Source organism: Haemaphysalis longicornis, unplaced genomic scaffold (genome assembly GCF_048455015.1).
Source record: "Haemaphysalis longicornis isolate Haplotype H1 unplaced genomic scaffold, Haemaphysalis longicornis Haplotype H1 scaffold_5, whole genome shotgun sequence".
Taxonomy (NCBI): Eukaryota; Metazoa; Arthropoda; class Arachnida; order Ixodida; family Ixodidae; genus Haemaphysalis; species Haemaphysalis longicornis.
In genome coordinates this window covers 176,050,375-176,183,397 of record NW_027526385.1, presented here as the reverse complement: position 1 = coordinate 176,183,397, position 133,023 = coordinate 176,050,375, and the positions used below count along the sequence as shown (strand labels likewise).

The 133,023-nt window shown below is 46.6% G+C and overlaps 1 protein-coding gene across 3 annotated transcripts; it reads left to right on the top strand.

The window, feature by feature from the left end:
* Positions 1 to 25,780: 25,780 nt before the first annotated feature.
* LOC144138829 (glucoside xylosyltransferase 1-like) lies at positions 25,781 to 100,301 on the top strand. 3 transcript variants are annotated; one of them, XM_077671311.1, is made up of 8 exons: positions 25,782 to 26,015; positions 72,970 to 73,037; positions 80,463 to 80,675; positions 81,450 to 81,594; positions 89,467 to 89,589; positions 92,130 to 92,322; positions 94,741 to 95,054; positions 99,005 to 100,299. In XM_077671311.1, exons 2-8 carry the CDS (start codon positions 73,015 to 73,017, stop codon positions 99,215 to 99,217), a joined length of 1,224 nt encoding a protein of 407 aa, XP_077527437.1. In that variant the 5' UTR covers positions 25,782 to 26,015; positions 72,970 to 73,014; the 3' UTR covers positions 99,218 to 100,299. The 3 variants fall into 3 exon arrangements, with proteins under 3 accessions (XP_077527439.1, XP_077527437.1, XP_077527438.1); XM_077671313.1 differs by lacking the exon at positions 89,467 to 89,589 and having other exon boundaries at positions 25,781 to 26,015; positions 99,005 to 100,301; XM_077671312.1 differs by lacking the exon at positions 72,970 to 73,037.
* Positions 100,302 to 133,023: the final 32,722 nt, after the last annotated feature.

Sequence of the window (133,023 nt, the reverse complement as noted above, 5' to 3'; positions counted from 1 at the left end):
GCGGTGGTGACTGTGATGCAAGTGCACTGTGTGCTTCATAAGCCGTTCTATTGTGAGGTGCTGAGAAACCATGGGAGATTTCCAGCTCAACTTTCCGAACCCGCGATCTTCCATTTCATCGTCAGAGGATTTACTGCGTGAGTCGATGGGTTCATTTCTCTTTTGCTTTTGGTTTACGCCTTACGGTGTGCTCGACGCTTGAGCGAACATGCGTCGTATGCCCAAACGCATCGCCGCTTACCGTTTGGTTTTTGTACCGACCAAGGCGAAGTGGCACTGTGTTCCTGTATCCACTCTGCAAGCATCAAACAAGGCTTATCATCTCAGGCTAATCAAGCGTACAAATTTCCCACTGGTTGAATACGGTCAATAATGCCTTTAACAATGCCTTTAAGGTGAAAAATATCGTGTAGTACTACCTAAATTAAAAAAAAATGCCGGCGCCAGCGCCGCGCTTTTTCGTATTCTAGCAAGCACACTTGCTTTTAGTTTTGAATATGCCTTTGTTTCCATTTTAAATTGCGTAAAGTTTTGAATCACAATATATTAGTAGCTTTTTGCGATACTGCGACTTGCGTTAACATGTGTGCTACGAAGTTTTCGGCTGCCGTGACATGCCTGCGCTGGGAGCCGTTGCGTCGTTCCGGCTTGTGTTCCTTTAGGCGTGTAATTTGACTGCTTGGTAAGCTGTCTGCTTTCTGACCGTGAATTGGAATGTAGTGTGCCAGTTCTGCCAAGCAACTGTTGGTGGGTGAGCATCTATTATCTTACCGGCAGTTGAGGAAAGCCAAATATCGTGCTGTGCTTCGTGACTCCTGAAAAAGTGGTGCGCAGAATTGCTATTTTGTATAGACGCTTTTTTTTGTGATAAAGAGGTATTCAGTGGGCAGGTGCCGTGCGTGACGTTGAGTGTTCTAGGCGACGAGCAGCTGTATTGCTTTCATTGCCGATGTGCTTCAAGGTGTATCCAAAAGGTCGGCCTGTCAACAGTGGACCTGTATTCTCTAATATTATTTGGCGCTTCCTGTATCTAGGTCAACCCCATTAAGTTTCTCTGTATTTTTCTCATGGGTTAGCAAACACATCCCAGTGGAGCGATTTAAATCCAGCCCTGTAAAACCGGCTTCACCAAGCACAAGCGCATTGCTAGAAAGACATCTAATAAGGGGAAATATAAGCAGTGTGACAACAAAATGTAGGGTTCCAAAGCCTTTTTTAAATACCCAATTAGTCCATTACGTCAACTTTTTTATTCTTATCGAGTATGGAGGTACAAGTGTATCATAATTATGAATGTTATTTGTCTAATTATGTGCTTACTTAGCATGTATTAGGTATGGCACTTATTTTTGTTAAGGGCAGACTTTGCGGGCAGACTTGCCAAAGAATGCTGACACATTAATATGGTTACACTTCCCGTCATTAAATTTTTGTGAATATAACTACTGAAATGGCCCCTTAAATGCTGCTTGTCCGTTGCCATTTTCACAATTTTCACAACAGCTCTTACAGTGTTAACCATGTGCCCTTAGCAGACAGCCGAAGACTTGTGGAGGCATGCACAAAAAATTTTGACGCATATCAAATAATTAGGTACCACTGCGTAGTTAATGTTTTCTCAGCATGACTAGACTGGAGCTATCTATTACAAATTACTGCTTTGGTGCATAAGGGTGTGTATTTTGTGAGGCAACCAGTTTCGCAAAAATAACTTTGTTCCCTGTTAGCTGAAAGTGATTAGCTTTGTTCCTGATATCACTTAGACTGCAGTTCTCTGAATACTTAAAATCTATCCAATTGTACAGAGGGCAACACGCTTGTCTATAACACAGGTTTCGTACTTATAACCTTATCTTGCCTCGGCTGAAAAGCATTTGAAGAACACTATTGTGTCATTGTGAGGTATTAACCATGTATTTTGGCCTCAACGTTTTTTGTGAAATGTTGAGTCCACAGTTTTGAGAGGTAACTAGTAGAAGTTCAACACAGTGTTACAGACAAGGGTGTTGCGCACTGTACATTTTTGGCAGCTGTTTGTCTTGTGTTACTCTCCAATGGTACATTTCAGGCACGTGTTTGTTTTGTGTCACTCATTGATTTTGTTTGTTTAGCTGGGCTTGTCCTGCCACCAACGATTTCTAATATTTTAAGACATTCAATCTTCATTTTTAATGTTTCTTTGCACTGCCTCTGATGTGTAAGGTGGCAAATGTGGCGCTATTAAACACAGATTTTCTGCTCACATTATTCGCAGCATATTCTATATAGCTTGTTCTTAGCTTATAGACCTATGGTTCCAAGCTAGTACCTTTAAACCTACCTTAAAAACATCAGATTTTAAAACTAATGTTATTCCGGGATGTCAGCTCAGACCAAGTTGTGAATGTATGTGGTACTGAGGGTTCTTTTAGGCATGCTTGTTGTTGCATTTTAAAGGAGTCATGAATACAGAATACAAGTTTGTTTTATTCGAAAGATTTCGCATTTTATAGTGCCCACAGCGCATGTTCGGCAGCAAATGCTGCCGTGTTTACTGAGAAATTGATCAATTTTGGTTAAAATTTTTATTCTCGCGCCAAATCATGGGTTTTCGTAATCTCAGCAATGACGTCAGAAGCGCGTGTATTCAAGCGAACTTCCACTGCGTCATTCGGGTTTGCGGCCTTGCTGTCCGTCAGCCCTCCCAGATGGCGCTGTTGTAGTCATCCACAAACCATTGTCTGTCGTTGCTTTGTTTTTGAGCGTATTTGCACCTGGCTTGTTTTCGTTACTTTAAAAAGTGATCCTCTCGGGGAGCCTGGGGTATCCTTGACAAACAGGGTCACGTAAGACAACGCCGCTTACGCCAATCGGCCAGTGTCCTGTAAAACAACTTCGAAGCGGCGGAGTGCTGTGCAGCAAAAGCAAGCATAGTGCGCCCAGTACCAACAGCAGTGCGCATCGGTACTTCTATGTTTACGCTCGTTTTCGTAACTTTCATTGTTTACCGCACCGTTCTTACTGCTGAAAAAGAAATATGCATTACACTTAAGCGCGAATAGGTCGTTCGGAAAACCTATAAGCCATGCCTAATTTGCGTTGGCTTTTCCCGTCCTCAGCCAATCGCACATCTGGGCTCATATGACATCATAGGTTCTGTTGCGGGAAATGAGGTAGTGGGTCGCACTGCCATTCCGTTTTTTCCTAGTTATGTAGCTTATTTAAGCGAAGTGCGCGTTAACAGTGGTGTCAGTATGATTCTATCGGGGCAATCTCTCGAATGAACCAAACTTGTGTTTTGCCCTCATGGCTCCTTTAAGTTGTCGGGTACATAGAGATAACCCAGATGAGGAGAAGGGCGGACCAAGGGGCAGCATTGGTCTGCACAAGGAATACGAGAAGCCATGGACATTCTTAGCTATCTATTGTAAATACTGCTATCCTTTCTTATTAGTAGACTTGGCCATTTTTCAACATCTTATGGTGCCTGGAAAGCCGAGAAAGAAAAAGTCGCTACTAAGCTGGTGTATCGTGTCCAATCGGTAAGAGTGACGTTGGTGACCAGAGTCATTGTTAAATCCGGAAAGAATGCACTAGTTGAAAGTAAAGAACAGCTCTTCAGCAACAAAACACAAGGCTTGTAACAGAAGCGAAGATGGTGTTGGATACTTCTGATGTGGAAACTTAAGGCTCACTCATAGAGCAGCTGCAGTCCAACAATGATGAGTTGAGCAAGCTGAATGCCGAGGTTAAAAATGTTTACCCGACGACGAGTTCGACACAATTATGAGGTACGATTGCACCGCAAATGGCATGCTGGGCAAGCTAAAGGCTAAAGAAAGAGATCGCTACGGAAGGGTCAACGCCTGCCGGGATCGACAGCCCCAGCACCTTGTGTAGTGGATTCTCGGAGTGACGAGTGTCATCTCCATGAAAGCTTCATCGAGCTCCCAAAGCTGCAGCACCAAACATTCAATGGCGAGTTGTGCCAGTGGCTCAGCTTTTGGACGCAGTTTAAAGGAGCCATGAAGACAAAATACAAGTTTATTTTAGTTTATTTTATTCGAAAGATTTTGTGTTTATAGTGCCCTAGCACTTGTCGGATGCAAACGGTGCTTTATTCACTGAGAAATTAATTTGAGTTTGAATTTTCATTTTCCTTCTAAATCGTGCGTTTTCGTGGTCTGCAATGACATCACAGGCGGCGACCTCTCTCCAGCCGATTGGGAAGCCTTGTTTACCGTTAGTGAACCTAGATGGAGCCACCATACCGTGACAAGCCGTTTTGTGCCTTTAGTTTGTTTTTGACCGCATTTAAACCTGGCTTGTTTTTGTTCAGGGAGAAAAGAATCGTTTCGTGAAACGTAGTGCTCGCTCGACAGATATGATCACGTAAGACACCGTTGCGTCAATCGGCCAGTGTCTACAAGCCCAAAGCCTCGCAGTCCTGTGCAGATAAACCAAGCATACTGCACACAGTACCAACAGCAGTACGCATCGGAAGTTCTATGGGTTACGTGTGCTTTCGTAACTTCCACTGTTTGTTGGCCCTTTCTTACTGCTTTAAAAAGAATGTTACCTAAATTTCAGAGGAAATATCTCGTTCAGCAAGCTTATAAGCTCTGCTTAATTTGCGTTTGCTTTTGCCGGCCTCTTCCAATTGCAGAGCTGACTGGTATGACATCATTGGTTCTGTAGTGAAAAGTGAGCTACTGGGTCGCATGGCCATTCCATTTTTTCCTAATTATACAGCTTATTTGAGCAAAGTTTACGTTAAAAGTGGTGTCAGTATAATTCTAACGAGCCAATCTTTTAACTGAACCAAACTTTTGTTTTCTCTTCATGGCTCGTTTACGCCGTCCATAAAAATCCCAGCCTGAACAATGGACAGAAGTTTCATTGCCTTTGGTCACTGCTGGATGGGTCGATCAGCTGCTGCATCCATTGCCAGGCTGCAACCGACGTTACCCAGACGCCGTGGAAATTCTACGGCGATGCTTTGGTGACACGCCGGATTGTGCAGGAACATCTGGTGCAGCTTTGATTGCTCCCGTCAGGGGTGTAATCGAATAATGTTGGTAGGCTCCAGCGACTGCTGGACCACGTGCAGTGTCACATGCGCGGTCTGGCAGCCCTCAAGGTTTCTTCACACACGTACTTCACGATGATGTCAAGTGTGCTTCTAACATTTTAAGCAAACAGTAGGTCGCAGTGTGTGGCTGAGGCGTTGTGCAGCTTAGCCCAAAGACGTGGGTTCGATTCCTGGCTGCGGCGGCCACTTTTCTGATGGAGGCAAGAAGCAAAAATGCTCGTGTGTTCGAGATTTCAGCGTATGTTATAGATCAGCAGATGGTCAAAATTAATCCCGAGCCTTCCACTGCGGTGCGCCTCATCGCCTGTGTAGCGTTGGCTCATTAAACCCCATAATCAGGTCACAGTGGATCTGTTATATGCAGCAACAGTGTTGTTTTCGAAAAAAGTTGCATAGATTACATAAAGCGTCACAGTAATTTGGTTCCGTCAGAGGAACATTTTTTACTTGACCTTTCATTGAACATAACTCCCATTTACATTTACTTATTCATATATTTGTTTACAACACTGCTAGCGCTTGCACTTTGCAGCAGCAGTAAAAGGTGAACAATACACAATGTCCACATAAACAACTAATCTAGCTGTTCTTCAAAGTTTTCGGAGGATTTGCATCTTGTGACCACCTCGAAAGAGATAATTTCAATCCACCATTGTACAAGAAACAAAATTTGATAATACGCGGTGCATATTATTGAAGAACAAATGGTCTCAATTTCGGGTTCTGTCAGATGAGAATAATTCTTTTCTGTGAATTACACCGCACATCACTTTAACGTAAATGTCAGGTTACATCAGACGTAATTTGAAGCATATGGTTAAGGGTACATCGAACATAATTTTAACTTTTCACGTTGGGTTACGTCAAATACATCCGGCTAAATTTTTTTACAGAGCATGTGTTTTAAAGTCAGCTTCTTCTGCAACAAACCAGCCATACAAAAAAACCCGATATACTAAAGGGCATGTATATTTATGAGTAACTTTAGCAATAAAATAATGTTTATCAATATGGCACCGGTCTACATATTTAATCTGGTTGGTAAGTGCATAGAAAATATATAGCTGTCATTCAGCAATATTCTGGTTTACCTTGACAGGATGCACTGCCGATGATCAAAAACCAAGGCTACATTCTAGTGATGTGACACTCAGTTCTTAGCTAGGATGGACAGCATTTCTAGTTTACTTAACGACGGGTTACTTTAAGAACCAGAAAGAAAACTAACGTTGGCTCAATATGCCATGAAATGAAGGATGTTGGGAGTAACGCTTAGGGTAAGGAAAAGAGCTGCTTTGGATTGGGAAACAAGCTCGTGTGTAGGATAGTATAGTTAAAGTTACCTAAAAAAAAGTAGACTTGGGTTGGCCATGTAATAAGATGAAATGACAACCAGTATTGCCAAGGTAACTCGATGGAGAGACGAAGGAAAAAATCTGGGGGCAAGGAATGGACTCGCGTTGCTCAGGACAGGATCTGTTGGAGGTTAATGGGAGAGGCCTTCCCCCAGCAGTGGACTTAAATAGGCTTTTGCTGATTGACGCTGAGTATGTATGCAATTGTGTGTTTTCCCAGATGGGATGTACTAGAAAAGCAGCGTCAAGAACTGGCCACAGTCACAAATACAGAGCCAAACATGACATAAAAATATCGAGACATGTGCAACCTTCCCGTCGCAAGGCAAAAAGTAGTTTTTATGCTGCAAAAAAAATGCAACCAATGCATTTAAACAGTGAAAATGAACCTGAACTACACTCTTTCAATGGCATTACTTTTACACAGATGCTGCTAATTTGACATGACTAAATGTAAAATTAGCTTGGTTGGGCCTATTAAAGGCTCGCTTTCTATTTTTAGTGCCCATTGTTACACTTAAATTATCTTTTGAGTTCTGAAAAATTTTCTTGGCAAGTGTCAAATGTTTGATCTCGCCCAGAGCTTTTCATTTGAATTTTTGCAAACAAAGCAACATTTGAGTTCTGAAAAGTTTGCTTGGCAAGTGTCAAATGTTTGATTTTGCCCAGACCTTTTCATTTTCATGTTTGCAAACAAAGCAACATCACTGATAAAAAAATTTACCGCAAGGCTAAATTTTGCCCGTCAACTTTCTTTAGAGGGTCATTAAAGGCTAAATATTTTACTTGAACCGTTTAAACTAAAGTTTTAATTCTGCTTTGTGACCGATGACACTTTGTTTGCAGGGAATAAAAAATAATGTAGCACTTTCTTCATTTCCCTCCCATCTTGCATGATGTAGCAGAATGTGTACAAACTGTCACGTAGTTCTTGGTAAAACGTAAGCAGGTTTGCTCCCTTTTACAGAAACCGTGTGAACGACCACAGTTAAGGGCGACGCTGATATATGACTAACTTAGTTGCCTATTTGCTAGTTGTAGTACACTACAGTAATGACTAAAAGATGTTTCATGTACTATACTTGGTCGTTATAATATAAGGCACCCATAAAGCCACGGTGCTTGTATACAGCCGTTGTAAGTGCATCTCCACTTACACAAAAATGGTACGTTCCAATCAGTTATTCCACCGATGCATGGCAATAAGCATTACTAGTCTTTTATTGTGGTGATATATAGCACGGGAAATACAGTAAGTATTTCACACCCTGCAATTTCTTCTACCAAGAAAATAGAGCGAAGGCAAACATCTGTATCCAGCAGGTAAGAAATGCTGGACATAATGCATGGCTTTGATGATTCTCATCATTAAGAGAGGGAGAGAGAGAGAGAAACAACTTTTACTGAGCCCATTTCAGGTGACGCTCGCAGGCGTCAGACGGGGTGGAACCCTATTCACGAGTCCCATATGAGTCCAATAGCTCCTGGCCCCTGGACGCGAGCTCTTGCTGCGTCGACAGGTCGGGGCTGGACATCAAGATCTCCCATCGCTCGGGTAGGGGGGGGGAGGGGAAGGGGGAGGGAAGGTAGGGGATTCTTGAGCTCAGTACACTCCGCCAGTACGTGCGGCAGGGTGCCTTCTGTCTTTTTGCAGAACGGGCAGATGGGGTCGTGTTCTGCCGGGAACATCTTGTTCAATAAAGCTGGGTGCGCCAGTGACCCCGCTTGTGCGCGGCGCACTATTGTTTGTTGCTTGCGGTGGAGTTGCTGGTGCGGCACGGGAAGCCTGCACCTGGCGCTCCTGTACAGCGTGGTAATCTCGCGGTAGCTCGTAACTCGGTGCGGTAGCTCCGACTCGTCCTCGGCCCGATCTGCTAGTTCGCGGGCGTAGTGGTCGGCGAGGGCGTTGCCTTCCACTGTTCAGTGTGCCGGAACCCACACGAGCTCTACGTCTCGTCCCGGTGGGCAGCGCTTTGCGAGAATTGCTAGGGCCGCGTGGGAGACGATCCCCTTGCGGTAGTTGCCGTAAGCCGTCTTGGAATCTCTGACGATCGTATCCGTGCGTGAGGGCGAGAGCGATGGCCACCTCTTCTGCTTGGCTGGCATCTGTCGTCCGTAGCGACGCGCTGGTCACCAGCTTGTCGATGGTCGTGACGGCGGCCACTGCTTTGCTGCTGTGCTGGGGAAGTGAGGCGTCCACGTAGAGGACCCGGGGGTCTGCTTCCAGCTTTCGGGCGAGTGCCTGTGCCCGCGCGGCACGCCTCTCGTCGTTCCTGCCGGCCTGCATATTGCGCGGCAGGGGCTTGGTCTTGAGCGCTTCCCTCCACGGCGGAGGTAGAGGGTGGTTGGGTATCTGTGGTTCGATGGGCCAACCAATCTTCCGAACGACTGCTCGGCCGTGCTCAGTCTGGCTCAGTCGCACTCTCTGGTTGGAATGATGAGCCTCTATGAGCTCGTCTACCGTACTATGTGCCCCCATGTCCAGCAGCTTCTGCGTAGACGAGTACTGGGGAATGCCCATAGCCGTCTTGGTGGCTTTCCTTATGATCGTGTCTAGCGTGTTCCTGTTCGCCTTCGTTAGCTGGAGGTACGGGGCCGAGTAGGTGATGCGAGACACGATGAACGCTCTGACCAGGCGGAAGGCGTCGTCTTCTTTAAGTCCTCTGTTCCGGTTCGCAACGCGTCGGATCATTCCGGTGACCTGTTCGGAGGCCATCTTGATCTTAGCAATGGCCGCTGTCACCTTTCCGTCTCGAAGAGACCGAGGATGCGCAGCTGCTGCGTGGGCTTGACGTGTACGCCGTCGATGGTAACGACCAAATTCGGCTCGGCATCGTTCTTGCGTCTTCTGGGCTGCACGATGAGGAGCTCCGACTTCTGGGGTGCGCAGCACAACCCGCAGGTCTTGGCGTATTCGTGGACCTTCGTTGCCGCCCTCTGCAGGACCTCCTCCGCCCAGGCTTCGGATCCCGCGCGACTCGTCCACACCGTTATGTCGTAATGAAGAGAGGGAATGGGAGATAAAATTTAGACCAATAAGTTACATTTTGTTGCAACTGCAGTTTGGAATATCGCTGCTTCATATTTATGGGACGTGAAAAAATTCTTGTAAACTGTGTGCTTAAAAAGCACCTTAATTGTATTTGCAGAAAGGGGGACGTTAACAGCATGTCCCGTTTGTAAACTCCATTGGAATTACATTTCACCCAGCACAAAAGAAGAAAAGCACTGCACTTTCGTTGCATAAACATACAGATACACTAAAAACAATGTTGCAAACAATATTTGGTCACCCAAGCAAAAACCCCACTGCACTAGCTTTGTGATCATTAAGCGTTGCACAACTACAAGCTACGAGAGAGAACCGTATGAAACCCATCGAAGAGGATTGGAGCACACAAGTTTTCGTGCTAGCAGGAGCCAGTGCGGCCATGAATTTTGTGGAGAGCTCTAGAGCTGGAGCATTGTATTGCTGCCTGAAACGCAGTGCCAGACAATTATTGTGTCCTAGTAACTCTTGTCCACGCTCATAAGGCCTAGAAATCGAAAATAAATGAAGAGGACCCCACGCAAAAAAATTGCGCGCATTCAAGCGCATTCTTTGGATATTACAGAACAATGTAACAGTGCTGGTTACTAAAACCAGTGGGGTTAAAAATTTACATGCAACGTAAAAACAGGAGAAAATTTGGCTACAAACTAAGCAATAGTACAAATTTGCCCAAAGGTGCACTCGCCTTTCTTGTATTACTTGAAAGATTTCATAGGGCAGCACTTGAATGCATTTTTTTTACTACTCGCGCTAACGAACTGCGGTTACACATTCAACCCGTGGGGCCCGTGCAATTGTAATCGCTAGTAGTGCGGAAGAAGAGTGAGTACAGAAGGCATAAACAAATTCACAATAACATAACGGGGAAACTGCAGACTTTGTTAATCTCGACATGACATTGTTCAACCAGTGGAAATCTAGTACGCTTGATTAGCCTGAGATGAAAATCCTGGTTTCATTCTTTCAGCGCGCATACAAGAACATAAAGTGCCGCTCCATCTCGATCCCTACAAAATCCAAGATAAACAGCGATGCGTTTCGACATACCAAACATGTTCATTCATCTTAATGCGTACATAAAAAGAAAAAAACAAACGGACACATCACGTCACGTAGAAAATTTCCTGGCGACAATACGGGCAATCGCGGGCTTCAAAAAGTTTGGTTGGGGATCTCGCACCGTCCTTCAGCATCAAAAAATGGCAAGTCTTCTGAAGCACAACGCGCAATTTTTTGAAGTCACCACCACCCACTCAACCCAGCGGGCGGTTCTGGCGTTGCACACACAGAAGCGGAAGGATTTGTTGCACAGCTGGCACACACCACGGCAGCAACGTTGACGGCAGCTGTCCCCAGCTGGCACAGAGCTAACACAGAATTTCGGATCGGCTAGAGCGTGACTGCGCAATGGATGCCGGCGTGGATACAAAAAATTTTTCGGCGCCTAACAAAATCATCGGAACAGCGCATCTATTCCCGGTGAGCAGTTTAGAAGCTCCACAGGCGAATTATAAAATGTATTTGTGACAGCTCCGTTGCTGCTACTGCCTCTAAAAAGCGTGTAGCGGATGTGACGGCTGAGCGGTCTCGACGTCAGAAACTTCAGAGGCCCCGAAGGCCACGCCCCCGTTGGAAAGTAGACGAAACGGAATAGCGCACAGGGGCGCCGTGTAGCAGCACCAGGGCTAAACAAAAGGTGCATAAAACGCATGTGCGCCTGTCGACAGTGATAGCTTATCTTTACCTCTCAAAGCACTTCCTTTAACTTGACAGCTCATACTGGTCTCAGCGATGGTGCTGATAGAAGAATCACAAGAAAAATATTTGGTTAAAATGCACTTCATATACCTGCGACAGTGCTGCTTCTCCAGCACCTCGTATGCGCTGGAAGGGTGCGAGAGACGTCAGATGTGTCTCCCCCATCTGCGGAATTGACGAAACCTGAATGCTGAGAATTCTCTGGGCCACGTTAGGAATATAGATGGGTTATCACTGTTGGCAGGTGCGCATGCGTGTTCTGCTCCTTTCGTTTACCGCCGGTGGAGCTACGCAGCGCTCCTACGCGGTTCGGCGACGGCTCTCGTGTTCCAATTCCTTCTGACGGCACATGTACATTTCACGGAAAAGGCTGCTTTGGTGCTGCGACTATTGCGTCTTCTCTGCCTCTTTCTCCGACAAACGCATAGTACTGTTTTGCCGTGAAAATGAAAAAAATGAGAAATTTACATCTTCAGAAATTTACAATATTCTCTTTTATATCTTATGGAACAATTCGGAAATATCAATTGTAGAAAATATTGCTACCAGTACCAGCGGTAACTACGGGGTGCAGTGGGAGCACCTCAAACAAGAAACAAATATGCAAGCATTATGATGATTGATGATGATAATTGCTACCGATTTCCCTTTTGTAGTGGGGTAAAGACGTGTCATCTTACGAAAAAGGACTAATATACTCATGTTTTATACTCTTGTTTAATACTAGCGCTGCTTAGGGCGGGCACAAAAAACCTATAAGCACAAAATACTTTTTTTTCCTTTTACACGTGGTAACTGTCCTAGGCAATATTCGTCTTTCTGCTTTTCGTCCACCAGCATTCTAATCTTCTTTTCGTCGCCTCGACAGCCTTGAAGTTACCTTACTCTGTGCTACCCTTAAATCTTAGGACTTCTGGAACCGAATATTTCCCTCATGTAGACTTGGATGGATACCCTCGCATTCTAACAGTAGGTGCCGCATTGTTTTTTTTTACCGCAGAACACTCATGCCCCGTCATTTTCTGAATACTTTCCCACAAAGCTGTTAGGTCACAGGCAACCTGCTCTATCATCAAAAAGCAAATCACTGACATGGGAATTATCGCAGAAATTTTCCTTCCTGACGTCAAATTTCTCAGCCCTGTACATCTCTAACGACGTTTTAACTTCCATTTTTTCTTCTCAATTTATTAGTCTCTCTCCGCCTTACCTCTTTTTTGGTTACCTTGGCTGTTTTGGATTCTCTATTGTTCTTTCCGTATTTCATCGTTAGCCTTCTAGTCTTCCTTAACCACTGCGTGTCCACGCTTATCAAGTATAGGTACCTAAAAACCGTAGCTGCCCACCTAGCAAATGAAAGAGGAAGCGCCAATAAAAAGAATGGATACAAGCAAGAAAGCTTTGTGCGCACTTTCTTGCAGGCAATGGTCGCTGAAGAAAACCGAGCGTCGGGGATGTTTGAAGATGGGATACGGGCCACAAAGGTACAACTTGGGCAGCTAGACGCGGAACATCAGCACGCAGCGCTTGTCAGAGCGGTAAAAATGAAAGCGGGTGTTACGAAGCAGTGCGGCGCTGTGCTTCAAGCTTCGTGCAGCGCTCTGATGCTCTTTGGGGGAGCCTGCACTACGTGCGCTTTTCGAGTGGGCTTATCTCGGTCGGTAACTCAGGCTTCCAGCGACAGCCAACGGATCCCAACAAGCCGCTACATGCCTCGGAAAGGCCGGATCGCTGGGGCCTCGCTGTCGGCGTGATTCAAACTTCGGCGGCGGTGAACGCGACGTGTAGAAACACGTCCGAAGGACGCGGAAGCCGCAGCGGAGAAACCATCTCTCCCACTCTCTGGGACTCAGCATGCGCCACTACTACCGACCCCTCACTAATTCTGGAAGCAACGTTGTGTGTGTCTGTACCATGCCGCACCGTGTGCAAAAACCAGGGCGAACGCTTGTTTGACAGTTGGCGTTTTGGGTATAAATAAGAGCCCCCAAGAGCTGAAGTTCACTCTTGTTGGAGCAGTGAATCAATGCTGTCACTCTGCTCGAGTCCTGCACTGTAATCTCGCCCTGAAGGGCATTGTTTTCGTTCTTGCTTCGGCTCATCTCTCGCCATGGAGTAAACAAGTTAAGTTTGCCTTCGGTTTCTTGTTGTCATCTTCATGGCAGGAACATTTGCTGGCTGCTCGCTTCACCACGCTACCACACGCATGACGGAGGTGACGGAGCTTGGCTCGGGTACGCCTGCCGGAATGCAACACAAGCGATACGCCCTCCAAGAGAGCACTGGGTATAAAAAAAATACGCTCGGCGCAATATAATTACACAAATTAACTAAAAAAGGGTTGAAAGTTGGGCGAGTTGGTAATGATGCATCTCAAAAAACAAACTTCGGGCAAATTAATGGGGACAGGAACACATGAAGACAGCACGAGCGCAGGCTCTCCACTATCTCGGTGGGAGAAGTGAAAGAGGAGACTGAAAACAAACCTGGGAGAATCACCAGGTCCTGATACAAGTACCTTAAACTTGAGAAGTCACATGAGTTGACTGCCGTATACAAAGAAAGGGTTATGTTGGGGGTGGTCCGCCGTGTTTTTTGGCTGTGCACTCTATAATAATTCCTAAAACAGAAGACCTTGTCAAACTCCGGCAGGTCACGTCATACCACCCAGTAAGCTTAGCCAAAGTCGACTACACAATATTAGCGAAAATGCTGGCTTAAAGGTTGCATACTGTTATTGGCATCATATTTTGGCCGCATCAAACATGCCGTATAAATGGAAGATGATTTCTCACGAACATACACGAGGCTCAGAGTGTACTCGAGAACTGCGATGTGATGAAAAGTGGCACAGAACGATGCTACAAGTGCACCTCCATAAAAGCATTCCATCGCGTGCTGCACGATGAGCCTATGGCAGCCTTACAGCATATTGTCACGGAGCCAAGGACGACGCAGTTGTCTTGCAGGAGAAACAAGTTTATTGGAGCGAACTTGTGCTTCCCCAACAACTCAAAAGAATACAGAGGCGGCGAAGCAGCGGTCACCAAAGTGACTTGCGTCAGCGAGCGTCGCAGAATCGAATGCCCCGGCGTCTGCTCTGCAGGTTTTTTATCTTTCGGCACGCGTGATTCTGGAACCGTCGATTCGCATCGAGAACATTGTAGATGCAAGAAGATTATTCCGGGATGTTCACGTTAGATCGAAATGCTCTCCCTATCAGAACAGATAACACATGCGGCCCAGAAAGAAAGAATGGAACACGCGCTTCCCTTGGCACGGAGATAACACAGATCGGCGCAGCCGGGCGGTAAAAGCAAAACACAAATAAACAAACCCAATGCATGGTTCGCGGCATTACCCCCCCCCCCCTCTAAGAGTGCATCGACCCGATGCTAACATAAGCGACAGTCCGAAAATGAAAATAAAAGTTCGTCATCGTTCGTAGAAAGGTTTTAAGCGAACCACGTGGACGACTTCGGGCCGCGTACGTCGTCGTGATGTGCCGGAGTCACCATCGGGGATCACTTCGTAGGTAAGTTGTCCAACACGTCGCAAAATCTGGTAGGGTCCGAAATACCGTCGCAAAAGTTTCTCGCTCAGTCCGTGTCGTCGGATGGGAGTCCAAACCCACACACGATCCCCTGGTTGGTACTCGGCGTCTCGGCGTCGGAGGTTGTAGCGGCCGGCATCCACCAGCTGCTGGTCCCTTATACGAACTCGAGCGAGCTGGCGGGCCTCCTCGGCACGTTGAAGGTATCCTTGGACGTCGGCGTTGAGGTCGTCGTCTTCTACATGCGGAAGCATGGCGTCGAGCATCGTAGTCGGTCGTCTTCCGTAGACAAGCTCGAACGGTGTCATCTGCGTAGTTTCCTGCGTCGCTGTATTGTACGCAAACGTGACATACGGGAGGACTTCGTCCCAAGTCTTATGTTCAACGTCGACGTACATGGACAGCATATCCGCAATTGTCTTGTTCAGACGTTCTGTTAGTCCGTTCGTTTGGGGGTGGTACGCCGTCGTTCTTCGGTGATCCGTGTTGCTGTAGCGTAAGATTCCTTGCATCAGCTCCGCGGTAAAGGCCGTTCCGCGGTCCGTGATTAGGACTTCAGGGGCTCCATGTCGCAGCACCACTTGGTTTATAAAGAACTTGGCGACTTCTTGTGCAGTCCCCCGCGGAAGAGCGGTGGTCTCTGCGTAGCCCGTCATGTAGTCTGTCGCTACGACAATCCACTTGTTCTCCGATCGTGACGTCGGGAACGGGCCTAGAAGGTCCATTCCAGTCTGTTGAAAGGGCCTCGACGGGACGGTGATCGGTTGTAGAAGTCCGGCGGGTCTTGTCGGCGGCGTTTTCCGTCGCTGGCAGTCCCGGCAACTCCGAACGTAGTGGGTGACGTCGGATGTAAGGCGGGGCCAGAAGTACTTCGCCTTAATTTTTGCAATAGTGCGAGCTGTGCCGAGATGTCCGGAAGACGGGTCGTCGTGGGACGCTTCCAAAATTTCGTCACGAAGGTCTGCGGGGACGACAAGTAGATAATTCCTTCTTGTTCCGGGGCTGAAATTCTTCTTCACGAGGACGGAGTTTTTGAGGCTGAATGCTGGTAAGTTACGCTTGAACGCTCTAGGCACGGCGCCGTTTCGTCCTTCGAGGTAGTCGATCATTACTCGCAAGTCGGGGTCGGCACGCTGCTGGGCGGCTAGGTCGCTCTCCGTAACAACCCCGAAGAACGCACTGTCTTCATCGTAGTCTTGTGGTGGTGGGTCGATAGGGGCGCGGGACAGGCAGTCGGTGTCGGAGTGTTTCCTGCCGGATTTGTAGACGATTGTAACGTCGAACTCTTGCAGGCGCAAACTCCACCGCCCAAGACGGCCAGAGGGGTCCTTCAAATTGGCGAGCCAACACAGCGCATGGTGGTCTGTTACAACCTTGAACGGTCTGCCATACACGTATGGGCGAAATTTTGAAATGGCCCGTATAATAGCCAGGCACTCTTTTTCGGAGGCAAAGTAGTTTTTCTCCTCCTTCGACAGACCACGGCTGGCATAGGCGATTACGTTTTCGCACCCGCTTTGTTTTTGGACAAGGACGGCACCCAAGCCTATATCACTGGCGTCCGTGTGTATTTCCGTTTCGGCGTTTTCGTCGAAATGAGCGAGCACGGGCGGGCTTTGCAGGTGTTTTTGCAGCTCGCAGAACGCCTTTTCTTGGTCTTCTTCCCAGCTGAAAGCGGTGCTATCTTTCGTCAAGCGCGTGAGTGGCTCTGCAATGCGTGCGAAGTTTGCGACGAAGCGCCGGTAGTATGCGCACAGCCCGAGAAATCTTCGCACGCCCTTCTTGTCTTTCGGCCTTGGGAAGTTCGCAATGGCAGAAGTTTTTGCCGGGTCAGGCAGGACTCCCGCGGCGTTGACGACATGGCACAAAAACTTCAGTTCCTCGTACGCGAAGCGGCACTTTTCAGGCTTCAACCTTAACCCCGACGTACGGATGGCCTCGAGTACAGACTGCAACCTTGCGAGGTGTTCGTCGAAAGTCCGGGAGAATACCACAACGTCGTCGAGGTATACGAGACAGGTGTGCCACTTCAGGCCAGCTAGCACAGTGTCCATGACTCTTTGGAACGTTGCTGGTGCCGTGCATAGCCCAACGGCATTACCTTGAACTCGTATAGGCCGTCCGGGGTTATGAATGCAGTCTTCTCTCGATCTCTCTCGTCCACTTCAATTTGCCAGTAGCCGGTCTTCAGGTCCATCGACGAGAAGTACCTCGCATGGCAGAGGTGGTCGAGGGCGTCGTCGATTCGTGGCAGGGGGTACACGTCCTTTTTGGTGATCTTGTTCAATCGCCGGTAGTCAACGCAGAACCTAAGTGTGCTGTCTTTTTTCTTCACGAGTACGACCGGCGCAGCCCACGGACTTTTCGATGGCTGTATAATGTCGTCGTTGAGCATGTCGTCGACTTGAGTCCGGATGGCTTCGCGCACGTGGGAAGAGACGCGGTACGGTGACTGTCGGGTAGGTCGGGCTCCATCCTCGGTTATTATCCGGTGCTTCGCCAGAGGTGTTTGACGTAACTTTGAGTTCGACGAAAAACACTCGCTGTAGCGACGCAGCAAAGCCAATAACTTGTTCCTTTCTTCTTGCGGTAGCACCGGATTCACGTCGAAGGGGTGCGGAAGCTTGAAGGTATCGTCGGGTGCGCGTTCAAAGTCGGCGACTGCTATCACGTCACTTGCATGTTGCATTTATTCGACGAACGCAATTGCAGCGCCCTTGTTTAAATGCTGGTACTCCTCGGTGAAATTGGTGACCAAAACGTGGGATTTGCGCTGCTTAAACCGCGCAATGCCTCTTGCGACAGACACACCGCGGTCAAGAAGCAACCTTTGGTCACTCTCCACGATAGCGTCGACGTCGGGAGCAGCACCTTCACAGTAGACGGCGATCATCAAGCTTGCGTGGGGTGGCGGGGTGACGTGATCATGGGCGATCCTTACAGCTGCACGGATTTCGGGGTTCGATTCCGGCGTCATGGAGTGGTCGGAGAAAAAAGTTATCGACTTCGTCTGCAGATCGATTATTGCGCCGTTGTCCGTCAAAAAGTCCATTCCGAGAATTACGTCGCGGGAGCAGTTGGGCAAAACGACGAACACCGCAGGGTACGTCGTGCCGTCTATGGTGACGCGCGATGTGCACGTTCCACTTGGCGTCACGAGGCGGCCTCCTGCTGTGCGTATGAGCGGACCGTCCCATCTGGTCATAACTTTCTTCAGCTTAGACGCAAATGGTCTGCTCAACACGGAGTAGTCGGCTCCCGTGTCTACGAGGGCGACTACATCAAAGCCGTCGATGGACACCTTGACGTCGGATGCCGCCTTCCTCGAGTTCCGGGTGCGTCGGGGCGTCGCATCTCGGCTTGTGCGTGTTGACGGTCGGGCACTGTGCGTCGTCGTTGTCATCGTCTTCTCAGCGGACGTCTCGATCCGGTCGGGTGCGCGTCGCGGCGTATAGCTGTCGTCGTGTACGGGAGTCTCGTCAGGTCTGGGTCGGATCGTCGGGATGAGGGCATGTTGTGAGTCACTGTCTTCCGCGAGTCGTTGCGTCGTTGGAGGGTTTTCATTTTTCCGCGATTGTGCAACTTTACCTCCAGAAGTTGCTGCTTTTAGTTTCCCCCGCGTGGGCTGGGGGACCTTCCACGTGAGAACTCAGCATTGCTACGGCGGTTCGGCGACTGGTATGGGTAGGGTGACGGCGAACGGTTGAAACGGGCTGGGCGACGGCTGGTGTTGGACAGGTACTCTTCGATCTCCGATGGGCGCTGGCCAGTTCGGGGGCGGGGTGCGTCGACCGAGAACCCTCGCAAACCAAGCCTCCTGTAGGGGCAGCGACGGTAGACGTGGTCGGCCTCTCCGCAGTGGTAGCACAGAGGACGATTGTCGGACGTTCGCCACACGTCGGTCTTCCTTGGGGCAGGGGGTTGCGCCGCAGGTGGTCGGGCCGGCGAGAGAGGACGACGGTACGGAGCCTCGTGACGATAGGGTGCAGGTGGGCGAGGGCGATGTACAGCAGCCGCGTAGGTCATGGCTTGCGGCTCGCGAGGTGCTACTGGCGTCGTTGAAGTTCCCAGCGCTTGCTGCACTTCTTCTCTAATGATGTCGGTAAGAGAAGCGACTTGTGGTTGCGGCGGCGTCGGGAGCAGTTTCCGCAGCTCCTCCCTCACTATTTCGCGGATATTGTCGCGTAGTGAGTCGGAGTTGATAGCGCTGGCACCAAGGGTCCACGAAACCAGCGCATTGATTGGGCGGTGGTACTGCCTCATTCGGATTTCGAGCGTCTTCTCCATCGCGGCGGCCTCAGACGCGAATTCGGACACGGTCTTGGGGGGGGGGGTTGCGAACAAGGCACGCGAAGAGCTCTTGCTTCACACCTCGCATCAGAAACCGTATTTTCTTTTCTTCCGTCATTCCTGGGCCCGCACGGTGGAAAAGTCGCTTCATTTCCTCGACGAAGATTACGATTCCTTCGTTCGGGTGTTGCGTTCGAGTTTCCAGTAAAATCGCAGCTCGTTCTTTTCTCACAACGGTCGTGAAGGTCTTAAGGAACTCGCTTTTGAATTGCGTCCAGTCGGTCAAGGCGCTCTCGTGGTTTTCAAACCAAGTTCGGGCTGCATCCTCCAAGTAAAATTAAACATCCCGGAAGGTTTCTTCATCGTCCCACCTGTTGAAGATCCGCACGCGCTCCAGCTCCTCCAACCATTCCTCTGGATCTTCAGCGGGGGCTCCCCGGAACGATGGCGGTTCCCGGGACTGCTGCAGCATGATTGGCGACGTTGTTTCTTGTACCATGGTGTTGGTTGCAGCGTTCCTTCTCTTGGGCCCTTCTGGCATCAAACCGAACTCGGGTGGTAAATCTTGCATGCGGAGGCTGGCTCTTGTTGGACTGGCTTGGCGGCTTCCCGAGGTTGCAGTGGGCGTGAAGGGTGCGTACCCAGCACCTCCACCAGATGTCACGAAGCCAAGGACGACGCAGTTGTTTTGCAGGAGAAACAAGTTTATTGGAGCGAACTTGAGCTTCCCTAACAACTCAAAAGAATACAGAGGCGGCGAAGCAGCGGTTAACAAAGTGACTTGCGTCAGCGAGCGTCGCAGAATCGAATGCCCCGGCGTCTGCTCTGCAGGCTTTTTATCTTTCGGCGCGCGTGATTCTGGAACCGTCGATTCGCATCGAGAACATTGTAGATGCAAGAAGATTATTCCGGGATGTTCACGTTAGATCGGAATGCTCTCCCTATCAGAACAGATAACACATGCGGCACAGAAAGAAAGAATGGAACACGCGCTTCCCTTGGCACGGAGATAACACAGACCGGCGCAGCCGGGCGGTAAAAGCAAAACACAAATAAACAAACCCAATGCATGGTTCGCGGCAATATAAACATCAAGTCTGTTATTCTAAAAGGTGTTCGCATGACTTACAAGGAATGCACAACTAGAACGATTGTAAACAATCGAGGTGTTGGGGAGGCGTATGGAAGTGCAGTAGTCGGTGAGGCAGGGGCGTCCTCTGTCACCTCTCCTGTTTTGTATTTACATTGAATCTTTGAGCTTTAACTACAATAAGAAATGAAACTGTCAAAGGATTTTTACTGCATTCAGCTGAGGTTCACGTTTTGGCATACGCTAATGGTATTGCCGCCTTCTGCGTATGTCAACAAAGCGTGGCTAAAGTCGTTAACACAGTGAAATGGTTCTGTTATGTCAGTGGGTTTGCGATGCACTGTGACAAATTCCTAGGACTGTGGAATGAAGAGTGGAGTATAGCAACAGTGTTACTTCAAAATATCAAGTGGGTACCGGTGCCGGCAAAGTACTTCGGCGTTCCCCTAGAGTACTATTCGGACAGTGATCCTTGCTGAGGCAGAAAACCCGTGCATCTACCACAGAAGACAGAGAAACGGCAGCTGTTGTGCCAGAGCGCCCGGCTCAAATTTATTGCACGGGGTGACCTGCCAACAGGGGGGCGATTCACGCCTCGTCCAAACCAGACCAAACCGCCCGTAGCCGTCAGGCCCAAACTTGCACCGTTGCAGAGTCGCCTCTCCATTTTGCTTAGCCGTGGCTCGACCGTATCATGCATCGCGTGAACGACCGACAACCGACAGGCGGCTACTTGTTTGGAGGTGGCTTCGCTGAGACGGCGTCGCCCTCCCTTTCCGCGTCGGGGCGGCTCGGCTGACGCAACCGCTTCGCCTCCAGTCGTCGGATATCAAACTGCGGCCAATGAGAGTCCTGATTGGAGCCAATCATACCGTTTGCGGCTACAACGGTCTTCTGGGAGTATAACGCCCCCCCCCCCTTCCCGGAGCCAGTTATCGTCGGCATTTTTCGGCGGCACTTTTTGGAGGCACCGAGTGGAGAGGTGCTGTCGCCTTTGTGCGAGCCATGTAACGCTGTTGTTACCCTTGTACATACTATATATAAATGTTGCTTCAACTTTTCGTCGGCTGGAAAACTTCATCGCTCAGCTCTGCGCCACGTCGATAGCGGACGGATAGCGCTCGGATGGCCAGTCGCAACAGTTGTGATGGTGTCAGAATAGCTGATTCCCAACATCGGTGACAAGCTGGAATGCGAGTCACAACATAGGTGACTGCGGTGGGATGCTGAGTCCTAAGAAAGGGAACAAATTTTTCCATCTTTGCTTGTGAAACGGCTTGCAACCTATTCATGGTGAGCAAAATTTGGTACGTTTTACAAGTTCTACAGTGTTCCCGGGCTAGTGTCAAAAAGCTACACCACGTTTTTGCAGTATTTCTTTGGGGTTCGCCCTAGGAACGAACGAGTGGTAGAAACCTTTTTCGACGCGTTAGTGATGGGTTGTTAGTGCTAAGCCATTTCTCTTTACCACAGTTGGTTAACCTGTTTCTTTTTGCGCGATGTAAGCGACCTGTGTTTGCGCACCGCTTGTCAAATTATATTACGCATGGTTTTTCCTGGGTTTACTGTTTACGACATTCTGTTGTCCGGGATGTATCCGCAGAGATCGAAAAGAAGTTGTTGAGTCATTTCGTTTTCTAGCGGTACGGATTCGGATTATTAGAGCGCAGTTTCTAGAAGTCCACTGTATGGGGATCTTTGTGATACCGTTCCTGCAATTCAAATGTTCACAATACTGTTTTAAGCAGTCTCCGGTCGAGTGGTATTAAAACGGGTTAAGGAAATGCGAGTTGTACCGGGGATTAAAACGCTTTTCTATAAACTGGACTGGTACACTCGTTGTGAAGACATGGATGCAAGAAAAGGTCCTGTTTATGCGGGGGGATGGAGGGGTTATTGTGGAAGAAATCGGAAAACATAGAGCATGTCTTCATTGACTGTTGGGACGATGTTTTCTTCTGGGGTGTGCTGCAATGCGCGTTGGAAAAGATCTGCCAATCAGTGCCCATGATACACGGTATTTGTCGGTTGAACATGATGATGAGGGTGTTCTCTTGGACTAATAATGTTACTAGACCTGCTCAGCATACGGAGGTGTCGGATGGCAGTCCGTCACTCGGACATTGATGCGCGTTTAGTCAGGGAGTATTTCCAGGAGGCTCTTCGTCCTTCCTAGAAGTGGAAAACGCCCAACAATGTGTTCCAGACTGGCTGTCACAAGCGGAAAGGCTAACAAAAATGAACGTGTTTAGCAACCAGCACTGTATCCCAGAGTGGGTACAGTGATTAGATGTTTTGCTTACGTTTGGAAATAAAAAAAGCGATGATAGCGCAAACAATAAAAAAAACGTCGATAGAGCAATCTAATAGCACAATCGATAGATGCGAGGACGTCAGGTTTAATTCCGATCACGGGTAGTGTTTTTTTCTGTAATTTTTGTATTTTGTTTCATCGGTGGCGGTATTTTAACTGTTTTCTGTCGTGCCTGATTAAGGCTGCCAGGTTATTGTTTTTTTACATTTTTTTATTATCTATTTTGAACGCGTCACAAACACATGTGTGCGCCGGCCTTCCCGTCTCGTTATGAAGAGGTATGGGAAGGCAAGACGTACTGGATTTTGTTTTGCACTGTATGGTTGTGCAGTTTCTTTGTTACGTTTATTAATTTTTTCCTCTTCAAAATTAACCCGTTTGTAATAATTGATTGATTGTAGGGTTTAACGTGCCGACGCAACGCAGGCGATGAGGCGCGCGTTGTAGTGGAGCACTCTGGAATAATTTTGACCACCTGGGAATTTTTAACGTGCGCCGAAATCTCGTACACAAGGGTGTTTTTGCTTTTCGCCTCCACTAGAAAAGCGGCCGCCGCGGCCGGGAATCAAACCCGTGGCCTCGTGCTCAGCAGCGCAACGCTTTAGCCACTGAGCCACCACGGCAGGTCCCGTTTGCATGTAATCCTTGTTTAAATTCTTATATGGCCTTTCTACTTGCAGCTCTTACGACTGCGTGACAACACTACTGTTTTTCATTCCAATTGGCTGCACAAGCTATTCCTCCCCGACGCTGCTAACAACCACCCCTCTGTACCTTTTGGGTGGGCCAGTGGTTAAATTGCTGGTTTCATGGTGAACAGGTCCCGGGTTCGATTCCCGGGACCTCCCGAACCACATTTTTTGAGGAGCGCACTCCCAAACCTGCTCGTGCGCACCTTACCTCCTCGCCACTTTCTCTCGCAGTTCTTGTCCTAGCTTTTATCCTCCCCATTTCGCCGATGACGATTGTTTCTGGGAATGATCCGCATGAACAGAGCTCACGCTGAAGCAGCTCTGCTGCTCAAAGTGAAGAGGCCGTCATAACACCGCTTTATCACGATTCAATGGGCACAAAATTGGAATCCGCGGCGGCTTCCACGCTCCCTACTAACGTTTTTCCTACCTTGCGTTTCAAAAGGAAGGTCAAAGTCCCGCTACACAGAATATATAAGGATAGCCCGCTCTACACTGACATGAGGAATGGAGAGAGGAGGAAAGAATTACTTTGCTGGGAGCATTGGTGATGGCTCGGAAAGGTCAACTCATCACGTGTAATAATTTTGTTCACCGTGCAGATAAATGAGGTATAAACTGCGCGTGAGAAGCCAACAACCTTTTCTAGTTTTTGAGGGCGACTGTCATCGGCATATTCTAATATGGCTATTGGCGTGCGCGCATTGCGGAGGGTTATACTTATGGGGAACATTACCAACTTCATGATCTATATAATTTAGGCGACCGTGATCTAGCTCCACAATGAGTGCTCTGAGCAGAGACATCATTGAAGAACCAGTACAATCAGGTGGTACGCGTAAGGATATCTATACGGACCATACCTCCAGTCGTATAACACGATGTGCAGAAGCTATTGAAGATTTAGAGGTCTATTTGTAGAAGCGATTTCGTACAGAAAAACGGGTAAAATTTATGTTGCAAACAAGCAAAGTTGGAAATATATGAAATAATCAAATGACCGGCTGTGATTAAACGTTCCATGTAAAAATTCATCGCCTTCACTACAAAACTACTTCACTCGAAACGCTAAAAATGAACTGACATTAAACACGTGAAGTAAGACCTAATAACAAATGTCGCAACATTTTCTAACAGGTCATTTCCATGGAGTCAGTGTGTACATCATCACTGTTCTCAATTAAAGAAGGGGTCCGTAATACTAGGCACCAAAACCCATTAAAATGAAAACAAACAATGCGTTCTTGCGTTGGTAAAACTTGTTAGCGCAGGCGCATGTCTTTTGATAGGCAAGATCTAAGGCTAGGCTACAAGCACAATACTGGCCACTGTAGAAGTGTATATTAAAATACCGTACAAGCAAATCTGCTTCCACAGGCTAGAGGAGTCACATTTAGAAGGTGTGGTATTGTAGGACACTGAAATGTTTTATGTTTGCTTGAGGTATCTAGGGAAAGAGGTGAAAATTGTGAAACCGTAACCCTGTCCTAAGAAACGATGTAAAACGTTTCGATCGAAGGAAATTTATTTTGAGGAGGCTTGTTCAATACCAATTTTCAAGAGCTGCATCCATCACAAAAAGAAATGAGGTTGCGTTTGTTCGTGGCTCTGCCGTCCGTTACTTGGCATGCTGCATAACTTTGTCTTCTTAATGCGGAGTCTTCTGCCGTATCCTAATTTAAAACCATGAAATATTGTATTTATAGTTTCATTTTATTGCCTTACTGTTTTCCGCAAATAAATAAAGCCTAGCAACTGCGGGCTGCTCATGCTTCACATGTACAAAATCAAGCCATTTTGGGCGTCTAAGCAGCCGGTTTAGAGTCGTGGGCTCCCAGTAAGGCCTGCGCATAAAGAAAAAAAGAGTAAGAACAACCTACTAGAAAATTTAATTGTCAATTATGAACCACAATCCGCCACATTCTCACAAAACATCTTCTGAACTTTCTGTATTATTTTTAGACACGCATTGATGATCTCTAAGTGATTGTATACCACCATGGCATCTCTGCTCTGTATACTGCGGCCTATATTTTACGCGAATCGACAGAGACAGAGAACCCAGAAGCATAATTTCACAGCACTTGCTTTTTCGCAAAAAATATTAGTGTGTACCATTTAGTGCAGCGAACATAAACGTAGTGTGGCAAACGTAAAGTATGTGAACGTAAATATACACCTGCATGTTCACTACAGGAGAATACCAAATTAGTGCTTTCCGTAGTTTTCAACTACACTTCTAGTCAATAGTTTCAACGAAAACTTAGGTTTCTTGGTGTGAATTTGAAGGATTAAGTTTATGGGAGGTTAATGACATTGGGAGTCTCTGTATAGGGGCGCATTACAGCTTTCTGCTTGCCGGTTTCTGCTTGCTTTCAGATATTTCATTCACAGCTTCTGTGGACATTCGCAGTGAAATCTTCCTCTCTCGTCAATCCGGGTTCTGGGAAAGCGAGAATAAATGCGAAAACAAGCCGGCCGTGTTCAAGGGTAAGGAGGATGGCCCCGCTCTCGATTCTGAGTTGGCTGTTTCCATGAGTGTGCAGCTGTTCACGAAGTTGCTGTCAACCTCAGCACGTCCTCTACTGGCGGCCAGACGGATATTCTGCCCCGCTACTTTTGGAGATCGTGTCACAGGTGTTTCGTTCCCGCAGCGCGGGTAGTGTACTGATCTAGTGCGAGCAGCAGCCGGAAAATAGTAGCTATGAGAAGGAGAGCAATTGCGTATGCGTGTACGCACTAGCACAAGCGTCTCGCATTTGTGTCCCTGCTGTTGTGCGGGCCACACACCTAAAGAAAATACGCCGCTATCAGCTATCTTTACCCGAAGTCATCGTAACGTGAGTTTACAAATGCGCCAGTCGTCATAAATATTTGTCTATTTGTAGTAACATGCATGACAGTATTGCCCAGTTTGGTGTCGAATGGACTGGTGTGGCTGATAGATACCGGAATGCACACACACTGTATAGGCTTGTTGCCAAAAGAGAACTTGTTATCAATCCGGTACACATTCACGTTGTAGTGAAACCGATCGAGAAAAAGTATAAAAAATAAAAACAGGACAGTATGGAGTCTCATATATTGTGGCAGAGCTTCCGATATTGTCTGACGTTATCGAGGTATCGTTCTCGGGCCTTTACTTTTTCTCGTCTATGGACTTTTTTGATCTGTGACATCCTCCATTACGTTATTTGCACGGCTGTCATTGATAATGTAATACCATCAAAGTCTGAAACTATAACATTGCAGTTGGATCTTGATTCGACTTTTGTTCTTTATTCTCCTGCTTTTGATGAAGATTCCTGCATTTATATTTTATATTAATTACACTCCCTTCAGTAAATGTAATACCATCAAAGTCTGAAACTATAACATTGCAGTTGGATCTTGATTCGACTTTTGTTCTTTATTCTCCTGCTTTTGATGAAGTTTCCTGCAGTTATATTTTATATTAATTACACTCCCTTAAGTAATGCATTCGGCCCTTGACACCACAAATAATGAAATGAAAGAAGCACTCCATACGGACAACAGATAATTTCAATATGGCACCTCGTGCAAGTTTTACTGAGAAAAAGTGTACGATCTCGCGCAATCAGTTCTTCATCTCAAACCAATACCTTTTAGGGTGGTTGTACTATATTTAAGAGTAAAGCGGATAAGGCCGAGTTTTGTTCGTTCGTCGCACCAAAAACCCAAAAGCTTTAAGAGAGTATTGTGATTAGAGAAATTTTGGGAACCGAACAGGGGACTTTTACGCCGTGATACCGGCAGCCTGTCTAGTGGTACGCAAAGACCCATAGGTACGGCGTTAGCAGCGGTTGGGAACCTAAACATGTGCAGCCTACTGCAAATAAAAAACAACGCTTCCATGATCGCAATCGAACCCGGGTTCTGTGCGTTATGAAACTGGTGTCTATGAGATTCCCCTGTCATCGTATTCTGACCGCACAACATTTCCTGTTGGTTTGTAGCGCGGGCGTTGGGTGTGGACTTGGCGGCGTGTTTTAGAGGGGACTAACACGTTCGCTTTGGGAGAGATGTGAAAACTTGCGGACGAAACTATCTGGGCCTGCCAGTCACGGAGAACTTTCGGCGGCAAATTGGGAAATAAATGTCGGTGCAACAGCCGGGGCTACTACGAAGGGAGGGGGGCCGCCAGCTCTGCTGTTTCTCCAGCATTGCATTAGTACTTCAAGCTGCGCCATTTGTTTACTGTTACTGCCGCTGTCCATGCGTTGGTCTATGTACCTTTATAAATCTTAAACATGCTACTCGTGGGGCATCTCAAGTGTTTGCAGGAGCCAAATACTGAAAGTTCGTATATGATACGGTCCCTACAGGGCACCAGAATACTTTTGTTCGTTCTCACTGGAGAGCAATCACGAAATTTACAACTTCACAGCGTGATTGAAAAAGTCATTTTTCGCATTATTGGTCCTACCTATCGTAGTCGAAGCCGTCAGTCTAAGAAAATAAACCACTACTTGTCGTCAAGTCAGTGAAGAGTCTCTCCTGAGGGGAAGGGTGGTCATTTATGTCCTTAAGTTATTAGGACGACTGAACTCCAGGGGAGCCAGAAACAGCAGCGATTTTTACGCCTTTCAAGTGCAATACTCCCCTATCCACTACAATTCCTGACTGCTGTGGGTGGTACGACAATTGTTCTTTAAAGAGGAGAGTGGTGGCTTCCCATCCCAATAGGACGATCGGAATAATGCTAGGGAGGATTGGCATTGAGTACGCTAGGACTAGCCGATTGAAGTGTTGCCGTTCAACGATTAAAACCTGTTGGCATCGCCCTACCATCAGCTGCTGAAAAAGCAACGTTTTTCTGGTCGGTTTTTAGTAAGTCTGGTGCGATGGATGAAAAGCACAAAAAATTAGCACTGGCTTAGCTCGGCTATGCCGGGATATACGTAGCGTGAGCTAAGGTTCACCTGGTTATTCTTAGCTTTCCTGAATACCTAGGATTAGCTTGATTATCATGCTTACTGCTGCTTCAATGACATGCACACGGTATACGCATTATGTGGCACATTTATATTTATTTTTGCTCTACGACTGCTTGCTTCTCTAATGCCACAAAGACGGCTGGGTGGTTCGGAGGAGTGTCAGACTTGGCGTTTGCGCAACGGAGGCGCACGGCTGGGCACGCGCCGGCGCCAGTGCGTCTGCCGCGGCTATGACGTCAGTCCTCTGGAATGCGCAGATCGGCGAGGCACGCGGCGGCGGCGGTTCCGGCGCGCCGACTGTGGGCCGTGTGATGTAATTGTTACTTGCGCTTGTGCAGCACGGCTCTCCAGGAGCCACGCCAAACTGTTCAACCTCGGCCAGTGTAGCTCACGCTACGTAAAAATTCACTTGATTTCTACGAACAGCCGGCTGGATCCAAACGCGTGAGATTTAATGCGCTTTGACACAATAACTGGCTTTTCACAGGTACTTTAAGGAAGTACTGGGTTCCTACGTTCCCCTTTGACGAAATCAGAGCTACATTTCCCCCTATATTTTTGCCGAAACGGCGGGCTTTAGACTGAACGCTCTATATAAAAACACGAAATGAAAATAAAAAAAGCAGATTTTGACATGATTCACATCTAAAAAGAAGGTATTGTTTATCAAAATCGGGGCCCGGGTGCATACGAATTATTTCCCTCGGTTGGCTGCCGAGGATATTGTCAGCTCTTTTGGGGTAAATATAGAACGCCACTAAAATTCCTGCCCCAAATATACGTGCATATATTGGTACCACAAACAAATGTGTTCTTTGAGCTTCTTATAAAGATAAGGAATTCCTTGTAATTTTGTCGTGCAAGCCGATCCTTTATTAAAAAATTATATCACAAGTTTTGGTCCAGTTTTCATTCTAGTTATTATTGTTAAACCTGGATGAGACCAACTTAAAAAAAGTCAGAAATTTTTAGTTTCATGCAGGATTTTGTTCCATGGAAGTGTGGAGTGAAGGTTTGTGGGAATAAAGAAGAAACGAATCCAAAATCCTAGACATCAATAAAGGTGAACATAGCCTTCAAGGATATTTTTCGAAGTAAAAACTGCGTGAGGTGCTTGCTGCTTTTGCACAAGCTTGCACTACATAGCGTTTCAAAGAAGCAAAGTAGCATTCACAAACATATTAACAAACGTAATTTACGTATCACGTTTGCATTTTTACACTTTTCGGCGCATTACTGTGTTTCCAGAACCAAATGTGTGTTGATGGGGTGCCTTTTTGCAAACTTGGTGCTCTTTTTCGCATTCGAAATTGTTGGGAGGGTGCTAGCTGGGATGCTGTACAGGGCGACGACGTTCTTCATTCTCGCCGGTGGAGACGACATTTAAAATTGTGAGCTCGTCGTGAAAAGATAAACCTTTTCGTCTTCTGGTATCCGATCACGGACGAACCGATACTACAGAAATCAATGGCGTCACGTGACTACACGCCGACACGCACGCGTAGCACCGGGAAACTTCAATGGACAGACAACCGATTTGGTCGAGTATATACATGTTTTAAATGGAAGGGCTTCACTTAACAAATCTGTACCCGAAATCATTTGGCTGATAGCGCCCTAGAACTTTTGAAATCGCAATTTTTAGATCTACCAGCTATAAGTGTCCCACCAAATGAATTCTGGGGCCAAATTCTCTAAAACGACGGGGCGTCGCTTTGAAGCGGCGGGGTAGCACCATGCACATGCATGTGTTCTGGGTTCGGGGCCGTCGCTTTGAGCTGTTTCTGGACGGAGAAGCCCTGCAGAAAAGCACTGTGGCAAGGGCACGAAGCGACAGGCGAAGCGAGGGGGGGCAGTGAGTGTCGCTTCGTGCCCTTGTCACAGAGCTTTTCTGCAGGGCTTCTCTGTCCCGAAACAGCTCAAAGCGACGGCCCCGACCCCAGAACACATGCATGTGCATGGCGCTACCCCGTGACTTCAAAGCGACGCCCCGTCGTTTTAGAGAATTCGGCCCCTGGAAACAATGACAGCGAGCCGTGCAGGAACATACTTTTAGCTGCTCGCGAGAATAAAAGTGGTGCTTAAAAACTGTTCCCGCCTAAAACTACAATAATGTGCAACCTTTCCTGTTCCTCTGTGCGGTTTCTTAGTGACGCGTTGAAATGGACGCAATTGTTTGGACACGTATACGGTAGTGTCACGTTGAGGCAGTGCATGTCGCCACCTTTTAGATTTCAGAAATTTGGTAAAAATTTAAATGATTCCCTCCTGTTTGCTTATCAATCTCTTGCGGTTACTCTAATATATAAAATGTTGGGTTTCATAAGAGCTAAACGGCATGCACTCGACAAAAAACATTTGTCTGCCCCTTTAACACTTTGGTGGACGCAAGGAAACAAACGCTGTCGTGTTGAAAGATGTTGTTATCTATTGTTAGCTTTTATTGCATTGTTAGCTATTTATTACTTCTCGATAATAACAAAGAAATATAAAAGCTAAGGAGTAAGTCATTGCTGAGAAAAAAAGTGGCACCCGTATGTCCCACTGTCCAGCTGGCATACTTTGCTCAAGTGGGGCCCATTTGTCCCGCTGCCTGCTTGGCGCAGCGTCCGGAGACCTGGAAGCCTCATCTGATTGCTGGGGCAGCTCGCTGCGACGTGTTTAAGCCACAGCCATTTAAACGCAGCCACAGAAACACCTCGCACAGAGCTGGTGAACCGGCAGGAGGGCGTGCGTGAGCCTGCTAGAGCAGTGACTTCGTTGTCCATTCCCGCAGAAGAAGTGAAGATGCTTAGCTGTACTACTGCTAGATTCGGCATCCTTAGCCGAGAATACTTGCTACGTTTCCCTCTTTGCCCTTGTCCTGACTTGCGAGATCGCGGGCTTCCAGGTAGCAGTCAGCAGCTGCCTCTGCTATTCGAGTGACTACAGCCTCTCGCTATTAGAAATATTGCAAGCGTTCTCGTCATACCACTTAGATACTGTAATGGGACTATCTGGTTCGGCAATTGGGGGTTAGTGTTGCAGTCCTCGCCACCTTACGGCCATAATTCAATGTTATTTAGCAGCCTTACCCCCCTCATTAAGTGCCGTGTAATTTCTAAATTCCAGACCTTGCTTGTGCGAACTTCATTCGGCATCCCGCTTAAGTGTAATGGAAATACTGACGCATTGCTTGTTTTACTTTGTATTGTCTGTGGCTTCTGTCGCCAACAAACATATGACTATTGGCACACCTTCGCCTGATAAGCAGACACCGAGGTAAGGCGCAGTCCGTTCACCAGGAAAAATTGGCTTAAGGCTACTCGTAACGAATCTGCTAAAGTGGTCGTCGAGCCCAGAACGTCCCTCTTTGAGTGGCGGAATCGATGCATGTGGGCTCCGCGTACTCTGAGTGGCTCCTGTTTCACCTGACAGCTCTACAACTGCAGCATCGGGGGTTCTCTGTAGGCATTGTCGCAACATTTAAAGTGGCAGTATCTCCCGCTTAGCGGCTAGACAGCCGCAGTCATGGTGAGGCACCTCGCGACATGCATCTCACTCACCTGTATTATGGGCTCTGTTTGCGGATAAGCGTTCGTGTGCCTTCTGAGAGGCTGGAGAGCGAGCGGCTGAGAAACCCAGCCGCTACCTCTGCAAGGAGAGTACCTATGGTTAGAGCGCTCCTGTTTTAGCCATTGCTGAAGTGCCTTGCCCAAAAACCCTTTTAATTTTGCAGGGTGAATAACATTTTTAGTCCGCCCTGTGTTGTCACTGACAACCAAGGTAAAGCTACGTCGATCGCGCTTTTCCTTTTGTGGATGCAAATGGGATCGCAGTAATGGTAAAACGTTAGCTGCTCCCATCGCTAATTTCCATTATGTAAAGTAACCGACGAGGCGGTTTATGGATGTATATTCGCAGAGGCAAACGGTGAATTCAGAACTATGTAGCAAAACCAGAGAGCAACAGATGTTTCAGCGTCGATTAAAGTAAACAAAACAGCAGTTTGATCAATCACGCATTACCCTTCGCGATTCCTCGGTTCCGTTAATGGGGCGTGTAGATCGCATAGTGGTGCAATACACGTCTGGTCCTTAACCTCTGCGGCGGACTCGTATACAGGCAGGCGCCAGCTAGGCTGCCGGAGCACCGCCTCCGGCCCATTGCGAACGCTTGGCACCCGCCTGGGTCGCCAGCGCGCAATGAGTCACGAAAATGTTTCGCTCGATCCGTCTTCTTGGCGGTGGCCATCAAACGCGGCGTCATGCTCACGCAGGCTCCCGCCATCTATGCTGGTACTCGCGCAGCGCACAAAAAGGGCGACAGGACAGCCGACAGGACAAGGGCGACAGGACAGTTCGAACCTACGGGTCCATAGTTTTCCTTGACATCGTTTCCTGAATTTTTTCAAGGCCAATTGCATCACCCGATTAACAATGGGAGTGACGGGGGCGCCTGTTTCGGCACATGTCATTAGGTGGGGGCCTCAATCTTAGCCGGTACATCCGGTTGTGTCCCCAACCATATCTGAATGCAAGAGTGGTGTGTGCCTGGTTTCCAAGGCAACCGATTCTCGCCACCGCCGATGTAGCGGGGCTCTGGCCAGTGATGGAAAACTGGGCGCCGCGCGTGAGCGCGTTTGAGGGGCGAAAAACCGGAGGAGCTCGGGCTGTCGGCGTCTTCCGCCATCGTCTCCTGCAGTCACAGCACTAAAAGATCAGGACACTCGTTTTCCAACGCTTCGGGCAAGAATGTTTCATCTCCTTGGGCAAAAAAGCATACTAAAAGAGCGCAACTTGACCCTCGTGGTCCAACGCCTCGCGCTAGACGGCCTCGTGCTTCAAAGACACGAGACTTCTACCGCAAAGTAGTATACCTCTACCCCTTAACAGTTTCATATCCGTGGGCAAAAACGCTGAGGCGCCAAGGCCTAAGACACCGAGCGCTCAGCATCGAAACCGCATTATGAATGGTAAGGCACGTGTGAACAATGAGACCCCTCCCATGTGTTCTGGGTAAAGAATATGTTTTCAGATTATGTTTGAAGGCTATACAGGATCTAATTGATTGATTTGATGGAATATGGAGTTTAACGCGCCGACGCTACACAGGTGACGAGGCGCTCCGTAGTGGAGGGCTGTGGATTAATTTTGACCACCTGGAGATCTTTAACGCGCGCCGAACTCTCAAACACACGGGCGTTTTTGCTTTTCGCCTCCGTCAGACAGACAGACAGAACTTTGGCCACAGCTGGGGCGATTAGGCCGGCGACGTCTTCTCCGTCGTCCGTCGGGCAGCAGGGCCCCTTTTCGATCAGAAAAGCGGCCGCCGTAGCCGGGTACCTAACCCGCGTCCTTGTGTTCAACAGCACGCCTTAGCCACTGCGCCACCACGGCGGGTCCACGCAGGATCTAGTAACTCCAGCCGGCGTTTCTCTGCGCCCAGTCAGCGCGCACCGTTTGGCAAGAGAGAGATTTGAGATCTTTGAATACACTTATTCACAATTTTCTTTTCTAGAGGCGGCGGCGCCATTTTGGTTTTTTGACCAGACGGTAGCGCCGTCTATTGAGCCAAAGACGCAACCGCCATGCTGGGCTGCTAAGTGTTCCGTTCTTCCCGTGTGTGTGTTGGGTATCCGTGCGTTACTTAACGAACCGTAGTGGTTTGGCGTTAGGTTAGCGGTTTCAGTGCTTGTGTGTGTGTTCTGTTTTGTTTTATTACCTGCGCAAAAACCCAGCAGTGGATTTCAGGGCCTAATTCGCTGCTAGCGTGGGAGATGTAGCGGGCTGCGGTAGCACGGTGGTGCCATTGTCACTCCGCAATTCATCGATGTTAACGCTACAGCTATATTGCCCACTGGCATAAAACCCCTTTCGGGTAGTAAATACTTTCAAGGCCGCCTTGCTTGTGATGTTCGCCGATTAGGCTTGTCTACCGAAGCGGAGACGACAAATGTGGAGGAAGCGCTGCGTGTATGCTTCACCTACCCGCGCTCGCGATGGGCTCTCGACGAAGCGATTACCGCGTTGTTGACATTGCAGTAGAGTGTCATTCCACGGAACTAGAGTTAATAGGATTGCTGATGAGTATGAATTAACTGCCAATAAAATCGACGCAACCGAACAACGAGTCAAACTACAATTTAAAAAACATGATCATGCTTGTGCACTCCCGCTCCGAGCCGATCTTTGTCGACCCTCTGCATGTATGCGCGGTAATGCTTTACGCGGTAAGCAGCGGCTGTTCCGCAATAAAACCCTACGTTGCGTGACAACGGATAAGGATGAGAAACTTTTCTTCTTTTCTGCGTGGCGTACAGGTTGATCTATCTTTCGAATAGAACGTGCGCATATTTCGAGCGACATTTCCGCATTGTGCTTCCTGCTTATCCTACTATCAATGAGCAGTGCGCGATAAAAAATAGTGATGCTTTCATATTGTTTCGCAGTGTAATGCGTTCGCTTAGCAAAATACGTAAACCGCCGTAATCTTCAAACGTTTTAGGTTGGATGACATAGAAACTGTTTATAACGCCAATTGGTTCCATTGATCGAACAATGTACGTCATTTTAAATTCATTACAAAGAAACAGAAATCATTAAAATGCTATATTGTTAGGGATCTTGTTATTTACTTGTAAATTTTAAGCAGGCCCCATTTTGTGGCCCTAAGTGTCACAGCCATGTGTGTGAAAGTTGATTTAGTTCCGTTCGCTGCCGTCCAAGTGCAACCATCTGGCACGGCAGTGTGGCGTAGGTACGAAGTTTTCGCGATTTATTCACGACGTACATCGGGGCCTCAACTCGGTGTTATGGGTAGGCGAGGCAGCATACACATGCAACCACACAGCAGTTTCGCCCCTCCACGTCGTGCGCATGTGCTGTGGGCATTTCCTTTTTTTCTGGTTGTTCCCCGCGACCGCACATGGCTGGCAAAACGAAGTAACAGCCTTGAAAGGCATCGCAGAATGCGCTATAACAGCTGGAGGTTCCGCAAGGACGAAGGGTAAGGTAACATACGCTCGTGCACTACGCAGCGGAGCACACCGCGCCGAACGATTAGAGACTTTTAGTACAGCGTTAGCTAGCGTTTAGCGCGTGCTATTCCTTGCGCGCGCCCTAGTGCGCATACACAGTCCGCAAAACAAGGGTTTGCGTTTTGCGGGCGCACGCATTTTTCGAGTGGTTGCGGGCGGTACTTTGCGGCGTTGCGGGCCGCGCGCGGCTGGCGCTGCTCTCACGATACCAGTTTGCTCGATACGGCCTGCCCCCGCTGGCCGCTGCCGCCGGGAATGGTTCTGTGTGCGCGCGCCTCGCCTTCACCGACGATCTCGCGTTGCTGACAGTGACAGGTACCTGCGGTCGCACAGAATACTAGATTGTACTTCAGTGTATTTAGCTGAAAAGCCGTACCGAACCCAACCGGTGTGGGCGATAACGCCATTTACCTTAGGTCGCGTTTGTATGGGCTGGTTGGCTTGGGAAATTATAGTTATTTGTTGATGTCCTAGATGGCGCTAGCGACGACTCTGAGCAGCACCACGCTATTAGCGGAGCGTTGCTGGCGCACTACTAAAGAAGGGGCGCAGTACTAAAAGCCCTGATGAGGTGCCAGTCGCAATTTTGAGTATTTTGTAAGACGCAGCTCTTAATAGCATAGAGTTCCATACTAATATATACTAGAGGGAAATCTGGTGCCACAGCCTAGGGGAGCCGCGCTTCGGCGAGCGTTCCGTCATGTACCGAGCAGGCACGTTCCACTTGTCCTTTGCATGGCACATGAACAGGCTCAAAAGTGGCTCTGGCTCCAAAAAAGCAAATATTACTATAGAAGTTTCATCAAATTTGTTTTGTAATTACAAAATTGAACCACCAGAATGAGTAATTTCTCAGTGATTATGTAGAAGCCTCATGCACGATGAACAAGACAAAAATGTTTACCCTTTTTGGTTGATTCTGGCTTCGAAACAAAAAAGAATCCATATGGCTGGCCACGCCAAGTAGGCGAGGAACGTCACCAGCGGCAATGGCGCCGCCTACGGCGGCCTGCGGGCCGCGACTGCAGCGACAGATTTCACTCGAGTATGTCATCAGCACCACCCTATCTACGCCCACTGCAGGGCAAAGTTCTCTCCCATTAATCTCCAGCTACGCCAGTCCTGCTCTAAGTGCGACCAATTTATCCCTGAAAACTTCTTGATCTCTTTTGCCCATTTAACTTTCTGCTGCCCCCTGCTACGCTTGCCTTCTCTAGGGATCCACTCTGTTGCCCTTAATGCGCAACGGTTATCTTGCCTTCGCATTACATGCCCTGCCCACGTCCATTTCTTCTTCTTAACCTCTACTATTATGTCCTTAACACGCGCTTCTTCCCTCACCCACTCCGCTCTCTTCTTATCTCAAAAAGTTACACCTATCATCTTTCGTTCCATTGCTCGCTGAATCGTTCTTAATTTAAGTTGAACCCTCTTAGTGAGCCCCGTAGGTGAGTACCGGTAACATGCAGCTGTCATACACTTTCTTCTTCAGGGACAGTGGTGGGCTGCCATTGATTATCTGAGAATGCTTGCCGCATGTCATCCACCCGATTCTTATCCTTCTAATTACCTCTGCCTCATGGTTGGGATCCGGGGTCACAACTTGGCCTAAGTAGATATGTTCGCTTACCACTTCTGCTGCCTCGCCACCTATCTCAAATCGCTGTGCTGTCCGGAGGTTATTGATCATCACTTTAGTTTTCTGCATAATAATTTTCAGGCCCACGGTTCTACTCTGTTTGTCCAGTTCGGAAAGCATGCTTTGCAATTCGCCCCCCTAGTTACTTAGCAAGGCAACGTCATCAGCAAATCTGAGGTTACTGAGGTATTCTCCATTAACCGTTACTCCCGCCTGTTCCAAATGCAATGTTCTGAATACTTCTTGCAAACATGCTTTGAATAACCATGGAGAGATTGTGTCTCCTTGTCTGATGCCTTTCCTTATAGGTATTTTACTGCCCTCCTTATGGAGGATAATGGTAGCTGTGGACCCATTGTAGATATCCTCTATTATTCTTACATAATTCTCATCTACACCCTGGATCCGTAATGCCTGAATGACTGCTGAGGTTTTGACTAAGTCAAATGCTTTCTCATAATCTATGAAAGCTATATATAGGGGTTCAGTATACTCAGCACACTTCTCTATCACCTGATTGATCGTGTGAATATGGTGTATTGTTGAATAGCACTTAAGGAACCCTGCTTGTTTCTTAGGTTGACTGAAATTTAAGGTTGCAGATACTCTGTTAGCGATTGCCTTGGTAATTGGTTTGCAGACAACTGACAGTAAGCTGATCGGCCTGTAATTTTTAAGTGCTTCATGTCACCTTTCTTATGGATAAGGATGATGTTCGCATTCTTCCAAGATTCCGGTACACTTGCGGTCATTAGGCATTGCGTATACAGGTGTGCCAGTTTTTCAAGTACAATTTCTCCACCATCCTTCAAGAGGTCTGCTTTTATCTGATCCTCAACAGGGGCTTTATTCCCTTTCATTTGTCTCAAAGCCTTCCTTACTTCTTCTGTCGTTACTGGTAGAATGTCGATCTCCTGTGAACTATTTTCTCGTACGGCATTATCCTGGATGTCCCGGCTATTGTACAGATCTCTTTAGAACTCCTCGGCTACTGTGACTATTTTATCGCTATTTGTGATGACATTGCCTTGCTTGTCTTTAGGTGCATACATCTGATTTTTCCCTACACCAAGGCGCCGCTTCACTGCTTTCATGCTACCCCCGTTCTTTACAGCGTATTCAACCCTGTCCATATTATACTTCCGTATGTCGGCTGTCTTGCGTTTATTGATTGACTTCGAACTCTATAGTATATATTAGTATGGAACTCTATGCTGTGGAGAGCTGCGCCCCACAAAATACTCGGAATTGCCACTGGCGCCTCCTCGGGGCTTTGAAAGACACTTTGGCCTCTCGTTAGTTCTGGCCGCACGACGACCGTAACGATGGCACCACTGCATCTGGCTTGCCAGTCGAACGTGGTGAGCCTCCACCGACCGGCGAACGACGCCAAAACCGGTCCTAACAATCAGTCGTAATGATCAGTCGCATGCGAATTGCATGCACGAGTTGTCCATGTGTCTCGCGCTTTACTCTCGTAACCCCGTTATCCCGTGTCGCTCGTACACACATTGTTGTTTTGCAGCGCAGAAAGCGTGCGTAGACAGCTAAAGAGCGTTCGAAAAGCGCGTAGGAATACACCTATTTACTGCCTGCGAGTGTTGCCACCGAATGCGAAAAAACTGAATCCATGGACGGAAGGGAACGGGTTTTTTAAACCCGTCGGAAATAGAACTAGGCGGTGGAGGTCTTCAAAAGTTTGGCCTCCTTAAGAACGCGGCGTTGTAAGTGATGGAGGGCTTTTCTGTTAGCCAGGCGATGTTTCTATCATGTAGTCAACGTTATCAAAAGTATCTGAAGCGTCTGGATGAAGCTTATCCAGACGCTCTGGGCTTGAGCACGATGCCCTGCAGTAAGCTTTATTGGGCTTAAGCTCAACGCGAACAAGTACTACTTTGCAAGCATAATCATTGGGATGAGGCAATTTAGGCAAAAAGAAAATACTGCCGGAATATGGCAAGGCCACCGTTGTTATCAAAGTCCACTTAATAGTCCTGTCAAAATATCTGCAGGACTTTATCCGCTTGGCCACTAACTTAAGTCATTTCGCATGTAATTTCGCACCAAATGTATCTCTTCCGCACAAGCGTTTGCGCTCTGGCACACCTTACATCTGTTCGAGGGAATTTGAAGCAGCTTTTCAAGTTCTTAAATGCGCTGTCATGTTTATGCCGGGTCTGGCCCCATCGAAAATACTAGGCCCACCAAACCTCACATGGATGCCAACAACCCTGGCATTGGTGCGGTCGTTGTCCAGCGTGAGGCAGATATTCAGGAAAGAGTATTTGCCTACGTCAGCCGCGGTCACAGAACTGCTGAACTGAACTACACCATTATCTTGCAGCAATGCCAGTCATTTGTTCGGCTAAGAAAATTAGGTTCACACCTTAAAGGCCGTCAGTTCACTGTCGTGGCCGGCCCGTGCGCTCTCTGCTGGCTGTCGTCCCAGAAGAATTGGTCTGGATGCCTAGGCCTCAAGATCCTTCGCCTCACAGTATAATTTTACAGTTATATGAAAATGCGGGAGAATACACCTTGACGCAGCCCCCCGCTCTCGGTACCCGTTCTCCTCGACACCATCCCCTGCTGTGCTGAATCTCCCAAAAACCGTTGTTCCACTAACATTCGTAACGTTTCCTAGCCAAAATTTTATAGATGTGTCGCTCCAGAAAGCGCACGATTACTGTAGAACCATCATACACCACTTCACTGACCCGTATCACCTCCCACCAACCGTGCTGGTAAACCTGACAGATTTTATCTCCTGCAAAGTGCACCTCACACTTACAATCACCACCCTCCTGCCCACAAGTGGGCCCCTGTCGTGCCCCGTCCGTATCGTTGTTCTATTCGTAAGGCCTATATGATGATGTAGCTGCTGGGCATCTTGGGTTGGAATGAAATACGAAAGAATCCACTGGAATTACTTTTCTCCTGCTCTCCACAAGCGTCGCGAAATACGTTGCCTCTCGTAGATATCTCCAGCCGGTTTGCTTTAGTCCAATCCTAGACCGCTTTTGCGGTTACAGACTGCCTGAAAAGAGTTTCCTGAGCCATTCCCTCTTTCGCGTTTCACGTGTTCTGGATGTAGTTGAAAAATTTTGACAGCGCGAACATAAGGGGGCGGATGATTAGGAAACACTTAGGACATAGACGAAAACACAGAAAACACGTAGGACAAGTGTTTCCTAATCCTCCGTTCCGTTTTGTTCGCGCTGTTACGATTTTTCAAGGCCTTAAATCAACAAACTTGCCCCAGAGTCCTGCTCTGTATGAAGCCCTTCAGAGGCCGGACCCGAGAGTACCCTTGCGGCCAGGAGGCCACCTCCGCCACAGAACGCCAGAGATGAGAACACAGTTGGTGACTTCACCGGTGGCGGATGACGCAACCAGTCATATATCGTCGGAATTGCGGACTGTTTTACTGGGAAGCAGTATGCCTCCAACCAGCCAAGGAAATTTTCCCGTCCCCGTCTGCAGAAAACTCCCTGGCTACTACTGGTTATATAAAAAAAAACATCCAAGACAACTGCTGGCTACTGGCTATACCCATGCTACAAAAACTACAGGCACCTCTAGGGATCGAACCTGGCCCTTAATAGAGAACCTGAGCGAGAGCCCGCCGTCTTTACGCCCACTTTTTTAATTGCCTGTCGTTGGTATACACATCAGAAACAAAAAATGATAACAAATCGCGAAGAGACACCAGCACGTCACTTGCTGGTGCGTCATTATTAAAAAGGCCGAAGTCACGGCACACTTTCCAACACATTCAACCACTCAAGTTGAGAAGGTTGGGCTCTATGTACTTCCAATGTGCCCCGTACACTCTGGCAGAACAGCTCTCTGCTCAGCCTCACATCAACGTCAATTTGGCGAACTGTCATCATTCGAGAATGCAGGGTCATACTCGAATTCCCTGCCATAGCCCTGCCATACCCTGCCATAGTATGCAGGGCCAGCAACATAAAAAAATGACCCCACCTTCCCGCGAGGGAACCCTGATTTGATGCGAAGCATCTCGGAGGTTCCGAAACGTTCACGAGATTGGGTATCCAAATAACGGAAAATGACGGAACTCCGGACCGCGCAGCGTGACTCAACCGAAGCAGCAACTCAGGGAGCGGCGCGCGGACCGGGTTTATCATATAGAGCAGATGGAGTGGATAGAAGGAGATGAGAGAGAAGATGCGCATGCGCGCTGATCGCGCAGCTGGGGTGATGACTAGCGCGCGCGCTATCGCACAGATGGCGTGGAGAGGGGAGGAGAGGAGGAGCGCGCGCGCGCTATAGCACAGCTGGCGTGGAGAGAGGGAGAGGATGAGAAGCGCGCTTGCTATCGCGCAGCTGGTGGGGAGAGGGAGAGAGGTGTGGACGGACGACGGACGGACGACGGACGACAGAGCCGAGAGCAAGAGATGCTTTGTATCTAAAGATCTTACAGGACGCCGCCGCAGTTTTCAACGGCCAAGAACATAATTCCGTGGCTATCCAACGGAAAATCCTTTTTTAGCATTATCTACAGAACGTCCCACAGGAACACCCCGTCCCAACAGTCTATGAATACGTGCTCTACTGTCTCTGGCTTCTTACAAAGCAAGCAGTCAGGGCCCCAGGGAACAAACTTGTGTGAATATTCCAAGTTTTAACGGGTAATGCTCCCGCGTGTAATTTAAAGAAAAGGGATTTGACATAAAACGATACGATCATTTTTTCACAAGCTAACATACATCTTGTCCTGGCCCTGCACTGTATAGAGATTTGTACAAAGGAGTCGGCGAAGTCGTGTCAATGAAGTCTCTATAGAGCTTCTTTCTGTGCACGCTAGTCAAATAATCGAAAGAAAACCGTGAAAACGAAAATATTGCTGCAAGGACAACCTTCCGTAGATACCAACGAATGCCACCATCACGAACACAAACGGTAACAACGAATTGGGGCAAAAGGGTACCCAGGAGCACTTGATACACGGTGCGCAAAAAAGGGTATTGCACATCAGCCAGGAAAAGAAAGCAGTTAACTACCTAAAGCAGAAAAAGATGCGCCAGAGAAAGTCCCCCACAGCGCGCTCGTATAAACAGGTTGGTTTGACTTGCGCACCGTGGAACACAAAATAAAAACACAAATTGAGAACACAAAATAAAAACAGCAAACAGCCTGTGCAATCTTAGCACACTGGAACGCGAGCAATGCAAACGCTGCATCACGTACAAAAGTTTTGACACAAAGAACACACAGCCTCTCGCACGAGCTGCTTACCTCCCCATTTATCCGCAATATTATGGATTTCGGTGGCTTGCCTGCAGCAGAAAGGTTCATCATGACGATAGGTTTCGAGGGAGACGCCTAAATACTTAACTGGCGTATCCACCCAGCTGATACCTGTGATTGTACGCGACTTTTAAGTGCGAATGCACTTCTTAAGCGACCCTGAATCACGCGTCCACCGCCGTCCGTCCGTCCGCACCACATACCCACTTAGGGCGATTGGCCAAGAAGAGTTCCTAATTTCTTTAGCACATACCCACTTAGGGCGATTGGCCACGTAATCTGAATCACGCGTCCACCGCCGTCCGTCCGTCCGCACCACATACCCACTTAGGGCGATTGGCCAAGAAGAGTTCCTAATTTCTTCAGCACATACCCACTTAGGGCGATTGGCCAAGAATCGGGCGTGAGAAGGGCTAATGCACCCGCTTAAAGGAGTACTGACACGAAATTTCAAAGCTGAGATCCGCTCTAGCAATCAAGTACAACGACAACACAAATAGGTGTCTGTGAATAAATGCATCTTTCTTTCTTTGTAGTTTCGTGTGTGTGTGATCTCTCTTTCGCGAACATTACCGAACCGCGCAAATTAAACTCCTGCATTCGCACTTTCACATTCTTCCCCTCGGGGAAATGCGGGGATTTTTACAAGCAGCTTCCGTGCCAGAGACCGATACACTTATCCGAATTGACGGAACTACCAGTGTAGAGGTTGAACCTTTTAAGAACACCTATACTTTCTTGGATGCTACTCGTGTCGTGAAGAAACAAAGCAATGTCGTCCGCATAAGCGAGCACACAAACTTCGCAGGACTGGCTCTGTGGAACTATCACCCCATTCCCTCTGGAAACTAGAGTCTACTGTTAGAACCTGGGTTGCTGTTCCTCGTCGCTGACTGTAGTGAGAATGGGCCTCTGCCGCTGCTTAGTGGACGAACTTCGCTATCTGCTGCATCCCTGCGCGTGGTAGCCTGCCAGGCTGAGCGCTGATTTCCATTTGTTGCGTCATCGGCACATTCGACCACTGAGCGTCGCTGGCTTAGTATAACTTCGTCTATATAAGAAAGCCGGACAACTGCGAGACTCCACTGGCGGCGGCGGCGCCAACGCAGCCCATTACTCACACTACTCCTCCTTGTGCATCTAGGTTACTCCTTAAGCCCCCCCCATTTGGCCATAGCACCGTGTTATTGCTTTTGCTCCTATTTCTGCTTTTCGCCATAACAGTGTTGTCGGGCGCTTCGACACACGAACTGGCGCGGGCCCTGGGGCGAGCGGCGCGGAAATGGAAAGCACGTGCTGCGCGGGGCTTTCGAACGCCGCGCATTCCGACAAAGTCCGCGCCTGCTCGCACCGGATGTCCTAACCGCCACCACATGGGATGACCACGGACGAAGACGACTGGCTTTTCCTTCTTCCCCGGCCCTTAGCGGCAGGAAGAAGGGAAGATGAGACAGAAAGACGCGGTCCGGGCGCAGGAGAGCTCGGCCCGTCGTCTTCGGGCTCCGCGCGAGTAGTGTTTTTTAGCCGCCCGCCGGGCTGTAAATAAATGTACAGTTTTTGTATCGGACGCTGAGTTCGCTGAGTTCGCTGAGGTCAGTCATGTTCGCTGAGCAGAAGGCGCTATTGCTGGCGAAATTGAGAATCGCTGAGGCAGAGTTAGCAGCGGAACGTTCCAAGAGTGAACGCTTTAAGAGAGCTAACAATGTTTCTGCCTCACCGATTGCTCAACGAGTAATGTTCAGCACAGAGGGAGAGAGTGGACTGGGGTGCGCCAGTACGCCGAAAGATGTGCTGGGTGGAACCCATTCACTGGGCGTGCGTGAGCGTCCTGTTTCGCGGGATTTGGTACGATCAGAATCTCGCGGGAAAGGTGAAGAGAGGATAGTGGCGCACGTTCCTTCGTGGGCGCTCAGATTTCCAGCAACCGGGGAGCAGGATAGTGAAGCATCCCGCGTAGAAGGCTTCACCGAAATGAAGATGGAGGTGAACGAAGGTTTTACGCGCGAGGCTGCATTTGGAAGTGACAGGCAGTCAAGGGTGAGTGAGAGTGTGCGCATGCCCGAGAAAAAGCTGATAGCAAAAGAAACAGCCTCAACTTCGTCGCATGTTCGCATTCATGTGGCCGATGTGCCCTTCTCTACCCCTTGCGTCACACAACGGTGTGTGGTAGAGAAGGTCGCTTTGCACGCACGCGGTGATTCAGTGGCGGCCGAACGCCAGGGTTCGCACAGAAAGGAGCGGAAGAACTATGCGGTTCTCAGATCGGCCGTTCTGAAGGGGCTGGAGCTGGCTTCAGGTGAGCGTGAGCCCGTCGTCGCAGCGTGCGGAGACGCAGAACATTCCGGGAGCATGGCCGAGCGGCAGGATGCAGCAGCACGGGAATCGCACGAAGAACCAGATGCAGTTGGTGTCGCGCACACTGCATCCTGTGTTTCTGGAGGTCCCCAAATTTCGAGTCCCGAAAATGTGGTTGCCATGGGGAGCTCCAGCGAATTGAGCAAGGAAAGTGCAAATCAGCGTACAAATCAGGTGCAAATCAGGAAAGTGCAAATCAGGTTGGAAGTTCTCTCTTGTGTGTTCTCTCTCTGTTCTCGTCCTTTTTGCGCTATGAATTCATCAAGATCGCCACACCAACTTGCCCAAGAATCCGTACCAGCGTACGGCCGCTCATGTAATGCCACCCAAGGCAGTTGCAGGGAGGGCTGCAAGAGTGGCTGAAAACAGCCTCACCAGCATTGCATGTCCGCGTTGATGCGGCCGCTAAGCAGCCGTCTGCTGATTACGCTGACGAACAGCGCGTAGTGGAGCATGGCGCTCCGAGCTCAGGATTGGCTGAACTGGGGTGTTCGGACAAAAAGGGGAGGAAGGGTCAGCCAGCTTCACCGCAGTGCAGCGTGGCTGCAACGCAGGCCGACGAGGCAGCAGCGGTCCCTTCACGAGCGAGAACGCGGGGAGGAGAGGGGCCCCTGTTACTGTTGTGCGACGGGGTACGCCGCATGGCAAGGGAGTTTTCGGACGTGCGTACCACCTTCTAAAGGACGCTCGCTCTGAATGAGCTAGATGAGGACTGTGGCTATACTGTGTCATGGTGACCTGCGGCCAGGGTCACGAGGCACTGGCCATGCTGATTGTTGTGTGGTCAACTGAAGGAACGATGGTGCACGTGCCAAAAGTGTGTGTGGTGTGTGTTTCGTGTGTGAACCATTCCTGAAGTTATGTTTAACAGTGGTGGTGGAGGTATCGGGCGCTTCGATACACGAACTGGCGCGGGCCCTGGGGCGAGCGGTGCGGAAATGGAAAGCACGTGTTGCACGGAGCTTTTGAACGCCGCGCATTCCGACAAAGTCCGCGCCTGCTCGCACCGGATGTCCTAACCACCACCACATGGGATGGCCACCGACGAAGACGACTGGCTTTTCCTTCTTCACCGGCCCTCAGCGGCAGGAGGAAGGGAAGATGAGACAAGAGAGACGCGGTCCGGGCGCAGGAGAGCTCGGCCCGTTGTCTTCGGGCTCCGCCCGAGCATTGTGTCTTAGCCGCCCACTGGGCTGTAAATAAATGTACAGTTTTGTATTGGAGGCTGAGTTTGTCGGTTGAGGTTACCCGGGGTCAGATCCTCAGCGCTACTGCGGCTTGGAGGAGAAGCCCCGGAGAAAAGAACATCGTGAAGATAACTAGTGTGTTTATTGATTTATTGATTGTACGGTTTAACTAGCCGACGCTACGCAGGCGACGAGGCGCGCCGTAGTGGAGGGCTCTGGAGTAATTTTGACCACCTGGGTATCTTTAACGTGCGCCGAAATGTCGTAACACGAACATTTTTGCTTTTCGCCTCCATCACAAAAGCGGCCGCCGCGGCCGGGAATCGAACCCGAGACCTCGTGCTCAGCAGCGCAATGCCTTAGCCACTGAGGCACCGCGGCGGGTCATAACAGTGGGTTGTTGCTTTGCCGTGGTTTCTGTGCTTTGGATTGCTGCATACCATTCTACGCTCTTGAATTATCCCTCGCAACGCCGAACTCGCTAAAAAAATTCAAGATCTAGAATCAAGGCTTGATGCTCAACCTCAGCACTCGCCGGAGGCCATTATGGGTAGGCTGTTGCTGCATTTCCAAAACACAGGTGTTGATGTGCTGGAAACTAAAATTCATGAGTTAGAGGCAAGCGTGGAGGTACTGAACAGCCCTCTGGAGGAGCGGCGTACTTAAAACGCAGCTCATAAAGCGGCCAATAAGGATCTGAACTCTGAAAACCGAGCCCTTTTTCGAAAAGTATCTGAGCTAGGACAATACTCGTGGATGAACAACGCCGAGATCAAGTATGTCCCATGCACTCAAGGTGAGGATTCACTAGCCATATTAAAAAGATTGGCGGAAAGATCGAATGCCCCATTTCCCCCACTGATCTCGACGTGTTCCAGCGTGTCCAAACAAATAATGACTCTACAAAAAACATCTTTGCTCGCTTCTGCTCAGGTCCGAGAAATTTGATTTCGTGAGCAGGGCACGCAATGCAAAGCTCAACCTTAACAATGTCACAAACTCAACCGCTCCTGACGTCCCTCTTTATGTAAACGACCATCTGATTCCGCCCAACAAGGCTTTGTATTCCAAAGCACTAGCGTCGAAGAAAGAGCATGGCCGTAAATGGCTGTAAATTTCTGTGGACGTACAGATTTCAAATTAAAGCTGTCAAAATATTCGACAGCAAGGTCATAAGAATTCGTGACGGGTTTGACTTGACAAAAATAAAGTGATGTCCTTTCTTTAAATAACAGGTCCCAGCATGCATCATGCATTATCCCTCACCCCTCACTACAATAGCTGAATTGAATGACATTATTTATGTATTTATGGTGATTCTTTCTCCATGAATCATTTTAATGCAAAAAGCTTACATAAACATTATGGTGACATTATGTTTACCATTATGTTTACCACAACTTTCTTTCCCCTCTTAAAAGTTTTCTAATTAATTTAACTTACCGAAACTTAGTCAATTGACCACGATAAATATTTGTAATGTTTTCCTACATTTAAGGCTGAGTACTGCAATAGACAAACGAATACTCATAGAGGCACTGCGATATACATATCCACTAACTTTCCTTATAGTCGCAGAGTTGATCTTGACTTTACTACATGGAACTGCGAGTCAGTTTGAATCGAACTTATCTATTCTTTTCTTAAACTAGATTGCAGAAATTTCATTGTGGGATGCATTTATCGCTCACCATCCTCAACCATCCAGCCGTTTTGCAATGAACTTGGTCATGTTTTAAACGTCATATCACAAGAAAAAAAGAGCGCCGTAATAACGGGTGACTTGAACATCAACCTCCTCGATCAAAGTGTCCTAGCAGCTTGCACTAGTCTAGAATATTTCAGAGTTTCGCTCTTGAATGTCTACTTAGCGCTCCTACTCGTTACAGCTATACTGGTAACGGCTCACTCATTGACCACATTCTATCCAATATTTTGCGTTCAGTTGAGGCTTCTGGGGTCTTAGATAGTGATAAAACCGATCATTGTCCCGTGTACCTATGTCTGAATTCCATCCCCCCAAAAGCTCTACAGCCATCTTCAAGCACACATTGGATAAAGATGCCTTTTTAATGCTGTTGGCAACGTAGACTGGTCAAGGATCAAGCTAATTAATAATCCTGAGGAAGTCCTTTCTTCATTCATATCTGACTTCATACGTTGTGTTCAATCACATACCCGGAAGCAGAAGTTTGAGAAGAACGTAGCGTTTTCTCATAATGCTTGGTTAACCGAGAAGCTATTAACAATGAGAAAACAGGAAACCTGTGTAAGAAAACCAGAAAACAACCTTTTAATCTTGGGTTACTCGCCCCGTACGAACAAATGGCCAACCAACTTGCTGGTCAGTTAAATCTAGCAAAACACAATTATTACGAACAAAAAATTTAGTTCATTCGTAAATAGAGCTAATAATGCCGATTCTCTTACATGAATCGAGCAGAATTGCAGTACAACAACCCTATTGACATTGCAAAAGACTTCAACAGTTTCTTTTCCTATAACGAGTTTCACCACGCTGAGCCGCATGAATCCGCATTCCATCGATTGCCTCATTCCTTCTTTTTATTTCCAACAACCCCAGCAGAAATCCTAAGTGTCATACAGAACGTAAAAGTTACGAGCGCTGGACTTGATAGTATTCACCCCAACCATATCAAAATGATTTTTCAGCTTATCTCTGACATGTTTTGTCACATTGTTAATGTCTTGTTTGAACACAGCGTGTTTCCGATAGAACACGCTGTGTTTATAACACGCTGTTAGAACACGCTGTTAGGGACAGTAATATCAGTGCATAAAAAAGGCAATCGATAATTGACGTCTAGCTACAGGCCTATATGTATGTTGCTATTTTTTTTACTAAAATCGCTGAAAAACTAGTTCTGCGACTTACCATGTTACTGAGATAAATTTCATAATCTCTCTGCTTGCAAGTACGCTTTCGACAAGGCTATTCAACCGACCTCACACTAGTTTCGTTTACTGATCAACCTAAAACAATAATTTACACTGGATGTTACGCCGGTTCTATTTTTATTGATCTAACAAAGGCTTTTGACACCATCAACCACATCATTCTTGTAAAAATATTAGAAGCCATTGGTATAGCTGGACCACCTTTGCAATTACTGAAAAGCTACTTGTCTGATAAGGCACAGGGCACTTCCATTTCTGGAGTTTTCTCTAACGCCACCACCACAAACAGAAGTGTTCCTCAAGGCTCTATACTAGGACCACTATTATTTTTAATTTACAGAAATGATTTACCTAATTGCCTTTCTCCGTTCAAGTACCTCTTGTACGCTGACGACAGGACTATTTTCACTTTGGACAAACGTGTTACGACTTTATAGACAAAATTAAACACTTAACTGAATAATTTAGTTATTTGATGTCATAACAACCTGCTATAAATAAATCCATCAAAACTAAATTTGTTGTGTTTAACTGTAATCAACGAAACACAACTTCAATTCCGTCAATTTGCATTGCACAGTACCGTGTAACAGCAACCAAACTTCATTATTCCGAGGTGTTCAGTTACATGCTAACTTGAAGCATGCTCTTCATACTGCTTACAATAAAAATGGCATATGACATACGCATAATCATGAAAGCCCGGCCATATTTGAGTCGTCAGACACTCACCACGCATTATTCGTTTGTTCACTTTCATATTACCTACTGTATCAGTTCTTGGGGCAGCACATACAATAGTTGCCACGTCGGTTCAAACAAACCAGAATCAAGGGCTTAGAATCGTAACATCCAACCCGTATTTTGCTCAGGCCAAGGGTCTCCTAGAACATTACTGCATTTTGGCAGTCGCGAATCTCCTCAGGTATAGTCTTTGTATGTTCCTCTATCGAGCTAATAATAACCTACTTCCCCCAGTCATTTTTCCCACCTCATCCCTTTCCAACAGGAACCTCACAAGCTTTTTCGGCCAATAGTAATTTAATCCTGCCTAAATATAGAACTTATTACGGTAAGCAAACGACCAATTATTTTGCATTGACCGTTTGGAATACACTTACCAAGAAAACTAAGGCACTGAATACACTGAATTCTTTCCAAAGTTCTTTGAAATTCTATCTCTTCAAACAGAATTCATACCTTTTGTTATATCTATGTATTAACAAGGATACGAATAGCACTGAGTGTAAGAAAAGTTACTCAAATAATGCACTCCGCTCTCTGCCGATCATCACTGTGAAATTAATACTATTACAATTATTTATTAAAGCGTTTCTACTCTTTCTCTGTTTTACATATGTAGTAATTGCTTTTTTTGTTTCATTCTATTATTTTTCTAGACATTTATACTTGAGTGTTCTTTTGTATTTCTGTTTATGTTCACTGGCATTTTATGAAACATAACATCTACAGTCTTGCTAATATTGACGTACTGTCAAGATATTTAGGCCAAAAACACCCTTTTCATCGAATCTCCTGTTTCCTGCACTTTGTAAAATCACGTATGTCAATCTTTATAGAAGGTTCGTTTGCAGTCTATGACTTAGGGACCTCCTTCTGTATATCCTAACCATTTACTGAACATTTTATTTATATTAAAATCTTATGACTTGACTTGACTTGAAAACCCGTTGATATTCCCATTTTTAAGGATGCTTACACAAAAGGTTTCAATCAATACACAAAACAGCAGCGAGGGCCGCTAACACGCCTGGCGCAGAGAACGTCGGACCTGAATTGCAGCACCTTCCACCTTGTTGACCATCACACTTGTCCTAAAGTCTCTGTACGCCATGCGTACACCATCCGTACTCATTTTTGCTACGTTTGTGTGCTCAAGAATCATCAATAGAAGTTCGTCGTAGACCTTGACTAAGCTACGCCCGCAGTTGGAGACGGGGAGACGGACGGTGGTTCGGATTCAGCGTCTCGGAACGGGGACGGCGTTTTTTGGAGGCGACATATAAAACAAGAGTGAGGTGAGGCAGTGAGAGAGATGACACCATAGCCGAGCTGGCAGCCCTCCTCGTCCCACTTCGAAAGTCACTCCTTTCAGTTTTCTTTCTGCAGCTGCAGTTGCGTTCGGGACGCCGCCCCGAGAATCCCAGGTAATGGCCGGCAGTCTCTGGTTTCACTCTGCTAGAGCCACGTGTGGGAATTCAAGTTAGGCCGCATGGGTAATCGTTGTGGCTGTCGGTTACAGCTTCGCTGTATGCCCGCCTTCACAGCCTGGATTGGAGACTATTTTTAGTGCTTCCTCTTCGTCGGTACATTATCATTGTCATTATATAACGGGCCTGCACTTATTTCGTCTTGCAAAAACTCAACATCATGGTATGCGTGCCCACTTTTACGTCGGTCGATCGTCCCAATAATATGGCTCTCTGAATATCGGGCTCTCGACTGACACACACACACCCACCCCCCCTCCCACCCACCCACCCACCCACCCACACACACACACACACACACACACACACACACACACACACACACACACACACACACACACACACACACACACACACACACACACACACACACACACACACACACACACACACACACGCACACAAGCACACACGCACGCACGCACGAACGCAGTGGTCCACACCACTAGCCAGCAATGGGTCCACAGCTACCATCGTCCATCATAAGGAGATCAGTAAAATGTATATAAGGAAGGGCGTCAGACAAGCAGACACAATCTCTCCAATGTTATTAACAGCATGTTTATAAGAGGTGTTCAGAACATTGGATTGGGAACCGGTGGGTGCAAGGGTTAATGCAGAATATCTCAGTAACCTCAGATATACTGATTACGTTGGCTTGTTAAGTAATTCGGGTTGCCAATTGCAAACCATGATTACCTCACTGGACGAGCAGAGTAGGATAGGGGGCATAAAAATTAGTATGCAGAAAACTGAACTATTGCTCAATAGCTTCGGGAAAGCACAGCGGTTTGAGGTGGCGAGGCAGTGGAAGTGGTAAGCGGATATTTCTACTTAGGCCAAGTAGTGACCCTGGATCCCAGCCATGAAGCAAATTAGACGGATAAGAATGGGGTGGAGCGTATTCGGAAGACATTCCCAGATAATGAATGGCAGCCTACCATCGTCCCTGCAGAAGAAAGTGTGTGACAGCTGCATTTTGCCGGTACTCAACCGCAGGGCATAACCTGGAGGCTCAAATAAAGGGGTCAACTTAAATTGCGGACGACTCAGCGGGCAATGCAACGGAAGTTTATAAATGTTCATTAAAGGAAAAGAGAGCGGAGTGGGTCAGGGAACAAACGTGTGTTAATGGCATATTAGTAGAAATTAAGAATAAACGGGTTAAGAAGACAAGAAATAACGAACACAAGGTAACCGTTGGTCACTAATGGTGACAGAGTGAGTCCCTAGAGAAGGAAAGCATGGCAGGGGGTGGCAGAAAGTTATGTGGGCAAATGAGATCAAGAAGTTTGGAGGGATAACATGGTTGCAGTCAGCACAGAACCAATGGTATTCGAGACCTATGGGAGGTGCCTTAGACCTGCAGTGGACCAGCCTTAGACCTGCAAATGCTAGCAGAATTGTTGCCCTAAAATTCCGGGCAAAGGGCAAGGCTCAATGCTGCAGAATATGGTAATGACTACTATTCATGAGGGGAGAGTCGGTGAGACAAGGTGCACTTTCTGTTTATGAGCATTGCACCTGATGCTGTCCGTTTTGTGCACTTGCTGGAGCTTTAGTGGAAACATTTCTGCGCTTTTTTCAACTGTTCCATGCGCACTCACGGTCTGGTTTGTGCAGCTGCATCAGCCCGTCGCAGTCGATGTATCATCCAGAATTGATGCCGGCGAGGAGCAAACGTTGGTACAACGGATGTGCCTTCTCTCCTGTGGCACGTCATCTAATTGCACCTGCTTCGGTGACACGTTGCGAAGGCAATGTGGCACTATTTCTCTCTGCCAGTGCTACAGCCGCCCCAACCACCTGATTTGCGTAGCTACACTTACCACCCGGAGCTGGTCTCGGTCTAACAGCTTGTGGTTCCTCCGTTGCCTGTCGGTATTGCATTCGGGGTTTATGTTCGTAGTTATACAAAACACGTTCCCTGTCAACAATAAAGCCATGAATATAAAATTTGATCCTTTGCATAGAACAGGAATCAGCAAGCGTTGTTTCCTAAAAGCCACTATGAGTCTCTGAATATGATGTGCAGAAAAGAAAGAATACTTTGGAGAAGCTACACTCTCAGCCAAAATGGGAGAAAATAAGACGAACTGCAGCATTTACGCCTCGCGAAGACATTTAGTCCCCTAAAGACCAAACGCGCCAAGATTACGGCCCTGTGCAAAATGAAGGGACCAAACGTTGGACCCTCGACGTGAATGGGACCAACGGAAAGAATAACAGCAGCCTTTGCTCCCGCAACGTTGCTGTTGCTCCCCGTGGCGGCGGCCTCCGTCTTGTTTCTACTGGTTCGGCGGCCAGCGGAGGCGTACGTGCGAAACGTGAGCTGTGGCGGCTGCGGCTTTTCCCCATTAGCCGTGTTTTTGAAGTTCGTCAGAGCGTCAGAGTGTCAGTGTTTTTTAAAAACTAACGCCAGTCGATTCGCTGTGCTTCACTTCCAACGACGAACTAATTTTTATTTGTTTCGGTCAATATTTACCTAATTTTTTACTTAACCCTAAAATAGTAAAAACGCAGTTTTCTTCAAAAGAGCAGCCCAACCGCACAAATAACCGCCCCAGCAGGAGGGGCGTACAAAAAGGAACCTAAGCACTAACTTTGTTCTTCTTTTGAAATTGCAGTTTTAATAAATTTATAGCCAGAAATGTCATAAAGCGTGGCACGTGGTCGAGGCTCTTCAAGGGCTCTAACATTTTTGGAAAACATATGAACACTAAAATAACAACATGGTGCTGTTAGGATACAAGAATTACTCGCAGACATATTAAAGTTTAAATGAAAACCTAAATGAAAACCCGTCACCCGTGCCTTTCACATGAATTTCACTGTAGCAGGCGCACGCTCGCGTGACTAATCTGCAGTGGCCGGAAGCTTACTTCACTAGTTTTCATTTCCGTTGCTCCCTCACTGGTAGCCACGCACTCGCAACGTGGCCAGCCTCAAACATTTTTGCCCCTTTCCTCTGAAAGCCTTTTTTGCGCGCATGTGCGAACTCACTTTATCTAATGCCCCTTTTCCAATACCGGTCCTCCTTGTGGCCGCTACGGCAAACCTAACTGGCAGTAAGGCGCCCCCTCACCCCACCCCCCCCCCTTACCCAAATTTAGAAAATTTAGAAAAAGTCTGGCAAAACGCGTACACTCTGAGGCTGGGTAGGGCAAAAATAGTTGCACTATCGTAATCGCAACTACGTCCAGAATAAAACTAGACAGTAACGATTAAAACCCGATGTAAATTTGGCGAATACGGCCTTTTTCGACATATGTTGCGGAACCCAAACTTGTAATCTGCCGGACCACAACAGACCAGCAAAACGAAATTTTCCTCGAAGGCGTGGTCTGACCGCCGTAATAAAAGCCCTCTAACAGAACCGTAGTATCTTTCTGTACCTCTCGGCGAGCTTTTTGAGAATACAGTTTTATCTAATGGCCCCTTTTCGAATACCGGTTCTCCTTGTGGCCGCTAGGGCGCACCTAAACTGGCAGTAAGGCGCCCCCCCCCCCCCCCCAAAAAAAAATTGTTTGGCTTTCGGGGAACTCGTGCACGAATCATTCTTGTCCTGCAGTCTTTCCCACACTCATCCGTCACCCGTGCCTTTCACATGAATTTCACTGTAGCAGGCGCACGCTCGCGTGACTTATCTGGAGTGGCCGGAAGCTTACTTCACTAGTTTTCATTTCCGTTGCTCCCTCACTGGTAGCCACGCGCTCGCAACGTGGCCAGCCTCAAACATTTTTGCCCCTTTCCTTTGAAAGCCTTTTTTGCGCGCATGTGCGAACTCACTGTGAACTGTCCGCAAAGAGGAAATAAAAACGTGCAGTCACAGCCACTCCCCATGCAGCAAGCTGAGGGGAAGCCCTTTTAGTTGTTTCGCCCGATGCTATTTGTTAAACATTGTTAAATTTGTTAAACATTGAGAAAATTTCGCTCTTATTACATATTTGAAACAAAAACGCATTCTTCGACACCGACACCACAGCCAGAAATCAATAATGATCTTGTTCTACAAAACCACACCATAAGCGCAGGAAAGGAGGTTTTCTTTCAATAATTGCATATTGCTTGTTTTTTCTAATTTTTGATTGCGGTCAAACCATTTTGATTTAGAGCTGGTGCTGACCGGAAGCGTCTCTTTCCTTACGTGCCTCGTGAAAGGGAGGGAAGAGGGCCTTGTTTCGTGCTACGTAAACCTCTGAGCATGATAGCGATACTGCATGCGAAAAATGAGCTATCTTTATATTTTCTGTTGCCCTGATACAGTGGTTCAATGCGTTCAGTTAGGAAGCATGAGTCCCCAGGTTCTGTTGCTGGTTTGAGGGGCGTCTTTGCCTTAATTGATCCGCAGCCTTGTTCTGAGTGCACTTTACAGGCCAAAATTGGATAGACTACATAAAGCGTTGATTTTGCTTCTATCTTTTTGCTTTTTGGGGTATATTTACGGATGCTTGTTACGGCTGCTGGAAACTGCTGTTTTCTTATTTTTGCGTCCTACCACGAATGTATCCTACCGCAAAGAACACTTGTTTTGTTGCCCTATTTCTTTCTTGTAGAAGCGTGACGACATGCGCCCCTTGCCGACAGCGGCACGGAGGATAGTTGTCTTCTCTCAACGGACAAGTACCTCGTGCAAGTGAAGCACACTTGCGCCAATGACAGTAGCCATGTATACCCGGAAGAGCCCAATACTGGGCGCCCCGCCTTGACGAGGTGTGCCAAACAGGCCTTCGAAACAGAGACTCCGACACTGAGAGTGGAGTACGGTTTACTTGTGTTGCGTAGTTTGCTTACACAGTGTTGCAATAAAAGCTTGAAAGTGACAATTTCTTTGTCCTGAATATTTTAAGTGGCCAAGAAATACTGTTTCTGGTATCTTGTGTTTACTCCTGCTTTCTGAATTGTCCGTCTAATGGAAGGACAGTCAAACCCAATGGAGTATTGGCACGAGCCAACACATCGTCATTTAGTATGCACGTTTAATCCAGAGGACAGCAATTGCAGGGATGAACATTTAGTCTTGAAAGCATCGATTGGTCTAGGGGGAGTAATGGGAAAGATTAACGATTGATACTCAGAGGACCAATGGTTGGTCTACAGTCGACTAACAGGGGTGACTAACAGTTGATCTGCAAGGGACCAACAGTTAGTCTTTATGGTGGACCAACTGTTGAACCGTCAAGGGACTAAGTGTAGACGGACAAACGTTAACAGTTGGTACCCTCGCCGTTAGTCCCAAAAAGGACTTATGCTAGTGGCAACACATTTAGCCCCCAAAAAGACTAACGCTGATGTCCCGTTAGTCCTTTTTGGCTAAGGCTGTAGTGGCTGCAGACCAGTGTTTCAGCAAGCAAAGTTGGCTTTGTCATGGAATCAGGGATCCTCCATGGGACAATCTATATAATGGCAGGGCAGAATTTGGGGAAGGGGAAGCAGAGTTTGAGATCAATGGTCTGTTTAAAAGGAATGACTTGGTGAGAGAGAAATGGGGATGTACTTTGTGAGAACTACCTGCTGCTGGTGTGAGTTGAGGGTGTGGACGAGATTCTTTGAAAGTCGTTGGTTGGAAGGGGGGAGAGGATAGGAAGCGTATCACATGGTGTCCGGTAGTGACACCGTGGGACCTCAAGCAAGGCTCTGGGGATGCCCGAGGTGGGGGATTCTGGCGGTGCGGGGTAGTCTTGCGCGATCATTAGGGTGCGCCTGAACAACCGAGTAATACAATGCGAAAAACAGTAAACACTCGCACATATCAGAGGGAGAAGAATTCCTGATGGGGAGAGTCATTTTCTCAAAGAGAAATGATGAGGTGATCGGTAGGTACGGTGTGCAAGAAGGAGTATTTGCAATGAGTTGGAAGGGGTTTCACTTAGCGCGAACACTAATGAAGATAATAAAGTCAATTCGTAGTAACAGCGCAAACAATACGAGACGAAAAGAAGAGGTCACAAACACAGCGCTGACTAATAACTGGGGTAATTGCTTACGCCAGTGATTTTTATACAGTGGTTTTTAGCACACAAACCCTTCTAAAAACCGCAAGAGGAATTTGCAAAAGAAAATTGATTAACAAGGCCGGATACTCTGCGGCAAGAATGGACTCTGCTTGTCTGAGAATAGAAGGGGTGCTTACGCATTGGTCGCCTAACTTTTTTATTTCCGCGGCCTCCGAGATTTTTCGCACGATTTGATTTCTGTGCTCCCCTATGAGAACGCTCTGGTCCAGGAGCGGCTGGTATTTGCTAACACAACCGCGGCAATGCAGTGCGAGATGACCCTGGGCGTTTTTGAAACGTTGCAGTAGTGCTCCCTCAGTCTGTCATTCAAACATCGGCCAGTTTGGCCGACGTAATGCTTGCCCACGAAAGAGGCACGCAACAAACAATTTTTTCGGTGCAGGCAACGAACTTGTTTTCATGCTTCATGATACACTTCTTAGGCGTTGTTATATCCGAGTTTACTTTTTGGCACATTTGCGACGGTTTCAGGGACGCTCAAAACCGAACCTTTACATTTCGGCCGCGTCCTACTTGCTTCAGCACATGGGCAGCTCTATGCATGTATTGCAGCACTGTTGTGCTCTTTACTTTGGGAAGTGGAAGCGCACGTAGGCCTACCTGAAAAAAGTTGGTAAAAGAGTGGAAAAAAGTCTTTCAGGGTAACATATTTAAATGCAGGAAGGCGATATTAGTGAAACGCGCTTTGAATTTCGGCCCATGGAATACCGAGATAACTCGAACCTGCCTTAGAAGCGATGACCCCACCAAGCTGAAGGCAATAGTATTTCTGGATTAAATATGAATTTCGGTATTTTCTGTTCCTTGGGCACTTTGAGATTGACTGATATATATATATATATATATATATATATATATATATATATATATATATATATATATATATATATTTACGGTCTCAAGTTGTATATATCCATATCTCTCTCTCTCTCTCTCTCTCTCTCTATATATATATATATATATATATATATATATATTAAGAGGGTTCAACGCTGGTCGACCACTCTCGACATGTCGTAGACACGCGAGTCACGGCCCGGGGGTTAAAAAGAAGGTCCCCTTCACCCAGAGTAGTCCGAGTGGCGCTGGCTACCACCCCCAAGCACAGGAAACAAAAATACTTAAATATAAATACCCCAGAATGTGGAGGGGAAAATTGCCCCGCCGGTAGCGTAGTGGTTATCGCACCAGACCGGTATTCTGGAGGTCGTGGGTTCAGATCCGACCTAGCGGGCATTTTTTCTCCCCTTTCTTTCTTTCCAAATTGTTTATCTGTTTCAATGACCTCCTCCCCTTTGCTTTCCGGGGTTTTCTTGACTGCCAACTCTTATTTCTGTATATATATGTATATATATATATATATATATATATATATATATATATATATATATATATATATATATATATATATATATATATATATATATATATATATATATATATATATATATATATATTTATATATATAGAGAGAGAGATATATAAATATAGAGAGATATAGATATATACAACTTGAGATCGTAAAAGTTTAGGTTTGGCTGGTTAAAGTGTTGCCCGACGGGTATGGAGGCCTTATAATGTGTATCCGCGCAAATTCCATTAAGGTGTAAGCTTACTCGTTTCTCCGATACACTGCTTGTGAGAGAATGAGCATTCTAGAATACACACAAGCTTAAAGTGTTGTACGCGAAACTTAATTTTGTGAACCTATTTGCTGCCACCGCTATCCAAATGCAGGGGCTTGCGTCTGGTTGCTTGAAAGGACCAATTTGGGCGTGCAGAAAAATATTTTGTAAGTTCTTAATTCTTCGGTAGCTAACCTCTGGTGCTTCCGGGAGCGTGCTTCCGAAGGATCCTTGCAACGCTTATCTTTCAAGTTCTTTTCGAGCCTTACATCTGTTCTTTGTGTAATGTAGATATACACGCAAAAATAATGATCAATATATATATTTTTTTTAAATAGTTAATAAATGTTTATTTTAAAAATACATGGAAATTGAACGTTTGTCTCTCATCGAAAACCATGGGACTGCTGCTCGCTTTTCAATTGCCTTGATGGCGTTTCATCGCGGGACCACGGAATTAACAAAAAATTCCGCGTTCCGGAAGTATTAACCCCATGGTTGTCTGACCTGGAAAGCTCCTTTCTGCAATTCTCTACGGCTTCATTCGGGGGCACAGCGCCAACCATGACCTGACGTTCAGTGACATTAAGTACAAGGCGGAGACCGCCGAAGTCACCTGCCCGTTGCCGCGTTTATATGTGTTGCTAAAGTTATGTTTATGTACCATACCGTACTCTTCAAGCTACTTTTGGATAACAGGGCGGTTGTTCATAACAACACCAGCTTTGAAGGTGTGACCCGAGTGTTTCAAACTGTGAAGTGTGGGCCCTGCGTTGGTTCTGAGGCTTGACGTGGACCCATCTTTTCGGTTCACAGAAATGGGATAAACAGTCGTATATCCTGCTCAATAAAACAACGCGTGAGATGCTCGCACCAAGAAAAAAAAAAGAAAAACAGAGAAGCCGCCGCGGGGCGAAATTGTCGACCTTTGAAAGAAGAGGCTGGTGCGTTAACCCCTCTGCCATTCAAGCAAGTAGGCGAGGGGCAACGATTCGACATACAATGCCTGGGCGTTAGCGAATACCTGAGTGGGTAGTTTTCGTCGTTTTTCCGGAATTCTGACATTGATTATGTTTGTTTATCAAGAAGCAATCTTGCAGATCATCCCAATCGCGCTAATGCTACCTGCAGTTTAGCCAGCTCTCACTGGTGAAAAGCTATTCCATAGTCGCGGACGCAGGCCAAGGTAGCCATAAAGGGAAAGCGCCACTAGAATTACTGTTGTTTTTATTGACAGCTTTCCAAAAAAATGGCTAGGTTGAATATGTATCACGGTAATGAAAAAAAATGTGGTTGATGCCTCTTTCATAGGAGTCGGTAAAACACGAAAGTGAAATGTGCCTTCACAGGAACATTTATTGGGGATCCAAATGAACTTGCACATCGCTATTTATATTACGCCGGTATGGAACTGTTAGACGAACCAACGTTATGCACTGGATTGCACGGGTCGGAACATCGCGTAAATCCGACTGAAACCACAGCCCCTTTAAAACCGTGCGAACGAAGCGAAACCGAAACCGAAAGCAGTACGTGGTGGAAGGTGCCTCAGTTCGCCCGAGTCTTGCGTACACAAAGACGCTGGCATCGAGGCACCACCTGTCGGCGCTCATTAGTGTCATGATGAACTACTTCGCTTCACTTCTCCTAGACGGCATCTGATTGAAAAAAAGTAGTGGGAAAGATATAAGGCGCCTTCGTAGACCTAATTGCACTCGAATTCGTAGCGCAGTGGGATCTCTTTCATCACCCCTTGTCTCTTTTATTCCCTCGTCCTCCTTCCCCTGCACTGGGTTGTATGCCAGGTGAGCCCCCAGCTGGGCTCGATAATATCCCCACTGCACTTCCTCTCCTTTTCACCCGAATCACCTAGTAGTAGTAGTAGTGGGCAGAGCGCTGTGTACCTCCCGTTGCGGCGAGAGGGTTCGTGGCTCGCATCCGAGTGCAGCAGCGTCACTAGAACTTTGTCTGGCGACGTAATTTCCGTGACGGTATGATCAGGTCTTTGTGTACCCGGGCATAAAACACTCTCCTCTTAAAAGGTGTGATTATTTTTCGGTGACCGGGACGGCGCTTCCCAGTGCGAAAGCACGTTCCCAAACGTCGAGACGATCTAGGCGGACCGGACTGAAAACCCCGACGCATTCCACTCGCTTTGCGAAGCTCGCAGACTACATCACTCCTGGTGTCAGCGCTGATGTCTTCCGAGGATAGACATCGTCATATGGCACGCAGACGGACGATTTGGCATGCATTTTAGCGAAGCGCGCGGACGGCAGAATATGCTGAGATCGGTTCATTGTAAACTACTTGAAAGGGCACACAAGCGCTCGAAGCGGGTAGTAGTGTCGTCTTTGTGTTAGTATGTGCTTTTAAGTTTTTATGCTGTCTTTAAGGAAAAATAAAGAATTACCTAAAGCATCATTTTGGCTCGTTTGGTCGGTACAAGAAAATATACAAAATATTGCTAGCTCAACCAATCGTAGGATGCGTATGATCCCAGCGTTGCGTCGTCATTTCCGGAGGTTTCGGATGTGACGTAGGCGGTGCCGCATTTCCTTGTATTCGTAGACGAAAAAATTGAATAACTTTTTTTATTTCCGCACCAATCTTGGCTATTGTTTCCCTCTATATCTTTGCAATACGCAGAACAGACGTAGGGCCCGAAAAGCACCCGTAATAAAAGAGCTGCAGGGGTCCTTTAAGTTGGTCATTAGTGGCTTAAATTGGGTAGTACTTTCGCAGGATATTTGTTGTGTTAAGAAGCGTGTTTGAGTATTTGGTTATTAGGTTCGGCGGTCGGGAGCTTTCGTTTCGACTCTATTGCTTGAGCACTTCGTCCCTTGTTAGGTTGGATGCGCGTTCGTAAGCCATATCCAGAGAGATGACCGTGTGATTTGTGTCTGCTAAGGAGGACTCCAGTTTGTTGAGATCTTTTGCATAGTCCCCGTCATCGCTCCATACTTTTGTTAGCCTGGCAGCCTGTACTACAAGATGTCTTGCTTGTAGTGTCGTGGGTGATGACTAGTGTATTCTAGGTACTGCTGAGCGTTTGTCGATTTTCTATGAAGTTTTTTTTTAGGTTCAACTTTGTCTACAGTGACAGGAGAGTCCAGGAGTTTACTTGTATATCCGAATACTGGAATAAGAATTTAATAGTCGGAGGCAAATATTTGGATGGAAACAAAACTGTCTATAGTTGTGCGTTCATTCGCCCAAATAATAGAGATATTATCATTCTAGCAATATTAGCATTTTAGCGGAGAATAGCTTGAGTGGAAATAGTTTAAGAGTACAGCTTCCAGTTGTCCAGTTGTCCCAGTTGTTATTGTAGGTCGGCTCGAAGAAGTGTCAACGCTGGTTCAGAAAACATGAAAGCAGTAGGATAACTCAAACTCATAATAGTTGGGAGTTAGAACTAATTTTAGTTAAGATGTACAGGTACCGTCTTAAGTAGTTTGTACAACGATTTATGAGTATCAAAAAATTTTGTATTACTGTCTTTGTGAGAGCCAATACCGGTTTCCAGGCAGCTTTTTCTATTAGGGAGGACTCTTTTAAACGCACCCTAATGCAGCCAGGCCGTTTCCAGAAGAAGAAACTTCCGTAAATTAGCGAGACCGCATTCCAATGAGTTTTGACGGCACCTGTATACCTCTGGCCCATGGTGATGCCGCCTTTCTGCTGAAGTCATTGATATAGCTTCGATTCCTTCGCTAAATCTGATGTTCGTATAGAGGGCGGAAACGTCGCGAGGGACCAGGAGGGCGTCATTGGGGATTTTTCCGCCTTTGCTATCGCTTGTATTTTGCGGAGGAAGTGAGGGGTGTCCTGAACAAATGAAGTAAGAAGAGCCAAAAGGCCTGACGAATAATGAAGCAGAAATACAGACAATGGTTTAGTAGAGGTGTTGTTAGAAACTACGTGTCTACCAGAAATGGATTCTGTAAACAGAGTTTCGGCGGGGACTCAAAAAGTTTTAGGGGGAAGGTACAAACGTCCTTATTGCTGGTTTGTCGGTGTCATAACGTTTCATGTAGTATAAAAAGTCTCCGTGATTAATTTTCCAGACAGGAGATCTGTGAGGGTGTGAAGTATCACTCTACTGTATTCCTGGTTGGGATCATCATTGATAGGCGTTAGTGGCATTGGTTCTTACGCAGCCTATAGGCCCCATCTTTACACGTTCCCATTGGTTAGACGACATCGCTATCCCACTTTCCTGCACCTTTAATAATTATGTCAGTTCAGCTTCAGGGTGACGTCTTCTGGGGGCTCAGGTTTTTGCACCTGTGGGATTTTTTTTTCTTGGCAATATTTCTTTTCTTATTGGTTTTATATGGTAATACTGTTCTGGAGATTCGTGGGCACCTGGCGTACTGGGTTCTCCTTGAGGTCGTTATGGGCTTACTTTTGGGAGAAAAATATTCTTTAAACTCATTCTGAGAGACACTTCACTTAGTTGTGTAGCTCCCACTCATTCACGCGCTATTGGTTGAACGCAAGGTTGTTGTAGCATATCTTTTGGGTCTTGATAATATTATGGGAAAATCTATAACGTTGCTGTTACTCCTAACGGGTGAGCTGGATTCTACATTTTGTTCCGGAATAAGTATAACGTTGCACTTTCCCCCAGTGTAGCAGTTTTCCACCATTTAATTCGTAGCTGGATAAGGGCTAGCTTCTGAGGTGTCTGTTGGGGTGTAAAGGAAGGTTCATTGTGCTTCTTCCATGTTTCTATACTGCGCTGATGTCGTGGAGAGAGGCAGAAGCCTTCTTGATGATTACCTGCGTTGGTGCCTGATGGTGCGGCACTGTTGACACGACGACGATAGTTGGTGAGGGTATTTCAAAGTGTATGTTAAATCAGAAGACATATACACAATATGTACAGACTGAAGATAGAGTTAACAAAGTAAGAAATAAAGTGAGAGTCTTAAGACAGCTAAAACTTTGTGCACGCGGCAGCCCCGCCAGCGACGGACCCTGGCCTAAGACAACCCAGGTCATGAGATCCTCCCTAGCCAAACCTGGCTATCCCGGCAATACACCGCCCCTGCATAGCACATTAAACCTTGAGGATTCGACCCCGACACCTCGTGTCTCGTGGTTTTGATGGGTTACTTAGGCTCCACCCCCGATACACAGGCCAATCAGTATCTCCTGGCGACCTGACTGGATGGATTACCAAACCCAGGCATAAACAGTGGTGGGCAACGTCCCCCGTAACCCTGAAACGCTGGCAACTCTCTCTCACCAGAAAAAGAGGAAAAGGTGAAAAGCAAACAAAACAAATACAGAAAACACTCAGAAACCCGCGGAGACATGTGCGAGCGGCCGGGAAAGCTTCTATGAACGCGGCCTGCGTCGCCAGTTACCACGCGTCGTCCAAGAACGAACAGCCACTCCGAACCAGCTGGAACCCATAAGCGTCCGTCTTAACGAAATCCGGCGCACCCCCAAGATTCTCCGCCGCTGACAGACGATGTTCTGATAATTAAACCCAGCGCAACAATCAACTCATAGAGAACATAGGATATGGCGGCCGCCGCAGGCGTCGCATCTGCCGCATCCACCCGGGCCGCTACACGAACACCCCCGCACGCCCTCACTGCGTGCGTTGATGGGCCAACAAAGGGAGAACTATCACCATAAATGGGCCTCGGTCCAACCACAGCTGACAGCTCCAAGGTCCCCCGTATCCAGCAGTGCGACGGGCCGAATGGTTTTACAACCGGCCATTCCGCTAAACGCATACGCAGTGGGCCACAGGACCAGTTGCCGCCAAGCTCCCGGAATGCCCTGCGAGCCGCCGGGCTACCAACGTTTTCCCACATTCGCACCACGCGCGCCGATCACAACAGCGCAACGACGCAGTTGAGGCCCGAGACAATGTGTGCTCACGCCAGCCGCTTGACCGAGAGGCCGTTCGCTTTTAACAAGCTGGCTGCAATAAAGTCATTAATTCCTCATTCCAGGGACCGCCGCTTTTTCCGCGTTCGAAACATCCTGCGTCGCTGGCGCCTGGAGCCCATACATGGTACATTACACGGCTTAATACTCCGTCGTCGGGCTTATTTAACAGAGGATGTTCTAGAGTGCAGGCTGTCTGTATCAGGCAAGGGGAGCGGTTCACGTTGAGAATTAAGTCGTTGTTTATGGCCAGTTCGCGTTCTTCACAGTTTAGATGAGAATTTAGATAAATTTTCTCCGGATAAGGTAGTGGGATGATTTTAGTCTGCTTATTGAAAAGGCTGGTTTGTTTGTCCCAGTAGTCCCCGAGGAATTCCAAGAGAAAAAGCGCAGCATGATTCTGCCATCTCGCTTGTGATTTCTTATTCGTTATTTCGCAAAATTTGCAATTTGCGTGAGTTCGATGAGTTTGTGATTTTTCGCGTTCGCGATTATTTCACGCGCCTGTTGACATACGTGGCTTTTCTGCTATATGTATCACGTAAAAATATTCACGAATAAGTTTTTCGGTTTTTCTGTAACATAGCCGTACGATGCTGATCTGCCGTTTGAAATATCTTGCCTATTTTCCCAGATTCCCAAACTAATGTGTGACTGATTGATATATTAAATTTGTTTTTCTCTGATATATGTTACTCATACAAACACACAAGAAAAATTTTAAGGGTTAGGCATTAGGACGCAGCTAAAGCGCCGAAACAATTCTTTTTTTTAATTTACACCCCTAAGGTACTGTAACTATATTCCGGGTCGTAGAGGCTTCAAATTTTTGCGAGCACATTCCTGTCATGATGTACATACTGTATTAAACACGTTTTAAGGAATTACACACCTGAAACAGTAAAAAAGGTAGAAATATTTTTTTAATGAATTCTCCTGTGATATTACATTCCGGGGCAGACTTTGAACTTAATTTTATTAGTATACAGGTAACCCATTCGAATGTCTGCAAACTGCTTAAAGGGGTTTTCCCCTAACCAACGCTATTAGAACTTATTTTTATTTAGCGTAAAAAACGTGTTTTTAAGGATTTATCAATACTGGCTCTACCGCGTTGATATAGCCAGATTGTTTTTCTTTACAGCTGCTACACACACTCAAGCGCAAAAAGTATTTCGTGATCTTATCACAACAAACGTCTAAAAATGAACAAAAAATTTGAAATTTCATCCCTACGAATTGAAAAATTGCTGAGAGGTAGAACCAAAACCCAGCGCCAAATACTAAACCAAAAGACTTGAAAATTCGGGGTACGATCCTAGAAGAACAAAGCAGCTCAACTGAGCTCGTTTTGAAACTCCCGCTGTTACAGATTGGAAGCGACGGGCCGCGTATGTGGTTGCTTTGCTGAAAATATCGGGCCAAGATGAGGCTTCAGCTGCAGCCCTCTTACAACTCCCGCCCTCCTCTCTCTCTCACTATTTTCCTCCTTTCCCTCTCCTGCCAACTCATCCCGCCATTCTTACAAAACATGTGCTAGAAAACACTGTAGCGTATACTTTGCGATTTATCGTTCCGCAAATTGCCTATTACTTCCATTTTCTCCCCTTTCCGCACCTCGCGCTCTTCTCCAGTTTCACAACTCAGATGATAGATACAGTGGAGGGTTCTTCACTTTAATTCCCCGCACGGGGCACCTTGAGCAATCTTGGTGGCGGTGTTGGCGACACCGCGGACCCCGAGCCCCAATACTCACGCTGTAACCGACCGTGGTAATGAGTTTTAAGGTGAAGGGTAGAAACCTCAAACGGTGGCCGTCGGAGCCCAAGTCAAGCTCCGGCGATTGGACTCCCTGTCTGTTTACCATTCCCTGCTTTTATACATGCTGTATGGTTTTTTTCTAAATTTCCCCAACCCAATGATCGGCCCCCTAAAAGGGGTCGCACCGAAGTATCGTACCCACCCCTTCCGACGACGAACCTGATAACTACCCCCATTTCTTGATAATTGAATCTCTTGAACAAGCCAGGCCTATTGCATCGCAGTCAGTGTTCTTGATTTCGAAGTTTCTGGAAAGTGTTATAGGTGAATCCTATAAAGCTAAGAAACAAAGAACCGGTGAAATCTTGGTCGAGGTACATAGTGAGCAGCAGGCCACAAAACTCTTGAAGCAGACCCGTATTGCCGATCTTGACATGAAGGTCACGCCCCACCGCAGCCTCAACAGCTCTCAGGGCGTGATCTCGGAGCCAGATCTTGCAAATGAGACAGATGCCGATCTTGAGGCCTGAGAAGTCAAGGTGTGACGGCAGTCAAGCGCATCACCATTAGAAGAGACGATAAGATAGTACCAACTAAACATATCATCTTGACTTTTGACCGTTCCACTCTTCCTGACCACATCAATGCCGGTTTTATCCGGTGCTTTGTCCGAGTGTACATCCCGAATGCGCGGCGCTGTTTCAAGTGCCAGCGATTCGGGCATGATACTAACTCGTGTCGGGGCCAAATAACATGTGCCAAGTGCGCCCAACATGACCATCCCACGGATAATTGCAGTTCACAACAACTCCTGTGCATTAACTGTCAGGGCCCACACGCGGCGTACTCCAGAAAATGCGAGAAGTTTCAACTTGAGAAGAAAATCATAAACATCAAGGTCACACAAAACATAACCTTCCCAGAGGCGCGAAAGAGGTTCGCCTCTTTCCCCCTGGGGAGGTACGCCGACGCAGCTCGCCGGGGGGCGGAGCGGCGTCTGGTTTCGGCGGGGACCCAGTACCGCGAGTCGGACTTGGTCCCGCCACCGCCCCCCCCCCCCCCCCCTGGGTTGCCCGGGCAGCCCAACCAGCCTCTGCACCGCTCGCTCACCCAGCAGCGGCTGTGGTGGCAACAACGTCTGTTGGGGATGCCGCTGCACCCTCTGCTTCCACTCCACCGGCCCAAATCACACGCAAGGGCACGGAGGAGATGGAGGCAGTCGCAGCGACCCCCTGCCCCGCCTCACTGCCTGTGCCATCTGTGTTCCTCCCCACGCCTTCGGCACTGGCAGCGCAGGCAAAGAACACCCGAAAGGGTACCACGTCAAGGGGGAAAAGTCCGCTGGGCACCCCCTTGCCTTCAGATGACGACATGGACGTCAAGCCCTTCCGGCTTTCATCGCAACGAAAGGAACGGGCGGCGACATCAAGGTCAGTAGACAAGGTAAAAAAAACCCTTCCAAGAGTCCAAGCCCCGAAAGACCCTACATAAATAGTCACCCTTCAGTAGCTCTGAACACATAATAATGGGAAGAGAGAATATTGTTCAATGGAACTGCAGAGGCCTTCTGAATAATCTTGACGACGTGCATGAGATTTTTCATGCCAATCAGCCAAGTGTAATGTGTGCCCAGGAAACACATCTGAATTCCAAACACACAAATTTCTTGAATAGCTACCTGGTATACAGAAAGGACAGGGATGGCTGCACACACTCTTCTGGCGGTGTGGCCATAATCATCCGGAAATCCTTAGCATGCCATCCTGTCACCTTAAACACCGTCCTTAAAGCTGTAGGAATACGCTTAATAATATTTATTAGGTTGATAACGGTATGCTCCATATACATTCCTCCTGATGTAGCACTTACGAGCTCCGACTTCAAGGCGCTGGTTGACCAGCTGCCCGAAACATACATCCTTACAGGCGACCATAATGCTCACAACTCTCTTTGGGGCTCTTCTCGCACGGATGCCCGAGGTCGCCTGATAGAGAAGTTTTTAACATCCTCTGGAGCATGCCTTTTCAACAAGAAACAGCCTACATACCATAACACAGGTCACAACACATACTCACATCTTGACTTGGCTATTGGTTCTGCAATTCTCTTTCCATGTCTTGAATGGGGTGTAGGCGCGGACCCATATGGCAGTGACCATTTCTCCACTTCATTAACGCATATAGGTACAGGCCCGAGCAGTCTATCTTCCCATAAAAGGTTTAATGAAGCAAGAGCTAACTGGAATACCTTTACAGAGACATCCAAACTACACTACACGTCCATAACACACCTACACGTTGAAGAAGCTACCCAACTGCTCACGGCGCACATCCTCGACGCCGTCGAAAAGTCCATTCCCGAAGCCTCTGTTGCCCCGCGCAACCAGCGGAGGCCGTGGTGGAATGAGGAGTCTAGGCGGGCGCGAGAGGCCCAGAACAAGGCGTGGGGTACCCTTCGTTGGTACCCCACGTCGAGTAACCTCCTCTTGTTTAAACGGGCCAAGGTGTTTGGGAAACGTGTGCGCCGGGAGGCAAAACGCGATAGTTGGCATACATTCATAACATCAATTAATTCCTACACAGACACACGGAAAGTATGGACACTAATACGCAAACTCAAGGGACATCAAACACACAGCCTGCCTCTGGTCAGTACAACAGGGGACAAACTTGAAGAACAGGCTGACACCCTCGCACAACACTTCCAACACGTTTCCAGTTCAGCACACTACACAAACACTTTCATGAAACACAAACTCGTGGCCTAAAAGAAGCCTTTACATGACAATGACAGGTCAGCCACTTCTTATAACTCCGAGTTCACGATTCATGAGCTGAGGGGTGCTCTGAGCACATGTAAACCCTCTGCTCAAGGCCCAGACAACATTACATATACAATGATACAGAACTTACACACAGACACTCTAGTAACACTTCTTCACCTTTTCAACAAGATATGGCTTTCGCGGCGCATTCCGAAGTCTTGGAGGGATGCCATAGTAGTAGCATTCTTGAAAGAAGGGAAGGACCCTTCTTTTCCCGCTAGCTATCGACCCATTGCCCTGACCAGCTGCCTGTGCAAGCTTCTCGAGAAGATGATAAACCGGAGGCTCGTGTACTTTTTGGAGTACAATTGCCTTCTCGAGAGCTGCCATTCCGGCTTCAGGGCGGGGTGATCCACGAATTATCAACTCGTAGCTCTTGAATCGTATATTAAATGTGCCTTCGTGCATAAACAGTATTGCGTAACTGCGTTTTTCGACCTCAAAAAGGCTTATGACACCGCTTGGCGTTATGGAATCCTTACTGACCTCAAGTCATTCTGTGTTTCTGGTAATATGTTTAACACCCTTGATAGTTATTTGTCGGAGAGAACCTTCCGCGTCAGAGTTGGTTCTGCACTGTCAAAGGTACATGTGCAAGAAAATGGCGTGCCGCAAGGTGGAATGTTGAGCTGCACGCTCGCTCTTCATAGTTAAGATGAACTCTCTTGGAAAGGCATTGCCACCAACAATCTCTTATTATATGTATGTAGACGACGTCCAGATATCTTTTAAATCATGTAACATGTCGATCTGCGAACGTCAAGTGCAGCTCGGCGTAAAGAAGCTTGCCGGCTGGGCAGACAAGAATTGTTTCAAAATTAATCCCGGAAAGAGCTCTTGTGTTGTATTCTCCAGGAAGCGTGGGGTCCATCGGGACACAGACGTCACTCTTGCGAATGTGCCAATTCCTGTGAACAAGGAGCACAAGTTTTTAGGCATTTTAGTCGATGAAAAACTTACATTCATTCCTCATATCAAACAGCTCAAAAGCAAATGCTTAAAAACAATGAATATTCTTAAGGTTCTCTCACATCAATCTTATGGGGCCGACAAACAACTCCTCCTGCGCCTGTACACAGCGTTGGTGTGGTCTCGGCTCGACTACGGTAGTGTCGTGTATGGGTCGGCGACAAAGGCCGCACTGAGAATTCTCGACCCAGTGCTGCATCTTGGCCTTCGCCTCTCATGCGGCGCTTTTCGCACTAGCCTTGTCGAAAGTCTCTATGTCGAGTGCGACAAGTGGTGTCTAGGGCATCAGCGGGAGTGTGTTGACCTGCTTTATGCATCTAAGATTGTGCCCCTTACCAACCATCCTTTTAATCCCATCATGAACAATACATCAAACCTGCAACTCTTTTTAAACAGGCCATCTATTTCCTTACCTTTCTGTCTCAGAGTTAGGGAGGAGGCTTCTGCACTCCCGGTCCCTCTTCCCGACACGCACAAGACACCCATCCATAATTCAATTCCACCATGGCATCTACATCTTATATCATGCGACCTATCATTCACATTAGTAGAAAAACATAGGGTACCCAGGAGTGCAATTCTGCAGCACTTCCTGTTGATTGATTGTAGGGTTTAACGCGCCGACGCAACGCAGGCGATGAGGCACGCCGTAGTGGAGGGCTCCGGATTAATTTTGACCACCTGGGGATCTTTACGTGCGCCGAAATCTCGTACACACGGGCGTTTTTGCTTTTCGCCTCCATCAGAAAAGCGGCCGCCGCGGCCGGGAATCGAACCCGCGACCTCGTGCTCAGCAGCACTTCCTGTTTCTGCAGGACAAGTACAGGTGCGCAGAATTCTATAGCGACGCGTCGAAAACTGGTTTTACAGTCTCTTGTGCAGCGCACGGACCAAATTTTATCGTTACTAAAACAATGAATTTTCATAGGAGTATTTACACGGCAGAAGCGTATGGCATTTTACTCGTTTCAAACCACATCCTCGAACATAAAATTCCAAAGTCCATCCTCTACACAGATTCTCTAAGCGTTGTACAGGCACTGTCATCAGGAAAGTCATCTAAAAACTACGTGATCAATGCTCTTTTTAAGGTACTTATGACTGCATCTGCCTCAAATCTTGAAATAACTATATGCTGGGTACCAGGTCACTGTGGGATCCCTGGCAATGAGACTGCTGGTCAAATGGCTGGTGCTGCTGCTCTCATGACCACAGTTGACATAACAGCACTACCTTACACCGACCTAAAGACACACATCAGACGACAGCTTCGTAACACATGGCCATTACGCTGGAGTCAACAAACAGACAACAAACTACACGTAATAAAACCACAACTGGGACGCTACATAACTGACTCAAACAACAGATACACTGAAGTCGCCCTGGCTAGGCTGAGGATAGGCCACACACATGTCACGCACTCCCATCTGCTCACTGGAACTTCGGGACCCACGTGTAGCAGGTGTGGAAAGGGCCTATCCGTAGTCCACATACTCATACAATGCAATGCACTTCACACAACACGACACAAACACTTCAGAGAACTCTACAGACGACATATTCCCCGACATCCATCGTTTTTTTCTGGGTGACGATGCCATAGTTTCCGTTAAACGTGTGTTTGAGTATTTTTCAGACGTCAAGTTTTTAAACCTCATTTCCTATCACGCATAATGAAATCTGGCCCTATACACCAGCCATGCTCATTGTCGTTTTGTGATTTTACTTTTGTTTTTGCTGACTTTACTTAGTGTTTAAGGTTTCACCCCTCATATATGACTATTGTTTTGGCGCTCTTTGCCCCAGTTGGCCTTGCGCCATAAACATCCAACCATCATCATCATTCTTCACTTTAATTTCTTCGCATTCTCAAAGCTCGCACGTCATCTGTTGGGTCAGCACGCGCTGTTTTCTCCAACCACCCACGTCCCGTAGCAGCCAATGTTATTTGTTATAAAACTGTGACGTGTACGAATGTATGCCCTTGCTGAGAGAGAACTTGCAATTGATATGCTGTCGTCTGCGCGCACTGGCAAAATGCAAGTTCTTTCAATATAGTTCTTATACAACGCCAGCTCCAGCTGTTTTCGATAACCACATGCCTCCGGTAGGCACCGATGCAGTGACAACAAGCGGGAATTCGTCATTGAGTAGCACTCTGCGGTCAACCGTATAAGGTAGAAAGCATTGCAGATCAACCCAGATCATCGCAGATGTGTAAAGATTGGGTCACTTGCAGGGTCTCAAAAATGACTGGCATGTCGCATGCGCAGAGTAGCAGCAAACAATCAACAAATGCTCTCCTTGAAACAAGGGCAACACAACCAGGCGGGGTCCGTCGCTTGCAAAAAAAAACACAAAGAAACAAATGCATCCCGAATCGGTTTACTGCACTGCACTGCACTTCGCGCACGTACCCGCACGCATACACGCGCGTACACACGTATAGTGTAAACAAGTTTATTAGTAGGTTATTTCCACGTTTGCAGCGATGCCTAACGGTTAGAAAGGCCGAGCGTGCCAAAGCGAACTCTGAAATGTACCCTCATGTCTCACAAATAAGCACTGCCTACAGGGCTGACATGTTGGGCGTTAGACACATGCCCGCTTGCGAAAAAGAAGGCTGGCAGTAAAGTGTTTACGGTCTGAGAACTCCTTTTTAAGGGTCTGCGTTACCATGTGTGCCATGCAGCAAGAAACTCGTGACCCGTTAAGTATTTTTTGCAAGCATACATCATTTTTATGTATCATTTTAAGAAATACAAACTGATTGAGATACGCCTGCAATCAAGCAGTGTTAAAGTTGCCTACCACACGGGTATAAAAAATCCATCGCAAGGTATTGAATTGGGGGCCACTAACTAAAGAAAAAGCTTGCTATTTTATGCATATAATGCAGATAGCTCAGATACGTCTTACTCTTCTTTTAAGTTGTAGAAAGTTTTCTTTATTCATTCTAACAGCGGTAGCGTAATTGGACCCTCAAAGAACTGCCAACATAAAAAATGACGAGATGAGATATGTGCAACGTGTTAGCCATTACCTTTAGCTAACATTTATTGCCTTACACAAGTGAGCGTACGCATGCGTTTTTTCGTTTGCAGGCAAAGGCGACCAGTCCGATGTGAAGAATTTTTTGAGGGATTCCGATGCATCGAAGCTTGCCGAACAGGTTTGTTTGATTAGGTTCTTTGTAGTAAAAACAACTACAGAGTATTGCGAGTTGTTTAATTCAGATTGGGTCACTTTGTTGAGCAGGTTGATATTGTGACAGGCAAGGACGACGCAGGGTACTCGAAGCGTAATATTGAACATATTAAATACCCTTAGTGTATGTGAACTCTCGGCGACCATCATTCTGATGCTCCCGGTTGTCATAATCATACAAGACATGCAGCCTTGACAAAAACACGTTTAAGCGGCGTATTTCTTCGAGCAAAACTCCGTGCTACGACAGTTAAGAGCCGGTAAAAATCCTTAAGAGATTTTTTGAAGTTAGTGCTGGCCCTACTTGATTCCAACACCGACACAGTTTCTGGGTTTTTGATTGTTCGGGGATATTTGCAGTAATTATTACTATAATTTTGTATTACGAAGATACAGAACTCGCTGTAGTAGTTACAGACTACCCACGAAGCTCTCTGTGAAAGTGTGCACCGGATCTGTAGGTATATTCTTGGGTACTTCGTGGACTCGGTGAACTAAAGACTGGAATGAGCACCAGTGCCTAGGTTCTGTGTACAATAAATTTTGTTCTGTCCCTATCTCCGAGAAAAGTGTTCCTGCCGAGATCAAAGTTAGCTTATCTAAAAACGTTGCGGTAAAGCCACGCTGGAATAAGGCCGGAAAATGCAAAACAACTGCACTGCGGTTGTCATCTTGAAGCGCACAATGGCTTCAAAAGAGCCACAAAGACAAACATTACGTGTGGTTTATTAAAAGACAGCTTCGTTACCATAGCAATGATAACAGTTTTATCGCAAACTTCAAAAAATAGGGGAGATATTGAAGAAAACATACGAAGCAGTGACGAGTTCCAAGCCACGTTCCTTGGATTCCTCTATGACGTCATGGAATATAGTTTGTGCGATTGGCGGGCGCCGATCTAAGACACCGCTAAAAAACGTGCTTGATCGATTTTAAGGCCGACCTCCATGCAGCAAAATTTCTGGGCGAACTTCGCGCGGCTGCCGCCGCTGTTCGACGCACCGCTCAGTTTTCGCCCATGCCAACCTCCGTGCAACGTGATGCGGTGAACGCCGACTACGAGCGAGCTGCTTGCATCGAGGTTGCCACATTGTGCAATCCAAAACAACATGTGCGTACATATAACCTTGCCCACACTTTGTCTTCAACAAAATCTTACTAGGAAGTAATAAAAGAGGATGTAAACACATGGAATAATGCTTGTGTACTTGTTTATTGTACAAGCTTTTTTTGGAGACTGGCTTCATAGTTAGCGCATAAAGATTTCCAAATGTCAACAATGTGTGCAGCTGCTCGGGGGTTTCGCTTTGCTCTGCTTTTGCTTTGCAGACACTTGCAGTTCCACCCGCTGAACTTCTCTATATCGACTACACTTTTACACACCGCAGTACACTCCAAAGGGCAACTACCCGCCGCCACTGTCTTCTTCTCTTAAAGAGTCTCTCTCCATGCCTGATGTCCAATCGATACAACTGTAGCCAGAAAAGGCGCGAAAAGAGCGTCTGCTCGTTGGCATTGATTCCGCAGGCGTTCTGCGCAGACAGGAAGTACAAAGCTGTGATTGGCTGCGGCATTTTGATTGGCTGCGGCTTCAAAATACAGTTTGCCGCTTCCGGTTGCGTTCGCCGCCACGCGTTCGACATCTAGCTCGCGTACGTCACCGGCGAACAGCCGTATGTACGATGCCGGCGGCGGAGCGGCCGCCGGCGGGCGTCGTTCGCCGCTTTTTCGCCGACATTTCGCTGCATGGAGGTCGGCCTTTAGTGGGACCTTTAGTTCCGTTGGATCATGCGACTTCTGGACGGGGAGTAACAAGAGAAGGCGGAGGGCTTGTGAGCGTGTGCCTAGAGGCGACCGCCGAGCGTCCCCGGCACGCGCAGTGGCTTTAGCAAACAAAACAAAAACTCCAACGCTGTAATCAAGCGCTGCCGCGAATGTTATGCTTTGCATAAGGAAAATGACGACATCGATGCATATGACGATGGCTACTACTATCACGGCGAAAAGCAAAGTCAGAACGTTGAAATAAACAATATCAAACTTGTACAAACGCATGGTGCTGAGTTGTTCAGTGCTCACGTAGAAAGAACGCCTGCAGCTTTGCTATATACGGGTCAAGCCATCCGTGACTTAGTTCAAGCTTCGTCAGTAGAACTGGTAGAAGTGTACAATGCTGAGGATGACTTTGCATCCACAACTCGACGCGAAGAAGGCGACGACCTCTTAGAGGCACATGAAGACGATTACTAGCTCCGAAAATGTGCAAATAAAATATATATGTACGGCAATCCTCAGCTACAATAGCTTCGTCATTCAAGTCTTGCGCTGAAACCTCTGTTGCGACCGAGTGGGGGCCCCCGATCCGAGCTCCGTGGCCTCCGACATACGAGTGGTAGCCTGTATGATGCGAGCGGCCAGCCGCTGTTGCAGCCGTGAAGACGTCCAGAAGCCGTAGGCTAACGTAACTGCTTACTTCATAGCGAGAGGTGAGCCGAAGCCAAAGAACAATGCCCTGACGGGCGAAGTTACAATACAGGACTCGAGCAGAGCGACAGCATCGATTCGCTGCTCTAACAGGAATGGTTTACAACGCTTGCGGGGGTCTATTTATACCCAAAAGTGGTAACGGTCAAAACGCAAAAAGCGGCAACACGCCACGAACGTCACAGACACACACAACGCTCTTTCCAGAGTTCGTAAGCCGTTCATAGCCTCGGCGCACGTTGAGTCCGGGAGAGGGGAGAGAGGAGGACTCCGCTGAGTTTGCGGGGCCTCTGTGTCCTTGAAGAGCGTAGAGACGAGCCTCGCCGGCAGCCGCCGAAGTTTTGAAATGCACCCAAAGCGAAGCGTCTGACGCGGCTTTTCGCAACTTGTCACCGACATGGTGGCTCCTGACGGCAGAAAGGCGTACGAGGTGGCTTCGCCGCACAGCCGTGGAGTGCTGCGGGAAAGTACGGCGGCGCTGGCCGATTCGTAACAGCTTCTCCGCCGGGGGTCCGAGATCCCAATGGATAAGGGTCTTCAACCGTTGTCCGGAAGGATGCTGTCGAAGTGAAGCGTTCGGCAGACGCTCGACTCCAGGCCTGGGCTGTACGACACCGTGCTGGAGCTTCACCGGCCGGGTCACGGGACGAGTAGTGGCTCCCCAAGAACATCTCTGGCTTGTTCAGGCAAGCAACACAACTACACAGGAAGACACAACCGCATCGCCGGCAAGTGCGAAGACAAATCCACACTGAAGATCTACCAGGCTTTTAGTTGCAATAAAATACGCTAATAACTAACTACACTAGTTATATTTTAGCCCAGCAGTACTTAAGATAAGTATACAAACCTGAAAGGTGACATTTCGCGTGATTGGAAATGTCCCACGCACAAGCAAATGTAATCGTAAAGGGCGAAACCTGCTTCAGAAAAAACAATGAACTTAGGAAAGTCAGGCGTCTACAGGCCACTTCTCGCGCTGAGAGCCGCGATTTGAGCTCTCGTCATTGCTCCGAACTTTCCTTAATTTGTACCGCACTTTAGGTGCGCCCGTTCTCTGAAAGCGACTGCTGCGACCGTGTGAAAGGACACCGGCAGTTGTTTTCGACAAAGGTCGAGCGCGCGAAGGAGCGAGAGGGATTTCCCATCGTTCAAATGAGGGGCGCGCTCTCCTTCTTGGAGGCAACGTTCCCTTGGCGCGCAGCGAGCTCACGGCTTTGCCTCTCGGCGTGCCCGCATTGAAACATGTGCCACAAGTACGCGCGGAAGTTTTCCCTGTACCCTTCTTGCTCGCCTTTTCAGCAATGCGTTCGGCAAGCAAACGTCGGAACGCGTTTACGTTCTCTCCTCTAGGCTGATCGGTTCCCGACTTCGGCTCAGCCACAGGCGCCACCGAAATCTCAACTAGCTTAGCCCATATTGGCCTATCGTCGGGAGCATAAGCTGGGAGTGACAAGGGAACGACGTGCTCATAAGACAACTGGTAGCTGCGAACAGTCACTACCTCGTTGCCCCTCGCGCTTCCGGCGACAGCCTCAGCACGCGAAGCCCGAAGCGTGTTCCCGTTCTCCTTCCTCACTGCCAGAACTTCACTACAACCAGGCTGCCCTGTCTCAAAAGACGGCTCAGCCGCCCCAGACACCTGAATCTCTACGAGCTTGGCTGGCCGTTGCTCGAGGTCAGCTACCTGAGCTGGTGGCAGGACGGAATCGGCTTGCTCAGTGGCGAGATCGTCATGACTCCCAACTGAACCATGCAAGCCGTTGCTGCCTCGACTGCAGGCTTTCCCACCACGTCGGTCGTTTCTGCACTACCGTCCGAAGGAACAACCTCCGTTTCAGCGGACTCGTGCGGCCTTTCTGTAACCTCATCGTTTACGCATTCCTGCGAAACGTCGCTATCTCGCGAAATATCCACGTTCAAGTTGGTAGCCGTTCCCAAGGCCTCCCGCGAATTTGAACCGTCCGAACACTCCGCCGATATCTCGAAAACAAACGCCGACACATTATCGCACTCAGTTGACACGCACTGCCCTCTGCCGCCTCTGCCGAAAGTCTGTGCTAATGCGCCTTCGTTGCCTTCGTTATCTCTCTCAGCAACCTTGTCGCGCTGCTGGGCCGCAACCGTCGCCTCCGACTCGCGCTCCCGAGCGTCTCTTACTGGCAGCGCTGGCACGGTGCTTTCCTCGACAACGAGGTCTTTTTCGAGCAACAATTCTAACTCGGGAATCACTTCATCCTGATCGAGTTGAATTTCATGCTCTAGGTGCTTGTTCTCCCGTTGGAGTCTCTCTCTTTCGAGCTTCTTTCTTTCCCTTCGGATTCGCTCGATATCGAGGGCGTACCATCGCATCTTTTCCTCGTGTTTGAGTTCCAGATCACGTATTCTTTCCTTGCGTTCCTCTTTGCGCTTTTTTCCTCACGTTCCTGTTCTTGTTTCTGCCTTTCGAGCTCCTGTTCTCGCTTTTTCTCCTCGCGTTCCTCACGCTGGCGCTCAGCCTCTGCCTCTGCAGCCTGACGTTTAGCGGTGTCCCTGCTATTGCTCGTCTCAATGCACTCAGAAAGCTCATCATCGTCAGCCCCAACAGCGAGTATAGCCTGTATCAGCTGTGGCTTTCTCAGCGCGTCCGTAACATCCAAGCGAACCTCTTTTGCAAGCTCCAACTGCGGTTTTTTCAACGCTATCAAATTCATGGCCGGTCTGGAGTACTGCTTTCCCACTGCTCCCAAAAATGTTTTGTGTGAATAACCCACGCGACAAAAACACACGCCCTACCAGCTATCCTCAGAAGCCTGGTAAAACTCAGTAAAGGAAAGTCCCGCACTCACCCTTGACCGCCGTGAATTCTGCGAAGTCTGAAGCCGCCTCGACGTCCGTGGTGTTGGATCTCGCACCGCTGGCTCCAGGTGTTACGAAGTTGCCACCGGACCGCTGCCAACCAGTTGTTGCAACCGGGCGGGCCGAGCCGCAGCCGGGAAGAAGTCCGAGAGCTGATAGGCCAACGTAAATGTTTACTTCATAGCGAGAGGTGAGCCGAAGCCAAAGAACAATGCCCGGACGGGCGAGGTTACAATACAGGACTCGAGCAGAGCGACAGCATCGATTCGCTGCTCTAACAGGAATGGTTTACAACGCTTGCGGGGGTCTATTTATACCCAAAAGGGGTAACGGTCAAAACGCAACAAGCGGCAACACGCCACGAACGTCACAGACACACACAACACTCTTTCCAGAGTTCGTAAGCCGTTCATAGCCTCGGCGCACGTTGAGTCCGGGAGGCCCCGCTGAGTTCGCGGGGCCTCTGTGTCCTTGAAGAGCGTGGAGACGAGCCTCACCGGCAGCCACCGAAGTTTTGAAATGCGCCGAAAGCGAAGCGTCTGACGCGGCTTGTCGCAACTTGTCACCGACATGGTGGCGCCTGACGGCAGAAATGCGTACGATGTGGCTTCGCCGCACAGCCGTGGAGTGCTGCGGGAAAGTACGGCGGCGCTAGCCGATTCGTCACACCTGGCTATGTGTGCGGCAATGCTCACATACAATAGCTTCGCCATGGAAGTCTTGCGCGTGCATACAAGCCTCCCGGAATTTTTTGTGGTGGCCCATACGATGTCACTCCTGCCGACATTACGTGGCTGCAGCGTGAAACATAAAAGATTTTAAAGATTTCTTCCGTTTTCTATGTTAAGGAAACGTTTTTCGCGGCCGGAATGAAACTGAGCGAATTACCAAAGACTGAACAGGGTTGTATTTTGTCTTGGCAAACCCTTTAACAATGATTTCCGGAAATCTCGGTACATGTTGGATAACTTTCTGAGGCTGATTGTTGCTTCCCTAACCGCAGAATCCTACGTGCCCTTTGCTCTTTTTTTCTGTAAATATGGGGACTTCATCGCGGCTGTGTTGGTTGAAGAGCTCAGTGGCTAAAGCGTAGTGCTGTTGAGCCCAAGGACGCGAGTTTGATTCCCGGCCGCGGCAGCCGCTTTTCTGATGGTGGCCAAAAGAAAAAACGCCCGCGTGTTCGAGATTTCGGCGCACGTTAAAGATTCCCCAGGAGGTCAACATTATTCCGGAGCCCTCCTCTACGGCGCGCCTTATCGCCTGCATTGCATCGGTGCGTTAAACCCCACAATCAATCTAATCAATAAATGTTAGTTTCAAGAAAAGGAAAAGAGGGGTGAGTGTTTAACCCCAGCGACGTCCGCGAGAGCTTTTTCTTTGTGTTTGTAATTCTGTGTGTCGTTCTCGCACGCGCAGTGAGATACGGCGTACAGTGGGGGCACGGAGGAAAGGAAAAAAAAAAGATCTTTGCATCATTAGCAGAGCAGGGGATGAGAACTATGAACGTTTGTCGCAGTCACACAGGCCTTACTGATCTCATACACCGTGATGGGTATTAGCGACGGTTATCTTTTCAATGCGGCAGTACTTTACGGTGATAAACGTGCTTGAAATGTGTAGGGAGGCTACACTTAGACACAACCCGCACTTTAATCATATGCCCTACCATGATCAATCTGACCATAATCATCATCAGCATCAGCATCATCACCATCATCATCATCATTATCATCAGTTCTTTACCCTTACGGGCCTCTGTCGGGGCATTACTAAGGGCGAACAATCAAAGCAGGCAATAAAAATTCAGTTCAGGCTTACAGTTTTTAAATACCAGAACACAAGTAGAAAAAAATAGCAAAAAGAACAAGGATTATGTGAAACTAAATGTTTAAGTCAATTCGAAATAAAAAAATACAGGCGGCGGCAATCAAACAACGAAAAAATAAAAACAGCGATTAAGAGTGAAGGGAGGCTAGCAATAAAACACTACATTTAAAAGCACTGACAATGACATTCGTCAATCTCTTGTTTCTAAAGAAAATAATAAAGTTGTACATCCATTTTTCAGGATTTGCGGGGGGCTGTACGTGATGGCGGATTCAAGGCTCATGCTGTGCCTACTTTGTGTATGCTCATGGGCTGCGTTTGGATGTCTGCTAATAAGCAAGCTAAACTGTTTCTCGGAAGATGTAAGCTACTCTGCACTGCTGAAGCAAGGATCTGGCCCAGTATGGAGCACGGCTGGCGGTTTTGGTGGAGCGCCTACTTATAAATTAGGAAGGTATGCGGAAGTGCAAATATTTTTTTTTCCGGTTTGCACGGAATATGCATGTTCGCTCGGAAGTGTTAGTATGATTTAACGAGTTTTCGTATTCGAAGTTTGGCATTTCGTATCCCTGCAAAAGAAAGGTTAGTTAGCTAGTATAGTGTAGCATCCCCATAACTTGGTGAAATATGAATATGCGGGCTTCAGTGTAGTCCCCCATAAAACCAAACCATATGAAGTCGTACTCACTTACAACAGTTGTTACTGCAGAACTGCAAACGCACTTAATTGATTCAATATGCTATGGAACACACTCAAAATTACTCCTTTTCCCTTTTTTTTGTCACCTAGAGCGATGAACAAATGGAGCTTTACACGTTCACGAACTAACAACGAAAGTTTCACCGTACAATGGCTCAGGAAGGCTGTAAAACTTTCTTGCGCTTGCACTTGTGTTGTTCGTTTAGCAATTTGTCATTCAAACCAGGTCTAGGAAATGGGAGAGATATTAACAGGCTGGAGATTGTAAGCGAAGCGGATTACTTCAATCGGTTCAGATTTGACTGTTTGTTAAGTATTTATTCCTGTTCCTTCACTACTGAGGTCAGCGCTTGAAATATGATTTTCATCATTTCGTTTTAAAATTATCGGCGTTATGGTAGCCGAGGAAACGCCAAGAAAGGGACAGTTTGTAGTATGAGTCAAGTTTTTTTGTGTAAACAATTTCTCAAAATTTATGCTCATGAAATACAGTGTTTCACCTTTACGGCACGTTGCATATTTTTGTAGGGGCATGACCTTGGTGTTCGTAATATGCGAGAGGCACTTCGACCTTGGAATGGTTGCAATCAAGTCAGCTGTCGCATATTCCACCTCTCTGCTGAACCTCATCATCATCGCAGACAAGGCGAATACTGTCAAAGTCATAACAGAGGTGAGGTAGCAGTTTTGTTTTGGCATTTCGTTACGTACCAAACATCAGAACAAACAACTAATTAGAACACCCGTCAAACTGCTCCTCACAGGCCGCCCTTGCAAAAACTAGGTACGTTTAGCTTTCTAAGTAGTGTTTTCCTGTTCTGTTACTTGGTTTGAAAGGTGACAAATATAGCTGTTAGGAAAAATGTGGTGAGCCTTTCAGAAACACTACACAAAACAACCACTTGCCGTTTTGAAGAAAATGACCCGTCGTCATTGTGCACTTGCCTAGCTGGCGTTTATTCTTATTACTCGTGCTTTCAACTTGCTTGTCAATAGTCGTCAAGCGGCATGTACGCTTTGTCCGCTGCTCTTCTGGGAATCTTGTGCGGGAGTTCCTCGTGGTGAAGAGAAAAAGTTCCGACAAATATTTGTTTTGGTTCACAGTTCGCGGCTCTGCATTGAATACACGGGACAGAACTTTGCGATAGTTTCCTTAAGTGGAGCTCCTCCACAATTGCTGTTTGTGGGGAGGCATTCGGCTGTGCGTAGAATACCATATAAACAAATCGAGGTAGCGTACGTGAACGTAAAAAGTGAAAGCTAAGAGATTTTGTGTTCAGCCCAGCTAGAGCAGAGATTTAAATAAATCTTGCGAAACATACACGCATAAAAAAGCAAGCCGGAAGCTTGTTGGAACAGAAACATTTGCCAAAATACACGCAGCAGATTTTTGCAATTCTTGTCTCAGCTGCCTTTGTTGTGTACATCATCCACAAATCAAAAGCGCACACGAAAACATGCACAAGAACACTGAAATCGACGAATTTTGTTCGTGGAGATGACATAATGACGCGGTTGTGGTATATTCGGAAAGTCACGTTCACAAGCTTTGCTGCTATTGTGGAGCTATGCGATAATTTGACATGCATATAAACAAACTGCACTCTTTGTGTGTGTCCGTTCCTACCAACTGAATTTGACTGCTCGGAATAACACAGATATCCCTTTTTCTGAAGCGAATGAATCATGGCAGTTATTTTCAGTACCTGATTAGAGCTGCCCTGTTTTCACATGACGGCAGTCATGCACGAAGATTTATCGTGGACTTGCTGCAACGCCAACCTTGTTTAGAAACTGTAAGATGCCAGTAAACGAGCTCCTAGCGCACATGGTGTCTCGAAAGCAAGAACGCCAATGTGCATAGATTCATGCGCACGTTAAAGATACCAAAGTGGTCAAACTTATTCCGGAGCCATCCACTACGGCGTCTCAGTTTTTAGGGTTCCTATTCTTGACTTCGTGAACTCGTGAATCCTCAGTGAATTCGTGAATTTCCCAGAAACTTTGTTTGAGTGGCTTTCAGTTTCACAACGTTTACTGCCACCAGTTTAAAAGTATTTCTTCTCTCCACTCAAAGAGGTTAATTCTTCGCCGGAATTAAAAACTAGACGAAGTGCAGCAGACATGGCAACGTAGGCCTGTCTTTCCTCTTCAACAACCATATGACTTGTAGGTCACGCCCTCTCTATACGCCACACATTGGCCACTTCAGCCTGAGGAACAGCGACGTGATGTTACTTAACAGCTTGCAGATGGCGACGGCCATCGCTGTGAAATATGGCAAAACATCTCACCGACCTTCAGGGCCGTGAAATCTTCCTTAAATGGCAACAGAAGCAGTTTCGCACGACTCGCGGTTTAAAAATGTTTTCTAGCGAAAAAAATAATAGTTTCCCAAGTTAAGTCAAGTTTTGAAGTCAAGTCAGCAATAAGAGAATATAAAAAAACGTTCAGCAATAACATAACAGATTTGTTTGGTGTAAGGGCAACACAATGGGGCGGTACAAGCATCTCCTTTATAAAGAACCAAAAGCATCGAATTTTCATACATTCCTCCTAGTAAGCAAATGGGTCACATGATCGAACTGGAAAGAAATGTAATGAATTCATTCAATACTGTGCTGATTGAATTCTAGCTTGACGAATGCGTAAATCGGCGGCATCAGTACGCTCTGCCGTTATCAGGCGTAGGGTTTCGCTGTCCTTACCGCGTCAGACAGCCCATGTTCACGGCCATCTTTTTCGTAGTCTGTGACATAGCAGCAGACGATGGCGTGGCGGCGGTAGTGGTCGGAAAGGAGATAACGCAATAAAGCTAGCGTTCAGGCAGAGAGATCAACTATATAACGCAAAGAGATTGACATAAATAAATAAATATGGCAGGAAAGATTGTGTGATGGGCACACGCTTTTCGCTCGCTTTAGGACCGGCGTTACTTGATCGCCTTGTGGTGTGTACGCCAATTTTAACCTTGAGAAATGTGTTTGTTTTGCCAGCCTACGTTGCCGTCGTACTTTTTATAGTACATTCGAAGTGTTTTTATATATTTTATGCGCAATACCTGATAGCTTGGTAGGGATCTTTGTAAGGTAAGCGTCATACTACGCTGCATGTCGTCAGAGCTATACGTGCACAGGTTACTTATTGGGTGCATTTTGTTTACGCAAAAAACATGGTGACCTCACGGGTAACTGTCAAAGTCGGGAATAGGGTCCCTGAACACGAATTCGTACACGTTATCGGCACCCGTCACGGTTTACTGGCCGCTGCCAAGAATCGTGCCACTCGCTGGGCGGGCTCCGCATATGCGCCGCCCGTTGCCTCACTCAACAGACCCAATGCGCTGCCACCTAATTTAAGAAAATTGATATGCATTGAGTACTGATGGATACGTAGGTTCACTCAGCTATGTCGAAAGCGGGTGCATGGTCCAAAAAAAGATTGGTCCGTTTTGTTTTGTGCCGCCTGTACGTTGAAAACACGGTAGGCCGAGAAGACCAGAAAGACAGATAAAACTGCTTAAGCGTAGGAAAATGAAGGCATGAGATTTTATTTCAAGCTGTGCTTTTCGCTATATCTAATGTTGCGGCAATGTATTCGTTCCCGGAGTGATATGTGTATGGCTCGTAGTCCTCGCGTCATAACCATACCATCAGATTGGGGTGGTGTCAGCTGCCTGCCTCTTTGATCGTCATGCCTAATGCTTGATTTAAATTGCATTTTTTTCTGAGGCAGTCCTCCGGTAAGTCGCCTTTTACTGCTGGCGCCGAGGTAAACATTTCGGAGGTAATTGCAGCACAGTAAGCAAGCCCAACAGAAACGTGTCCTTTGCCGGTGTTGCGTCGTCCTATTATCATCATGATGATGTCCTTGAAGTGCTTGGCACGCACCCACACTGAAGATTTGTCATGTTTGTTGACTTCGTCGCTTTTTTTGCTGTTATTATGTCTGAGAGGCCTGACGAATCCCTTTTGCTAGAATTACTATACGTTGTTAGCTTAAAGCGGCTTGCCTGGTATTGTAATTACCACGCTCAAATTTCTCGTTTTATTCTCATTTACTGAGATTGAATCAACTCATTACAATCGCAATGATGATTTTTCATGTGCCTCGTTTCACCTCTTTTCTTTTTGTTCCCCTCTGTCTGTTCTGTAGGTTATTGACGTGTGCCCACAGAGAGAGATTGTCTTCCTTTTTGCTTTTTCTACGCCACCATTATGAGTACATACACGCTATTGGCGTACACATGCTTTGCTACTTTTGTAATAATGATGCGCAGATTACGCCTATTGACGTCGATATATTCTGTAACACACGAGTGGAAGTTGATTTCCACAATGCATCTGTTGAATCCCCTCCGTGGGGTATGTGCTACCAGCATCCCTATCATCATCATCGTGTACATAATCCTGTCATTAAAGGTCAGAACCCCGTTTTCGGTCAGCCATGGCACCGAACCCTGCTGCCCGTCTTCTCTTGCCTTAACATTTTGGTGCCTACAAACCCTGGAAGAAGACCAGGGACCGAAGTGGAGAGCAGCAGGGATGCCAGTGGCTGCAGGCATGTGAGACCCAGAACTGTTTACCGTCGACTCACCCTGAGCTAACTGTAACCATGGCTGACAGCGACCGCATTTGACCACCGACTCCCTCGAAGGCACCGACGCCAACACTGGCGTTCCTACCGCCGGCCTCGAGGGAGCTGTGACCAACCAGACTCGACCGACACCGGGCGCGGCCATTCCCGGTGCACCGACGAAAACCGACCGCAACTCTCCTACCGATGCAGACACGCCCCATCCCGTTCAGTTCACCATGCTTGGCCCCACGAGCACCGCTACCGAAGAGCAAGCTGGTGAGCTGGATGCTCTGCGTTCGTTGCGGAACCATATCCGTACTGACTTTAAGGGTATTTTGACCAGTAGCGACCGGCTCTTGATTTCAGAATCTTGCGACGTTACGAAGCTGAAGGCTAACTTGGAGAACCTGCAACAAATCAGAAGTGATCTAATCGAATTGGATTCTGATATATTTAACCTAGTTGAAGAGGAAATTGAGCAGGAGGTAGACGAGGTGGATAGATACACCCTCTGCTTCTTCAGAGCAAATGCTTACCTCCAACATTGGTTACAGTGCCTAAAAGACAAGCAGCCTTTAGACATCAAATCTACATCGTTTTCCAAAATGACCATCTTCCTCAACACCCCGAGAGAGTTCTTATACTCGTTCGTCGAAAACATGCCCAGTCGCCACAACGGGGATGGCGACAACTTGCCATCAAGCATGGAGCTTGGGGAAACAGAAACGCCTCCTATCGAACCGAACGTAGCACAAGCTCCTGGAGAAACACGCATTGAGCAGCCTTCTCTGGACTTTGAGTACATCTGTGTTCCAGACTTCATGAAGGGCGAATCCTTCCCGCAACTTCCCGAAACCTCGCTAGATGCAATCGACGAAGTGTGGGAGGTCACACCAGTGCGTCAGCATGAGTATTTGCATCAAATTAGAGTTGAAAAGCCTGAGCAACCACAGCTCATCGCTGCTGATAAACATGAGGCAATAGCGACGCCTGATCGAGAAAAGGCAGCATCGCTTTTTCCGTTGACGTTCATCGTGGAAATAACGTCGTCCGAATCGGAGACAACCGACAAGAAAACAGGGTCAGCTATTGGCATGCGTGAGACCGATGGGCGAGCGTCATCCAACTCAGGCCACAAGAAATATTCCCAAACCGCCAACCCATTGAAAGTGGTCCGCTGCCGCATCTGGAATTCGTTCACGACAGACACTGGACACGCGGTGTGGTTCTGCGGCACATCACGTTGGCGACGGTCGGCGCTTCTGAGATTGAGACGCCGGCTTCAGCACCGCTGGAAGCGGAAGAGGTGCCCCGACTTGACGACGGCATGAAAGGATCTACATTACGGACTGAAAACCACAAGCTAGGACTAAGGATTCATTACTTGTCTATTGGTGATCTCGCGGGCGGGAGAAAAAGAAGCCGTTGTGAGCCGTTTCGACCTGAGGAAGAATTTAGCTACCTCTCCTCTACAACGCAGAGTATCAGCAGAGCCACGCGTGCTGGATTACCAACACCAGTCCCATTCGTTGCTTGCAAGGGGTTTGATCGAGCCGCGGGGCACCTGAGAAAAGTGCGAACTAGTGGCATGGCATCGTGTGGTCGGTGCCTGAACTCTCCAGCGGCAGATGTGTGAACTGCGGCGGCGGGGGGATGTTGAATCCCCTCCGTGTGGTATGTGCTGCCAGCATCCCTATCATCATCATCGTGTACATAATCCTGTCATTAAAGGTCAGAACCCCGTTTTCGGTCAGCCATGACACCGAACCCTGCTGCCCGTCTTCTCTTGCCTTAACAGCATCCACTAGGTTTGCCATCTATTACCTAAATAAAGGTGTCAGCGATGGTGCACGAGGGCGGCATTTGGAATGCATTCCGTAGGAGCAGGGTTAAAATTGCAGACCGATAATCCAATTTTCTTTATTTTATTCTGTTCTAGCTGTCCGCTATTTCTCGACCATAATTATGTCCCACTGAAGCCAGATGCCGTATTATTTGGTAAAGGGCATTTTAATGCTTCCGCACTAATACCTTGCACAGCGAGGCTTATATGGCTACGGTACATTGGAATTTTCCTGTTCGTGGGCAAAAACTCCCAGCGCTGTACTCGTAAAGGCAGGCCATTCAGAACACCACAATGGCGTCGGGACCACCATAGTCACTTCAACCATGCACATTACTAGTATCACCTTGCCCCTCACAATCTCTACGCAGGCCGAGGAAGCGGCTATTGCTGAGGTCATCCCTTAGAAAAGTGTGGATAAGATAACGAACGTGCAACAGTCTTGTCAAACATTCTTTGTTGTAGAATTTCCAAGAATGGAATGGATGACTTTCTTAGAAGGAGGAGGCTAAGAGGCTCTGCGGTGTGATATGCGAATGAGGGTAGGAGCAGATGGTTCATTCAAATCTTTTTCGTGGCACTTCGAGCGTTCACTTAAGCCGTTATGCCTGATTATGTCTTTAGGGATACCATACGCACGGTTATAGTTTGAGACGATGGTCATCCGGGTATATATAAGGAGCTGTTCGAGAGCCACAAAGGGTGCGCTTCAGGGGTAATCTAAAAAGTGGGTGACGATCTGCCGCCATACTACTTCATAGAGACCTATTCTTAGACCGAATTCTGTTTTTTGTTGTAACATTTGATGTTGTTTCTGACATGCTGAATGTATCCTGCAGAAGTTATTAGGCATACTTGCGTCGCGAAAAAGTGGTCGCAGTCAGTGGTGTAAGCTGAAAATGCTCAGATGAGGAGGAAAAGGTTGTGTGGGCTGCCACAGTATGGGCACTGAGGACTAGAAGGGTGCCTGGTCGTTGTTCATTTGAAGATAACGTAGGGGGCGCTAGCCGAGTCAGGGCAGCCTCTATTGGCGCAAATTTCTCCTGTTCTTGGCCGGGCCTGCAGAGGAGCAAGAAAATCAGGTGGTGAGGTGTCGGGAAGCCATTGCCGGCTGAGGCTTTTATTTCGACGGTATTTGTGCTGCCAGTATACTTCGCATGCGTGTTGTGGGTCAGGTTGTTCCTAGACATAACTGGGAACCATGGGAGGATTGTGTAAGCACCTTTGGGCAGCATTATGCGGCGATTGGTTTTTGTCCGCATCATGTGTGCGAGCAGGAGTCCAGGTCAGGCGGATCTTGAACCCATCGTGAGTGAGTTCTTTCATTTTGTAAAGAATGCTGGTGGCTATAGAAGTGGGCGAGCAGATTTCATTCAGTTCCTGTAGAGTGACATGGTAGTCAGTGATGATGCTGAAATTGGTGGTGGTGGTAAATGAAGACACTTTTTGTAGGGTCTGAATAGCGCCGAGGATTTCGAAAAGCTCAACTTCATCAGTGAGGTCGCGTGTGTTTGTGGTGTTGCGAGAGCCATTAGGCTGCGGGTTGTCAGGGCTGGTCCAAGCAACCGCTCCTCTTCTGCTGTTGATTGGTGCGTCGCAGGAAAATGTTGATTTCATTCGACACCTCGTCGTTGGCGAGAGTGCGAACATATTGTTCCCGCACGGTGCGGTTACGGCGAAGAATCGGGCGGGGTTTGTGGTGTTCCAGGACAGGTCCCTCCCAGGGTTGAATAGCAGGTGAAAAAGTGCCTGCATTAAATGTACTGTTTAATGTGTGCTTTAATGTGCTCAATGTGCTTCCTAAAGGGAAGCGTCGTCTCCTCTACCAATTCTGTCCCCGCCATCTCAGCGAGAATTGCCAAGAAGGCTGTGCGCATCTTGCTCAATAAGCCACCCGAAATTTAGTTTATGATTTTTGGCACACGAGCTGAGTTTTTCTTGCTGTTCCGTTTCGTCTCTGTGCTGTTGTGAGGTTTTCTGCTGTTGTCTCTGTTGTCTCTGTTGTTGTCTGTGTTGTTGCTTGCTGTACCACAAGTTGCTCTTTTGGTGCAACCCCATTTCTTGGTATTTGTTTCAAATTTTCTATTTTCGTATTTTCTGGATTGCATATTTTCCCTCTCTTAGGTCACCACTTGGCCTGAGAGCATAAAACGGCGTGTGCAAGTTGACGTCCAGCCAGTTTGGTACCCCAACAACGAATGGTGGGGTATGTTTGAGCCGTGTGCCACGCAAAGGCTCTTTCTTCCGGTACGTAGAACTGTAGTAAAAACTTGGCGCTTTGGTTTAGGTACACGTGACTGGCACTGGATCTCGGCTACATTTGTTTTAATAGGAAGAACAAGCTGAAAGCGTACGCTGTCAGAATTTGTTTGACCCAATTTATAGCCGAATTCCCAGCAAGTAATAAAAAGACAAAAGGTGATTTATTTTTGTAATTTTGTGACGTTCACATGAAGGTGCTTCGAGATTAATGTTCGCAGTTTTGTCACCAGGGGCTCGGAACTTCACTGTAGCACCTTCTATCCGCTAGAAAAATGCCCTAAAATTGTTCCTTAGTAACTAGTAAAAATATCCTATGTTGAATTAATTTTAAATATTTGGAGGATGCAATTAGAAACGGATTGATAGACACACGATGAACCATTTTTAATTGTTAGGCTTTAATGTTTTAAGAATGTAGTGTTATTAAATACTTTAGCGCGGGTGCTCAGTATAGGTACTATTTACTAGGCCTAGACTGGCGCGGTGATTGCTCAAACTCAAGCATTCCTCATTTTTTTGCTTTTACATGCAGATGCAGCATAAACTCCCATTACTTAGAGATGAAAAATTTAGAATAGATGATTACACTTGTTTCACCTTGTGGAAGATATATTAAAAATGTTGTCATTTGGGCGTCTGAATGAATAGCCTATGCATTGCTTGCTTTTTTGTGTCTTTATTTCAGTCGTCTTTGATGCAGTTTATTATTTCTCTTTCCTAAGCATGAAATGTGCATATTTCAATTTCTCCAGAAGCATAATGTGACACCAAATTTAGAATACACTGGAGGTTAATTCTTGTTTTATTTTAACCCAAATATTATTTCTGTATATATCCCCAGAAATCAATAAAATTGTGAGTTAATCAGGGCGCAGGATGGGGGTTGATAGGGAGAACTATCTTGAGCTCTCCTGTTGTGAAAAAGAAGGGGTTGAGCCTCCCCTCCGGGTCTTGTAATGGTTAGGCTTTAAACATGGCCCTAAAACAAACAAACGAAAAATCCCCTAGAGTGGTCCAAACAGTGCGGCTGTATACGTCTTTGTCATTTTGCTTGGCGAAACGTAAGACCTCCCAACTTGCGTTGTTTCTTTTGCCTGCCTTTCCTTTACTTTTTCTCTCTCTCTATCTCCCTTTGTTGTTGTAACTTGTCATATGGCACATTACTATCACTAGGGTTTGGCTGTTCCTGTGAAAAGCAGTAAACAATTTCCTTTCCGTAATTTCATTCATGGTGATGATGTATTACGTGTGAAGGGGTTTGTGAGTGAAGTTCCAGTTCCATGGAGAGGGTAGAATTGCTCATCCCCAAACAAAGAAATCATAACCCCAATTATTACATTATGCGGGATGTTTGAACTGGATAAAAAGGTGTTTAAAAATTCAGGAAAATCTCAGCTGCATGGTGCAGCGAATGGGAAAATAGCATTGTGTTCAGAGTCCATCGCCATATACACCTCAAAAAGGAGGATTGTAGAACTAGTGTCACTCAGAAGGCAACGCTTGTGGTGTCTGTTCACAAAGGCGCTTGTCGAGTGGTACGCTTCTGTACTATCACTAGTAACATCACCCTTCGCCCTTTGTGCCGTTTTGTCCCCATTTCAGTTACAATGACAGAGAGATTGATTGCTTGAAGCGTTTACGCGCCGACGCAACCAAGGTGATGAGGTGCGTCGTAGTGGAGGGCTCCGGATTAATTTTGACCACCTGGGGAGCAATAACGTGCCCCGAAATATCGTACACATGGGCGTTTTTGTTCTTTGCCTCCACCAGAAAAGCGGCCGCCGCGGCCGCGAAACGTGCCCGCGTCCTTGTACTCAGCACAACAACGCCTTAGCCACTGAGCCACCGCGGCGGGTACAAAGAAAAAGAGAATGATAAAATCACCCTGGTTTGCACAAATACGCGCTGTTTGATACTCACCGGATTGCTACTTCTGCATTTTACTATTCTCCTACTTATCCAGTAGTTACATACTCTGGTATACGATTTTACGCAAAGTTCCACAACCCATTCCGATGCTTAAGATACATATTTGAAAAAAGGTGTCTAGAATTTCGTGTTTGTCTAATTTACCAGAGTTCGAAACGAAAGGAGCGCAGGATATACCAGAATTTCTTTTAAACGCAATTAGTAACTTTGTTTATAGGAGCTTTCCTGATAGATATAGTGTCGTTTGAAGAATTCATTTATTGGGTTTTTGCCCGCTCAACAGTCGCCATTTTGCGTGCCGCTTAAAGTTCGTACTGGCAGTCGAAGCCGGTATTGTTTGGAATTCGTGGTTATTTTTTGTTCTACCCTGGATTCAAATATTCACTGTTATCTGACTGGTTGTAATGAGGAAATAATGTGGAGTAAGATATTGATGTCGGTCATGAATTCGAAGGAATGAATATCCACACAGCCCAACTTCAACTACTTTTTCTGCACTTGAGATCAGTTTGGAATAGTGCAGTTGCTCTCGAGTGGACATTGTTGTGACGATACCGAGCTTCTTGCAGCAGGTCATAACTAGTAAACGTTTGCAGAGCATGCTACCAAATGAGGATGCTGTGATATACGTGGACACCGATGTGGTGTTTCTACATCCTGTGGAGGACTTTTGGAGGATGTTTGCTGCTATGAACGGTTGGCAGATGGCGGCCATGGCACCGGAGACTGAGAGCTACACGAGGAATTGGTACCTGGTGAACGCAACGCACCCTTTTGTTCGTCCTTTCGGTGAGCCGCATACAAACAGAGAGCAATTGATCAATTTCCGTCACGCAACCCCTTAATCCGACAGTCAATAATCACCCGCTCAATTTTTCAGTCACTGGATCATTCATGCAAAGAAGCTGAAACAATTTAAAAATCATAAACACGCTTATTTGCTACTCACAACATTAGCTATGAATTATAATTCAGTGAACGCAATACGTGCAGTTTGGCAAAAATAAAATTATTTCTATAAGAACGTTCGTGGAGAAACGTAAAACTGACTGGAATCGTTGGAGATTCATTTTATGAAAAAAAACGTCACGCCCGAGCGGCTCGTTTGGCTTAATTTTACAGAATACATCCGACAAGCCACATGCGGACACCATATAATGTGTACTACAAAACTAATTTAGCGTGCTTCGTTTAAGATCATCCGTTGGTGCAATCAGTAGCTCTTTTGCTAGGGCATCTCACTGACCATGAGCAGCTTCGGCATGTGAAATGTTCGTTTTTAAATCTGGAGTTTAGTACGGCGTAGAATCACGGAAGTTACAAAGAACGAAACTTGCTGAAAAGGTAAAGTAAACAGAATTTGTGGCGAGCCTGGTATGATTTCCTCAAGCGTAATTTATTTAATGCCATTTGAAGCTCTCAAACACAATAGACCAAACGAAAACTGCGCAAGTTTTATGATTTTTTGGCCACCCAAAAATTTGCTCTGCGCATTTCATGGCATTACGGGTTCCAAATTATAACGACATTCCCATTCGTGTAAGTCTGGTAGCTTCATTTTTTATCAACAGCGAATGATTCGCGAGGGGAATAACATCAGCTTCGTTGTGTACACATCACATAAAAAGACGCCGTGGGAATAAGTTGAGTGCAACAAGAACAGGACAGTTATTACGCATCCTGTCTCCTTAATGGTTCTCTGTGTTCTTTGCCTCTCGGCATGTAAACGCAGCGTGTTTTAATTGTTAAAACTGTGTGTTCATTTTGCTTGCATGCACACACAAAATTGAAATGACTGCATATCTCCTATGGTCTAGTCGGGCTGATTTATACACAGTTAAATCACAATTAGGTTGTTAGCGCAAATGGCTCATGAAAGGTTTGCTTAGGTTTTTTTGCAATATTAACTATTGCGGCAATTCTGTCTTACATTCTGACAAAACGTAAGGTTTTTCTCGTTTATATTTGTTTTATGACTGCAAGAATTACGTTTGCGTGTATTGCGCCTTCAGCTGACTGTAAGGGTTGCGAAAAAAAAAAACTACCTTAGGCATTCACTCTTTTACTTGACTCTGGGAGCATATTGCGAAGTTACTAATTGTATACACAGTTTCGCCACAATTCTACTGCCCATGTTTCCTTTCTGAGTATACGCGCACAATCAACAAACAACAAAAACAAGTTTCTCCAGTATTATTCACATAAATAATCGAATGGGTTTAGGCAGCCTTAACCAGGAAGCAGAAAAGCGTTCTATTGTGATGAATGCGAAAAGGCTTGCGCGCCACACGAACCATTTTCCTTTTTACTCTCTTCTTTCAGAGCCCATATTAAGTAATTCGGTAATTAGAATACAATCTCATCGCCATCCTACATCCACATTTTTTGGTCACACACTACAGCAAGCCAGGCCACGTATATGGCTAGGTGTTCGGGAACTTGAAGATGTTGAACCAAAGATAATGGCGAGAAAGGAAGTTGTTTTGCCAAGAACTTTTTAAAAAATTGATATCCCTATGCTTTCAAGTCATCGGTACGTTTACGTAAGCTTGGGGAATTTCGCCGGATGTAATTTCAATATTACAAACATTCGCAATTAAAACTAAAACAAAACTTAATTTGTAAAAAAACGGCTGGTATTCTGGCTTGATTTCAGTAGTAGAAACTATGTCAAAAGGAGCCATTGCGCCAAATGTAAATAGGCCGTTTTCTGGACCAACCAAAGGTCCCTTCCCTACATTCTTGAAAATTTAGGGTTTGTGGGAGCACCATTAGAGTAATCAATGAGCAGGTGTTAGTAGTTCATTACCGGTAGGGTGGATGACGTGATGAATATAAAATTGACCGAGATTTCCTTAACCGCCAGAACAGTACGCGCGGCCGTATTCACTGCCCAAAAGTTTTATGTCCCGGTCGTTCAGTTCGAAAAGAAACAGCTCGTCGCCTAGGCCCTAATACTTTCAACAAAGTTCGCTTGAGCTTTCTCAACGTCTCTCCGGTGAGGTTTTAGTTAGTATAATGGGACGAAGTCTGACGTTATTGTGTGATCAATTCTTTTTTTCCCAACGCGTAGTTTTAAATAAGACATCCTTCTTGTTCTTCTTTGTCAGTTATATGGCCCTCCTTCTGTCAATGTATTTTTCGTCCTTAGGAGAAGAAATTGTGTAAATGTTTGAAACAACTGAATTTATATGCTCTTCTTTTCAGCCCTGAACGCTGGCCTTCTGATGATGAACCTGACACGCATGCGTGCCTTTGGCTTGGAACGCCGGGTGGTGCAGCTGAAAAGAGAGTTCGAGGGACAAATACCCTGGGCTGACCAGGACTTGCTCAACATTCTCTTCACCCGCCATCCGGAACGAATATTCACCTTCACCTGCCGTTGGAATTACCGTGCCGAACACTGTGACGGGAGTGCTCTTTGCACTGATGGACCCGTGGCTGCGGTGCATGGCTCGCGAAGAATGTTCCTTAGACCGTCGAACCCAGCATTCACTGTGTTACACGAAGCTATAAAAAAGGTAAGGAGACAATTGGACCCACAAGACTTAAAGGGGCGGTAGGCACAATGCGGAATGCCTGAAAGCTTTCTTAAATTATTTGTTATTACAGGGTTATATCCCAAGGCTTTTAGGTTAACCAAGACCTGTTATTTTTTGAACTTTTAGTATTTGCACTGAGCAAACAAAAGTAACGAACAATGGCAGGCAGTCCTATGTAGGACACGTAGATAATGTTTCACTTTGGTAGTGCGAGCTTCCATTTGTACTGCACAGCAGCAGCAAAAAAATTAACACTATTGGGTTTAGCGCGTCAAAGCTGCATCCTCGTTATGAGGCGTGACGCTGTGAAGGGCTTAGGATTAAATTTTACTGCCTCGAGATCCTTAACGTCAGCCGAAATGTTTGTCTTTTTTTCTCGTCACAAAAAAGTGTGCGTTGAGGAAAGAATAAAATTTGAGGTAACTCGAATTGAGGCACGCCTACATTAATATATATTTGCCCCGCAGTGCAACAGTGAAGATTTTACCCGTATAAGCATTTATTTCTAATAGAGACACATAATTGTATGAACAAACATACAAGACTAACCTCTTATACTTTGAAGGAAGCCTTGGTATAGTGTAAAATATTAACACTGCCTAAATTAAGCGGCGTATTCATGGTAATTGCCGTAACATGTATCAAAGTTTAACGAGCTAAAATTTATTGAATGGATGTATTTGCCGGCGGGAGCATAAAAAACTGTTGTGTGCAGTTGAAACAGAAAATATAGGGTTTGTTGTGCAATGTGGTACAAGTTTTGGTGAACTGTTATAAAAAACACTGCCCCGTGGTCTCGTGTAATCGGACTTTATTCCTAGGGTGTACATGCAGTTTCTTACAGTAAAGGTGTCTATGTTTTATCTTGTTTTATCTACGAGGTCAGATGAAGCCATCGATTTTATTTGTAGATGTGTAGTGCACTTGACCTGCGGTATTCGATTATGCGACCATATATTGGTGGCCTAGAGCGTTGCTTTATCGCATAATCGAAATTGAACCATAAACTACAAACACCGACGTAAAGGACAGAGCACCAGTGCTGGTGCTATTCTGGCGCACGGGCTGTTCTCTTACTTATCAGTGTCAGTAATAAATGCCTAATGGGACACTACATTGCGCTTTACGCTTCGTAAATCCCCCCAAAGTTAGATTCGGATGCGTAGGTCATATTGTGGAATCTTTTTCCAATCCGCAGGAATTTTAACAATAAAACTGTGTTGTAAACTGCTATTTTTCTCTCAAAATTCTCAAAACCGATTTGTCGGCGTCAACTATGGCGCCATAGAAGGAGCTCTGCTGGGCTATATTTAGCAGATTTCTAGAAAGTGTTCTTTCTAAAGCGCCTGCAGGAATAAACGAAAATCCGATAGTTGGGGTGAACAGGGGAAGACTATTATTTTGAATTCCGACATATCCTAAGAATTCATCACACACTAGTGTGAGCTCTTTGGAGGAGTTGGCACACGCCAGCGACTCGCGTATTTTGAATTTTATTTTGTCACTCATTACAACTGAAGTAAGGCTTCAGAGTTCCACTAAATGATTAACCAAGGCAGCGCCTGCCTTAATATGCTGTATGCAGCCACGAAAAATGGGTCAACAAATTTATTTCCATGTACCTCTGTTTGAACAATATACGTTCATTGAATAGCTCTTCTTTTTGTACTGCTTAGGTCTAAATTTGGCGTCATCAAGCTGTTTCCAGGTGCAAAAAAAAAAACTTTAGTAATTGCTTCGTAGGGTTTTGCAAAGTTTTGTGCGACATTTTAGAGTTCCAGAGTTGGACTTCCATATTTTTAGCGGTAATACCGACTCAAGGTTTCTTCACCCGAAGTTTGTGCAGTTTAATCGTGCTAGGATTACTCTAAATGTCGCCCTTACGACTTGCGAATGTGTCTTTATGGCCAGCCTCAGCAAAGCGGCGTGGAAGACAGTGCCAGCTAAATAGCAATTTTTAGCACCATGTCTCAAGAAATATATGACTCATACGTGGAAACACAGAGGATGACGCATGGTTGATAGATAGCGCACCGGTGTTCACTGCTTCTTTCAGCCAGACACCACTTAAATCTTTACCCGTGAATGCCTGACCATCCTTCCTGCGTAAACGTTTGCGTATGTTAACAGGTTTAACTTGGAAGCCAGTAGAAGTAGTTTGATATACGTCTGTGCATTGACTTGACATAACTGTAGAGCGAAAGTTATGTTAATTTGTTGTTGACAAGCCCCGGCACCATACAAGTGAGCAGTGATGTCAGAAGTGCTAGAAAAGGTTCAGAATCGAAGCCATGGGGAGCATTAGCAAAGCGTGAAAACAAAATCTGTACTTGTGCCCTTCCTATTCCCTGCAAATGTTTTAATGAGCCATCATTTGTTGCAATTATTTATGTGTCACAGGAAGACCAATTAAAAAATCCTGGAAAAACATATTTTACTTTGCAAGTGCTAGAAAAAGTGCTCTAATTTTTTGGGGAACTTATTTTGTCCGCGAGTCTATGCAAATTTGAAATTGACTGCAAAATTAAGCCATGCTGTCGGAATGACCTGGGTTCTGCAGCAATTACGAGTCCATTTTGCGCAACCTTTTATAGAGACCGAACATTCACCACCGCTGACGCCACTACCACCAACAACAAAAGATCTTCATCACTATCACTTTCATACGTGACACCAACTGCTCACGGTGTAAGGTGTGGTGCACGGTAACTTGTGTGTGTAAATCATCATTTGCTTCTGTCTATATGTGCAATCCTCACAATAAGCCAAATGAATTTTACTGCGTTAGCCAGATATTCCCTTTTAAATTTAGGAGATATCTACCATGTATGCCTTATTGCTAAAATAATAAAAGAAAAAGAAAGGCCTTCAGCCGGATGGAAGCGAAACAAGTTCTCTCGCAGTAGTGCGGAGGAAGGAATTTCACCAGACACGCAAAAAGAATGAATTGGAAAAAAGTTTGTCTTGCAGTGCAATAAGAGTTTTTCCAGGTTTTTTTCAGCACTTTGCAAATGATATAAAGATCAGAAAGTAGAAGAAACGTTGAAAAATGCACACGAATTTTGTTCCTTGATAGGTTCCAGCAGCACTTAAAGCTTAAAGCATATTCATAAGTTAAGTCGCCTACACCCATGAACCGATACACCCGGCCTTCGATGGTCAACTAATCTAGTAATTTCCTAAGCCCCTGTGGGTAATGCTTTGGACTAGTTGCCTGTGCGTTTTATTTGCGGAAATCGTTCTTCTGTGTGTTTTTACTCGAATTACCATCCCGTACTTGAGAACTAGACAAATTATAGTATTGTGGTATATGATAGTTCTAGTTCAAGGATTCAAGGATTTGTTCACCGTGTTTTTTACATGGCAAGGCAGATGATAAAAGCTGCATAGAAGAAGGTTGACCCACTCCTCAGCTCAATTCTAGCTCTCAGGAGCAGATGGCAATATGCATGCTACAGCGTTTCTACAGCATTAAACAAAACCCAGGAAAGGGCCCGGAAAAGTAAACGTTATGTAAGTTAGCTGGAATCTATGGCACCAAATAAATCAGGCAGCTGTAGCGCAATAACAAGCAAGCTGATATGAATCGCAGCTAAGCAGTATGATCGCTGAAAAAACTGTTCTGACGTTTTGTTTTTGGTGATAGTTGATGGCACTGCTCCACCTGCATGACATTTCTTTTCCATTTTGTTGAATGATCTCTCGCGGTGCAGTAATTTCGTTCCGATAAAGAAACTACAAAATAATAGAACTGCCAGGGGACTTTCTCGAAAGTATATAGTTGGGAATGAAGTAAAAGAAATATTCTGCTTATATTAAAACAACCAAGAACAATTTCACTATTTTTCTTGGAAACTGTTGCGGTTTATATTATGCGAATCTGATTTGGCAACTCGTGATGTTTTATAGCCAAATTATATGTTTTTCAGTACAACCTCGGCGAAAGCCTGGTACACAACTTCATCGATCCATTGAACGTCAGCTTAGCAAAGTCAACACAAAAGGGATGCGTGCGAGAATTTACCCAGCAGCTGCACCTCTGGCGCCGAACAGCCAGCCATGTGGACACAGAATCGAAGGAAACCAGACTGGTACCTCACTTGGCCGAGGACTATACTTCGACCGGAGGGGTCAGGAGATAAATTGTTACCGAAAATATTAGGTTGTTTTAGAATGTCGAGTGCTTGCCATGCCATCGTGTCGAGGAACAATTATGGTACCTTGTATTTCACCTGCGACATGTGAACCTCGAATGACGATGCGACATGTCAACGTCGAATGTTTCCGATCATTTGTCCGGTGCAATGATCTTACGTTTACTTCGACTTCTTTAAGCCAATGGTAATGATATTAGCGGGATAGGAGTGGTTGGAGTTATGCTAGTAAGGTTTCCGTCCTGGAGTGGACCTAAATGGACTGTTGGTGATTTTGGGGATTTTGAATAGCAGAAAACCTTTTGTTCGACTCCTGCAGAACGTTAAAAGTCTTATAACAAAGGCTCCTTTAAAACAAACGAGCACATTTTTAAACGCCTTTCACAACAATTCATACCCTGATGTGTGGTGAATATTTATAAATTAATGTAGCTGTGATATTATGTGATGTCTTAACAAAATGCGTTCTCGTTCTCACTCTGCTTGACTGATTTGAAATTGTCATGTATATGCGGTGCATTTGGTACTTCCTGTTAGGGATGCAAAACCACTTACATTTTGTACGCCGTCGTCCTTCTAGCCGTCATGCAATGTTACGTTATGAAAGTGTGCTGTGTTTGCTTCATTGCTACGCTATTGCTGCTCATGAACGTGCGTAATTTCTAATATGTTGCAGTATTTTTGAATGATGCATTGGTAGAATAAATATAAATAAATGCTTTTTGCTTGTTTATAAAAGTATAAATCATCGCAGAAAACGCATTCGTCCCAAAAGGTTGCCTAGCGAAAATGTTTTGAAAAGCACTCGTTCTCTAGGCACATCGTCGTGATAACTGAGATTGAGACATATTGGCTGCCCTGTAGTTTGTCATACTTAAGCAGGCGACACTGGAATGTTTGTGCATAATGTTGGCCACCGCTTTAAATCTATTAGCCGGCATGCAACCAGGTAAGTGCAGGAACTAGTGCGGCGTTGGAAGTCAGTGGTCTCCTGAAGTGCACAGGCGAAAACGGCTTCAAAAGGAAGGTTAGCCACCATGGTGGAAGATAGTGGACAGTGTTGTTCATACTGTTTGAGGTAGATTTTTGCAGTGTTTGACGAGCATGCTCTATTTATACTGATGTTCAAAATAAAAAATGGGAGTGTGACGAAAATGTCGGTACTTGATAAAGGACGCAGGCTGGTGACACTGTTTATTCAGTACCCCGGTACAATGGCGGACCTGATATCCTGGATGTAGGTGAAGTGGGGCACACGGCACAATCAATGTTCAGGAAGAACTAAAAGTTGAAGCTTATGCTTGAATCGTTTTAATACTGCGGGTGAAAAGTTCATAGATTTCGCTTAGGGTAATAGATGCATTCGACTTAATTCCCAAATTAGAAAAATTTCAGCACGTACCCGTGAGTTGTCTACGCACGCAGAATGCAGAGGCGGAGTGGCTGCTTTTATGTGACACTGCCTGCGTATATAATGGGCATTTCACCGATTGCGAATGCAAGTGCTTCCGATCTTCATCAAAAAGGTTAGGGGGTCTTCTTTCGGCAATATTTTACCTTAAGAGCCTCTTTAAAAGCGCTCACCGACGAAAGGCACAAAAGATGCTTTGTAAGATTATTCTACCGTTTCACTTAGGTGAAAGGCGATACAATAATTAAAACACTGAGATATACAAACAACCAAAGTTTTCATGGGCATCTCTACGCCATTTTTACGATAAGTAAAGGCTAGTTGCTGAATTTCTCACAAATACGTCTTATTAAATAACACTGACGTTACTGCTAACAACGGTATACCACATTGCCACGCTTTTGGGGTTGCCTTTAGGTGCTCTTTGAAATCCATATTGATTTTTGATAAAGCTTTGCGCTCTCGGCCCATTTTCGGCTCGGCAGAGCACGTGAGATATTCATTGCTTTTGTGATATCATGTACGAACGGTCATAATAAGCGTGTATACATTAAATAAAAAACAAATGCCAAGATGTGCATCAGCGAACCGACACGAACGGCCTGCCCTGTCGGTTTATCTTCACGGTTGATTTGAAACGTTGTTTTACTGCTATTGCCATGAACCAAATTACCCGACAGAAATACTCGAACGACAATGTATAATCGAACTTTGTTCTGGTGAAAGCAGCTATTTGTAAGTCGCGCTTGTGCATGCGCCATCTGCACGTAGTGTTCATTCCAAAAAGGTAGAAACATCGTGAGTTGTAGCGGATCAGTTGTCTAAATTGATCAACTCAAGAGAGTACGAAGGGCACGTTATCCAATATATGGCGATTTAATTTTGGGCGAACACGCCTACTGAACTGATCCTCCCTGAACTAGGAGTGTCAAAGCGTTGGCAAAGGATTCCGTCATTCCTGCTGGAAGCGTTTCGAGACGTGCGCCGCGGCCTCACTGGGTTTTAGTAATTACCGGGGGTGTGTTGGTAATGGCGTGACTGAACACCGTGGAAGACAAGCATTCAAAGTAAAGAAAATGTTGGGCCCTTACACAATGTAGAAATGGTGGACCTGCGAACCTTAAAATGTGTTGCTATTGTCTTTATTATAAGGTTTAAAAATATCAAGTGTTTTTGAACTGTGTTACGTAATGTTTAACTTAACACGCAACTGTATGCTGAGAAATGAAGACATGGACCCGTGTGGCTTGGGCTCATAACAATCTTTGTTTATATGCCCCGTGCACGGTTTCTCGAGACCACCGTCACCGAACAGGACGCAGGGTCAGCCCGGCGGTGCGTCTTGTTCTCCGCCCCGCGGGCCCGACTTTCAGCGACGTTGCCAGCATGGCGATGGGGAACGGACTCCTGGGGCGGTTCACGGAGTCGCTCTTCGTACGCTACGTTCCACATCACCTTGCTCTCTCACTCTTAGGGCGTGGCATTCCCCGCAGGCTGCGGCACGTTACACCCACTCCGCAAAGAACTACACCACTCATTCTCACTTGCTCCCTCTGTCTTGGCCCTTACACTGCCGTGTTGCTCCCCCACACTTGGTTCATTGCCTGCGCTGCGAGAGTGTACTTAGGTTCCCAATACGTGTTACTCCGAAGTGAACGACCCAGGCATGCCCTCTCCTGCTACTACAAGCTGCACTCCGACTGAGTTTTTTTTGCACGTGGGCCGTGGTTCCGGCGTTGGGCCCTCGTGGGCACGAAGGAACGTTCCGCCTAGGTATATGGAGCGTCGTTTCAGAAGGTGACGCGGTAGCAAACCAAACCCCGGGTGAAAAGCAAGCAATAGTTAAGAGGGAAGCCACATTGAAAAGGAGCGCTGCGTCACTTTACACCTTCCGACACGCGAAGACAGGGAGGGGAGGTTCCAGGGGCAAGTGTGTGGACTACTCGCTGAGTCTGGCGCTGATTCCTGAAAAACCGGGAACGACGTCAGGCCGGAGAAATAAATCACAAGGCAAACAAGAGTCACGCCCAGATCATGCGAGTAGGGAGCTGCTGTCCACTTGAACGCCAACGAATTCGGTCTAAGTCGCAGCATGTGCATCTTGAAGAAGGATGTGAAGAGTAACGGTAGAAAAGTGAAAGACACGGCTGCCTCGGCTGTGTTGTTAGACGTCTGTTCAACGGTTCGGGAAAAGGCTGAACTTCAAGCACGGATTTATTGAATCCGCTCATCGCCCCGCAACACCCGCCAACATAACTCCGCGGTGGTACATATGGACACTCAAATGTCCTAGAACGCCGCTTTTATTGGATGTATACAGCCAAAACTCGATCCAACGAACCCGATCTAACGAAGGCTCAAATGCTGTATGAACTCGAACTAACGAAGAAGATTCAGCGCCATTCTCGATCTAACAAAGAATTTTCAGTTCTCCAAGCGCTCAACACGCGCAAGAAAAAGAAATCCCGTCCAGTTTCTGGGAACAGCTTGGTCGGCTAAACGAGGTGGCACCACATCTGAGTTCCTTGACTACCCCTGCGCCGACGAAGACGCCGATACGACGGAGTTCTTGAGCGATGAAGAAAGGGTACAAGTATTTTGCGGCACACGAGAGGTGTCAGATAATATTGACGATCCACAAAGAGCTGAAGCTTCTGTGCCGGCTCCATATTAAGTGGTGGACGTTACTGACTTGCTCAAGCCCTCAGCTGGGGCTCACAACAGAACCGAGAGCGCGTTGACGGCGCGTGCGTGCCACGAAAAGTCTGTCCGCCCAATGCTACACTCTTAGGCAAAAAGGACTAAAATAGGGACTAAAATACAGCCGTTAGTCTTCGCGGGCGACCGCTCATCTTCAAGGGGAGTATCTGCGGCAGAGTACGTGCCGTGGGCATAAATGCGGACTAACTGTTCGTCCCCGCCGATCTATAAGGAGTAACGGGAAGACGAAACGCATGCAGTTAGTCTCTTTGCTGCGTCGTTAATCCCCTAATGGCGTCATCGTTGCCCTTTCGCGCATATGTCTGCCAACAGTTTTATATTTCCAAAACACAAGCCATTGCAGTCATTGGGTGCTTTAGATGGTGCCACGGGAGAAACTATTGATGCTAGTTATACGAAAATCGCCTAGGGTTAGTAGAGCGGCGGGTAATGGCAAGGAGCGGCGAAGCGCGATTGCCATACGCTTCTCGGCGAGGTTATGTTGATACGCTGTGTTGCATACGACGCGTGCGAGGTAATAACGGCCAATGGAAGCTTTCAAGCGCCTTAACAGTAACGCAAAAATTAGTGACAATAGCAAAAGTGGATTCCTGAGCGTAATGAATATGTATATGTTTAACAGACGAGAAAAAACGCATGTTGCTAATGACAACTGCGAAACAAAAATGCTCGCTACAGGTAAGCGTCTCGAAGTTATCTTTTACACTCGGTACATAATTGCCTTGGGCACCAAAGCTATGACAATGCTGCAACTGCTGTAAAACCCGCTTGCATTTCCCAGTCGCAATCGTCTAGCGACGCGAATTTGAAGACTTCAGGCTAAGCAACACCGAATTCGCTTTCGCCGATGCAGGAAAATATGGCATGTTTCCTTATCCTGACACTCACACAGACGACACCTTTCACATACCTTGCATAGAGCACTTAACATCTGTATCGAACACTAAGAAAGCACTTAGCTTGCGCTAATTTGTGCGGAAACAAATGAGTCGTCCGGTCGCCCTGCTACCTATCTCAACTAGGCGACGACGAGTTGATTGTTATTTACGAGAAAAACTATGGTTTGGAGGCTCTACTTCGAATCGAACTGAGCAATAGTCCCAAAACCTAGCAAAGCGCTAAGCGCAAGGCGCGAAACGCGGTCACGTTCGCTTGCACAGATAGATATTCGGGCACCAGTTGCATTATATCTGTTACGTTAGGCACAAAACTACACACTGTACACTTGAATATTATCTACTGCGGGTACCCCCCTGCTGCGTGGTTCAGCGGAGCGCGTCGGGTTCCTCGTCCATATTTCCCGGCGTCAGGGGTTCGATCCCTGGCGGTGCCTTTTCTTCTTTTTTCTGCACTCTATTCAGTTCGTCCTTGGGGAGTATCGGAACAGACCATCCGGGTGGGGGACTAACCGTTCGTCCCCTCGCAGTTTGTCCCCAAAGGGACTAATGATTGTGGCAGAGGCCGTTAGTCCCGGAAAGGACGAACTGTTAGTCCTTTTTGCCTAAGAGTGTAGGGAGGCGCAAGCAGGCGAAAATCACAGGCTGTTGTTCTCAGGAAATGAATTCGTTTCACTCAGAACCACAAGCGTTTTAGTGCTATTCTTTTCACCGCAGAATTTTAGCGCATTGCTACATTACCGGCAGCCGAGCGCCGCGGCCACCGCAATAACGATGTCAAACAGATAGTGGGATGCGCCTCCCGTTAGACACCGAATTTAGGGAATCATTTCCTTTGTAAGATTACAGTCCCCGATTTACGAACAAAATAATTCGCGGGTCTGGCTGACTTTCTTAGGTCGGGTTTAGCTGTAGTGAAAGTTCACGCGAGCTCCGTCACGCAAGGTCACCTCCCGTGCCGGATAATATTAAGACATTTGTAGCGCTGCCCTAAAGGCCCGTTTGAAAAACCTCCGCTTGCGTATTTTGTTTTTGCAAAAAGCGAATGCTTATTAACGCGATAGTGTTATTAGGCTAATTTTTCGATTACCCCGTGGCTCCTAGTCATCCGATATCAGCCGGGCTCAATAGGCGTCCACGGAAATACGTCACCGCTGCCACCCGGAAGCTACAAATCAGGCAGCAAGATTAAAGGGCTCCACTGAACCTGTAATGTGGCGCAATGGCAACAGAAGTTAGGAAAGGAGGACAATGATACAACGTCGGATATGAAAGAGAGGACACGCGTTTCACTGCAGGTGCCGCGCCTGCGCGGTGAAGTTTAGTTCTGTGCCCAGTGGGTGGTATACTGTGCTCGGCAGACACGGTCTCCAGCCGTGCCCGCAGCTTACGCCATCCCACCAAAGCGCGTTTCCACTAGAAGAACAAAAATATATATTTCGGGTAATTCATGCCCGCAGCTACTTGTGGGGTACGATGCATGTCGCAGTAGAAGTCTCCGGAACAATTTTGACGACTTTAGGGTGTTTAAGGTGCTCCATAATCTGGACACATTGGTATTTTTGTTTTAAGCTTCCGTCGAAAAACGGGCGCCGCAGCCGGGAATTGAAACAGCATCCTTAGGCTCAGAGGCGCAACGCCTTACCCTCTGAGCCATCGCGCTGTTTTCCACAGGGACGTATGCCGGCACCAACAGTGGTTGACCTAAGACAGGAGAAAAACGATTAACGCCGGTTTCTGAGAAATCTGGGGAAGCACATATCACAGGCCAAAAATAGCTAAAATAACGGCCACTATACAGCGCTAACCATATGTTTTCAAAATACTGTTCAATATTCCCACGGTAATGTCTCCGCTGCAAGCTCAGTTTGGAAAACGACAGATGTCTCCACGCGGCCAAATTAAAAATCACCATAAACATAGGAACGAATACCCTCCTAGAGGAAAGTCATGCAAGAATGCTTGGCGGGGTTCTAGACAAGCGGGAATTTACCAAGTCACAATCGCCAAAAAGACAAAATCTCTAACCAATTATTGCCCACAAGCAAAACGTACCACCAAGGGAAGAGCAAAAATAAGAGAAAAGGAACGATAAGACTCATGCAACCACTGATCATTAGCAGAATATTGCAGAGATTGCCGTACCACAAATTTACCCGCTCCAAAGAAAGTGAAAGAAACACCATCACTAGGACACCATAAAACGCTGTTCTCGACCTCGCAATTTTGACCGTGAGAGGAACTAACACAGGCTCGACCACCAGGGTAACAGAGTGCACGCCCATAGACAGCTCTGGACGATTTGCTCGATGGAGTGATGAAATAACAATATTTGGAGCGAAGAATGAATGGGGAAGCGCAGGACAACAGTGGGTGAAGGTAACTGGGAGAGGCCTTTGCGCTGCAGTCGCCCTAAATGGGATGTTGGTGAAAATGACGATGCATAGGTGCTCAGATGCTGTCGTCCTAAAGCATTTTAAGGAATCAGAGAAACCAGACTCCTAGCACTAACAAAGCTGATGTAAAAGCAAAATCGGCAGGGGCCATCATACCCTGTTTGAAGAGAAACGGGCAAATCCAAACAGGCACCTCCAAACAGAACTTAAAAGACAGGCACCACCCTTCCCCCCTCCTGAAAAGAAACCAGTGCACGCTATGTAGACATCGCACCGATCCCTCAACCCCGCATAAAAACTCTCCTCTAAAAAAATATGGATACAATCCTACACAAGAAGGGGCGGCATGGCAGGCTCAAGTTCTTTCGGGGAAAGTTTCAATATAATCAGACCTCAGTATACGCCGACTCCGGTGTGTACGAAAGCACGAGTCCCCAATTGTCGTAGTTGACTACTCTGGCGATCTTTTTGACTGCATGACGCTCCGTCATACAGAAACAAAGTGGAAGTTAGAGCCATCCTCTTTTCAATCCGAAAAGCGGATGTATCAAATTCAAGCGCAACATCATTATAGTGTCAAAGGACATTATACAGTTTTCTGGAGGCAGAATACGAAGTGCATCGGTAAGATATTCCCTTCCATAATGCAGAAAGTTTGCAACGTCACCTGGACAGCCGGATCCGGTGATCTGGAACCGAGCGACGCGCTATGCAAGAGGCCCACGAACTCGCATACCGTGCTCCTCGTAACCATGAGTACGTCAACTACAAGTCAAATACGACAATTGGGGCCTGGTGCTGTTGCACACACCGGAGTCGACGTATACAGTAGTATCATGATATTGAAACTTTCACTGAATGAATTTGAGCCTGCCATGCCGCCCCTTCTTGTGTGTGATTGTATGCATATTTTTGGTAAAGGTTAGTTTTTATGCGGGGTCGCGGGATCGGTGCGATGTCTATCATGGCATGCACTGGTTTCTTTTCAGGAGGGGGGGCTGTTGGGGGTGCCTGTTGGGGGTGCCTGTTTGGATTTGCCCGTTTCTCTTCAAACAGGGTATGATGACCCCTCCTGATTTTGCGCTTGCGTCAGCTTTCTTGTTGATAGAAGAGTGGTTTGTCTGATTTCTTAAAAGGCTTCAGGAATAAACAAGCTGAAGACCTATGCATCGTCCTTTCCACCAACATTTTCTTTAGGACGACTGCAGCGTGAAGGTCTCTCCCACTGACCTATACCCGCTGTTGTCCTGCCCTTCCAGAGTCCATTCGTCGCTTCAAATATTCAAATATTGTTATTTGATACCTCCATCGAGTAATCTTCTTTCCCCTTCTCCTAGACCAACCTACACATGTTCATTCTGTTACCCTGGTGGTCCAGCTTTTGTTAGTTCGTCTCACACTCAATATTGCGAGGTTGAGAACTGCATTTTAGGCTGCTGTGATGATGGTGTTTTTTTAACTTTCTTTGCTGCGGGCAAATTTGTGGTACGGCAGGCTCTGCAATATTCTGCTCATGATCAGCGGTTGCACAAGTCTTATCGTTTCTTTTCTCTTTTTCTTGCTCTTGTCTTAGTTGGACGTTTTGCTTGTGGGTTAAAGATTGGCTAAAGATTTTGTGTTTTGTGGCGATTGTGGTTTGGGAAATACCCGCTTGTCTAGACCCCTGACGAGCATCCTTGTATGGCTGTACTCTAGGAAGATAGTCGCACCTATGTTTAGGGTGATTTTTAATTTGGCCGCGTGGAGACATCTGTCGTTTTCCAAACCGAGCTTGCAGCGTAGACATTACCGTGGCAATATTGAAAAGTATTATGAAAACATGTGATTAGCCCTGCAGAGTGGGCGTTATTTTAGCTATTTTTGGCCTATAATATATGTCTGGCCTATGTTTGGCCTATACTATAATATAATATGAGGCGTTGCGCTGCTGAGCTCAAGGATGCTAGTTCAATACCCGGCGGTTGCGGCGGCCGTTATTCTGATGGAAGTGGAAAACAAAAACGCCAGTGTGTCGAGATTTCGGAGTGCCTTGGAGCCACGGGATAATCGAAAAATGAGCCTAATAACGCTATCGCGTTATTAACCATTCAGTTTTTGTACAAACAAAACACACAAGCGCAGGGCAACATTCTTTCCAAGGGGCCTTTAGGGCAGCGCTGCAGAGAACGAATTGGCTTTTGCATCCTTGTGTGCATATTTTGATACCAGTGTAAGATAGGACCCTTCTGGTAATTCTGCTGTTGAAGCTGAGTATGCAAAAACAAAATTTGATATTGCTATGAACTATCAAAATCAAAAGCCCCTTTATTATACAAAAGTGCTTAACAATTCCAAACTGTCTGCCATAAACCTGAGTCAAACTAAAAGTCCCTAATCGTAACTGACCCGCCGCGGTGGCTCAGTGGCTAAGGCGTTGCGCTGCTGAGCACGAGGTCGCGGGTTCGATTCCCGGCCGCGGCGGCCGCTTTTCTGATGGAGGCGAAAAGCAAAAACGCCCGTGTGTGCGAGATTTCGGCGCACGTTAAAGATCCCCAGGTGGTCAAAATTAATCCGGAGCCCTCCACTACGGCGCGCCTCATCGCCTGCGTTGCGTCGGCGCGTTACACCCCCACAATCAATCAATCAACCTAATCGTAACTGATTTTACCATGTCGGAATGGCGGTTTTAACGGTGCTGTTGTGCGTGTTACAGATCCTTCATTGTTTGAGCGTTCACGGTTAGAGAATACGCCGTGTGCTTGCGGTTTTTTATGGTCATTGGTGTGGGAGCGCTCTAGTAGATCTGTTTCGAGGTCTGCTGGAGGGCGTTGACGGCCTTTATTGGGTTTGGATCCGAGAGCTTCTCCGCCGGTTTTTGTTTTTACTTGAGTAGCAAAAATATTTTCTACGAACATTTATGGAAAAAGCACTAGCCAGTGCATTGCCCACGTTCATTATTTCCTCTGCGGAGAAAAAACGTGGTATTGTGAAATGCTCTTGGAAGAAATTAGTGGGTCGTTTATATTTCTTTCTGCGCGGTTTTCGCTTGAGTACCTAACAACCGTACCAAGGAAGGCTCTAACCAAGAATTTTAAGGGAGTGTTGTTCTCCGTCCGCCTACATCCATCATTATATAGCTTCGTTCCTGTTCAGGATGCTTTATCTCGTGTAAAATAAATGGCTGCCACAGCGCACGCGAAAACTTTTTAAACTTACACACCAACAACCTGCTTGTTCAAACAGGGATGGAAAAAAAGGCTTGTTGTTGCCTGCTCAACAAAGGGCACAATATGTGGAAAACCAGGAACAGTTGGACATGTGTTCACGGAGTGATGGGACGCCATTTGTTTGTTGAATGTATTGACAAGGAATAAAAAAAAGGGACCTGCTCGTTTGACTATGGCATACAATTTCTATCTGTACAATGTAATAGCAGTGTGCCGTACGCCTTCACGCCCTTCGGAGGTCGGTGATGGCAGTATGTTATGGCGATTCTGAAGCGTTCACTGGGAGCAAGTACTTTGCAGAAAGCATAAAAAGGCTGTATGAGATTCACAAACTACGAGAACAAGACCCTGACGACGTATGGGTATGAGTATTGGAAGAGCTGTGCACTTGTGTTGTTTATTTTTTTTCTTCAGCCAATGCATGACATACGGTTTTTAATCTATTCTTGACTTGACGTGTGGTTTTAGAAAAATGGCAATAAAATTGTCAGAATGAGGCAATCTCGTAGATATTGGCTTCATAACGCGAAGAAGCCAGGGTCTCTTCCGATTCAGCTAAGAATTTTTTTGCTGCGCTTGATGGGCCTTTGTTGATAATCATCGTTTTGTAAAACCAACTGTGTAGAATGTTTTTTCTGTTGTGCCTTTTTCGTGGTCAAACGACATCATCAGTGAGGTTTAGAAAGTTCCGCTTTAATACATCGTACCTTAAACAAATACTGTAATCACCCAGGCGTACTAATCGGGATCTAATAGACAGCAGTGTAATCACATGTATGATAGTGATTAGGAGACATAAAAGTATATGGTGAAAAGTAGGACACCGCTTATCTAAGGCATCTCTTTCAAGCTGGATGGAACACATGAGGCGTATTTTCTACTTTTGTAAATGTCGTCGGCAAAGATGTGGTCCGTTCTGATCATCACGAAATGAACTGAAGCGCATTATATGGGCATCGTTAGCTCAGCGTAAGCGCAGCGTCGTCGTCATTGCACTGCTGCGCAAAACCACAGCACGTAGTATCTTTATCATACGCAATGTGAAGAGGAGCCTAGGCTACATGGTTTTTGCAGAAACACTTTGCAGCAATCCAGACGAACGGCAAGGGAGCGCGCCTGAAGCTTTTGGGCCAGTGACTTCGCTGCGCCCTTGGAGGTAATACCGCCGTTCATAGGAAGTCGACGCATCACAAACTGGGTTCTTTGCGCTGCCACTGTCAGATGCCCGTAGCGGCGCAACATGGAACAAGCGCGCATGCGCCAACCTTCAGATACGAGATTAGCAACTTCGGCTGCGCATTGCTTCATCAGAGTGATGGCACGTCGTCTGCTACGTTTTTGTTGTCTATGATGGCAAAGGTCATGTCAGGTCTCAATAGCTGCTAAGGGCTAGAGCGAAATGTTTGCAGCCACCTCCCAGTTCAGATTTAATGCTTCACAGAGTAGCAAATGAATTTTAGAGCGAAGGTCTCAAGTGAGCGCTCTTGTGGTTTCGCGTCGCTGTCAGCCGCGCTGTAACCGAGTGAATGAAGAGGAAATCGAAGACAGAGCGAGCAGGAAAGCGGAGGATGAAGGCGTGGCGAAAGTGTGAGAGGGAGCATAGTTCGCGGAGGCCGCCTTGCGACACGTACTCCGCGGCGGCGGCGCGCTACGAGACAGCACAGTAGCCCGCACCCTGGTGCGTTCGCTGATGACACAATCACTTCGTGTGCCGCTGCAGCTAAACGAGCCGACAGAGCAGTTGCTCAGCGTCGTTGATGCCAGAATACAGAGGTGCTCGCCGCTGTAGCAGCAGCTATGCGCCGTCGTCAAGAAGACTGCTGTTCGCGCTGAGCTTATATTTCGGGTTAGGGAGTACCGTAAACGTGAGCCAATTGTTTTCCTTGGGGTACTATGATGGAGCTATTTACAAAGAAGTGGTTTGCCTCTAGGTTGTTTGTATATTTTCTGTTGTGAGGGGACAAAAGAAGCCCCAACAGTGTGCTTTTGAATCACACATGCAATGTACGGCAGAGTGTTCGTTTTAATAAAGAACAAGATAGAAACGAGCATTGAACTTGCGTAATTGATGACAAGGCGCTCCTGGAACGGCTGGTAACCATGCCAAGCATGTAGTGCTTTCTGCATGCGTTTCGAAGTAAAGACTACTGGTGCTCAAGCTGCCGAGGTGAAGGTCGCCTGCAAAGGGGAGAGTGACGTCACTAGCTTTGATAAAAATGCAAAGCAGGGTGCGCAACTAACGCTTTTACCTTAAAAATTGCGCTTGGATAAGCTACCATGACATTGCTTCGTACGACGTATTTCGCACATAAGAATTTGTCATTCCTTTTCAAAGAAAGTTTTGAAAAGCGCGGAAGCTTTTTAACATAAAAAATTAAGTGATCTTCCACTCTGTGAAGAAGGATGACCTGCGAAGCTGGACGCAGTAAACGAAAGTTAGGAAACAAAACACGTCTGTTGGTGATTTGCAATCGAGCAATTAGCAGTTATCACAATAAAACTGTGAAGCACTCTAGATTTATTCTAGTGGACAACCATGTGGCTGGCCGTTTCCGTCCCGCGTCGTAGGCATCTCACTTACTGTGTAACACAGAAACCCAAACCCAAACAGCTCAACCATTGAAGACAGCTTACAGGTCGCATTGAGCCACGAGATTTCCACATTTAAATTTCCCGCCAGTAAAACGCCCAAGTCATCGGAAGCGGCATGAAGACCAGCTGTGCATGCATACCCCCTGATTCCACCTCCATCCAGTGCATGCAAAACCGGCAACTGGTGATGGGCGCGTGCGTAGTCGCGAAATACACCGGCGAAAATGTCGCGCTGACAGCCTTTCATGCTGAAAAAGAATTATGGGCTCACGTGGGCGTTCCAAGCTAGCAAGTTGCTCTTGTAGCGCCTGATAAGGTAGCTATTGCCGTTACCAATTAATTGGGCATCTTGTGACAGAGGTCGCCTTTTTCTGATACATATAATCAGGTAACAGAAAGAAACGCCTCTCCTTGTCAGGGCCATAGCCAAAAGATCGTGCGAAACGAAGTACTCCGCTAACGGTTTCACGGGATTACGCTTCTGAAGCCTTCCGGAAGACAGAGCAAGAGCTTCTACGCAGTCAATTCCACACCTACTTCGTTCTGCCTCCGGTGCACGTCTACGAATTCCTCTGGCCAGGACAGCCTTGCTGACGGGCTGGAGCTTAGGTTTAAACATGTCCCACCGTCTCCCCAAGCGGAATTCTTACAATTCTCCCGAGCTCTGGAGGCGCGCCCTGTCCAGCTCATGCCTGTCCGACCAGCTTCGGCTGATGGAGCGGGCTGTAGCGGCTGGTGAAGCATATGGGGTCCTGGACTGAGGGCTTCACCTCCTGAAGAGTCCTCGCAACTTTCTCCCACATAAAGATGTTTATCCTCCTGCTCCTCCGAGGTCCAAAACGGAACTTGGGGCCCAACTCCAGCAGACGGCGATGCAGCTCGGGTGGCTACACATCGCCGAGTGTGAGTACACGGCCTTGCGTCGACTGTGCTTTTTCCTTCCTCGGTTGGCTTTGACGTGCCACTTGCCACGGGAACTTGGTTGTCTGGCCTATCCTCCTGCATCAACCCCTGTACACTCTGTCACGGGAAGGGCCGCCAAAGTACGTCCTGAGGCAATCCCCGAAAAACCCGGTTCGCCTACGCCGCCCTTCTGAGAACATCCGGCAGTAGCGCTGGGGACGTAGCCGGGGTGGTTACAGACCACCCCAAATCGTTGTAAACATTTATGGTTTATAGGGGAGAATGCAGAGCTCGCAAATCGATTCAGTTACACTTTGTGAATGAACGTGCCTTAGTAATGCATGTTTTTAGGTTAGTTCCTTCATCATACTTATACGGACAACTGCGCATACGAACGGGACAAGAGAGAGAAAAAGAACGTTCCTGTGTTTTTGCAGCCGCTCCTTTCCATAGGAGTGATTTCCCGTGGAAATCGGGTGAACTTCCCAAGCGTTGTAGTCCCACACAAGGGCTGAGCGACAGGCCGGGGAGTTGCTTGTAGCTATGTTATCGGTGGGTGCCCTGCGCCACCAAGGCACACAAATGCACATGGTGCCTTCCACAGTCATGGTGGATGCCGAACTCGCCACTGCCTCTTGCAGGACATGCCGCCAGACTCTTTCACCCCCCGGCAATAGCGCAACGCGGCATGATGGCCGGGGTTCCCGCCAGATGGACAAGGGTCAGGGGCCCCTCGCAAAGGTAAAGGCAGCTTTCCAGGCGTCGATTCCCATTTCGGGTCCGCACTCTACCAGGGATGCCTGTAAATATTAAAGACACCGGTGGGTGCCCGATGGTACGCGGATTCGAACCCGGCACCTCCCGGTACTGGGTTCGAATCCTAGTAAGTCATTGTTTTTACAGAAGGTAAAGTACGTGTCCGTAGGCAGCTCCGGGGGTTACTTGAATAAATAAGCTTACATAAGGAACTCCTCCTCAGCAATTTTATTCAATCCGTAGAACACTCAGCTGCATCCTGTTTCCCAACAATGCAGAGTTACACGGCAAACAAAGAAAACTGAACGAATGGCTAGCCGAACGGCTTGCCAAGGGGTATGGCAGATGCGAGGGGACGAGCGATATGGGCCTTACAATTGTTTCTCTTTGTATTTACATCGCATTGGACTGAGATGGCTAATACTGACGAAGCGAGACGCTTGAAGCATACAAAGACGCAAGCAGTACGTGTTGTTGGATGAATCGACTACGCAGTTTACGCAAGTTTTTTTGTGTGTTTTGGGCCTCCCAGAATTTTCCAAACTTAACGCAAATGCGTGATGTTGCGCTGAGTATACTTCTTCAACTTTAACTTTTAAATGTCACTGCGCCAAGCCTTAGGGGCGTCATGATGAAAAGAGCTGTGCATTCTAAGGTTCACCGAGCACATGCCCCTTAATAATGCGAATTACTATAGGCCACGTGCTTGCACAAGAAGTTTACAAAACGCGCGCTGTGAAAAACCGAAGAAATAATCCACCTTGCAGCTAGTGCTGTTATAAATTTTGCTTACTATTTAGATCTAATGTACGCTGGAACACATTGCGATTGCACAGTAAACAAACCGTGCATACGTTCCATAAGCTGATAGGAAAGGCATGCACCCCCCCTCCTCCCCCACCCCCCCCCCCCCCCATAATCGTTTTGCTACGGGGTGGGAGGATTGTCCAGGTTATATAGCTGGGATCGAGGTTGCTGAGGCTGCCTATGATGGCTATAACTTTCTTTGGAGCTTTGCACTATAAAATTGATTTTTAAGTAATTATTACATTAGCTTTCTTTAAGTTTTCAAATTTCTGTCAACGCCCTCTTCTCCCGGAAACCCGCAAATACCGTCGCTATATGCCACTGGCACATACTCATAACATAGATGTTCGCTGATATGCTCTCGACGCACAACTCCATGATCGAATGCTATCTCGATAAAAGTGGTGCGACAATAATATTTGGCTCCATTCGATCAAAATAACCAGCTTGTGATAAAGGTGATGTTCACGAAAACAGTACGTGCAATTTTGAGCGCTCGAGAAACCAAAAGCGCGGCACTCGCAGCTTCAGAAGTTCTGGTGACTTTACGGCTCACGGGAAAGCGTGTTAGTTGCCCTTGGTGTTTATATCGTTACTGGGCATAAAAATACATATTTGTAGCCTGTTTATTGTTTGATTCGAAAATTCCACATAATTCTCGAATAACACCATTAAACGGGCTAAGTCGCCAGCTGTAGAAAAGTTCTCACACGCGCAAGCGGCGATTCCCATGCGAAGCACATGATGTGCCCGCAGTGCTGGACCGAAGTTGGCAGCACCCCAAGGTTCCCCGGGCGGGACTTTCTAAGAAGCCCCAGTGCGTACTGCGCGCACTATGCCGGCTACAGCTGCACAGCCGTCCGGCACGTCGGGCTTACACTGAGCAGCTGGCATAAGCGAGATTTTCTTCTTTGACTGTGTTTCTACAGCATACTGAATGTTTCGCGGAATGATTACTAGAAGCCGCAACAAAAATTTGCCGAATACAATTAGGTCAGAAATAAGGCGAGTGCGGAGAGTCTTTCTCAGCAGTACTGTGCCGCCATTTAGGGGGACTGAGGGTAAAGGAGGCGTTTTGGCATTCGCTGCAGCCTTAGTCAGCGTATCGACGGTCGCGTAAGTACCTCCCTGGATACATCTTCGCAGACGTAACGGAACACATGATTCAGCAGGTCCAGTAGAAGGAACAAACGTTGATTTTACAGATTCAGCGGGAGAATCAAAATTTTGCCTTAAAATGCGCAATTTCTCAGTTAACAAAGCCTCGTGTGCTGCCGGACAATCGCTGGGGGCGCTATAAAAGAAAATCTTTTCAATAAAGGAAACTTGTATTTCGTTTTCATGGCCCCATTAAAGTCACGCGCTACCGCACTACGTAGGCGAGGCATCCCGCTGCAAAGGTTTCTGACAAGCACATTTCAATAGAATTTGAATTCGTTATTATTTCCAACGGTGTTAAAATAAATTCAAGTTAGTATACAGACAAGGGTCCATTGTCAACAGACTGCAACGGGACCCGTGAATAATTAATGTAAAATAAAGATTACACAGAACGCAGCAAAACCAAACAAGCATTAACTAAAAACAAGTAATTAAAAGGAATGAACACAGCTTAGGAAGCGCTAAGGTACAATAGCAAAAAGCAAAAAAACCCGGTAAACAAAATGCAGAGGAAAAGTAAGTGTTGCACATTATTACAACAATACTAATTCAAACAAGGGAAAAAAGGTCGGGAGCAAAGACAGCAACATAATCTGGGAACTTGCATTATACATACAATCTAGCTGTACCAGAAAACGTAGGCAATGAAATGAACAGTAACATAGAAATACATTTTATAAAAAAAATACATTCATCGTTTCAACAAAAACGTTTGTAGCATGTGTTTGAAGGAAAGGAATGATGATGGAGATTTTAGTTCTGCCCAAAGACTATTCCAGAATGAGGTAGCTGAAAAAGCCGATAATATTTGACCATATAGTTAGTATGAAGTATGGGTAATAAGTAATTTTTGTTGGCTGCGAATGTGGAGGGGTTGTTATTTTCTAGTAGTCGTCCGTCAATAAAGTGGTACGATAAAGTATTAACACGCAGTTAAAGCAAAAAACGTGGCTATGTTGTAATAGAAAAACTTTTTAACCGATGGGACATCACTCTGTTGAAGCAAAACACCGGTGTTAGCACGGAATAAGCTGTTAGTAATAATACGAAGAGCCTGATTTTGAATATGTTGTAACGGTGCGAGGTAACAATCTCGAGTGTTACGCCTTGGAAGAATACCATATGTGACACGACTGTGAAAGAAAGCAAAATAAAGAGACAGAAGGGCTTGGCGGTAATAAAATGGGCTAGATTTTATGAGAGCTCGAATGCCAAAAGCCGTCCTATTTCTAAGGGCACTCGATGTGTTTATGAAACTTCAGATGCTAGTTCATGAACACTCCAAGATAAACGACACTGTCAAATGGGGTTATGGTGTTCGAACACCGTAAAATGGTTGGAATATATGATACACTCTTCTGGGATGGTCTCAAAATAATAAATTTAGTTTTTGACGGATTGAGTATTAGGTAGTTGATGAGGTACCATTTTGTTACTTTATTCAAAACAGTATTTAGGTTAGACGTAAGAATGGACCAAGATTTATCAGCCGAAGATAGTGTGGTGTCGTCAGCATTTGGAACACAGTGTGAAGATATAATAGCCAGCAGGGTCATTAATATACATAATAAACAGTTGAGGACCTAAAATTGAGCCTTGTGGCACACTTTCATTAATTATTTTAGTTTTATAATACACATTTTAACACAAACACTACCTTCCCTGTTTATCAGAAACTTCTTTAGGAAGTTTAAAGGTTGCACGTTAAAAACATAAGATTCAAGTTTGTAGGACAGAATATCATGATTGATATATCAAAAGCTTTAGTAAAATCTCAAAAAACGGATCCCACAAACATACCTACGTGAAATGATTTTTATTAAAATCGGTTAAAGACAAAGAACGAGATTAGCGGAACTGCCGGACCGAAAACGAATTTTACAGCACCCAGGACTGTTGAATTTATTTAGATAGTTATTTAGCCGACCAGAAAATACCTTTTCGATTACTTTACTAAGCGATGAAAGGATAGAAATAGTGCTGTGGTTAGATATTAGGTACTTTTCTCTTTTTTTAAAAAGAGGAATAATGTTAGCACGCTTCAGAAAGCTTGGGAAAATGCCGAGTTCGAAAATGTTATTTATAATGATGGGGAGCGGAACATGAACGCAATGAGCAACAAGCTTTAGGTGATTTGCACACACGTTATCTAAACCAGCAGGCGTATCCTGAAGGGTAACTTGCGTGGCACGAACTTCATCGGGAGTAACAGGGAAAAGATGGAAATTTTGTGATGACCGAAACATATTAACATTTGCTACTGAATGGTCTGCTGTAGGAAGATTTGAGAAATAGTCACAGAAAGCATTAGCAATATTTATTTATTTATTTATTTATTTATTTATTTATTTATTTATTTTCAATACTGCCAGTCTCGGGCGAGACCATAGCAGGTGGGCATTCATACAATTTTCAGCAGGAACAACAGCGATGGGCCTAACATTGGCCAACAAGCAAAAACAACAATAAACTGTACAATAAAAGGGTACCACACACTTTCACTTTACGTGCAGAACCGCTGAGTTGTGCAGCATCGTCAATGTTGAGGTTACCCTCAGGGTGCCCTTATGGGGTGTTACATAAGGGGAAGGTCAAAACAATGATATAGACACAACAATGGTATAGACACAAGAATACAGACAACAATACGGACGTACATACATGTAAACAATGTAAAGACATAGATATACATAGTCTTTGCGCACTGTAGACCAGCGAAGTTTAGTTACGAAAAGCATCAAATTCCCTCCACCCCGACATCCAGTTCACGCTTCAAAGCGAACGCTACAGCTCCCTTCCCCCCCTTCCCTCTTTTTTGATGTCCAAGTGACGAGTAGAAGCAGGAGTTCTCCGCTCACAGGAAGGCGACGCACACCGGTCGTCACCCTAAGTTTAGTTCGGCTCGACCGAAAGGCCTCAGGTGTGTCCTCCCTATTCCCAGAGCGGCGACTGTTTGTTTCCCGTATTATGCCCGCAAAGAGAGCAGAATCGGGTAATTTCGGACCCAACAACAAGAAGAAGAAAAAGAGAACCACTCTAAAGGTTTATCTTTTCTGTGTCCGCCGCCGTAAGCAAGAGAGGGCGGCTAACTGCGAGACGGCATCGACCGTCGGAGCCCTGAAACGCCGAAGCCGGTTCCCGGCGTGCCATGAGCAAGCGAGGCGCCAGACGGCTTATTCAGAAAAGAGGGGTGCAAATCGTCCACAACCATCAACGGCGACGGGCTACCCGATCCCCGCCCCAAAGAGAGCACCCGGAAGGCAGAAGCGAAGTCGGCGGACAGAAGAAAGGACGCAGCGCCGTCGACGAACAATGCGTGACGGGATACGAGGAAGTTGACCTTGCCGGAACGGCCGTCCTCGAAAGGGGAACGAACTGGGGGAAGCAGCCCCTCCCTTCGTTGCCCCACCGGGACTGAATCATTCGGCTTAGCCCTGCCGACAGGTGCCAGTCCGTGTAGGAAAAAGGGCTGCGTTTCTCAGCAAAGATCCCCGAGAGAGGTCAACCGCGCTGAAAGAATGCAAGACGGCGCTAGAGTGGGGGCGCCGCATCCACGAAGCCTCAAGGCCGTGCCGGCCTCGGAACGTCGGGTTTCTATTCCCTGCGCTATTGGTTGCGCTGGGGTGCAACCATATCCAAAGGACATGTAGAGAAAACCGCAAAGTGAGTTTATTGCGTGGATAGCAGATGTGCTTTACAAAAAGAAAAACAAAACCAAACAAAGGTGGCATTGACCGGAATGTCACTTTGAAACGAGGGCACTTTGTACTTAAAGCAGGTGGCTATGGGAATGAGTACAGAGAGTGGTCTTAACATGTTTAAAGTTCGCCATTGTGATCGGTTGGGTCGTTATCCAGTAATTTGCAGAAAGTTGAAAAGCATACTGTATTTGATATAGTTGGGTCCAGTTCGTTCCATTCTTTCATTGCAAGCGGAAAAAGCGAGTATTGAAATGTACCATTATAGAAAGAGTACTTTTTTAGTGTGTACGAGTGTTTGCGGCGTGAGAGGCGTGAAGTCGAGAGTGATATATATTTGGGGGCATCTATTTTCAGCCGATGGTGCAGTACCTGGTGTAGGAATTTCAAGCGCGCTACTCCTGCTCTGTCTGATAGTGTTGAAAGACCCGCAAGAAGTAGCAAGTTTGTGGGCGAGTCGTTACGGGTGTACCTGTTGTAGATGAACCTGATGGCTTTTCTCTGTACCCTTTCTATTTTATTTCTGCTGGAAATTGTGTGCGGAAACCAAACAACGTTGGCATACTCGAGAATTGGGCGTACGAACGTGGTGTAGGCCAGCAGCTTGGTACGCCATGGTGCTAGTCGCAAGCGGCGTCTAAGAAAAAATAACTTGCGCAGAGCAGTTGAAGTGATGATGTCGATGTGTGAATACCACTGAAGGGTTGATGTTAGAGTGACACCTAAATATTTGTGCTGGTTGAATTTGGTGAGGACGGTTCCTTCAAGAACGTAGGAGAAGTTAGAGGGATTTTTTTTCGCTGTATGGGTCATACACACTTATTTTTGTTTTTGTTAATGGACCTTTGCCACGTGTTACACCATTCGGCAATTTTTTGGAGTGAACTATTCAGAGTGCAGTGGTCTTTCGGGCCCTTAATTTCTTTGTATATGATGCAGTCGTCTGCAAAAAGTTTAATGTGACAGTCTAAGTTGCAGGTGATGTCGTTAATGAAAATGAGGAACAACAGAGGTCCTAGCACTGATCCCTGGGGGACGCCTGAGGTGACGGGAACTGTATCGGATGGTGCTTGGTCGCAAACAGTGTATTGCAATCGCTCGGACAGAAAACTTGTGATCCATGCTGTAATAGGTCCTTCCCCGATAATGGCCCTCAGTTTCGAGATTAACTTGGTGTGGGATACGCAGTCGAATGCTTTTGTGAAGTCTAAAAGAATTATGTCTGTTTGACCGCGGTTGTTGATCGTTAGCGCGAGATCATGTACTACCTCGGCTAACGGGGTGATGGATGATTGGTTCCTTCGGAAGCCGTGCTGGTGAGGCGTAAGAATGTAATTGTTTTCTAGAAAGGTGGTTAACTGTTTCAGTATGATGTGTTCCATTATTTTGCAACATGTGCGAATGAGGGAAATTGGTCGGTAATTACACGGTGTGTTATCGCCGGATTTGTGAAGTGGTACAACTTTGGCTTTTCCAGTCATCTGGTAACTGCGCAGTCTCAAGAGATTTTCTGAACACAATTCCAAGGTAATGGCTACACAACTCCGCGTATCGTTTTAGAAATTCGTTCGGGATATTTTCGGGGCCATTTGCTTTTTTGTGGTCAAGGTTGAGTAGAAGATTAAAGATACCAGCGTCCGCTATGTTTAGGGGATCGATAGGTGGATCCGCGGTAGAACTTAGTGCCGGGAGCGCGCCGTTATCGGATATAAACACGGAGTGAAAGTAGTCGTTGAACTGGTTAGCCTTTGCTGTTTTTTCTTCCGACGATACCACTGGAGCTGTGGTTGGGGGTGTGTGGAAATAGTTCCAAAACCTCTGCGGGTTGTTTGTAATGAATTGTGGCAGTGTTTCGTTAAAGTAGTGTTGTTTTGCGTTAGTCACTTGCGTTTTGAAGTCTTTTGTGGCACTTTTTAGTCTACTATTTACCAAAGGGCTGCCACCCTTTGTTTTGAGGGTACGCCGTAGTCTTTTTACTTTACGCTTAGCGTGAATTACATCTCGGGTAATCCACGGGTTGTGTTTTCGCGTTTTTAGAGTTTTCAGGGGTATGTAATTTTCTATGCTGTTTACAATGATGGATTTAAACCGAAGCCAAAGATCGTTTACATTAATTAATGGATCGGAAGCCATTTGAGAGAAGCTTTGGAATTCGTGGGCCAGGTAGGTTGTCACGCTGGCGTCGTCCGCCCTATTGAAATTGACGACTTCTCGTTGAGTATGTATTTTTTGAACAGCAGTGCCAAGTGGTAATGTACATTTGGGTATATCATGGTCGGAGAAACCATCGATTGCGACTGTGTGGCTTTCCTGCAGAGGAAACTGATCACTTAAAAGTATTAGGTCGAGAATGTTGTGCGCGGTACCCTGAGTGCGTGTGGGATGACGTACCACTTGATGAAGATAAAAGTTTAACATTAGGTCTGTCAGTGCGCTTGAACCAGGGGATGTGTAACGCACGGACAATTAATCAAAATCCGGTAGGTTGAAGTCGTCGAGCAGAATAAGTCGTGAGTTCTGGACGTAGTTTTCCATGAAGCTCTGCAGTGCTATTATGGGTTCGGGTCCAGACTGAGGGCTTCGGTAAAAGCAGCCGATGAATATGGGGAAGTCGTTGCAAATAATTCGGGTGAAGACGGCCTCGGTGTCTGCGATGGCAGGAAGAGGAGTGAATGGTATTGTGTTTTTATTCAGCAGGGCTACGCCCCCGCCCCGGCTGGGTCTGTATTTGCGGATAACAGAATAACTGGGCGGCGCGAATTCGTGGTTGAAAATATCGGAGGTAAGCCATGTTTCGGTGATGCCGACGATGTCGGGAGAATGCTCAAGAAGCAGGCTTTCAAAATCTTCTGATTTGTTGAGTATGCTTCTGGCGTTCACGTTTAGTATTGTTGCTGCATTTCTTTTGTTCGGCTGCGGGTTCGTGGGCGGCCTCTTTCTGACATCGACTTTTTTTGCAAGGACACTCTTTCGTTCTTATCTTCGTCCCAAATGAACGCGCAGTCATTGACGAACAGCCTATCGAAGGAGAGAGAGACCTTGTCGTTGTTTTCTCGGTTTGGTTCAGCACTGTCCCATAACTTCTTCCTAACATCTCGGATTCTTCGGCTGAAGTCTTCCCCGATTGAAATGTTTGTTCCTTTAAGTTTTTTGCAGCTTCTCAGTATGGGCATTTTCTTACTTGAATCCAAAAGTTTGAGGATTACCGGTCGTGTTTTGTCTGTCCCCGGTTGTCCTATACGGTGGATGCGCTCGATGGTTACCGGTTCTAGTTCGAGTTTACCTTTAATTATGTTGTCGTTAACGGCTGACTCGAGATCTTTGCTGGTCTCTCCTTCTCTTTCTGTTAAGCCGTACACAATGAGGTTCGACCTTCGGCTACGATTCTCAAGGTCATCCACGCGTTTTTCCAGTCTCTTTATGACCTCGTTTGTCGCCGCGATTTCATGCACGCATCGCTCGAGCTTTTGCTCGAGATTGGCAATCGCGTCCAGTTTTCTGTCGATGTCTGCTAGTCTTGTTTCTTTTATGTCGTTAATACCTTGTGCTATGGCTTTAAGTTGATCAGGGATTAGTTTCATTTCAGGGCCTGGGTTGGTCTCGACGTCCCCGCATAATAAGAGCAGCTTTCTGATTAACATGCCAACACCCGCACTCGAGAAAAGCCGTGGGCACGGCAGCACCAACAGAAATGGGTCACTAGATCGGTAGCACAGGCCGTAAAGCCGCCTTACCTGCGAAATGAGAGTGAACGGGTAAGCGACCGTCATCGCTGCGGTGCGACCGTGCCCAGTGGTCTCGGGGAGGGGCGGAAGGCCTTTTGTACTCTCGTAGGAGAGCGGCGCTGTCGACGTCGAGTGACACGGCCAGGCTTCCCAGGGGGCTCTGTTGAACCGGTCCTGGGCGTCGAAGGTGGCAGTCTCGAGCCGATGCAGCGGTTGGGTCAGCGCAGGGGATCCCGCGCGCACGCTCTCCGTGTTTTGAAGCAGATGGCTCCGGCTGCCTGCTCCGGCTGGTGAAAGGTATGACCGGCTGCTGATCCGGCTGCTGAAAGGTACGACCATTATGAATAATTTTGGACATTGGGTTATTATGTGATGTATTATTTAGCAATTTATATAGATGATTCCATTAGATTTTTGGATTGTTGTTGAATCTCCTGAATTCGTTTTCCTGGTAGCACCTTTTTGCGTCTTTTGAAACAAAATTTACGATTTTACAATAGTTTTTGTAGCGATTAGCAAGAGGTAAATGAACGGCTATTTTTAGTTTTCTTATACACATGTTTCTTTTTTCGCACGCATTCTAAAAACTTTTGCGTTACCCACAGGTTACTTGGGTATTTGTGCCTTTTGTAGGTTTTATTTTTTGTGTTTAAGAAAACAACACCTAGAAATAGGCCACAAAACTTCTGCAGCGCTTCATCTAGGTCATGCAAGAAATAAATTATCTAGAAATGAGTTTTGTGTGTAGATCAATGAATTATTTATTATTAAGTACGCTTGTGAAAAAAGAAGGAACAAAGTTGTGTACCTTAGTGGCAAACGTAAGAAATATTGGGTAATGATCTGAAATGTCATAACTTACTACACCATACTACAACTTAGTGCATCGCGGCGGGGGTCTTACAACGTAAAAGGGGTGAAATTGGTTTGATGTCGTGTACCCGCGGTCGATATGACCATGCAGTTAGCTTAAACTGAAAAACAAAACGTCCCCGCAACAAAATACACTTTAAACGCAGTCACGATAGCCCTGCGTTCTGCATATATCGTCTGTGTTTCTCGCCCATTATTTTCAACATGCTCTTACTTTTTATTTCATAAACAAACTGGCAAAACAGCGTGTGTTGTATGTCCTCCAGCTTGCGGCGTCCTGCATTAATAAAACTATTTACTCGCTCTAGAGCTGGCCGTGCTCTGGCCTGTTATCTTTGGGAAGAGGAGGGGGCCCTTGATGATGAAGAGCAGTCTTGGGTTGATACTCCAAATGAAGAAGAGAGGGGCGAAAATGAAAGAAAGCGGTGACACAAAACCTGATACAAACAGTAACAAACGCAAATAAGCACACAGAAACTGACAGACGCAGGAACGCGCCCACATCACAGTCACAGTAGTAAAGTTGAGACAAACGTTCACAGGGTTTTGTTCAGGCCGGAGTCAAGCAGAAATGACACAGAGAAAAGGTCCCTGTACACCGTGTTGCCGCGACAGTGGAGGTCCGTGGACCAATGACGTCGCAAAGTTTCAGTGGTGTATCAGCATGCAGTCCCAATGTTCCCTTCAAGGTTAGCCATGGGGTGTCATAACGGGGACACACATTAAGTACATGTTTCATGTTCTCACGAACACTGCAAGCGTGACAGTGAGGGGAGGCAACTCGGCGCGTCTTGTGCAAGTAGTGGCCGGTAGAAGCGACGTTGAGGCAAAGGCAGTGTACAATTGCTTCATTGCCCTGTGACGGGCCACACGGCCTTCGGGAAGTGCAGGCGGTATCAATTCTGTACAATGGCTGATAATTTTGTGATCCGTCCGTCTATATTGGGAGTTATAACTGCGGTGTTACAGAGTACGCAAGCGTGCCGGCGTCGGGATGATGACGCTAGATCGGTTGTGGGCCGCGCAAGCTGTTTCGTCGGACAGCATATTCTCACTCACCCCACAATGTCCCGGTAGACACTTTAGCCCAACGTTGCGAAGCAGGCTGGCAGCCTGTGCATGCAGGGTGCGTATTTTGTGGGCAGTTGTTCCAGTGGAAATGTACTAGTTTTTGAAGGGGTACCGGTTATCCTGTAAAAACCAATGACACACAAGCTTCTTACCCAAGAATGCACTGCAAAACACAGCGCAAAGCAGAGCTCAAAGCAGCAAGTTCTGTGATTGTCGGCCTTGTTTTGTAGCTTAATCTGGCCGCAATCGTAATCTTCATTATGAAGCCCAGATTCCGACCGTAGATGAGGTGGCCGTCACCCTTCTATCTGTGTAAATATGCTTGTAGTTAGGGTAGCAATTACAAATATGGTCTAGAGTAAAGAACTTAAGGGCTGGAATCGGCAGCCTAGATTTACTCCTTATGCTGGGTGTTGGGATGACGATTCCTCGGGGGAATACATCCAGGGCGGGAAATGAAGCGGCGTTGGGTACTTCTGACGCAGTGGTAGTAGAGTATCTTGTACCTCTAACGCGGAGCTAGAACTCAGCTGGTGACAAGGAGCCCCAGTCTTGAGCCGCAGATGTGTGCGAAGCTGGTCCTCTTTGGCCAGTAAAAGGGTGAAAAGCGCCTAGACTCCCATATGGTCCCCAGCGTAGGCGTTGTCTTCGGAAGCCCAATATAAAACAGCAGAGGTCAGGCCTGCATACTTTCTAACAGCCTAGTGTTGGTCACGGAAAGTGGGTCGAGTGCTGGGAGGCAGCATCGGAGCCCCACTTTGCAGACAGCTGTGTAGAGACGCTGGAGGGGTCCAACTTGTCAGGTTCCTCAGACCCTTGTCAGCATGCGTAACACGTCAGAAAAAGCGCCGAACTTCTCCTCATCCACGTCATCCACCTGTGAACAGTTACGCCCAGAAATCGGTGTGTGTTCACATAGGGTATGGGGACCCCTGCCGCTTAAAAATGATTGCCAGAGACATCACGCCTAGTGAAGGCTATTGCCGCACATTTCCTAGCCGATATTTGGAGGCCGCGGCTTTGCAAAAGTTCGTGTTTGTGTTTGAGTTTTCTAAGGCGAGCTTGTCAAACACCCTTATTGCGGCCAGAGCTCCAGGTGCAGATATAGTGGCATATGGCGATATTTCAACAGCGTGTGTCACGCACTTCTTAATTCTAATTAGGCTAGTATTAAATAAGGTAGGGCTTAAAATAGCACTCAGTGGCACGACTGACGTGACATTGTGAGAAGCTATTTCGCCATCTTTCGTGGACACAAAGACATATCTATCGTAGAGGTAATAGGGTACCCATGTATACATGCGACCTCCGATGTCTACCGATTCCATTGTAGATCATGCCGCCTCATGGGCCACACAGTCAAAGGTTGCTATAATGTCTATGAACGCTGCTAGAGTGATGACAAGCTGGGCTTTTGCACTCTTTACGTCGTTGACAAGGGCAAGTGCATGTATTTTCGAGGCTGCTGCGAGACTATTTTAATCAAGTCACCTGTGGGACATACACGTTGCAGTTTTGCAAGCCCAAGTTAAGGTGAACAAGGACCATTTTCTCCATCAGCTTCCACACGCAGCTCAAAAGTTCAATGCGGCAATAAGGCTCAATTTCCGTAGGGATTTGGCCAGGGTTCTATGCTTTGACCCCTGTCGGAGGCGGCGCCTTTCCCAGTGGCAGTTGTATGTGCCGAGAAGCAAGCTCCTAGCTTTGTCTCGAAGGTACCGCAAAGCTGCATAGCTGATCATATCTGGACCAGGTGCAGAAGCCTTGTTTACGGAAGACACAGCAGCAAGTATTTCTGCCATTGTGAATGGCTTGTCAGTGACGGCCACATTTGCAGAGGGCAGACAGCTATCAGGCTGGCAGGTAAGACTAGAGGCGTCAAGGCGGTGACATTGGTGCATGCATCTTCAGCCACGTCTAGGTCACGGCCCTTCTGCCACCGAGCAATAGAGTAGAAAGGGTGCATTACAGTAAGCGGGGCCCGTAGGCTACGCACTACGCTCGAAATCCTCGTGAGCACAGAGAGTTTTTTATCCGTGAGTTGTAACCGGCTGCGTTTTTATCTGGTCGGTGGCCTTCAAAGGCGCGCAATAGCTGATTAAGGGTGCTTTCATCTGTATCAATCAAAGGAAAATGAGTCGGCTCGACATCTTCCACGAATTCGCGAGGTACTTGTGAGCACGCATGCAGCCAAGGTTTTTGCTGTTGTCTACTTGTCCTGAAGCTGCCGCAGCTCTGTGGCGCCGGCCACCAGGTTAGGGAGATGGGATATATTTTAAGGCAGACTTACCTAGCCTGCACGACTGTCAAGTATTTTCTCGACACCTGACACGACATTGGCATCGTCGAAACTCCGTCGACCGCGATTGAATGGATACTGATGTTTTAAACAGGATTAGGTTTATGTCAGGATCAGTTGAGGCAGCTCGCAAAATGCAACAATCCAGTGTTAGACTTTTCCAGAAAATGCTTGGGAAAAATGAAACGGAATCGTGTTTGTGCGAAAACACCATTGCCACTTTTCTATACGGATGCGGAGGTTAATATTTGTCAAATATGCGATTCAATCCTGTCCATGGAAGGTAGCGGGAAGTCAGCTTTACAGAAAGGCAACCTCACGTAGCCAATAAATAAATGTTTTCACTCGGCATGTCCTGTTCATGTTTGAAAATGTTAAAGAAAAAATCCGGCATATAACAAAGGGGGATACTGTGCACGGTCATACACAGGAATGAATTAAAAAGCGCTGTGTAAAGTTTTAGTAATTAAGCATTCGCAATCCCTTACTGACAACTAATTTGTTTTAGAGGCTAGGAAAGGGGAGCAAAATACCTGTTTAATAAATAACTACTCGGCTGTTTTAGCGGGTGGTGAGTATCCATTTGTGTTTTCAAATATAAACAATGCGCCTATTCACCATTTTTGCATATAGTTTATTCGAACAGTAAGCAGACAATGTAACACCCTTTATGGCTGTGGGTTATTTTTGCGTATCCACGAGCCCTTCTTCCTAGAAATTTTTTATTGGCCCGATGGGACACATTTCGCCACCTTAAAGCAGCTTCGAGCAAGAACGACTCCAATTTGGAGGCATGTGGATTTTATGGACAACATTTCGTCCATCGAAAGCATGTGGACGTATTTCATTACACACCCGCCGCGGTGGCTCAGTGGCTAAGGCGTTGCGCTGCTGAGCACGAGGTCGCGGGTTCAATTCCCGGCCGCGGCGGGTGCTTTTCTGATGGAGGCGAAAAGCAAAAACGCCCGTGTGTACGAGATTTCGGCGCACGTTAAAGATCCCCAGGTGGTCGAAATTAATCCGGAGCCCTCCACTACGGCGCGCCTCATCGCCTGCGTTGCGTCGGCGCGTTAAACCCTACAATCAATCAATCTATTCCATTACACCTGCGGAAGTTAAATTGTTTCATTAAAAATCGCAGCCGGAAGAGTACATTCTTGTTTTACAGCGAAGTTGTTAGCCTCTCGTTGGTCGATAAATTTCGTGTCGTAAACAAAAAACCAGGTAGCACCGGGCCGTTCCCGCGCAAGACGCCGAGTGCATGTGCCAGGTGATCAGGCGTGCAGCATAAAGCTCAGTATTCAATGGAAATAACAATGGAAACCGCATCATGGATGATCAGGCGCCAGTAAACGATGGGCACCCTTGCGTTTGAAGTTTGAAGTTGAAGTTTATTTTATTTTCACGTTTTAAAAGAGCGTACAAGGAGTAATAACGAGGAGGTCCCGTAGTTAACAAAACGGTCGGGGGGACCTCCTGTGAAAAAGTGCACAACAAAACTGCGTAGAGTTGGCAACAAGTAAAAAACACATCAAACGAAAATGAGCAAAAACATGCAGAAAGCAATGGATATATATATGTATATACATACATACGTACAAATATATACATTCATTTGTAGCAATACAAACATATGCCAAAAAATTGCAGTAAAAACGATTCGACGGAAGAACAGAAACACAGAACAAAAAAATGGGGCTACAACAAAAACACGTTCATACATTAGCCCTAGGTAGATAATAGAAAACTTTTTAATTGGTTTCGGAAAAAATTGGGAGAGTGAATTGATTTGAGGGGGGTCGGTAGTTTATTCCATATTGAAATGGCGGCGAATACGGCAGTTTGTTTGCCGTAGTTAGAGCGAATTTTTGGTAGAATTAGGTTATTGTTTTCTGAAAAGCGGGTGTTGTTGGCGTTAAAAAGTAACGACTGGTCGATGTAGGTGTGCATGGATTCATTATTTCTAGTGCGAAGGAGGAAAATGCACATTTTTATTTTGTATTCAAATAGAAGGGGAAGGATTCGAAGGTCAAATTATAAATTCGGAGCACTGTCTCTCGGATGGCTGTAATTAATGATTCGGATGGCTCGGTTTCGCAAAGAAACAAGCGGTGGTAGATGAACATCATAGATGCTTCCCCACGAACCTAACCAATACGTTAAATGACTGTGTACAAAACAGTTGTAAAGAGAACGGAGAACAGGCAGAGGAAAATATGCGCGAGTTCTAATTACTACATGAATACCAAACGCAACTTTACTAATAAGTGACTTGATGTGCAAGTGAAATTTTAAATGTTTATCGAGGACCACTCCCAGGAATGTGGTGTAATCTGAAGGGTAGATAAAATGCGTGTCAAGGCGGAGATGCGGGATTGGGGTAATTTGCTTATGATGGGAGTGAAAAATTATGAAACTGGTTTTGCTAGGTTTTATATTTAACCTATTGTTTCGGCACCAATCGGATAACCTTATTAAATCGTTTTTTAATTTTTTAGTTAGGTTCGAGAGGTCAGAATCAGCCAAATAAACCGTGGTGTCATCTGCGTAAAGCATGCATTTTGAAAAATTTAAAGAAGATGGGAGATCATTTATAAATAACAAGAACAACAGTGGTCCCAAAATGGACCCCTGGGGGACGCCTGTATTTACTGTCTTGTATTCAGAACGTATGCCACTGCATTCCACAGCCTGAAGCCTGTCAGCCAGATATGACTGTAGTAAGGCTAATGTTGGTCCACAGACACCCAATGATTCTAATTTGGAAAAAAGAATATCTTGAGTAATGGAATCAAATGCCTTTGTGAGGTCGACAAATATAGCTGCTGCAAATAGGCCGCAATCAATTGATTGTTTCATGAAATCAGTTATCTCGATAAGAGCAGCCTCAGTAGAAAAATTAGGCCGAAAACCAAACTGACAGGGGTTCAGTTATTGAAATTTGGAGATATATTTCCACAGCCTAGTTACAATAAGTTTTTCTATTAACTTGCTAAAAAAGGGCAGTGTGGTTATGGGGCGATAGTTATTTAACATACCACGATCACCTTTTTTATGAACGGGTACTACTTTTCCTTTCTTAAGTTCAAACGGAAAAACGCCAGACCTAAAAATATTGTTAATGACGCGGGCGATTACAATGGAAAGTTCGTTGGCGACAAGTTTTACCCTAGCAGCATGGACACAATCCAATCCAGCCCCACAACTTTTTAGGGCTTTGATCACTTGCACTATTTCCTGGGGTGATGTGGGCTGCAAGTAGAATGAATGGGGACAGCGAGTGAAAGGTGCAAAATTTGATGTTGTGGTGGAACTGTAATTACAGAAATGGTCATTAAAAACATTAGCTATTTCAGTAGGGTTACTAAAAACATTTGTGCCATCACTAACCTCTTTTATTTCAGGTGTGTGGTGCGACTGATTTAAAAATTCTTTTATGACTTTCCAGTTCTTATAGGTATTGTTGCCATTTTTATTTATTTGGTCTAGGTAGTACTTTTTCTTTGCTACTTTTAATAGCATGGTCAGCTTATTTGAATAAAGCTTGAACCTATTCAAGAGAGGCATATTAAATGGTTGGCGCCGAACTTTCTTTCGTAGGTTATACCGCTTGCGTATGGAGCGTAAAAGCCCGTCGGTTAACCAGGGATTTCTAGGAACATAAATGCTTTTTCGTAGCAGCTAAATGTCGTACATGCAGTAATCGCATCAATTATTTTCTCAGACAGGCTGTTATAGGTAGCATTGGGATCATTGTTACTTAAAACATCACCCCAGTCAGCACAACTGATTAATCGACAAAAGTTACTTTTATCAAAGGATTGCTTGTGAAAAGTTTTTGGCGTAATTTCCATCGGGCTTTCAATTAACATAAAAACGGCACAATGATCTGTTATGTCACAGTCTACGACCCCAGCGCTCTGAGAGAAGGAAACATTGGAGAGAATATGATCAATTACAGTGCCCAGGCCATGAACGGAAGAACGAGTCGGCAAGTTGATTAACGACTGCAAACCATGACCGAGAATGCAGTTAATATATTCCGAGCATGAACTGTCAGTGAGGTCTATTATGTTTATGTTAACATCGCCAGTAATAATTATGTTTTTTTTTGGTACGTAAGACAGTTTAAAATGTTTTCAAGTTCATTGCAGAAGTCAGAATAAGATGAGGCGGGGGAGCGATAGATTGAACCAACAACCGTTTGCCTATTTGGCAGGAAAGACTGGTCAAACTCAAGCCAGACAGATTCACACTTATCAGTAGAAAATGTTAAGTCATAGCGGCGAGAGTACCTCAGTGAGTTAGAAACATACATGGCACATCCGCCATGAGGGCTGTCTGGGCGATGGGAAAATTCCGATACATAACCAGCTAAGCCGAACAGTTGTTCATTAGTAGGTGATAGCCAAGTTTCGGAAAGGCAGATAAGAGAGAAGTTTTTCTCCGCGAGGGTTAGGAAATTAACTAATTCGTCATAATGCTTAGAAAGGCTTCGTATGTTGAAATGAATGAGCGACTTATGTGTTAAACAGGTGCTTTGGAGGAGCAGCTTTAGTTGGTCAGCCGAGTAATAATCCATATCTAGCATGAAAAGCTAGGAATTTAAAACGATTTACGAGAAAATGGCCAGGTCACCGACTTTCGAGATGCCGTGTATGCGATCGCCCTGCGCTTTCTGGCCTTTATGCGGCAGTTTTCAACCCAAAGAAATTGCCAGTTCATCTCGTTCTTTTTGGCCAAAGCTTGAGCGAACAAGCGTTTGTTTTCCGGTGTCACGTGATCATTCACGTACACAGGCTTCTAACATAGATTCAGTTTGCAGCTGCTCTCGAAAGAGAAGGGTGTTTGACGTCCTTCCAAGGCTAGCGCATGCATCAGGCTTGCCAGGACCCAGCAGTTCTCGTCCAAGATGACGAGCGCATGCCTCGGGACAAAGCATTTGCACCCGAAAAGTTGAGCGCACGCGACAAGCCCGCCGAGACAACCAGAAACATTCGATACCCCCTCCCATGAGCATTTCTATTGGGTCGCAACAATTGTGCTGGACATCCGCTTTCGCAGGGAGTGATGGCGTCCATTTCTAAATGTTTGTTTCATTCGTTGTTTCCACCTTTGCGGCCTACTTCACAAGGCAAAGATGAAAAGCGTATTCACAGGATGGCAGCCACGCGAGAAGATTAGTAAGAATAAATCGTCCATCACCTAACATGTGATCACAATTCATTGGGAATACCATTCGATCTACTGATGACCACCCCGTTCTTGCTAACTTTCCT

Excerpts from the sequence above, each read along its gene's own strand:
- LOC144138829 (XM_077671311.1), top strand. The coding sequence starts at position 73,015 with ATGCATCGAAGCTTGCCGAACAG. Across the intron at positions 81,595-89,466 it reads CTGTCAAAGTCATAACAGAG|GTCACCACTTGGCCTGAGAG; the intron begins GTGAGGTAGCAG and ends TCCCTCTCTTAG. Across the intron at positions 95,055-99,004 it reads TACACGAAGCTATAAAAAAG|TACAACCTCGGCGAAAGCCT; the intron begins GTAAGGAGACAA and ends TATGTTTTTCAG.